Source organism: Schistocerca gregaria, chromosome 7, assembly GCF_023897955.1.
Source record: "Schistocerca gregaria isolate iqSchGreg1 chromosome 7, iqSchGreg1.2, whole genome shotgun sequence".
In the NCBI taxonomy this organism is placed as follows: Eukaryota; Metazoa; Arthropoda; class Insecta; order Orthoptera; family Acrididae; genus Schistocerca; species Schistocerca gregaria.
The window spans coordinates 483,621,548-483,765,726 of NC_064926.1; positions in this window are offsets into that span (position 1 = coordinate 483,621,548).

The following is a 144,179-nucleotide window of genomic DNA, read 5'->3' on the forward strand; positions in this document are numbered from 1 at the left end:
TGTATTATACTAGAACTGACACGTGATTTCATTTTCACGCAATTTGGGTGCATAGATCCTGAGAAATCAGTAGCCAGAACACCCACCTTTGGCCGTAATAACGGCCTTGGTGCACCTGGGCATTGACTTAAATAGAGCTTGGATGGCGTGTACAGGTACAGCTGCCCATGCAACTTCAACACGATACCACAGTTCATCAAGAGTAGTGACTGACCTATTGTGACGAGCCAGTTGCTCGGCCACCATTGACCAGACGTTTTCAATTGGTGAGAGATCTGGTGAATACGCTGGCCATGGCAGCAGTCGAACACTTTCTGTATCCAGAAAGGCCCGTACAGGACCTACAACATGCGGTCATGCATTATCCTTCTGAAATGTAGGGTTTCGGAGCTATCGATTGATGGGTAGAGCCACGGGTAGTAACACATCTGAAGTGTAACGTCCACTGTTGAATGTGCCGTCAATGGGAACAATAGGTGACCGAGACGTGTAACCAATGGCACCCCATACCATCACGCCGGTTGATACGCCAGTATGGTGATGGCGAATACACGCTTCCACGCGTTCACCGCGATGTCGACAATCACGGGTGCGACCATCATTATGCTGTAAACAGAACCTGGATTCATCCGAAAAAATGACGTTTTGCCATTCGTGCACCCAGGTTCGTCGGTGAGCACGCCACCGCAGACGCTCCTACCTGTGATGCAGCGTCAAGAATAACCGCAGCCACTGTCTCCGAGCTGATAGTCCATGCTGCTGCAAACGTCGTCGAACTGTTCGTGCAGATGGTTGCAAAGGTCCCTATCTGTTGACTCAGGGATCGAGGCTGCACGTGGCTGCACGATCCGTTACAGCCATGCGGATAAGATGCCTGTCATCTCGACTGATAGTGATATGAGGTCTTTGGGATCCAGCACGGCGTTCCGTATTACCCTCCTGAACCCACCGATTCCATATTCTGCTAACAGTCATTGGATCTCGACCAACGCGAGCAGCAATGTCGCGATACGATAAACCGCAATCGCGATAGGCTACAATCCGACCTTTACCAAAAACGGAAACCTGATGGTACGCATTTCCCCTCTTTACACGAGGCATCCTAGCAATGTTTCACCAGGCAACGCCGTCAACTCCTGTTTGTGTATGACAATCGGTTGGAAACTTTCTTCATGTCAGCACGTAGTAAGTGTCGCCACCGGCGCCAACCTTGTGTGACAGTACTGAAAAGCTAATCATTTTCATATCACAGTATCTTCTTCCTGGCGGTTTAATTTCGCGTCATCTTCGTTGTGTAGCAATTTTAATGGCCATGGCATATCGGTATCCCATGAATTTTGCCACCTCAGTGTATTCCACGTCCGAAATCACCGAGCCTTGCATTCTGCTGTTACAACTCCTCCGCTGACAACATAATACCCCTAAATTCATTTTATACTAGCGGGCCGACTCATTTGACATTTAGCGTTAAATTCCGTTTTACGTAAGGGATTTTCGGGTACTTTTGATCAGATAGTGTATTAGCGCTCGCTGCTTTCCTGTGCGACGTAGACGTCTGTAACAACGTGGGAGGTTGAGAAGTTGGAGGCGGTGGAAACGTGTGTGCGCTGTCCAGACACAGAAGAGACAGGATGCTCGTCGCCCCGCCAGCAGCAGAAGCCAGCTAGCCGGGAATTCCCCGTCGCTGCAGGGAGAGCCCGCATTTAGGCAGAGCAGAGGGGCGGGGCTGCCAGCCTGCAGGCGCCCGCCGCAGCCCGGCGGCGACATCAAAGGCAGCCACTGTGCGCTGACGAGTCGTGGGCGGCCGCCCGCACTGCAGCTGCGCCCTGTCCGCCGCTATGGCGGGCACTAGCCGTCCGCCAGCCGACACTCATGTGACAGAAGTGTTACACAGCTGTAGCAGTAATCTTGAGTGTTACGTATTCTTCATGAAATGTATTCGCAGTAGCGAATACGAACAACCATCAGCTGCATAAGGGAATGACATCTACATCTACATGGATACTCAGCAAATCACATTTAAGTGCCTGGCAGAGGGTTTATCGAACCAGCTGTAACCTCCCCCTCACTTATCGACCTTAAATGACAGTGAATCGCTGTTCCACATTATCCTCGTCTCTGAAACTTGGTTGAAACCAAACATTTCTTCCGACGCTATCCGAATCGCTGGTTACTCTCTCCTAAGGGCAGATCGTGAAACACGACGCGGGGGTGGTGTGGGTGCCTATGTTCGCTCTGATCTGACACCTACTGTACTATGCACATCGGATGCAAAGGGCGAAGGAGAAGCAGAGTTCTTGTTTTTCGAAATAAATACATCAAATCAGAAACTGCTAATTGGAGTAATCTATAAACCTCCAAACGTCGGTGCCATGTCCTCCTTTCAGTCTGCCCTGTCCTCACTCGTGACACAGTATGAACACATAATCATTATGGGCGACACAAACATCGACTTACAGTTAAAATCTCCCTCTGCCGAAAAACTAAGGCGACTGTTCCACTCCAATGATATGAGTTTAACACCGCTGGACCCAACTCACCACACGTCACACAGCCACACACTCATAGATATAATAGCAACAAAGCGACCAGATAAAATAATCCGCGCCAATCAGACATCCGCTCCGGGACTCTCTGCTCATGACGTGATATTCTTAAATTACTCAGTGCATACTACCAAAGAAAAATCTCACCTGGTAACCTACAGAAACTTAAAAAATGTTAACCATGACGCTCTTCAAAAGGATTGCTCAGACATCCCTTGGCATGATATAAGCAATGAACCGACTTTAGACGGAAAAATTCGGCAATTATGTAGCAAAATTATTGCACTGTATGATAAACATGCTCCTCAACGCACTGTCAAGGTAAAGAGAGCTCCTGCTCCATGGCTCACCACTGCATTACGCCAGTTAATGAATAAACGTGATGCTGCACACAGGGCCTTCAAGCGTAACCCAACTCCCGAGGCGTACGAAGCTTATAGGAAACTCCGAAACAGAACGAAGCAAAGCGTGAGAAATGCCAAAATCAGACATGCCCGCTCTGTCGTATGCGGCATATCAAAACCTGCTGCACTGTGGAAAAAGCTGCGCAGTTTCGGTATAGGGAAGCGAAGATATGACGCTGTTTATCAAGCGTCTGCAGAAGAATTAAACGATTTCTTCTCAACAGCTGTAATCTGCCACGCAGCGACAAATTACCAGCCCCAAGATATCAATCTCTTGAGAGACAAGTTTTTCCTAAAACATGTCACTACCGGCACAGTACACAAGGCAATTATGAGAATCTCTTCCGAGGCAGTAGGAAATGATGGAGTGAGCATTGGCATGATTAAAAACGTCGTAGCCACTATTATTCCAGTTATCACAGACATCTTCAACCTGTCTCTTGTCAGTAGTATATATCCTACTGAGTGGAAGCAAAGTTTAATCCAGCCTATACCCAAGACTGACAACCCTAAGTCGCCAGGTGACTACAGGCCGATCAGCATACTACCTGCAATATCTAAAGCCCTAGAATACATTGTCCATGAACAGCTGACGGATTACCTCAAAACCCATAACATCCATGACGAATATCAGTCAGGCTTTCGAAAGCACCATAGTACAGCAACTGCATTAATCAAAGTAACTGATGACATTAAACATGCTATGGACAGACGTGAAGCTACTATCCTAACACTGCTTGACTTTAGCAAGGCTTTTGACACAGTTGACTTCGATATATTACTAATTAAAATGAAACAGCTGAATTTCTCAATCAGCGCAATACACTGGTTCGACAGCTACCTCAAAAACAGAAGTCAACAAGTCGTTTGTGGGTCGGAAAAGTCATCATGGAAAAGCGTGCACTCTGGAGTTCCCCAAGGCTCCGTCCTTGGTCCACTACTCTTCTCACTGTATATTAATGATATTTCTTCAGTGATTCACTCCTGCAGCTACCATCTATATGCTGACGACATCCAACTGTACATAAGTGCAAGCCCCAAAAACATTGCTGGCGCAGTAGCGAGTATGAACGCAGATCTTTGCTCTGTTTCTCGATGGGCACAGAACCTAGGTCTGAAACTAAACCCCAAGAAATCCCAGGTCACACTTATATCTCATCCAAAGTTAATCAGCCGGTACTTTCGCGAAACGGTCCCTAAAATACTCCTCAATGGTACCCAACTACCATTCCAAAAAACAGTAAAAGACCTTGGAATAATCTTGGATAAACACCTAAACTGGGAAGAACAAACAGTCACAGCTTGCCGGAAATCGCTCTCCTCCCTACATGCAATTCAAAAATTTAGAAAAATATTTCCAACCCATGTTAAACAAAAATTAGTCCAAACACTAGTCTTGCCTAATCTTTACTACTGCGATGTAGTTCAACACGGCACGAATAGTGAAAATTCTAGATGCCTCGAGCTAGTGATGAATGCTTGCGTCAGATACGTGTGCAATATTCGGTTGTATGATCATATCAGTCCTTCATACTCCCAGCTAGGTTGGATACGCCCACATAAGGCACGCGATCTCCACACGATGTGCTTACTTCATCGATTTCTTAGCCACTGGTGCCCTCAATACTTATCTTCTCACATTAAACATCTATCATCATTCCACAATCGCAATACCAGATCGGATACGTCTATCATCTTGGCTGTACCTTTACATAACACAAAATCTTTCTCCGTGTCATTCTCCATCTCAGCCATACGACTATGGAACGCACTCCCCTGTGATCTGCGTCTTATCCAGAACTACTCAACATTCAAGAGGGAACTCAAAACTTACATATTAGGGACGGTATAGCCACCATTGTTGTGCCCCTAACATCTCTTTCTTTCTTCTCTCCATCACAGCTTCGAATTTTACCATTCTTTTTCTCTTTTTCAAACCTATCTACCTCTTATATATCTCTTTCACCCCATTCTATCGTCTTATGTCTCTGCTCGATGAGAATAACTCACAAGCTGCAAGAATATAACGAGAAAATTCCCAACTAACTGACATTCACAAAAGAAATGTATGTTTACTTTCATATACTTAGTCACTATTATTATTATTATTATTATTATTATTATTATTACTATTATCATTATTATTATCATTATTATCGTTGATTGTTATAATTATTTTTATTTTTATAACTATCATTGTACTACTGTTATAATCTCAAATTTTTTTCGTTTGACATCAATACTGCATAATACGTTAAATGTTCTTAATGTTATTTAGTAACTGTAACTCGTTCAATCTGAGTATGCCTGGTTAGGTGTAAGAGAGGGCCTGAAGGCCCTAATCTTGCCAGGTAAAATAAATGCATAAATAAATAAAATAAAATAAACCGCGTGCACCTAATGGAAATTTGGGAAAAGCAATCGTCACCGAAGTTAATTTGTCGGTAAAGACGTAGGAAAGGGTTACACCTAAATGAAAGGAAAAATGCAAATGAAATTGGTGGAAATTAATTTTGAGAAAAGGGTAAAATTAATAAGGAAAGTAAATGTGCGGTCGTTGCGTTAACATACAATTGGCGTTAATTAGATATTTGAGATTTGGGGAAATTTACGGTCGCCAGTCCTATTGACAACTACTCTAATAACTGAAAATGATATATTAATGCACATATAATTAGCACTAAAATCGTGCCAACTGAAGGTTGACTCGTGTTGTGTGAAAACTGAATGTTTGTCAGAAGTAATAAATTTCGCTACACTATGACTTAATTTAGCAAAAGAATTAATAAAACCGGAAAATTGAAAGTTAATTTAGTGCCTGAAATTAATAGTGAATTTTGTTTCTGAAGCACTACGAAATAAAATAAAATAAGGTTAGTCTTGGGCTACCTCAACAATCATTTCAAAAGCTACTTGAATCTATGCAATTTAGAAATAAGAGATTTAACTTTGAACTTGAATTAAATGATTCTGAACAATCAACAATAGTAAAATTTAGTTCGTAGGAAACTGAGCTGCAGTCACAGGTAAGCTAAAATATGGTAACAAAACTAGCAGTCTTAATTTGTGCTTGTGCAATATAAATATTGTAGCCAGTTATGAATACCTTACCTGAACTTTGAAATTAAAGCAGTGAAATGGAATGATATTACTTTAATGCTGGGAGTTTGAATTTCAACAACACTCGGGTTCATTCCGGAAAAGGAACGGTTCCTGCTTGGTAATGCAATTGGGACAATGAGCAACAAAGGTTCATGCTAAGTTGCTGTAATTATGTGAGGCAAATGGAATAATTTTAAAAGCTGAGGTCTGCCATACAGTTCTAAAACTTTGCGTGCTTCCAGTCTTCCTTGTTGGTTGATTGAAAGTTTGAAATCGTCGGTCGAGGAGGTGGCGACTCATTGTCGGCCGTCGGTGTTGCAAAAGCTGGATGTTGGCGCGCCTTCTTCTCGACACTGTCATCAGGCGAAATGGGCTCTTGATGTGCGCCAGCTAATGCTTCCCGTCCGTGACACCGTGCCAGAAACTATCATAACAAGTCGAGCGCAATTACATGCTGCCAAACCCCGAAAGCGCGGCAACTCGCGGGAGCGTCACACAACACACCTGCTCCAGCGCACTAGTCCAGCCAGACTCTCTGCTCTGCCCGCGCTCCACGCCGCAGAGTTCACACTACCAAAGAACCTACACACTTTGGTTCTCCACACGACGTATCGATGTAATCGTTCGATAGCATCGTTTGCCCTAGGGAAGACCCAGCGTAAAAATACAAATAATATTTACAAAACAATCCAATTATACATCGACATAAGTGCATAAATATTTATATATACACGCAAATAGTAGAACAATTACAATATATAAAGACACAGGAATGTCATATCTTCAGATAAAAAAATAAGAAAAAAATTTTATCGTACAATAGATGGAGATAGGTGGATATGCATTTCCGGCGTTACACACCTTCACAATTCTCTATTATTCCAATCTCGTATAGCGTGCTGGAAGAATAAATACCTACGAACTCTAATTTCCCTTATTTTATCTCGGTGATCGTTCCTCCTTATGTAAGTCGGTATTTTAGCATTCGGAGAGGGAAGTTGGTGACTGGAATTTCGTGTGAAGATTCCGTCGCAATGAAAAACGGCTTTTCTTTTAGTGATGTCCAGCCCAAACCCTGTACCATTTCCGTGACACTCTCCCCCATATTTCGCGATAATACAAAACGTTCTTTGAACTTTTTCGATGTACTCAGTCAGTCCTATCTGGTAAGGATCCCACACCGCGCAACACTATTCTAAAAGAGAACGAATAAGCGTATTGTAGGCAGTCTCCGTAGCAGGTCTGTTACATTTTCTAAGAGTCTTGCCAATAAAACACAGTCTTTAGTTAGCCTTCCCCACAACATTTTCTATGTGTTCTTTCCAATTTAAGTTGTTCGTAATTGTAATACCTAGGTATTTAATAGAATTTACTGCTTTTAGACTTGACTGATTTATCGTGTAACCGAAGTTATCGATGTCCTTTTAGCACTCATGTGGATGACCTCACATTTTTCGTTATTTAAGGTCGAGTGCCACTTTTCGCACAATTCCGATATTTCTTGTAAATCGTTTTGCAGTTTGCTTTGATCTTCTGATGATTTTATTAGTCGATAAACGACAGCGTCATCTGAAAAATACCGAAGACGGCTGCTCAGATTGTCTCCCAAATCGTTTGCATGGATAAGGAACAGCAAACGGCCTACAACACTACCTTCGGGAACGCCAGAAATCACTTCTGTTTTACTCGATGACTTTCCCTCGATTACAACGAACTGTGACCTCTCTGCCAGTCACATAGCCGAGATGATATTCCATAACCACGCAATTTCACTACGAGCCGCTTGGGCGGCAGAATGTAAAATGCCTTCCGGAAACCCACAAATACGGAATCGGTATGAAATCCCTCGACGATAGCAATCAACACTTCATGTGAATAAAGAGCTGGTTGTGTTCCACAAGAACGATGTTGTCTAAACCCATGTTGACTGTGTGTCAATAGACCGTTTTCTTCGAGGTAATTCATCATGTTCGAACACTATATATGTCCTAAAATCCTGCTGCATACTGACGTTAACATTATGGGACTGTAATTTAGTGGATTAGTCCTACTACCTTTCTTGAACATTGGTGTGACTATGTTCGAACACTATATATGTCCTAAAATCTTGCTGCATACTGACGTTAACGATATGGGACTGTAATTTAGTGGATTACTCCTACTACCTTTCTTGAATATTGGTGTGGCCTGTCCAACTTTCCAGTCTTTGGGTACGGATCTTTCGTCGAGCGAACGGTTGTATATGATTGTTAAGTATGGAGCTAATGCATCAGCATACTCAGAAAGGAACCCAATTGGTATACAGTCTGGATGAGAAGACTTGCTTTCATTAGTTGATTTAAGTTGCTTCACTACTCCGAAGATATATACTGTCACATGCATGCATGTCCGAAGAAACATTGCTCCGTTCCTTTTAACAAAACATGCACTACAACATCGGTACTTATCCTCCGATACGAGGCAGCGACTTTCAGTTAAAATGTCCTCCCCTGTACGAATTACATAATTCGTGTACGAGAACATGTTGTGAAACAAGAAGTTTGGGTCTGGCCGTGGTTTCTGCATGGCTAGCCGGTAAATCTGGGTTCGAGTCCAGGTCCGACACAAATTTTCACTGTTGTCATTCCCTTATAAAGCCGTCGATGAAAATACGTTTCATGCACCGGGTGATCAAAAAGTCAGTATAAATTTGAAAACTTAATAATCCACGGAATAATGTAGACAGAGAGGTAAAAATTGACACAGATGCTTGGAATGACATGGGGTTTTATTAGAACCGAAAAAACAAAGTTCACAGAAGTCTGACGGATGGCACTGGACAGCAAAACATGACGGGTGAGACGTACGCTGATATGTTACAGAATCGCATCATCCCCAGCCTGGCTGATGAACACCTGCTGGAACGTACGATGTTTATGCAGGTTGGCGCTCCACCCCATATTGCTAGGCGCGTGAGAGATCTCTTGCGCGTTTCGTTTGGTGGTGATCGTATGCTCAGCCGCCACTTTCGTCATGCCTGGCCTCCCAGGTCCCCAGACCTCAGTCCGTGCGATTATTGGCTTTGGGGTTACCTGAAGTCGCAAGTGTATCGTGATCGACCGACATCTCTAGGGATGCTGAAAGACAACATCCGACGCCAATGCCTCACCATAACTCCGGACATACTTTACAGTGCTGTTCACAACATTATTTCTCGACTACAGTTATTGCTGAGGAATGATGGTGGACATATTGAGCATTTCCTGTAAAGAACATCATCTTTGGTTTGTCTTACTTTGTTATGCTAATGATTGCTATTCTGATCAGATAATGCGCCATCTGTCGGAAATTTTTTTGAACTTTTGTAGTTTTTTGGTTCTAATAAAACCACATGTCATCCCAAGCACGAGTGTCAATTTGTACCTCTCTATCTACATTATTTCGTAATTTATTCAGTTTTAAAATGGATATTGACTTTTTGATCACCCGGTATTTCACAATGGCTGTAGCCGCAGAAACATTGCATCGTTGTGCTTAACTACACAGTCACTCTAATATCGTGTTTCTCCGTCGATAAGAGGCGGCGACTTCAATCAAATTGTTCTCCAGTGCACGGGAATTACATAATGTGTGTGCACGAGTATAGGTTGAGATGCAGAAACGACGACATATGGAAGTTTGGGACTGGCAGTGAATCGTGCATGGATGGCCAAGTCGGTTAAGGCGACTACTAGCGTAAAGGGGCAAATGGGGGTGAGAGTCTCATTGTCGTCATTTCCTTAACGAGCTCATGGTGTTCATATTGGCACATGCGTGTCTGAAGGAACATTTCATCGTTCCTCTTAACAACACAGGCACTGCAATATCCGATAGTCTTCAGCCTAATAGTTGGCACTCGGTTTAATGTTTACAGGAATTCTGGGCTTGTGGTGGATCTCTACGTCAGTGTGTCCCTACCGAAAGTCTGCCTGTTTCACAGAAATTAGGTTTAGATCACAGATCTATAATACGTAAGGCATCAGAATACATCACTATCAATTGTGATCATTTGAAATATATAATACAACTCTTATGGACAGTATGGACTGCGAATGTTACTTGCACGCAGAGAAAAGACAGGAAGATTCATTCAAACTTCATGGCGGACTGAAGCTGTGTGCCCGACCGCGGCTCGAACCTCGGACTTTCACCTATCGCAGGACAACTGTGAAGCTGCCAAGGTACAAATGAGGTACAGGCGTAAGAAAAGCGGAGAGGTCGGGTCGTGAGTGGCGCTTGGATAGCTCAGTCGGTAGAGTACTCGCCAAAGTTGATTTCAGATCAGCCTCACATTTTTAATCGGCCACGAAGTTTGAAATTACCCCAGGTCTCCGCAATATAGTTTCTTCCAGGAGCCCACTCGCCAACGTTCACGTCAGCCTCACAGTTTTAATCGGCCATGAAGTTTGTAATTAGCGCACAGTACCTTGGAAAAAATCCTTTCTTCCAGCATTACTAGTCTCGCAAGGTGTGCACGAGAATTTTTGGTGTTGGTTCAAATGGCTCTGAGCACTGTGGGATTCAACAGCTGAGGTCATCAGTCCCATAGAACTTAGAACTACTTAAACCTAACTATCCTAAGGACATCAAACACATCCATGCCCGAGGCAGGATTCGAACCTGCGACCGTAGCAGTCACGCGGTTCCAGACAGCAGCGCCTAGAACCGCCTGGCCACACCGGCCTGCAACTTCGTTGGTGTCTGGAAGGTAGGAGATGTGGTACTGGTGGTCATGATGCTGTGATGCCGTGTCGTGAATTGTGCTCGGATTGCTGGGACGATAAAAATAAATAGATAAACAGAAATTAAAAAAAGGTTGGTTGAGCTCTTGCCCACGGTAGGCGAATTTGCAAGATCCCCGGTTCGGCACGCAGTTTTAATCTGTCAAAAAGTTTCAAATTAGCACACGCTCCGCTGCAAACTGAAAATTTATTCAGGATGAATCATTATTACATTTTTTTAAAAAATGAATGAAAAAAACATACATCCCATCGATTATTATGCACCTCATGTGAAAATGTCCAGCACAGGACCACAGCAGTGTATGCTAGTATCTATACAAAAGTTGAATCTGAACTCCAATAGAAAAAAATTTCTGAGGTTGTTCATGGATATCTTCTGAGTATATCTTCTGAGTATCTGAGTATCTTCTGAGTATAAAGGTCGCTTGAGCTCGAGTGACTCCTTACAGAGTAATATATAGGCCTGATTACGATTTAGCCCGTTTGTTTCATTAGTTAACTTTTTTTGTGAAAATACTTTACAGTAGTGTAAATACCAGTAATATCACCAAAAGGCAGAGTAATAAACACAGAGCAACTCTTTTCCGCAGCTAGTTCGACAGCCCACACGCAACGGGATAATCTTGGACCTTTTAGATACAAATGGGCAGGAACGTACTGACGGCGTGAGTATAGAGATGCACCAGTCTCTAAAGTGAGATATGAATTCTTTCAAGCACCCACGTATCACCTCATAATGGTGGCAAGACGAACATTTCAGCTGTATCTACAAGAGAGCTAAAACACTTCACATGGTGAGACGAACACAGAGAGAAACGTCAGGATCATTGAGATCAGGTGATCCTAAGAGATCAAAAGCATCTTCTGTTCGAGATACCCATCCTGAAGCACAGTGGCACGTCAGACGTCATTGAAGAACTGGAGCATTGAATTTTAAAGTACTGTAAGGCCTTACAAGGCGATGTGTTGTCTGAAAGAATTCGTAACTCGCTGCAATGGCGAGTACCGTATTACATCCAAATGCGAGAACGAGACGTAGAACACCTCCTTTGACAGACAAGAGTGTACAGTTAACTTTAAAATGTAACATACTGTAGTATTTTTTCTTAAGTTAGTCCTTGGGTGAAATGTGAGCACAAAAAATGAAATGTACCTATAGCATAAGGGAAGGAGTCCCTAGTTCACTATAATGGACACTTTCACTTCCAGATGACATACATGTTCTAAAAGCTTTGTAACACCCTGAGAATAGCGTACTTTATACTGGACATTCTCTTTTAAGAGTCTGTATTTCAGTGCCATTTGTTAACAAATGTTTGAAATTCCAAGACATGCATCAGGCAGCAGTAGCCGACTGCGACAGACGCAGCAACAGATAAGTAAACCGCTTTCGTCACATTTACGAGTAACCAACCAGGAGCGAATTTGATTAATCTGTGTGCTTTAATAGTTTACTTTCTTGAGTTTCTGCGTGTAAATTTAAAATCTAATACCCACAGTTCTCGCGTTTTCGTTTGCGGCAGAAAGTAAAACGATTTTGTGACATATTGCGATTTCCTTATCAAGGGAAAATTATTTACTTTACCTGAGTGATTCTGTAGTTAGGTTTTTGAATATCTGCGTATTTCTAGCCACAGTTAATGCGTTTTCGTTAGGGTTTACAGTAGAGCTGCCAGTAGTACGTTTATCTGCTTCGTTTAGTTTCCCACGGTCTTTAGTATGGTCAGAAACTGCGATTGTTGTGTGCGGATGCGAGCAGAGCTGGTGACACTTCGCTCTCAGCTTCAGGCTGTGATGGCTTCTGTTACACAGCTTGAGGCTGCAGTGGATGGGCACCACTGTTGTTGGCCAGCCGTGCTACAGTATTTAATATTCACATTAATATCTCTAGTTTCTGATCCAAAAAGTGAGAATATAAGCACAGAGCATAAAAAGGTAGCGACCCTCACACTGTACCACGTAGCCTTGAAAATGGCCTCAGTTACACGCAAACAGAGTCCATACGTTTCTACAGGTATTCTGTACCCAGCTGAAGTCACTCATTTATGGAAATTAATGCTCCAAACCAGCTGCAGTAAGGTAAAATGTTTTTTACATTTCACACAACTGGCCTGTTTCGGTTTATTGCCATTATCAAGTGACCTGCGAAATAACATTAGTAAGATAATGTGTACATACATTGTAACTGTTTTATGTTTACATTTGTGCTGGTACTTACGTCTAGTTGGAAGTTTTCTATCGTCTCTTGGTAGGTACAATAGTTTTTGTAGTTATCGAAACGTAAAAATACGTAGTGTATATAGCTTACCTGAGATGGTGTTATGTATAGTTGTTCGTATTTTCCTTTAAATTTTATCTACGGTCCGTGTAAGTTTTGTTTACCTTTTGAGTATAACTTTTCGTGTTCTATTATGTTAATATAGTTCTCTGCATAGTATTTAAGTTTAAAATCTGTATGTTCGTTTAGAATTAAGTGTGGATATTTCCTTGTATGAATATAAATTTCCAGTACTTCGACAATGTTCATAGTAAGTACTTCGGATTTGTAATATTTCCAACAAAGTCTCAGTCTTCTCCGCTTTGTGGTGTTGAAGTTTCAGGTGAAAATAGAAGCTTGATAGATTACTATCGCTGTTCCTAGTGATTTAAAGAACACGCTAGAAACAGTGGTAGTAATCTGCTTTCGGGTAGTCAATACTTTCTTTCTGAGTTATGGGTTACCCCAGAAAATTATTCCGTAAGACATGAATGAGTGTAAATGAGCAAAATATGTCAATACAGTTGCATTTTTGTTTCAAAAATTAGCATTTATACGAAAAGCAAAAGTTGTTGAACCCGAATGTTTGAGAATCTCCGTAATACGTTTATTGCAGTTCACGTTCTCATTAATATGTACATCCAAAAATTTGGAACTTTTTCCCAATTTGTGACTCGTGCTCGCTACATCAACTGTTGATGTCATTATGTTTATTGTGCAGGAAAGAATATATTGTATTCTTTTTTTTTCAAAAGAGACAGTTTTTGGTTAAAGTATAGTGTAACCTAACAGCTAGTTACATAAAACAGAATCTACCAAAACTCAGTATACAGTTTATCCCAATAAAATAGCATCTCGAAAAAGATATTTCCTGTTATGCTCATAATAAAAGAAGCACAGTTAACTGAGTGTAACACTAGACGTGGTGTACACATTGGCTACAATTGTGTATAGGTAACAAATTCTACAGTTAAACAGAATAGAGGCAACATATTGGAATACAGTTGATGTCAGAACAGCGTAACACTGATTTATGTTCTTCTCATAATTTTTTATGTTATTTTTTTTGAACGGTAGTTCACTTCGTTTCTTATGCAAATAAACACAAATGTAACTCTTCACAAAATTTCGTTGCGATGAAGAGTTGTAACTTAGTTATATGATACCAGTGCTACAGTGGTCAACCTGATATCAGGATTTTTTCTTCTTTGTAATTATTTTCTAATACTGATTTTAAATTTTTGCGCTTTCTTATTGGATAATTGAAGCTACTATCACTGTCTGAGCAAGTTTCCATACTTTTCTAGGGTACATCGTCTACGGATACGTTTGCCCGGCAGTCGTCGAATGTGCAAACATGATCGTTTGACACTACAAGTATGGGAATAGGTCTCTGTTGGGTTGCGTGATGATGATGGTGATGACATTTGGTATGTGGGACTCCCAACTGCGTGGTTATCAGCGCCCATACAAATTCTCAATCTTTACACAGTCCAGTCTCACCTCATTTCCGAATGATAGCGAAATGATCAGAGCAACACAAATATCCAATCCCCGGGCGGAGAAAATCTCCGACGCGGCCGGGAATCAAATCGAGCACGCTCTCGTCCAGAGACAGCAACGCTAGGCAATAGAAAACGAACTGCAGACTGTTGGACTGCGGCAAGGTTCGATTACATTAGAAACCACATACGGCTATGCAACCTGACTCGTGTCCACGAACCGGACACCCCTATCCAGGAGGTAAAGTGTTTTGCAGAGTATAGGTGTCATCCAAAAGATGCTTGTTTCGTTGCTAGGACAGTACTTTCACTTCCTGTGACACGGAGCTCTCCTCATTTTTACGTTAGGTTACTACCTATTCGCCTCGCTACAGCTCTATGTCACTGATAGTGAATGTTATATACACAGGGACATACAGGGTGTCCCAGGTATCTTGTCCACCCAAAATATCTCTGGAACAATAATACCTATTGGAAAACGACTTTCACCGGTATCAATGTAGGGCTGGGGCCCATGAATGTTCATATTTGGAAATATTCTAAAACGAAAGAATATGAGTTTTTTAACACAAACTTATGTTTTTTTAAAATGGATCTCCTATATTTCTTCTTCAGAAATCCATAGCATGACATAGCACATACACAATGGCGTTGATTGCATCGCAATATTTCCATTTCATCCCGAGATATTGAGACGCGAAGTTGACGCTTGAAACACCCGACATGCGCTGCTAGCGCACGTCCTGAGGCTCAGGCGTGAACCACATGCTGCCCGTAATCGCGATTTGATTGACATGTGTAATCACACCTCCATACTTATCAAGAGGTTCGAAACTAATAATACGGTCTGCTTCCATCAACTCTCATAAGCACAAAATGATTTCCCTTTTGGACGTTTTACGTATCTACGTACACAAAATGAACCAGTACCGATCGGTATACACCCGTCAGGTTGTCTTATTTAGCCTGCACACCCAAAATAAGGTTTATCTAATGCGTTATATGACCCATTGTGCCTGTCGCGCTGGGCCTGGCTCTACCTAGTCAAGTGTCCAACGTAGTTCCGACTACTGCCACAGTTACCACTTCGTCTTGTTTATGATTTGCGACCCATGCAAACTCCTGTACGCCACCACCCTCCGAGAATCCCATTTGTTGTTGCTTTGGCGTGCAGTACACCGCTTGCCAGTGTAGTCGTGCATCAGAGTAATCTAGTGACGGCATGGAGGTAGTACACATTGTGAATAAACGTTGTGTTGTGGAACTTATGCCGTACAGTATAATGTACACACATGAAGATATGGCAGAAATGCTGCTGATCTATGAGGAATGTACGTTGACGGAAAAAACGTTATGAGATTGCTTGTTTGTTGATAGTATTGTTAGCGAACATTATGATTATTAAGTTAATATGTTTGTTTTCTACTCTACTCTACATAGCTGTACTGTACCCATTGTAGGTGGACGAAATGCTGTTCAGGCAGAACGACTGTACAGAAGACGATTCCCTGACAAGCCATCGCCTTCCCGCCGGATGTTTGGTCGTCTCACATCTCGTCTACGTGAAATGGGAAGCTTAAATCCAAGACCTCGATATTGTCCTAGAACACGCACAGGTGAACGTGCTGAAATTGCTGTGCTCGCTACCATAGCTGTGAATCCTCAAATCAGCACACGTCAAATTGAACGTGAAGTTGGTGTGTCGAAATAAATTGCACAGCGTATTCTTAAACGTCATAAATTTCATCCTTACCATGTTCATTTACAGCAGGATCTTCATGGAAATGACTTCCGCAATAGGGTAACATTTTGTCGGTGGGCTCAGCAAAAATTTCTGACTAATCCAAAATTTTTTGCAGATATTCTCCTTACTGACGAGGCATCATTCTCCAACAAAGGAATTGTCAATATGAGGAATATGCATTATTGGTCCGCAGACAATCCAAAATGGCTCCGTCAGGTAGAGCATCAACGTCCGTGGAAAGTTAATGTTTGGTGTGGGATTATTGGAGATACCATTATCGGACCTTTCTTTATAAATGGCATCCAAAATTGCAGACAACACTCCAGATTTATACGACACAATCTTCCTGTTCTCTTGGACACCGTACCTCTGAACCGGAGAATGGTCATGCGGTATCAGCATGACGGATGCCCTGCACATAACGCCTTACGAGCATGACGACTTCTGAACCGTAAGTTCCCTGGTAGGTGGATTGGACGAGGTATCCCAGTTAGGTGGCCTGCCCGATCTCCGGACCTTACACCGCTGGATTATTTTCTTTGGGGAGCAGTGGAGGATGCTGTTTACCAACATGAACCAACAACACCATAGAACATGAAGCAACGCATTATTGACACTTGTACAGCCATCAAAGAGGAAACAGTAACACGAAGTAGGGCATCCTTCATCCGCAGAGTGATCCTATGTATGAAAGCCAGTGTGCATCATTTTGAGCATGAGATGTGAAAGCTATGTTTAGTATGTAGTGCTGGTATCACAGTGGACGTTTCTACAAAGGGCCATTTTACCCAGTGATGTTAAGAAACATTTGTTTGCAACAATTTGTCATTTAACGCATTAGATAAACATAACATTGATAATTATGTGATAATAAAACTAACTGGTTAAACATGTTTACATTCATCTTCTATGTCCTACCTGAACTTCCCAAATCAAAACATTTTTACCTAAACAACGGTAAAACGTTTAGTCCACCTGCTCGTTTCATTAAAACCATCAACATGAATTTTACTATTACGAGTGAATGATTAACTGTCACTTGCGCTAGATCTACAGTAAAGTAAAGTTTTAACGTTGAACGGCATTACCTTTTTAGTAACGTATTAACGATAAGCGAAGTTAATTTTGTAACTAACGTTGCGCTACACAGATACGTTACAGAACCGCACCACCCCTAGCCTATGGGCTAAATACCTGCTGGAATGTACGACGTTAATGCAGGATGGCAACAGACCGTATTATTCGTTTCCGACCTCTTGATAAGTATGGAAGTGTGATTACGCATGTCAATCACATCGCGATTACGGGCAACATGGGGTTCACGCCTGAGCCTCAGGACGTGCGCTAGCAGCGGATGTCGGGTGTTTCAAGCGTCAACTTCGCGTCTCAATATCTCGGGATGTAATGGGAATATTGCGATGCAATCAACGCCAATGTATATGTGCTTTGTCATGCTATGGATTGCTGAAGAAGAAATATAGGAGGTCCATTAAAAAAAAAAGTTTGTTTTAAAAAACGCATATGCTTTCGTCTTAGAATGTTTCCAAATATGTACATTCATGGGCCCCAGCCCTACATTGATACCGGTGAAAGTCGTTTTCCAATAGCTGTTATTGTTCCAGACATATTTTGGGTGGACGTGAGTTATGTTCGTATATATATATATATATATATATATATATATATATATATATATATATATATATATATAAGGCATCGTCGTGAGTTCCTGTCTTGGACACAATTTTTGGCCAGTATCCTTAGCTTGTGTTACGTGGAATGCTCTCCGCTTCTAACAATAAGTACGTATGTTGATATAGCCGACTGATCATCGTATCGATTTTATGATCAACTATTTGGCAATGAATTCCAATTAAATGGGCCACTAATAATACTAAAACTGTAATCATTTATGGAATAGAAAATGGGTCACACCATTTAGGAAGAGCGTGTGAAAGAAAGTTGGAATTACGATTCAACTTAAAAAAGAATACACGTTGTATTTAACTATAAAATGACTTTTTCACAGATTAAACACAGAGTTCTTTCCTCGTTCCAGCGAATAAGCTGCAATAAACTGCGTAGTAGTGTAATCACGGTCAGTGACTCTGAACGGCGAGCAAAGCTTGGTATCTCAACAGCTTCAAATTCTCGAAGCGCCCGCCCGTCGTGCTAACGGCTTTTGTGTTGGCTAATTATTCCGCGTTGAGGAGAAGGAGTTCTTTCCCGACCGCACCTGTGGCAACAAAAGCTCTGTGAAGTGCATCGGGAGGTAAAGACTTGAGCGTTAAATATGAAAAGAGGAGCTGCTTGAAAAGTTTGAAGCCAATTAGCTTGCATACTGGGATTCCAAGTTTTCACTGTGGAGAGCAAAATGCAAATACTGAAATAATTCCATAAAATAAAGAAAAATTTTTGGATACCCGCTCCTCCAGCCACCCGCTACTCGAATCCTTACTCTCAGATCTACAGATCGTCTCTCTTCTTACGACTAAACAGCTACTAAAATATGGTTGGCCACAGTAGGTGAAACATAGTCCCTGACCAAGCTCAAAAGACGCGCGACCTTCAGTGACACAAAAAGGCACTCTGTTTAATTACGCTTCCTAAAAAAAAGGAACCACGCAGACGAATTGGTCAAATGTAAATGTAACATGGTGTGGCGGGATCTAAAAGGTAGGAGTTGCAGCTGTCTGTGAAAGGTAGAAGTGAAAGGTATAAGTGCCACCAGCTGGCATTACTGTTGTTCATTTTATTGTTCTTACCGGGCGGTTAGGGTGTGCAAGGAACGCGGACAGCGTCAAACGTTGAGACAACGTAAGACACGGAGATGCCATGTAATCATGTCAGACAGCATAATCAGCAGCTGACAGTGTCTGAAAGGGTTCTCATTGTGAGCGCATCCAGATCCATCACCTTACACAGGTTGTCTCTGACGGTACTGGCTACCATTGTTGGCACTAAGGATTGTATACTTGTCTTGGTCCCCAGAAGGTTTCTTTATTTTTAACTTCTCATTATCTGTTTCGTGCTACCTAATCTTCATATGTTTGACGTCGTCACACCTTATCTTCTCACTTACACTGAAGCGCCAAAGAAACTGGTGTACGTATGTGTATGCAAATACAGAGATATGTAAACAGGCAGAATAAGGTGCTGCGGTAGGCAACGATTGTATGAGACAACAAATGTCTCGCGAAATTGTTAGATCGGTTACTGCTGCTACAATGAGAGGTTATTAGGGTTTAAGTGAGTTTGAACATGGTGTTATAGTCGGCGCACGAGCGATGGCACACAGCATCACCGAGATAGCGATGAAGTTGGGATTGTCCCGTACGACATTTCACGAGTGTACTGTGAATATCAGGAATCCGGTAAAACATCAAATCTCCTACTTCGCTGCGGCCAGAAAAAGATCCTGCCAGAACGGGACCAACGACGTCTGAAGAGAACCGTTCAACGTGGCAGAAGTGCAACCCTTCTTCAAATTGCTGCAGATTTCAAAGCTGAGCCATCAACATGTGTCAGCGTACGAACCATTCAACGAAACGTCATCGATAAGGGCTTTCGGATCCGAAGGCCCACTCGTGTACCGTTGATAACTGCACGACGCAAAGCTTTACGCCTCGCCTGCGTCTGTAAACTCCTGCATTGGACCGCTGATGACTCGAAATACTAGCATGTTGCCTGGTCGTATGAGTCTCGTTTCAAATTGTATCGAGCAGATCGACGTGACCGGGTATGGAGACAACCTCACGAATCCATGGACCCTGCATATCAGCAGGTGACTATTCAAGCTGGTGGAAGCTCTGTAATGGCGTCGGGCATGCGCAGTTGGAGTGATGTGTCTAGATACGAGACTGACAAATGTCACGTATGTAAGCATCCTCTCTGATCACCTGCATCCATTCATAACCATTATGCATTTCGACGGAATTGGGCATTCCATCAGGGCGATGCGACACCCCCACACTTCCAAAATTGCTACAGAGTGGCTCCAGGAACACTCTTCTGGGTTTAAACAGTTCCGCTAGCCACACAACTTCCCAGACATGGACATTATTGAGTATGTTTGGGATGCTTTGCAACGTCCTGTTCAGAAGAGATCTCCACCCCCTCGTACTCTTACGGATTTATGGACAACCTGACAGGGCTCATTGTGTCAGTTATCTCCAACACTACTTCAGACAATAGTCGAGTCCATGCCACGTCGTGTTACAGCACTTCTGTGTGCCGGCGATAGGGGGTGGAGGGTGGGGGGGGGGGGGAGGGCCCCTACACAATATTAGGTAGGTGTACTAGATTCTTTGGCTCCTAGGTATACAATGATCGCATTACAATATTAGTGCCGCTGATGTAACGGAACGATCATAACTGACAAGATACTGTGTATCAACGTTACCCTGAGACGTGTCATGAGAAATTGAAAATAAAAAAGAAAAAAAGATCTTTGGCAGCCAAGACAAGTGTATTCGGCTGTGATAGTGGTATTGAGTGGTTATTGAGCTGCAGGTGTATATACAGAAAAATGACAGGGACCGTTGTGACTTACTGCACTCAGGGGACGTGCATTCTTTGTAACATTCAGTGTCTGACGAACACCAGCCATCCCGAGTTGTTGTCAATATTACTTCCTTTATCGTTTTCGTAATCTCAACCTATCTCTTCTTCATTCTGAGCTTTTTCCATCATCTATTTGTTCACTATCATGTGTATATAGTGTACGTAGTCTCATGTGGGAGATAAGAATTATTGATGTTTTTACCAGTATTTGATAGTAAAGTTGGTAAGAGAAGCAAAGAACTTGCATGGTAAGTAGAGATGTTTCTCAGCAGTAGCTCGCTTAAGTGAATTCCAGTCTGAAGTGTTTTCTAATTATTGCTAGTTTGATATCTGCGTTAGGTAAAGATAGTGACAGAGTACCAATTACTTTTCATTGGTAAACGTTAGTTCACTTATTACTGAAAAATGTTTTGTGAAGAAGAATTTGTACTGAATAACTACTTTAGTGTAGTAATAGTACTACTGCGTACCTAAAGGCAATGAAATCTAGAAAATGTTCTTTATAAATATACCTATTACGACAAGAAACAAATATTGTACGTATTTGGAACAAACATGTGTAACATTTTTCTTTGCAGGAAGCAAAGTAATGATTCTTTGGCTTAGATGTACTGTGTTTTGCAGGTACGGCCATTAGGAAAACCGGATAGGAGAGTTACTTGTACCTAACAGACGAGTGGACGTTAATGTTTATAAGGTAGCCAGGTGAGGAACTGGTGTAAGAGTAAATGTTTTATACTGAAAAGTTGGTGCTGAAAGTATATAATTCTTTATATAAACGCTCAACATAGCGAAAAAAAAATTGAAAGATAAGAACTGATTTTGAGTCGGAGAAGACAAGGACGCCAAAAAAAGTGCTTTTTGTGAGAAGTTAGAGAAAAAATTTATATACATAAAAGAGAGATGCCTTTCCTAGAACCTCAACATAGTGCAGATTACGTAATGTTCAAAAAGCTGTTTTTTGTTAAACGCTGACCTTAGCGGATTTCGGGAGTAGCTTGCATTTGTTATGAAGGACGCCCACCGTTGCACAAAGATGGCTCAATCAAGTATTTAGTAAATTTCTTCATTACGAAATTTCTTTTAACAATGAAAATGGGAAAACAAAGTCTTAAGGTGAAGGGAATCCAGTTGTAATAGTCTTTGTGAAATGGACAGTTATTTTGTTGAAAGGAAGTAAAAATTTGAGTTTTACAGAAAACATACTTTTTGTAACAATTTTTTTAAAATAAGTTCGATGTGTTGCTGTCAAATCCTATCCATAAAATTTCGGTGTACTACTGTAAAAGAATCAAATGTGCGGCAATTTTTCATTTTTCAGCAAGATTTTGTCATTTTGTAATATATCTGTGGGTGATTATTTTTCGTTTGTTTTGTTAAAATTACATTGTGACAATAATTTGGCTCTTATATGAAACTCAAATGCACGTGAAATTATTTTTAGGTTCATAGGAGGTGTCTAACGTAACAAATTATTACGAACTGCCGTCCTGCATTGAAAGCGTAGCTCGCTATGGAGGCTGGAGGAGGGCAGATGTTTGGTTCTCACCCTGGCTCATCTGACGCTGGTTACTGGCCGAGCGAGCGATGTACTTCCTTAACACTGCTTGCACTACGTTACACATACCCTCTCTGAATCTGAAGTAGTGCTACTAAATGTTAATTGATCTTTCTTATACTTAGTATACCAAATTCTGTGGATAACACAACCATACTCATTGAATTTCAAACCAATAAACCAATAACTTTAATACTTTCGGAGATATAAGTTTTACCTAAAACACATAATAGCTGTGCTGATATTTTGAAACTGAGTTAGGGACTATAATGTATTCATCTGTAGCATCAATTGAAACTACGACCAACAGGATAGGTTCACATGATCTAATTTTCTCGAATTTCCTTTAGTTTCACTACGAAGGATTTCTGATGTCGTTAAAAGTACGCTGGAAAATTATTATTTCATTGTGATTTGGTTGTGTGTGTGTTTTGGAGAGACAGAGAGTGAATGGAGGCACAACAAGCCCTGGGGCGGAGGCAGTGTGTCTTGGACAAATGCTCTCTGCGAGACAGCGCTCATCATCTGCATGCAGGCAGAATCTGCTTTCATCGCTGTTGAGCACGCCGTGCCATTCCATCTTGCAAGCAATCGTGTGACGGCGCCAGTCGAACCGTTCACGTCCATAGGGTGGTGTGAGTGGAAGGCGGGATAGAGGCGTGCGATAAATTGCAGTCACGATAGACAACTGTCCTGCCATTGTCGAAATCCGACTCGTGCTGGTGGACGTTCGGCCTTTTTACACGACGAATAACACGACTTTGTCACAAGTAGTCAATATTAAAATGCAATTTCTGAATGAGGAACCCACTAAGTATTATCACATAAAGAATGTACACGGCTTTACTCCTAGCTAATGTACAAGTACCAGTCATATTAGTGTTCGACATTCAACGTGCAATCCCACAGGCGGAAGATAAGAGCATTAGCAGTTTGCAAAATGTTCTCGTGTCACCGTGGTTTAACAATATCGTGCATGTTAATATAACGCTGTCCTGAACAGACACTACATCTACATCTACATCCATAATCCGCAAGCCACCTGACGCTGTGTGACGGAGTACCTCTCTCGGTTCTCCCTTCTATTCCAGTCTCGTATTGTTCGTGGAAAGAACGATTGTTGGTAAGCCTCTGTGTGGGCTCTAATCTCTTTGATTTTATCCTCATGGTCTCTTCGCGAGATATACGTAGGAAGGAGCAATATGCTGCTTGACTCCTCGGTGAAGGTATGTACTCGAAACATCAACAAAAGCCCGTACCGAGCTACTGAGCGTTTGTCTTGCAGAATCTTCCAATGGAGTTTATCCATCATCTCTGTAACACTTTCGCTATTACTAAATGATCCTCTAACGAAGCGCGCTGCTCTCCCTTGGATGTTCTCTATCTCTTCTATAAACCCTATCTGGTACGGATTCCACACCGGTGAGCAGTATTCAAACAGTGGGCGAACAATTTTACTGTAAGCTACTTCCTTTGTTTTCGGGCTGCATTTCCGTAGCGTTCTTCCAATGAATCTCAGTCTGGCATCTGCTTTTCCGACGATTAATTTTATATGGTCATTCCATTTTAAATTACTCCTAATGCCTACTCTCATATAATTTATGGAATTAACTGCTTCCAGTTGCTGACCTGCTATATTGTAGCTAAATGATAAGGGATCTTTCTTCCTATGTATTCGCAGCACATTACACTTGTCTACATTGAGATTCAATTGCCATTCCCTGCACCATGCGTCAATTCGCTACAGATCCTGCATTTCAGTACAATTTTCCATTGTTACAACCTCTCGATGTACTACAGCATTACCCGCAAAAAGCCTCAGTGAGCTTCCTATGTTATCCACAAGGTCATTTATATATATTGTGAATAGCAACGATCCTACGACACTCCCCTGCGTCACACCTGAAATCACTCTTATTTCGGAAGGCTTCTCTCCATTGAGAATGACATGATGCGTTCTGTTATCTACGAAGTCTTCAATCCAATCACACAATTGGTCTGATAGTCCATATGCTCTTACTGTGTTCATTAAACGACTGTGGGGAACTGTATCAAACGCCTTGCGGAAGTCAAGAAACACGGTATCTACCTGGGAACCGTGTCTATGGCCCTCTGAGTCTCGTGGACGAATAGCGCGATCCGGGTTTCACACGATCGTCTTTTTAGAAACCCAAGCTGATTCCTACAGAGTAGATTTCTAGTCTCTAGAAAAGTCATTATACTCGAACATAATACGTGTTCCAAAATTCTACAACTGATAGACGCTAGAGATATAGGTCTATATTTCTGCAGATTCTTTCGACGTCCCTTCTTGAAAACGGGGATGACCTGTGCCCTTTTCCAATCGGTTGGAACGCTACGTCGTAAGGTCTGTACTGCTTGACGTGTTCCACATTTCTACGGAATCCAAACTGATATTCCAGAAGTCGGCTTCTACGAGTTTCTCCATTCGTCTGTAAAGAACTCCTGTTAGTATTTTGCAGCTGTGACTTATTAAACTGATAGCTCGGTAATTTTCACACCTTTCAACTGCTGATTTCTTTGAGTTTGGAATTATTATATTCTTCTTGAAGTCTGAGGGTATTTTGCCTGTCTCATACATCCTGCTCACCAGATGGCAGAGTTTTGTCAGGACTGGCTCTCCCAAGGCCGTCAGTAGTTCTAATGGAATGTTGTCTACTCCCGGGGCCTTGGTTTGACTGAGGCCTTTCAGTGCTCTGTCAAGATCTTCACGTAGTATCATATCTCCCACTTCATCCTCATCTACATCCTCTTCCATTTCCATAATATTGCCTTCAAGTTCATCACCGTTGTATGGACCCTCCATATACTCCTTCCAGCATTCTGTTTTCCTTTCTTTGCTTAGAACTGGTTTTCCATCTGAGCACTTGACATTCATAGAAATGGTTCTCTTTTCTACAAAGGTCTCTTTAATATTTCTGTAGGCAGTATCTATCTTAATCCTAGTGATATATGCCTCTACATCCTACATTTGTCCTCTAGGCATCCCTGTTTAGCCATTTTGTACTTTCTGTCGATCTCATTTTTGAGGCGTTTGTATTAATTTTCACCTGCTTCATTTACTGCATTTTTATATTTTCTCCTTTCAGCAATTAAATTCAAAATCTCTTCTGTTACTCAAGGATGTATACTATCCCTCGCCTTCTGACCTACTTGATAGTATTCTGGGGTCGGAGGAGCTGGCTTAAGGAGATAATAGAAATAAAGTCTCGTTAATGCATACTTGTTTTGTTTACATTTCGTACAGTTCTTTGCAAATACCATCAGTGACACAATGGACGTATCATTTGCACTGTATCTTACCAAATGTGCTGAACCTGATGGCCATGAACACCAATGCCAGCATGACATCGGCCTGACAAATATCCCTGATGATTTTCGAATCATATCACAGGTAGCTACAATTCTGGCAACTAATTCCATCTCCGTATCGACTGGTGTCTCATTCACAATTGTCTTTACATATCAAGGAGATTCGGGTCAGGTGATCTCGAAGGCCTTCCCTTCCAATCCAGTGACCAGGAAATACAGCACTGAGATGGTTTCGGACATCCACACTGAAGTGAGGAGGTGCACCGTCATGTTGTATCCACATCCTCTCACGAACAGCCAGGGGCTCGTTCTCCAACAACTCAGGTAGAACCTGAAGTACAACTGGCTATTCAGACGGCCAGGCAAAATATATGGCCAATGCGAACGACGTCTACAATGCTGGTCCAGATATTCATAACAAAACGTACATGATGACTCTGCTACAGCGTGAGTGTTTTCCTCATCCGATACATGACTATTCCTGCTGTCAGAAATACCATTACGATCAAATGAAGCCTCGTCAATAAATAGCACGATCTGGAAGAAATCTGGTCGATTAGTCCATTTTTGGGACAACCACTGACACAATGCGATTCTGCGTGCGAAGCCAGTCACAAGCATTGCATTGCCTCGTGGGTGATATGGGTGTAATTGTTGTTCGTAGAGACTCAGCACGTCTCCCTCATTCGTCGATTGAGAGAAATAAACACTAGTCGTGACGGATGATGCCTTTTAGGAAATCGTCCCTGTACAGCCTTTCAGCAGCGAGAGCATTGCAACGTACTTCCTCGTCACAAGGTGCTTGTCAGTGAGTTCTGCGAAACTCTACCGGTATTGCTCCATCGTTTTGTATTGTACTGTAAGTCTATGAATAGCACTAAGTAATGAATGGGCCGGTCGTTGATTCATAGCACGTTCTGTCATGGGACAACATAAATACAACAGAGTCATCTTACGGACAAGTAAAGTAAACAAAACCTGCATAATGATTTCCTGGTAATTAGGCTCGGCCTCTTTCTTTCCTTGCAGGAAATTAATGATTTACAAGTAAATAAACAGCACAGTACGTGTAAACGTGTACGGATGCTAGCTGTAAATAAACTGCAAATCCGCAGTGCTAGACAAAGCGGTAGACAAGTTTACTTCCGCATCTCCTTAAGCTGGATTCTCCGACCCTAGGTCCCCTGCTTCAAATTGTTGAGTGGAGTGTTCTCTATGTCCTGTTACATTTTCGCACGTTTTTACGGAAACATCCTGCATACTTTCGTTACCGTATCACCTGCTGCCAACCCTATCAGGCGGTAGTCAATCTCGCTTTTGGCTAAGGTCGTACTATTTTCGATCATTAGCGTATATGCCTCTGTGGTCTCGGTGTAGCATCGCTTTCTGGAATCCTACATAGTGGGTGAGGCATCTACTTCACTTCATAGACATTTTTCTACCTGAAACATGCTGATCATCTACTTTCACCTTGATGACTAGTCAGCATGCCCTCATCATATATATCGCAAAGATTGTCAGCGTGACCTTACTGACTCTGAGTTGTAATTGTCAATTCCTTTTTTTTCCCAATGTAGCTAGCGGTTTTTGGCTGCACAATAAAAGTTTTAACTGGATTCTGATTCTGTTTATTTATTACTAAACAGTTAATACTTTGTCAACTAATTCAGTTTTAATGAATAACACTGCAGACATAAGAATCATTTAGAAATTAATTTTGCTTGAACGCAAAAAATTTTGTTAAATGCATAAATTAAACGAACTCTGACATAAGTCACAATACGGCTGTCTACACAAAAGTTGTGATCCTTCAGTAACTCCTAGCACATTTTGTAGATGAAACAGTTAACGCTTGTACTACCGGTTGGAGACTATGTACGGGTAGTGCACCTGTAGACCGTTCGATCATAGGTGAAAATTGATTCTACTGTACTTATTTCACACCGGTACCTTTCAGAAGAGCAACGCACAATGAAGTTCGTGTCTCCTGTCTCGATTAAACATGTTATGGCTGAATGACTTATAACATTCAGAGTGTAATTCGACTAACCACAAGCTCACCAGGAAAACTTTATGTTAAATTCATTTTACTACATAATTTGTTCCTGCATATACGAGATTGTTAAATCGCTGAAATATTCACATATTAATGCATATATGTGTAATAAACTAGCCTGTCGGTGTGGCCGAGCGGTTCTAGGCGCCTCAGTCTGAAACCGCACGACTGCTACGGTCGCAGGTTCGAATCTTGCCTCGGGCATGGATGTATGTGATGTCCCCAGGTTAGTTAGGTTTAAGTAGTTTAAAGTTATAGGGAACTGATAACCCCAGATGTTAAGTCCCATAGTGCTCAGAGCCATTTGAATTTTTTGTAATAAACTATTCGCACCGTTTATATGGTTGTGGAGTTTAAGTGTTGTTCCAGCTATGCCATAGGACCGACAACAAAAGCTTCAGATAATTCGTCTTTAGTTCTTTCAATAACTGCCACATGTCTGGAAAAAAATCTTTATTTTTACGCTTACAAATATGATAATAAAGTAAGATAAAGCACAAAATTTCGAAAATCCATATGCAATTTAGCGACCTACTTCTCATGGCATGTGGAATAGGGTACACTGTTCCAACGTGGGTAGGCCCTCTTCTATCGAAGAACGTATTTCCTCACCTTCTACGACAGACCACCGAGAGAGTCTACTTGCCTTAATGTCCGACTTATTTGCCAGTTAAGAACATCCGCTGACCAGCTCTACTGTATACTCAACAATTCTCTGTTCTCGTGTGTGTATTAGATTTATTACACTTCTCGAGGAGCGAGTTCGTGATTCTTTGAACTTCCCGTTCCGAACAATCGCTGTTGCGGTGTGAAAGTAAGAATGTGGGTTTTAGGGCGATGCGCAATGGGAAGGAGTAGTGAAGCACTTGACGCTGTAGCTAAAAGCGTCTTCCTGTGTCTGCTCTCTGTGGCAAGCATTTCACCATGAGTAGAGTGGATCTCCCATTTATTTTCTCGTTAGTTTAGGTACAGTAAAGAAAAGTAGCGACTTAAGTGTTCGTTGTGGGGGAGAAGGGGGGAGGGGCCTTAAAGTAAACACAGAATGTATTAGGATACAGCGGGGCTATTCCGCTCATTTCAGCTGTAAACCATATGTAATATGACATGAAAATTTTTAAGAAATCTGTCATTATGATACAATTATGGTATGTTAATTGTGAATACATTCCAGTATATAAAAGGTTAAATTTCCTGTACAGGAACAAAATATTAAACAAACATCTGAAAGAGGCAGAAATCACATTGTATAAAAATGGTGGGGCTACTCCATCCAACCAAGAGGCTATTATGCCGCAGTGTACGGTTCAAACTGCTCTAAGCACTGTGGGACTTAACATCTAAGGTCATCAGTCCCCTAGACTTAGAACTACTTAAACCTAACTAACCTAAGGACATCACACACATCCATGCCCGAGTTAGGATTCGAACCTGCGACCGTAGCAGCAGCGCGTTGCCGGATTGAAGCGCCTAGAACCACTCGGCCACAGCGGCCGCCCCCACAGTGTATTTCTGTGTCAAAATCACAAGCATTTACCACAAATAAACCTTTATCGTCCTTTTCCACTCACATGCACCTCGAGAAACCATATAGCACACTGCTGGCACTTTGTACAGAGGAGCTGCCTATAACAGTTTTTACTGCTTATTCATCTCTTCCTCAGACCATGAAGCACTTGCTTTTCCAATTTCTATGTACGGATCATCTGAAAAGGAACCGAGAAAACGTGTTCTCTAGAATTTCGCAATAAAACACCAATTAAAATAGTAATTTGAATGAGTGGAAACAGCTACTCGTGTACGTTTCGAAATAGCCCCATGTGCAGACATTTCGAAAGAAGCGATATATCAGACCTTTTGTGGAAAAGCCAGCAATATTTGTCGATACACACACTGCTTGACCTGTGTTCTTATACAAGCAACAATAAAAGTTTAAAATATCACCTTATTGTGCATGGTATTCCTCAAATTGTTAGGTTGTATTCTTTAACGACGGCAATGTTGTACTTGTTGTTGTTGTGGTCTTCAGTCCTGAGACTGGTTTGATGCAGCTATCCATGCTGCTCTATCCTGTGCAAGCTTCTTCATCTCTCAGTACCTACTGCAACCTACATCCTTCTGTATCTGTTTAGTGTATTCATTTCTTGGTCTTCTTCTACAGTTTTTACCCTCCACGCAGCCCTCCAAGACTAAATTGGTGACCTCTTGAGGCCTCAGAACATGTCCTACCTACCGATTCCTTCTTCTAGTCAGGTTTTGCCACATATTCCTCTTCCTTTCATTTCTATTCAGTACCTCGTGATTAATTACGTGATCTACCCATCTAATGTTCAGCATTCTTCTGTAGCACCACATTTCGAAAGCTCCTATTCTCTTCTTGTCTTCACTGTTTATCGTCCATGTTATACTTCTATACATGGCTACACTCCATACCAATACTTCAAGAAAAGAATTCATGACACTTAAATCTATACTCGATGTTAACAATTTTCTCTTCTTCAGAAACGCATTCCTTGCCATTGCCAGTCTACATTTGATATCCTCTCTACTTCGACCATCATCAGTTATTTTGCTTCCCAAATAGCAAATCTCCTTTACTACTTTGAGTGTCTCATTTCCTAATGTAATTCCCTCAGCATCACCCGACTTAATTCGACTACATTCCTTTATCCTCGTTTTGCTTTTGTTGATGTTCATCTTATATCCTCCTTTCAAGACACTACCCTTTCAAGGCACTATGGCAATAATCCATCATAATTCGCTTACCTCTACTGTTTATTGTTCTGTCCTGGCAAAAAATATAACAGGAAGTACTCTTTCTACAATCACATCCGACGACACATAGTTAATGGCACACAATGGCCCTAAAACGATGTTGGCTCTGTGAGGAACTAGCGCACTGTTGCAACATTCCTTATTTCAGGAGGATTAGCCGTTTGTTCGTACCCTACCTTCTGGAGCGACAGCGATAGTTTTGCCAGGATAGAAATTGTTCTAGGAAGAGACTGAAAATGCAACTGAGGTGTAATAATGGAGCGTTTCGGGTGAGACAGACATGCAGACCACTAGCGTCACAAAAAAATATTCTCCGTCTTTCTCTACGTCGAACGCAACACACACCCGCATTATTACAGGCGATATTTTTTTTCATGATCCGATCGGTCGCGGCATTAAAATCACTGTGGAAATCCGCGCAGATGCTGTGCACAGTATTTCTAGTATGCCCAGTGATCGCATCTTATCGGATTTTTCAGTTCTGAGTGCACAGTGAGCTCGTAAAGTGGCCTAGAACAAGAGAGCGTCCCGACAAGTGCCAGGTGCGAGCATGCTCAGGGGTTCCGTCTGATTTCACGCAGCCCACATAACGTAACTTCCATACATGAGAGGAAAATTCGGCATTGTTACAGGGACTTGGAAGTAGGATGTACACACGTTCATGGAGCAGGCTGTCAGGGAAGTAAGCGAGTGTCAACATATGACGTTGCTCAACGAGTGTATCAGGCGATTCGAGAAACTCGTCTACGTAGGTCAATTCAGAACACGCGAAGTGAAATGTTTTCATTAAGCATTGTCCTTTATGATAATGCTCGATCGCACACGGCAGCTGCCAAAAATACGCTCGTGCAGATTTTTCTATGGGAACTGTTTGATCATCTACCCTACAACCCGGACTTGGCTGAAGATAGCACACAGACAACAAGTTGCACACCAGCATATGTAAATGGCTGAAAACACAGGGGGCTGTGTTCTATGACGAGGGTATTGCAAAGTTGGTACAACGTTAGGGCAAATGTAAGTTGGAGCGGCGATGGTGCATAGTGACTGGAAGATATAGCTAAATGTTGTAAATGTTGTAAATAAAACGTCGAGTTTCACTGTGGTTTACATTTTGAGGCCGATCGGATCGTGAAACAAATGTCCCTCGTACTTTCACACTACTGTTGTAAAAGGACTGCCAACGCTGCTCATGGATGGCGCCGGCGGTGGTTGAAGTGCGGAGCTCAGCTGTGTGGTGGGTTGCCGCGCGCGCGTGGCATCAGGCGAACTCTGTCGTCTTCACTGAGAGTAGGTAGTGGAATTGACGGGATTCCCTTGCCTGCCGCTAGCGTGGGTAATCAGAATCTGTACCGTGAGCATCTTCAAGGATTCCTTAATAAATGAGTCCCCATGGGGATATAGATACAGCTAAAATTTCATCATACTCCACTGAACTTTTGGTGGAGTTAGGATGCTCAGCGAAAGCAACTCTGGCGGGTCTCTTAAAAGTGAAGCTGCGATGACGTTCAAGAATATGTTTCATGTAGTATAAACCATACCTTTGACATCAAAATCATGCATGTAGGAGTGAACTATAAACAAGTTTCTTTAAGATTTTTTTAAAAAGAAAAAACAACGTAACGTGAAAGTCGTCTGTTTTGGCGTGAGCGCTCTTTCATCAGCTTATTGTTGCGCGCTACGACAGTCACTAGTCAGGGTGTAAGACATGGTGTCACTTGCTATTCTGCTAGCGTGATGCAACTCTAGGAAGGAGCTGCAAGCCATATCCTGATGGGACGAGCGAGCTTTCTCATGCTTCGGCCAACGAGACTCCTGGGCGGTATATTTCGGTTGAGAAGTCTTGTGATCACAACACGGAGCGACACCCTGCTGCCGGTCCTGGTGCTGTGAAGACAGAAGGTGTCAATTTGCCTACTAGTACAGACATTTCGTGTTTTGATAAACGAATGGACACATTCAACCGAGTTCATTCTGGACTATAGAGAGATAATTGTTGGCGCTGCATATTTGAACTTCATTTATTGATTGTAAATTATGTTGCCTTGCAGATCATAGAGAATTACGTTTGTTTTCGAGATACCTTTTAGAGTTCTTAAAATATTTAGTAGTTGATTCAAAGGTAGCCATTTTAAGAATCAAGTATCACACCAATACAACTTTCTACGTAAAACTGCTACACCTCGGAAGAGATCAACTGTTTGACACATCATTTGCCTTCTTAGCATCTTCTGTTCTCGAAATGTCCTAAATTTAGGACTTGGTTCGAGGGAAGCCTCTTTGGCTGTTAAATATCACACCAACGTGCGAGAGGCGTTCAGTAAGTGATGCAACACTTTTTTACAGAAAGAAGGTTGAGTTCACTCAGGATTCCAATACACCACATTATTTCCCACTCTTTTGGCTACATATCTTGTTTTCCAACACAATATCCTTCCAATGCGACGGGCTTACGCCACATTAGAGGGAAGGTCTGCATACGTGTGCATTACCCCTCTACTGGACGGTATCGGACACAACGTCTTACTGTACGAATAACATCCGCATCATCCACGTACTGCTTCCCACGGATGGCACCATACGTTGGGGCAAAAGGTGGAAGTCGGGATGTGCGAGAGCCGGACTGAAGGCTGGATGAGGAAGAACAGTCCAGCTACGTTTTGTGAGCTCCTCTCGGGTTCGCAAACTTATGTGAGGCTTTGTATTGTCATAGAGAAGCAGATCACCTCTAATGAGAGTGTCCGCACGTTCGAACACTGCAGCAGTCTCAGCTGTGTGCGGCTAGTCGGCACGCGGGAGATCAGCCGGCTTGAGCGACCTTTTTGCGTTGATGACTGGCTCCTCATAAAACTTCTCACCGTGCTTTTGCTCACTGCCAGGTCTCCGTAGACATCCTGCAAGCGACTATGAATGTCTTTCTGCCAGAAAGAGACTCTTGCTTGAAATGCACGTCCAGTACAGAAGCCATTTTAAAGACTACGTGTAGCGCCACCATCTATCGAAACACTACGAAACTACAGTGGTAGAAGCGAAAACATTCCTCGATGTCTCACAACACATTCTGCATTTTTCTAACCGTAATTTGCCGAAGAAGAACGTGTTGCATTACTTATTGAACGGCCATCATAACTTTACATGCGCAGAATGGCTAGGTCTTGAACAGATGGAATTTTGACACCTGACTTACGTAGCTAGCAGCAGCTTTTATTGAAACATTACAGTTTTCCGTCATGTCAGTAATACAGCCCTTCTCATTTACCCTGATTACTTTCAACGAGTTAAATACTGTTTTGCATAACTAAACCCCACACTGGTCAATTTTATTCGCTATGTCTGCATTTCCATTTGGCTATGAAAATTACGCACTTTATGGCGAATCTTTTGTTTTCGCTCCGCTCAAACATTTGAATAAAAAATGTGTCGTTTTAAAGGATGATTATGTAGAGAAGCACTTAACCACTACCAGATTTCATTGTCCCAATGTGATGTACTCGAGATAATGTTTAAAACATTATGTCTACCCCGGCACACATTTGATGCAGCGCCTGTGGATGTCTCTAGGTGATTTTATTTCGGAATTAAACGCAGCGTTGCGGGCGGCCCGCTGTGAGCACGTCTCGATTCTCGGCACAAATACTGAATGACGGGCTCCACTCGTCGCGCCCATTCATGCAGACGCCCCACTTCCCCCCCCCCCCCCCACCCCACCCCCCACTCACTGCCGTCGCGCCCCCGCTCCGCCACTCGTTCTAATAATAACCCGGCGACCCCCGCGCCATCTATTCCTGTGCGGCAGGGGAGGCTCGTCCAGGTATCGCAGCCTTCAGTCATAATCCTCGGTGGCGGCCCCCGCGCGCGGCACCTTTGCGCCTGCGCAGTGGCCGAGATTTAAAGCTGACGCCACGCTCTGCTCGACCCGCAGGGCAGCCAACAATGCGCTGTCGTCACCAACGAGTTTTGAATTCACCTGTCACTAGCACCGTACCTACAGTAGAGGCAAGTAAGGCACAAGCCCAGGTCCTTCAAAATTTCCAAACTCAGTTCCTTTGTCCCGAGACATTGCTTTTATTTTTAAGTGAATTTTTGGAACTGAAGAACAAATAACTACAATTTTATGAAAGATATTTCCTCCACTTGTCTGTTTATTGTTTATCTATTTTACACATTCACGATTTCTGCTTTGCAGCCATTATCAAGTGTATGCTGAAGTGCTGGCCATTGTGACGGAGCGGTTTTAGGCGCTTAAGTCCGGAACCGCGCTGCTGCTACGGTCGCAGGTTCGAATCCTGCCTCGGGCTTGGATATGTGTAATGTCCTTAGGTTAGTTAGGTTTAAGTAGTTCTAAGTCTAGGGGACTGATGACCTCAGATGTTAAGTCCTATAGTGTTCAGAGCCATTTGAACCCAGGGAAGTGTCATATGTCTTAGATTGTTTACAGATGATGCTGTCATTTAATGTGTTGTAAAGTCCTTAGAGATCGAAACAAATTGTAAAATGATCTGTACAAGATATCTGTACTGTGCGACAAGTGGCAATTGACTCTAAGTAATGAAAAGTGTGAAGTCATTCACATGAGTGCTAAAAGGAATCAGTTAAATTTCGGTTACACAATAAATCACAGAAATATAAAGGCCGTAAATTCAGAGCCATTTGAACGATTTTGTAGGCTGAAGTGTTAAAATATGTCTCACCTGTCTGTGACATGTCATCGTTGGAAGGCAAAAAAAAACAACCATATTTCTGGTCTTGAAGACCGGTTTCGTATTTCAGGATATGAGTACATATCCAAGATACATAATATGATTGACACTGTGCACAGTGACAAACCTTTAACATACAGTATGGCGTAATTAACAGCCAGTATCTTCCTGCGACCTGCATTCATCACGCCTGTTCATCATGAACAGGAGTCCCCATCATGACAATCAACAGTCAAATGGTGGAAATTTCTTTCCAAAAATTCTATGTGACTGTGGTTCCTCGTGAAGGAAAGATCATTAATTAAAATTTATTGCAAAGTTGTTTGCTAGCATTTCTCACGTTTTCAAAAAGTTAATTTCAAAATTTACAAGGCCTCACTCACTAAAAAAGGAAAAGAAAGAAAGAGCCCATGACCCTCACCAAAGAACTCGCCAGCTTTTAGAAATTCATCCCTTCTTTAAACCGTAAATTATTTGGGGTGTTTCTTTAAGTAAATCAGCTTGTCCATTAAAAACTATATCCATACCTGCTTCTCAGTGATTAGATGGCAATTCCCCTGATTATTTTTGAATACTATGGAAACGCCCTTGTTTTCTGTTCGGTTAACCGAAGCATTTGGTTTAACGAACATAATTCAATCCTGAAACTTACTCGTAACCGGTCGTTAAGCGAAAAAAAATTTTCAAAAGGACTCCATAAGAAATAAGGTTATGCATTACATCCCGAAATATTTTCAATCAGATTTGTAATAAACTACACAACCTTTATTGCATTTTTTTATACCGTATATCCTTGGAACTTTCTGGCAGATTAAAACTGTGTGCTGGACCGACACTCGAACCCGCGCCCTTTGCCTTTTGCGGGCAAGTGCTCTACCAACTGAACTACCCGAGAACGACTCACGCCCTATCCTCACAGCTCTACTTCCGCCAGTACCTCATCTCCTACCTTCCAAACTTTACAGAAGCTCTCCTGCGAACCTTGCAGAACTAGAACTCCTGAAAGAAAGGATATTGCGGTGACATGGCTTAGCCACAGCCTGGGGATGTTTCCAGAATGAGATTTTCACTCTGCAGCTGAGTGTGAGCTAATATGAAACTTCCTGGCAGACAGTCTCGGTCCGGCACACAGTTTTAATCTGCCAGGAAGTTTCATATCAGCGCACACTCCGCTGCAGAGTGAAAATCTCATTCTGGCAGTATATCCCTTTTCGTAGGAGGACGTTGTCTACAGATTTTTGTTTATGTCTATACTTCAAGAAACGTGACGTAGCGTTATTGTAAACTAAATCTGTAGCACGTATAGCAACTAACTTTTTGGCAACGTCATTGAATTCGTGTTAGCTAACGATGACATATTAGATTCGGGATACATGTTCAGATACTACAAGGCAATAAGTCGAAGAAAGAAAAGTGAGCAACATCGTAACAAAGGGTTTACAGCATCGCCGTGAATACCAGTACACTGGTACCGGAGACAATAATCGCTGCGTGAGGCGCATTGCTGTAAGTGCAGCTAAATTCGTCTTTGTTGCAAAATAAACTTCCTTTTTGGTGCAGGGTTCGATACTGTGTGGGCCATTCATGTGCATAGAATGTGGTATCCTTCAAAAATCGGATGTTGAGGACGTAATTCGAGATTTTGCATTTAGGAAGTCTCTAAACAAACCATTAATTTGAACGCAAGTCCAATTTACGGAACTAATCACTTTTGGTTGATTGGTGTAATGCTAATCAATAAAATAACTAAACAAATGCTCGTAATTCTGAAGTTTTCATTTACTCTTTAAGGGTCCAATACCCCATGCAACCATAGGCCAGGTGTCCCACACACTTTACGCCCAGGGATCCCCCACATCGTTTAAGACGTCCCTGCCTGTCACTGAGCGGAGGTTGTCTATAATGGAAGACCATTTAGGGATTCCCCGACGTGACTATGGTAGGAAATGAAGGTGACGAGAGGAATTAAATCGAATTAAGCCCAATCGACGATAGTTTGGTCAGCCCTTGAAGAGAGCAGACTGGTTGCTATGAAGCACTGCAGACGGTGTCGGCCTTGGACCAGAGGCAATGAGACGCTGATGTCAGTCATGGAAGTTTAGTGGCGCGTGTGTGTAGTAAGACTGATCGACGTGGAGCTATTGTCTTTGGATGTGTCCGAAACCACACCGTGAATGATGTTGCTCGGTTTTTTGACGTAACAATGCGGGCTGCTCAACGTGTCTACCTCTCGCAGCCACATAACACGGAATAAGAACAGACGTCGTATAAACATCCTAACCGAACGGGACAAGAGAAGGGTGTTACGAGTTGTCAATGACAGTCCGTTTCAAAACCGACAGAAGCTGACGCTGCCAGTGGATGCAATTCCAACTCAGTCTGTTCCCTGGCTAAGTCGCAGAGAGAACTGGATGTAGTGGAAGTTTGAAGCCAGTTCAGAGGCAAATAAGGTTGCACGTCTTAATGGGCTAAATTGCACAGAAACTGGACAGTAACTCACCAAAAGCGTATAGTGTGTTCCGACGGTTCACGATTTTGCCTCTTTTACATATAAGCAAGGCGTCCATTGCACCCAACATTCTCTGTGACACGTATTGCCTTTTGTTCTACATGAGTATCCTGTGGCCACTTCCAAGTTCTGAGACGACGGCAACCATGTTCGCAGGATTTCACATATACGTTACTGGTTTGAAGAGCACTGAGGCATCCTACTGCACTTTGACTGTTCCACTAAATCACCAGATCTTAATCTCATAGAAAACGTACGAAATTTTTTCTAACAGTGGGTTAAACGTAGCTATCAGTTTCCCTGCAGTTTGGTATCTCTGTTGGATATTATCGTCAACTTCATACAGCATTCCTGAAGAAACGTATGGACTCTCTTCCTCACTAAATTGTAATTATTATCAAGGATAAGGTATTAGAACGATTTTATACCTTATCTATCTATATCCGGATCCGGATCCAGCTACTTCCGGGTCTGGGTGATGACGAGCCCTTTCCATTTGGAAAGGTCCTCCCACCACTTTTCTTCCTCCACTTGCTTCCATGTCACACCTCTCCTTCCCACAGATATTCTCACTCCCATTTTACACAGTGTTCTTGGACGCACTCTAGGTTTTTTCCCATCCATCTTTAGTTCTTCCATAATTTTCGGGCGTCTCTGCCCATGCACCCTCTTTGATTGTGGCACCATATACAATCATTAACGCGGCTCCAGGGAGGTAGGGTCCCCCTTCCCTAGTCCTCCACTGGGGTAATACCTGTCTGGCGTTTCCACGTCGCGGGGGTGGGCATCCTACACTTCAGTAGTCCGGAATGCTAAGATGGCTGAGTTCAGGCAGGAACCCAATCCCGTGGGGTTTAACACGAAACCCATGCCCAGGGTTAGGGGTGAGACCTTAAATGGCAGCAACGGCGCAGAAGGATGACTTCGGAACGTCGTAGCTGGCAGATGAGGCAATCGTCCTTTCTGAGGATTAAATGAGAAGGGAACCACTGCCTTGTGTGGGAGGAGAAACTCCAAAGGCTAAGGGAGACAACCCCAACAGAAAATCCTTTTTTGCATTAGATCTAGCAAGCCAGTAGGAGAGTCTTCATATATTGCTTTCAAAACACACACGAATTTATAGCCATTGTGCTAAAATCCACTTAAATGAGCCGGTCCAGTAGGATTAAATAAATGAAAGTGAAGTAATGTGAAACGGTATGATAACAAGCCTTCAGGAATCTTGGGCCTAAAGTCGAATTAATGTGACTGCCCTTGACTGGTAGACCCTCAGAGCACGGTTCTAGGCCTGATTCAAACATACCTTGTGAGTAACGCTTCACACTGTTACCTCAAAACACTGAAACCAGAAGATTTTCTCCAGTGTGTTGGTGAGTATACGGCCACAGGGTAAGGGAGTTAGAGGAGGACCGTGATTTATCCTACGAAGTAAAAAGTATCAGGACACCTCTTAGTGGACATTAGTATGAGTGTATCCATCTTGCGCCTATGAGGGCTTGAACACAGCTTGAGACACTCTAAATGAGATGTATGAATGTCTGTGGAGGAATGGAAGCTCTTTCTTCATCAGGAGCCGAAACCAGAGGAGATGGTGATGTTCGAGGCTGGTATCTGGAGGGAAATTGATATTCTAACTCGTCCCAAAGGTGCTCCAGGCATTAACCAAACCGGAACCCTTCCATTCGGTTGCCACGATATGTATGCAATTCACTATTTCACATTACTAGTTTCCAGTCACCAACTGTCCAGTAGGCTCCCTCTTTTAACTCTTTGCGCACAGTCATTGTGGTAGCTGGAGCACTGATAGCACTTTGGAACTTACGAGTTATTCCTTCTGCTGACATGAGGCAGTTTTTTTACAACCACCTTCCGCAAAGTTTGACAGTCCCTGTACGTCAGTACAAGAGAACTGCCGGGTCTTGGTTTACCTGTAGCTGTTCCTTCGAGTTCCCACCTCAGTTATATCACCAATAGCCGACTTGGACAGCTTTACAAGGAATGAACTGTCCCTGATGCATACATTATTGAGGTGACATCCAGTGACTGGTTCCTGTTTGAAGTTAAAGTGCTGTCCTGATGTAGCCGTTCTGCCGATCCTGCTTCTTTACTGACAACAAAATACTCTCCGCCGCTTTTGATACTAGCGGGTCTGCCTCTTATGAAGTCTACTGGTCAATTACGCATTCTATAGGGACGTCCAGATACTGCATCATGAGTAAGTGTTTTTGTTTAATTTACGGATAAAGATCCCGCCCAGACAGAAGAAAGAGCAGAAGCTATTCTTTGTTGGATTTGTAAGAAAATTCATTGGATGTCTGATTCGTCCAATACTTAGTCATTATCCTGTGGTATTTTCTATGTGCCCAGGATTAATTAAAGTTTGTAAATATAAACTGAAAGGAAAAGAACGCGAGGTGTAACACAGTAAAAGTTATCCCGTACTATCTCTAAAGCGTGAAGCTGTAGATCTTGAAATTAAATGATAACTATAACAGAATATTATTGAAAGGCCAGATCACTACTCTGATCCATTACAAGTGTTTAGTAAAGAAGAGGGATCTGTAACACTAGTAGTAGGTGGTAGACGTAAGAGCAATCAACAACATTATTTTACTGCAAAAGCCGCTTTAAGTGGCCGCGCGGTTTGAGGCGTCATATCACGGATTGCGCAGTCTCTCCCGTCGAAGGTTCGAGTGCTCCCTCCGGCATGGATTTATGTGTTGTTCTTAGCATAAGTTAGCTTAAATTAGTTTAAGTAGTGTGTAAGTCTAAGGAACAATGACCTCAGCAGTTTGACCCGTTAGAAATTCACACACATTTGAACTTTTTTTTATTGCAAAAGGTACCAAACAGAGAGTTTATAGGAATTATTGCAAAGTTTTAAAGGCGTCAAAAATCTCAACAGCTCCGATCTCACAAGCAGCTTTTGCCACGAAATATCCCTCTTTTTTCTATAAGGGAAGAAGTTATCAGTTTATAGTAATTTCTGAAGCTGCTTTCAAGTACACCTTGGATTAAGTTTAATAAGAGAAATTAGCAAAGATCATCGAACACATCGATGGTATATTAATTGATTCTGACTCATGTGAAGAATATTTGAAGGCCAAAGTTCTGCAAGCTTTGAGAAAATCCAGATTAACAGTTAATTTTGAGAAGACAAATATTGCAAAAACTCACATGAATTTTTCTGATCACATTACCACACTACAAGGAATTGTACCTGATTCCGACAAAATGGATGCTGTATCACAGTGTCCCAGACAGGCAAAGTCATACTGGATACTGAAATTTTTACAGATAGTTCATTGATAGACATTATCGGCATCAGCACTTCTGAAATTGTTGAAAAGGGATACACTGTGCATTTGGTCACAAGAACTGCTTAAAACTTTCGATCTTATAAAATGTCAATTGTATGGAACAAAAAAAAATGGTTCGAATGGCTCTGAGCACTATAGGACTCAACTGCTGTGGTCATAAGTCCCCTAGAACTTAGAACTACTTAAACCTAACTAACCTAAGGACATCACACACATCCATGCCCGAAGCAGGATTCGAACCTGCGACCGTAGCAGTCGCGCGGTTCCGGACTGAGCGCCTAGAACCGCTAGACCACCGCGGCCGGCAATTTTATGGAACAACATTACTACATCATCTCGAAGTCACTGGAATTTTATTGAGGACCAGACTCCAGTGACTACGAAATAAGGATAGAACTTTATCAGATGTGTGATGTCAGCGGAAGTACGGAACACAAAAAAAGGTATGCCAGTTGATCACGGAAGGTATGGGATGAAAAGTTTACAGTAATGAAGAGGAAAGCATTAGCTATCATCCGCGGATCTCATGAATTCCGATGTTATCTCCTGGAAAGTACACAGTTGAAACGATAGACTGCAAAGCAGTATCTCTTCTATCAGGCTGCCAATTTATGCACAGTAAGCGTATACACTTTTTGGGCACTAACAATATAAGAATTAGAGTTTGAAATAAGGTAAATGTCTGAACATATTAATGTCAAAGCTGATACAATGTCACACCTTTCTGGAGATGCACTATTGTTGAATGCAGCCTATCCTATGAAGAAATATATAAGTTTTATCAGTGTTGTTTAAAGAGAAAAGCTGTTCCCAAAATTATTACAAAATATCAAATCTGGGTAAGATGCAGATGATAGTCTAAAAAATATGGACGATAAATACGATGATTTGAATGAGACTTAAATTAGAAGTCAATATAAAAAAGAGCAGGGAATTTTATTTCAAAAGTGTAATATTAATTCCGATCAGTGGAGAGTCCGCATACATTCTACTGAAGAACTTGTTAGGTATGTTCAAAACAGTACTCACATTTTGAACCATGTAAATGTACGCTGAAACGACAGTAGTATTGTCTTTAACAACACGATGAAGAAAGTCATACAATTTTGAAGATGTTGCGATGTACATTAAAAAACCAAATTATCAGCAGAGCTGCACAAAGGACTAATCCACAGTATAGCCCCAAATAAACCAGATGAGATGATTTCCATTGCTCCTGTGGGTCAGTTCCATGGTTTACAGCAAAATTTATGCAGATTATTGACGTTTTGCATTTATTCTCAAAATTTGTAAAATGTTATTCATTACGAAAACCCGTTAATAAAAGTATAATCAATAAATTAGAAGATGACTATTATGTATATTTATCCTCAGTCCACTGTTCTTTTTCGTGGTCCACAATTTAGATCCAAAGTATGTGAGAAATTTATAATGGAAAACAAGCCTATATCTGGCTGTTGAGCTACTTCCAACCAAGTGTAGCACATAATACGTGAACTCGGTTGTTTATTTTGTGTTCATTCTAGAAAATATCATAGGAGGTGGGACGAAAAAATTATCAGATTTTGAGACAGTTGTCAGTAGCTTGCCTCATGGCAGTAGAAGAAAGACGCCTTGAACTGTTTTGTTTGATGAAACGCAGCTTAGTATTTTCGAGCAGTATATAATGTTTCTGCGGAGAGACGACATTTGAGGGCAAGAATTACGTCGCCAAGTCCCGGAGCACATGAACAAAAAAGTTGACGCAAGAAACAAGAGGTATGTCTAGATAGTGATGCCTGTCGTTTATAGAGTCGATGAAGTTTTCTAAGATAATTGTTCAAATGAAGAAGTTCCGCTATTACTTTCCTAGACCATTCTGCATTTACAAAATTTTGCAGCCAGACTGTTTATGTTGGGAATGCTTTAACTCTTGGAAATCATTTGGACTGCACCAGGTTGAAAATATAAAGCTGTATGACAGAACTGAATCATTTTATTCCGTCGGTGTTTTGTATATTTCACTGTGTTGTCGTAAGTCTATGCAATTTTGTGTCGTAGCGATAAGAAGTGTACGTTAACTAGACTCTTCTCAAACGGCAGCAATACCAGTGTTGCGTTTGCTACAACTGTGTGTGGAAACAAAATGAAGTTTGTGCGATACTTTCGACTGACCGTAAGAAGACGCAGTGAACGAGACTCGAAGAAGAACTTTTTGTGAATGTGTGTGAGATTTTGCGGCCCAGACACGTAGAGACAGTGACGTGCGGTGCGCGTGTTTCAACTCATAATGTTTTGACGGAGTAATTAACGCTGCCTGGTTTCATGTTATCAGCCGTCGTCGAGTGACGTAGCTGGGACCAGAAGCCGCTGTTATGACAGGTGCTACGTTTTACTACGACGTGGTGCGTCGTAGCAACGATTCTGCTTACACACCCCTTCCCTCCCAATTAAAGCTAAGGAGATGAAGGCGTGTTCGCATTCCTGTTCCGCCCACAATGTGTTTGTGCACAATCCCCCACCCTTTGCACTACACTGTACCACATGCGTAGGCACTACTATGTAATTTCCATATTCTGCGCTATGAATACAACGATTGCAGTGCATGTGCGTGAAACCACAGCAGAGTGCAGGATGCGCTGTGCATAACTCACGTAACTGTATTGTTTAATGTGCTTCACAGGAATGGGTCTACAAGTGATATGTATTTTTATGGATTCCATATTGTCGGCAAAAATATCGCAAAATAACTGTAAAATACATATTTCAATTTTTTTTGTCCTCCTATCTTAAGAAGTAGTAGATAACCTTGTGCAAGTTAGAATTTTAATTTTGTTTCAGTTGTTTATTTGTTGACATCACGTGTTTTGCTCTTTCTATTAGTATATGTATTTGCCTCATCATGAAATTTACTGGACAACATGTTGCAATTTAATTTTCGTGAAATTTTTTTTCTCAAATGTAAAAAGATTTATTTTGTTGCTTGCGAAGGGTTTTGTGACACACTATTCACACTGAAACTGCTTTTTGGAATGATAATTTTCAAAACTATTCTTTATTCTGCGAATTCTAGATCGCAAGCATACTGCAAAGATGTTCTGTACCAAGCATTTGCTGACGGTGTTGAAGTCTATGAGTAGATGAGAAGCGACGTCTGAACGAATGTACATTGACTAGTTGAAGCTGCAGCCACAAATTCCATGTAGTCTTGCCATGTGTGACCGTTTGAATTACACACAGCGCTCTAGTCGTTGCCAGTCGGAGTTTCCAGGAGGTCTGCTTTCGAGCAGACTTGGCTCCAATGGTCATTTTTATGCAACAAGTCAAAGAAAGTATGGTGAAATTGCAGCTCACTTTGTGGGGCATTTTCAGACCTTTATAGGATCTTTACCTGTGGTAACATACATTGTTTAGCGAAGTTATAGCAGACAGAGGTGACATAATAATGCCGTGCAAGTCGTGTGGTTTTCGCGCTTAATTTTGTAAAGCTCTCAAAGTGCTATGAAGCTTGTGCGCTTGTTCTTGGAATAGTTCTTTATCCCGTTGTTTATTAGTTACGGAGTTGCTTTTGACTACTGCATGTTTCAGATATCGGGTCTATTCTTTTCTGGGTAGAACGCTTCGATCTAATATTCGTCATTAACCAACTCCTGTGCACGAAGAAAGCTTTAGCGATTCTGACGTGAAGCACCTCTTTCGGTATATCGGCCGCTAAAAACACGCGCGCAGTAGTTTGTTCGAATGCCCGCAGACACAAGGCCACACCGACACCGAAAAAGTGTTTGGATGTCTTTGCCTACGGTGCAGAATCGAGTTTACTTTATCCATTCAAATAATAGGCTTAATGACTACATAACACTCTCGGGTACTTCAAAGTTCCCAGCATTTTTCAATACATCTAGAAGTTTTCGCTGTACAGTTGTTTCTTAGGTGGTTGTCTAGTATACTAGTTATTTAACTTATGGGTAATTGTATGTCTTCTTATGTCGACCATTATGTTCTAAGACGAAACAATTATCAATTAAACTTAAAGATCTCTGATTTATTCACATTTACAGCGCACTAATGAATTCATATTTAAAGGTTTGATTAGTTACGTGTACTGTGGCATTTTATAATCCGCATTTAATGTAAAGCATTTACATTCACGCGTCGTCTGACTTCAACAGATATTTTGGTCAAAGGGAGCTACAATTACAAATAGGAAAAACTTTTCTAAGAACTTCAGTTAACAACCAGCCTTTGGTATTTTCTGCATGATTTTCAGGTTAGCGGGTAACTGACTGTGCGAAGATTTCGTGACCGCTACGCATCTTTCTGTTTCAGTTTTGCAAGTGATGAAGTGTTAGCACATCAGACAGAGCCTCGTATATTCAAAGCACGTATGCCACCTAGAAGGACAGTTATCTACGTGTTCTCAAAATTAGATTATGGACTTGCTAGAGGTAAATATGATCATCATATGAAATTAAATACCTATTTATGCCCTCAGTTCTTTCCGTTGTGAGAGTAAGCATTAAGTTCACTCAAATACGTTTCCTGAAATATAGTCAGATTCTGTCACAAATCGATTTATGTAAAAGGGGGTGTTTATTCACTGCAGTCTTTCTGGGGAAATTTTCTTGTACTCAGATAAGACGGGTGAGGGGGTTGCTTACGATATGTAACAATGTCATTATGTTTAGGTTTTTCATTACATATATGCTCATTTTCGAAAACTTTGCTACGAGATAACAGACTTTTCTTTTTTTGCTCACACTAGGCATAATACATTCTATTTCCGAGATTTTAACACAAGTTCAGTAGGTAACCTTTCTGTGAATGACATGTATTTTTACATGTGAGTGTTAGGATAAGCATTTAGACTTTCGTCAGTTTATCCAACGTCGGATGTAAATCATCTACAGAGTTTTTACATTGTGTGCATTTTTCTCTTTCGATGCTTCCACATTTGCCATGACGCATTATGGTTAAATAATATGTTACTATTATATGCTATGCAGCGCCGGTTATAATTCGAATAAATTCCATTACCGTGTTTAGATTTTCTTGGCTGTCAACTTACCACGTCTTTTCAAAACACTACCCATTCTGTAGCACTGATGTGCAAGCCACTCCAAAAACTTTAACCTTTGAATCTCATTGCAGTCGTGTGGTGCCACGGGATGTGTAAGCGCCAACGATCTGACACTAAACATGATGGATGATTAAAAAGTTTCCCCTTTGCAGTTGAGACAATGAAAAATGAGGAATTCATTGTAAATGTTCGAGCTGATAGGATAAACGCTAGGATCAGCACGTGCTTTTCAGAGAGTAGATGAACATATAGATGCAAGGAAATTCAGTGCATAAAGTTTCTGACATGGAAGTCTTGTAAAAACGAGATGTTGTTGTCACGGGGTGGTCAAACAGTCAATCAAGTCGACCACTCTATACTGTTAGCATTGAGTCTAGATGACAGGATTTCTTGGAGGTATGACATTCAACATATTGTGTAGAAAGTGAATGCTTCTATGTTGAATACAAAAATAATCTGTACTGTCTGACGCTGAAACGAAAGTCTTGATTACTTTTCTTACTTTCATTCTAATATCATATATTAGGGTAACTCTACGCGCTGCCTAATCGTACTCTTAGATTAGAATAGGACTGTCAGGCAGATCTACGGTGTCATTTCGTGAATTTAGTGTAGGCCTTCGTTCTCCTGCGGCGGTGGCCAAGCGGTTCTAGGCGCTTCAGTCGGGAACCGTGCGACAGCTACGGTCGCAGGTTCGAATCCTACCTCGGGCATGGATGTGTGTGATGTCCTTAGGTTAGTTAGGCTTAAGTAGTTCTAAGTTCTAGGGGACTGATGACCTCCGATGTTTAGCCCCATAGTGCTCAGAGCCATTTGAATTCTGACTCTGCCAGTCCTGTGCATACACTCCATCACGTAGCTGACAACACGGACTAGTTTAGAAGAAACTGGAACATTCATTCAGCGAACATTAGACGGAGAAACGATCTACAGTTGTATAACATTTCCTTGCACTTCAAGCCTTGAACACAGCAGGTTTCATTTTCAGTAGTCTTTCAGCAGAACTGAAGAAAGGAGTATAAACATCAAGTCTCTCAATCTTTGAAAGATTACCTTGCTGTACACTCGTCTTGTTACATTCCTTGCAGTAAATGACAAATTTTCTCTGTAATTTTCTGTTTATTTATATTGCCTCTCACAGTTGTTTGTGTTTTATCACTTTTTATTTCTTCTTTTTATAAATTATATTATCAGTATTCTAGAAAATAAGCAACGACTCCTTCCATGGCCGTGTAGCTTTGGCTAGCACGGTCCCATGGACATTAAAGATAAATAGATACATCACAGTACTAAGTTACTAAATTCGAATGGAACTGTTTGTTAGGAGATCTCGAAGGGCAGGTGCAGCAGCCTAATTACAAAAGCTTTTGCTACCCTTCGCTCTGAACGGAACCTTTCCTTCGCGAAGTGTAATGTGTTTAAATGTCTCTATGAAGCGTAGGTCGAGAACAGCTGCCAACACGAGTAACGTAGAAGTAGATATCCTCGGAGTAGTGAAGCAACTTAAATCACTTAACAAAATCAAGTCTTCCTGTCCAGAATGTATGCCAGTTAGGTTCCTTTTAGAGTATGCTGATACAATAGCTTCATACTTAACAATCATACACAACCGTTCGCTAAAGGGAACATCCGTACCCAAAAAGTGGAAAGTTGCACAAGTCACACCAATATTCAACAGAGATAGTAGGAGCAACCCACTAAATTACCGGCCCATATCATTACGTAGATATGCAACAGGATTTTGGAACATATATTGTGTTTGAACATTGTGAATTATCTAGAAGAAAACTACCTATTGACACACAGTCAACATGTATTTCATAATAACCATGTTTTGTAAATCCAGTGTAAAGCACAGTGTCAAAAGCATTCCTGAAATCCCGAAATATGGAATCAATTTGAAATCCCTTTTAATATCACTCAACACTTCATGTAAGTAAAGAGCTAGTTGTATTTCATAATAAACATGTTTTGTAAATCCAACTAGATCTTTACTTACACGATGTGTTGAGTGATATTAAAAGGGATTTCAAATTGATTCCATGTTTCGGGATTGCAGGAAGGATTTGACGCTGTGCCACACAAGCGGCTTTTAGTGAAATCACGTGCTTATGGAATATCGCCTCAGTTATGTGAATGGATTCGTGATTTCTTGCCAGGTCAGAGTTCGTACTAATTGACGGAAAGTCATCGAGTAAAATAGAAGTGATGTCTGAATGTTCACAAAGTTAGTGTTGTAGGCGGTTTGCAGTTCTTTATTTGTATAAACGATTTGGGACACAATCTCAGCAGCAATTTCGGTTGTTTGCAGATGATGCTGTCATTTATTGGCTGTTAAAATCATCAGCAGAGAAAAGAAAAATGTAAAGGGAGTTAGAAAAGATATCTGTATGGTGAGAAAATTGGCAGTTGACCCAAAATAAGGAAAAGTGTGACGTCATCCACATGAGTGCTAAAAGGAATCCGTTAATCTTCAGTTACGTGATAAATCAGTCAAATCTAAAGGCCGTAAATTCACCTAAATATCTAGGAATTACAGTTACGAACTACTCAAATTGGAAAGACCACATAGAAAATGTTGCGAGGTGGGCTAACCAAAGCCTGCGTTTAGAAAATGTAACAGATCTACTAAAGAAAGTGGCTACATTACGCTTGTCCTCTTTTAGAATACTGCTGCGCGTTGTGGGATCCTTACCAGATAGGAGTGACCGAGTACATCGAAAATGTTCAACGAAGGGCAGTACGTTTTGTGTTATAGCAACGTAGGGGAGAGTGTCACTAGAGTGATACAGGATTTGGGATGGACATTATTAAAACAAAAGTGTTTTTCGTTGCGGTCGAATTTTTTCACGAAATCACCAACTTTCTCCTCCAAATTGGAAAATATTTTGCTGACACCGACCTACATAGGGAGGAACGGCCACCATAATAAAATAAGGGAAATCAAAGCTATAGGTATTCGTATTTTCCGCGCGCTATACGAGATTGGAATAACAGAGAATTGTGGAGGTGGTTCGATGAACCCTCTTCCAGGCACTTAATGTGATTTGCAGAGTATCCATGTAGATGCAGATGTACACGTAACGGATATGTGTAGTGTGGTGTCGTGGTACTGTTACATGACGAGAAATGAGAGGATGAAAGCTGGTACCGGTATTTAACCTACTCTCTCAAAGTGCACCGAGTGGTGGTCAAACTTAATGCTCCCACCATCAAGAGCGTTACATGTCCTCGCTTCACGAGACACTGCGGCGACGACAGACTGATGATCAGAAACCTTACCCGACGACTCGTCCTCTCCTTTGTCGTAATGGCAAAGGGACATTTGGTACGAGGCGTACCCAGGCGGTTACCCATGTAAGTACTGGATATGCCCGACGTTGCTGAATTTTGATGATCTACCGAAAACCGGTGTACTGATCGAGGCGAGGCTGTTAGTACCATTCAAAAAGACACAGATACGGGACGCTATTTTTCAACATAATCACCAAGTCTCTGTAATCAATGGTCGGAACTTTCCACCACTTTCAATTCCTCCACGATAGACATTCGCTCCTTGGCCACGAAGCCATTCTTTCAACGTCATCGTCATTGGAAAACCGCTGTCCCATCCCAGATATATCCTTTTAACTTCGGTCTTCGAGATAGTGGTTAGAAAAATGGAATCAACAGCTCGCCTGAACAACACTAGCACACCTTCAATAAGTCACGGAAAAAAGCTGAGAGATCACAGCGTGCCAGATGGCACTTCAATACGACCGCGACCGTCTTGTCAAAAGTAAGACATGAAATTACAATTAAATCAATACAATGAAAGGAATACCTTAGCTGCATCCAGGTGTTGATATACGTCAACGGGGACAGTTAAAAATGTGTGCCCCGACCAGGAGTCGAACTCGGGATCTCCTGCTTTCATGGAAGACACTCTATCCATCTGAGCCACCGAGGACAGAGAAGATATTGCGACTGCAGCGACTTATCTCTGGCACGCCTCCCGTCAGACCCACATTTCCAACTTATTGTCCCACACTATATTCGCAGTGCCCCTACCCATTGCACTCTTGCACTCATTACTCGCGTCTTTACCGATTCCCATATGAGCATATATATACTCCTGGAAATGGAAAAAAGAACACATTGACACCGGTGTGTCAGACCCACCATACTTGCTCCGGACACTGCGAGAGGGCTGTACAAGCAATGATCACACGCACGGCACAGCGGACACACCGGAACCGCGGTGTTGGCCGTCGAATGGCGCTAGCTGCGCAGCATTTGTGCACCGCCGCCGTCAGTGTCAGCCAGTTTGCTGTGGCATACGGAGCTCCATCGCAGTCTTTAACACTGGTAGCATGCCGCGACAGCGTGGACGTGAGCCGTATGTGCAGTTGACGGACTTTGAGCGAGGGCGTATAGTGGGCATGCGGGAGGCCGGGTGGACGTACCGCCGAATTGCTCAACACGTGGGGCGTGAGGTCTCCACAGTACATCGATGTTGTCGCCAGTGGTCGGCGGAAGGTGCACGTGCCCGTCGACCTGGGACCGGACCGCAGCGACGCACGGATGCGCGCCAAGACCGTAGGATCCTACGCAGTGCCGTAGGGGACCGCACCGTCATTTCCCAGCAAATTAGGGACACTGTTGCTCCTGGGGTATCGGCGAGGACCATTTGCAACAGTTTCCATGAAACTGGGCTACGGTCCCGCACACCGTTAGGCCGTCTTCCGCTCACGCCCCAACATTGTGCAGCCCGCCTCCAGTGGTGTCGCGACAGGCGTGAATGGAGGGACGAATGGAGACGTGTCGTCTTCAGCGATGAGAGTCGCTTCTGCCTTGGTGCCAATGATGGTCGTATGCGTGTTTGGCGCCGTGCAGGTGAGCGCCACAATCAGGACTGCATACGACCGAGGCACACAGGGCCAACACCCGGCATCATGGTGTGGGGAGCGATCTCCTACACTGGCCGTACACCTCTGGTGATCGTCGAGGGGACACTGAATAGTGCACGGTACATCCAAACCGTCATCGAACCCATCGTTCTACCATTCCTAGACCGGCAAGGGAACTTGCTGTTCCAACAGGACAATGCACGTCCGCATGTATCCCGTGCCACCCAACGTGCTCTAGAAGGTGTAAGTCAACTACCCTGGCCAGCAAGATCTCCGGATCTGTCCCCCATTGAGCATGTTTGGGACTGGATGAAGCGTCGTCTCACGCGGTCTGCACGTCCAGCACGAACGCTGGTCCAACTGAGGCGCCAGGTGGAAATGGCATGGCAAGCCGTTCCACAGGACTACATCCAGCATCTCTACGATCGTCTCCATGGGAGAATAGCAGGCTGCATTGCTGCGAAAGGTGGATATACACTGTACTAGTGCCGACATTGTGCATGCTCTGTTGCCTGTGTCTATGTGCCTGTGGTTCTGTCAGTGTGATCATGTGATGTATCTGACCCCAGGAATGTGTCAATAAAGTTTTCCCTTCCTGGGACAATGAATTCACGGTGTTCTTATTTGAATTTCCAGGAGTGTATTTTTATTGGGGCGATGGACAGATTCTTCAAGGAGGATTTAGAGATAACATGTGTGAAACTTGACGAAATATCAGCAGTATGACAGCCCCGCAAAACCACTGTCAGGCTGTTATAAGAAAAGATCCAACGAACATATGCCCTCCTGCATCATAGGTAAGGAAACACGTCGATCAGGTATGGTTCATGCGCTCATTACTATGACTATGACATCAAGTGCTCAAAATGCCACCTTGACCATTGGCGGCCGCTCTAAACAGATTCCATGTACACAATAAATCTAGTCATTGCAGGATAGACTAACATCATGCGTTATTTTATGACTCTGGGAGTTGTCAGCATTTCCTCCTTTTAGACCTCTTGTTGTAAATCTCCCCCACCCCTCCCCGCCTAAATAAAACAGCACTGGTTGCCGTGGTGTTAAGTCTGAAGATCGTGCAGGGTGTTTTCTGTTTCCCGAAAGACCATTTCAGCTGTGCCCTAACGTTCTGTACACACAGTAATGAATGGACAGCAAGTCCGTAATTTTGCTACTGCGAGGATCACTTTGTCTAGTGAGAACAGGTTCCAAAACCTGAGGCAAAGTATCCGTTAGGAACTCTAGATATTTGTTGCTATATATGATTCCATCTCTAACACAGGGATTAATGATGCATGCCTTAAAAAGTCCACACCACATATTGACAAACTTCTCTCTGCCAGCGTTATTTTCATTTGAACAGCAGCGCTTATTTAGAAGTGTGAACTGTCCGTGGTTGGTAACCGATGCTTGATCTGTAAACAAAAGCCTGGATAAGAACGTGTCACAATTTTGCAGTTTTCGTAGACACGTTTCGGAGAACTGAAACCGTTTGTGAAAGTCATTGCCATGAGGCTGTTGATGGAGCGAAGTGTGGAAAGGAACAATTGCACTGAAATTCACAGAACATCTCTTTTTGCCGACAGCATTCGCACAATAAAGCGGCCTCGTCGTGACATGTGAATTTTGTGTTACAGCAACAAAACTACACTCCTGCTCATAAATTAAGCATAATCCTGATACATGGTGAAACAACGCTCTGGTGGGCGGTTTGCGGGTTTAAATCACCTCGGGGTAAGACCATGCGGTGCATTTGATCTGCGGTCGTCTCACTGTGGCGCTGGCAGCAGTCCACATACGCAGAGTTGTGTGTTGGTGCATATCAGAGTACGGTGCAGCGAGTAAGTGTGCAGACGTTTTCAGACATGCTAATGGTGACTGTGAGTTGAAAATGGCTCAAAGATCACCTATTGATGTTATTAGAGGTAGAATACTAGGGCGATTGGAGGCTGGTGAAACACAGCAGGTCGCATCACGGGCCCTCCGTGTGCTACGAAGTATGATCGCAAGATTATGTCAACGATTCCAGGAGACAGGATACGTGTTCAGGTACTACAGTACGAGCCGTCCACAGTGCAAAACACCACAAGAAATCGATACCTCACCATCAGAGCCCGTTGGCGACCTTACCGTAGCCATTGGAACAGTTCTCTCCAGACATACAATTTACAGACGACTGAACAGGCATGGTTTATTCGTACGGAGACCGGCAAGGTGCATTCCACTGGACCCTGGTCACAGGAGGGCCCGTAAAGCCTGGTGTCAAGAACACAGTTCATGGTCATTGTAACAGTGGTCTCAGATTATGCTCACGGACGTCTCCAGGTATGGTCTGAACAGTGATTGTCGTCGGATTTTCATCCGGCGTGAACCAGGCACCAGATACTGACCCCTTAATGTCCTCGAAAGGAACCTGTATGGAGGTCACGGTTTGATGGTGTGGGGTGGGATTATGATTGGTGCAGGTACACCCCGGCATGCTTTGACAGAGCAACTGTAACAGGTCAGGTGTATCGGAACGTCATTTTGCACCAGTATGTCCGCCTGTTCAAGGGTGTAGTGGGACCCACCTTCCTCGTGATGGATGATAACGCACGGCCCCATCAAGCTGCCATTGTGGAGGAGTACCTTGAAACAGAAGATATCAGGTGAATGGAATGGCCCGCCTGTTCTACTGGCCTAAACCCCATCGACCACTTCTGGGATGCTCTCTGTCGGCGTATTGCTGCACGTCTTCAAACTCCTACGACACTTCAGGAGCTCCGACGGGCACTGGTGCAAGAATGGGAGGCTATACCCTATCAGCTGCTCGACCACCAGATCCAGAGTATGACAACCCGTTGTGCGGCCTGCGTACATGTGCATGGTTCAAAATGGCTCTGAGAACTATGGGACTTAACATCTATGGTCATCAGTCCCCCAGAACTTAGAACTACTTAACCCTAACTAGCCTAACGACATCACACCCATCCCTGACCCCGCCGGGAATCGAACCCGGGCGCGGGAAGCGAGAACGCTACCGCACGACCACGAGCTGCGGACCGTGTTCATGGTGATCAATCCCATATTGATATCGGGGTACATGCGAAGGAAAAAGTGGCGCTTTGTAGCATTTGTGTTTCGGGACGGTTTTCTCAATTTATCACCAATACCGTGGACTTACTGATCTGTGTTGCGTGTGTTCCGTATTTGCCTATGCTATTGGCTCCAGTTTTGTGTAGCGCCACGTTGTGTGGCACGACATTCTGTAATTATCCTTAATTTATGAGCATGAGTGTATTTGTGCCTATAACTCTTCTTTTCCAACTAATTTTAGTGGGTGTTAATGTGTCGTGAAATAAAAATTTTTGTATTCCCTCCCACTCAACTTGTCGTGCTAGCGCGGCTCTGGCGCTGAAATTGCACTAGACGGAGCGTGATTCGGCAAGGGTTGACCCTGTGTGACGCTGAGGCTGAGCTGTTCAAGCGCGACTTTGTGGACGACAGTCCGCAGTATCAAGAGGAAGCGGCGACACTGACTTAATACCCGAATGTACGTGAAATTGGGGAAACGTGTTGACTTTTTTTGTGCCAACATATAGTTAGGTAGAGGGTTAAAGACATTGTCTTCGGTTTAAAAGTTTAGTTCCAGCTAAAAATGAGGTAAAAATATCTTGTTTCAACCAATGTGCAGTCCCAGGACCATTTTCTACACAAGTCTTCCGTTGTTTGCGGTATTTTATTTCTTGCCATTATAAAAGATATCCGTCGAGTGTTCAAGACTTTGAGACCATTAGACAATTTACGATGTAACTAATCAAGATTTGTTAAAGAAACGCAAATATGGTGGAACGCTGAACCCGATGGAAAGCTTTAATGACGTCATCTAGTAGAAACACCTAATGAGAATATTTTGCTCATCTACTATTGCTAAAATTTCCTCATATGATGCTTGACTGACGTTCAATGACGGCAACACTGGAAGAAACAGGACCCTTACGAGTCTGATGGAGACTGCTTCAATGAAATCCTATTAAAGAAGATTAGTGATCTATACTACTGGCCATTAAAATTGCTACACCGAGAAGAAATGCAGATGATAAACGGGTATTCATTGGACAAATATATTATACTAGAACTGACATGTGATTACATTTTCACACAATTTGGGTGCATAGATCTTGAGAAATCAGTACCCAGAACCACCACCTCTCGCCGTAATAACAGCCATGATACGCCTGGGCACTGAGTCAAACAGAGCTTGGATGGCGTGTACAGGTTCAGCTGCCCATGCAGCTTCAACACGATACCACAGTTCATCAAGAGTAGTGACTGACGTATTGTGACGAGCCAGTTGCTCGCCCACCATTGAGCAGACGTTTTCAAGTGATAAGAGATCTGGAGAATGTGCTCAACATTTTCTGTATCCAGAAAGGCCCGTACAGGACCTGCATCATGCAGTCGTGCATTATCCTGCTAAAATGTAGGGTTTCGCACGGATCGAATGAAGAGCCACGGGTCGTAACACATTTGAAATGTAACGTCCACTGTTCAAAGTGCCGTCAATGCGAACAAGAGGTGACCGAGACGTGTAACCAATGGCACCCCATACCATCAAGCCGGGTGATACGCTAGTATGGCGATGACAAATACACGCTTCCAATGAGCGTTAACCGCGATGTCGCCAAACACGGATGCCACCATCATGATGGGGTAAACAGAACCTGTATTCATCCGAAAAATGACGTTTTGCAATTCGTGCACCCAGATTCGTCGTTGAGTACACCATCTCAGGCGCTCCTGCCTGTGATGCAGTGTCAAGGGTAATCACAGCCATGGTCTCCAAGCTGATAGTCCATGCTGCTGCAAACGTCGTCGAATTGTACGTGCAGATTGTTGTTGTCTTGAAAATGTCCCCATCTGTTGACTCAGGGATCGAGGCGTGGCTGCACGATCCATTACAGCCATACGGATAAAATGGCTGCCATTGGTATCCAGCACGGCGTTCCGTATTACCCTCTGAACCCACCGATTTCATATTCCGCTAACAGTCATTGGATCTCGACCAACGCGAGCAGCAATGTAGCGATACGGTAAACCGCAATCGCGATAGGCTACAACCCGACCTTTATCAAAGTCGGAAACGTGATGGTACGCATTTCTCCACCTTACACGAGGCATCACAACAACGTTTCACCAGGCAACGCCGGTCAACTGTTGTTTGTGTATGAGAAATCGGTTGGAAACTTTCCTCATGTCAGACCGTTGTAAGTGTAGCCACCGGCGCTAACCTTGTGTGAATGTTCTGAAAAGCTAATCATTTGCATATGACAGCATCAACTTCCTGTCTATTAAATTTCGCGTCTGTAACACCTCATCTTGGTGGTGTAGTAATTTTAATGCCAATAGTGTATGTATTGCTAGTGCTGAAATGACAGTGAAGAACACTGTCGAGCGTGGACGCCAGAAGCGTCAGACTAGAAGAAACGAGCTATATGAAGAGAAAAGAGATCAATTGTGTGGTTATGACCAACAATAAAGTACTTGTCTCTGACATAAATGCTAATAAAATCCTTTATCTGCGTTTCACGCAACTCTCCTTTCTCACTGTATAAGGAACATTGTCCGCTGGACGACTGCAAATAAAAAAGTGAAATTTTTTACAGATATTGTACATATAGTCTAAGACAAAAAGAAGCGATGCACCGCAAAGGAATTATCCGAATGGGACGAAAATCGGTAGATATGATGCACATGTACCGACAAACAAATGATTTCTAATCCAGAGATATTGGATGATTTATTCAAAAGAAAGAGCTTGACCACAAACCAGTAACGTGTTGATGCACCTGTGGCCCATATGCAAGCACTTACTCATCTTGGCATTGATTGGTGTAGTTCTTGGAAGTCTTCCTGGGATATGTCGTGCCGAATTCTGTCCAATTGGCGCCTCAGATGGTCAAACTCCCGAGCTTGTTGGAGGGCCCTATCTACGATGCTCCAAAGGTTCTCAATTGAGAAGTGGACTGACGACTCTGCCGACAAAGTTGGTATTCAGCTAGCACTGAGAGAAGCGGTAGAAACACTCGCTTTGTGCGGTCGAAACTATCTTGCTAATAAGTGAGCCCAGAATGGCTTGGCTTGAAGGGTAACAAAACGGGACGTGAAATACCATCGACGTACCGCTGTGCTGTAAGGGTGAAGCAGATTACAACCAGAGGTGTCCTACTATGAAAGTAAATGGCACCCCACACCATCACTCTTCACTGTTGGGTCATGTGGTGGGCGACACTCAGGTTGGTATCCCACTGGTGCCCAGGGCGTCTACTGCGGCCTGGGATTTCGTTACCTGGAGTAGAATGGTCTTCAGTGACCAATCTCTCTTCGACGTGAGCCCCGAGGACCGGCGAAGACGTGTCTAGAGCCGCCTTGGACAATCGTGGGCTACGTGTCTGTGAGCCAAAATTCGGCCCTAGGGCAAGGAGTGATGATCTGGGGCACCAGATCATTTGGTTGTCATCCACAGCAGTCTCACAGCACAGCAATTAAATTCCCACTTGCACACAGTAAGATTTGCTACTGTTTGGCGCCTGCGAAACATTACCTTGGCTAGCAAGATCACCAGATATCTCCTTAACTGAGAATGTGTGGAGCCTTATGCCCCGGGATTTTGACGACCTGACCCACCAGTTGGACAGAATTTAGCACGGCATCCCTCACGAGGTCATAGAACAACTTGTAAGTAGGCTGTTTAGGTTTTCTTATTGGTAACGCCACGTAGCGCTCTGTATGAAAATCACTGGCTGTGCTGTGTGCAGTCTGTGGCTGGTTTGCATTGTTGTCTGCCATTATAGCGTTGGGCAGCGGCAGGTGGATGTGAGCAGCGCGTAGCGTTGCGCAGTTGGAGATGAGCCACCAGCAGTGGTGGATGTGGGGAGAGAGATGGCGGAGTTTTGAAATTTGTAAGACTGGATGTCATGAACTTATATATATATATATATATATATATATATATATATATATATATATATATATATATATATATATTATGACTCTTAAGGTAAATACATTGTTTGTTCTGTATTAAAATCTTTCATTCGCTAACTATGCCTATCAGTAGTTAGTGCCTTCAGTAGTTCGAATCTTTTATTTAGCTGGTAGTAGTGGCGCTCGCTGTATTGCAGTAGCTTGAGTAACGAAGATTTTTGTGAGGTAAGTGATTTGTGAAAGGTATAAGTTAATGTTAGTCAGGGCCATTCTTTTGTAGGGATTATTGAAAGTCAGATTGCGTTGCGCTAAAAATATTGTGTGTCAGTTTAAGCACAGTCTTGTATAATTTTTCTAAGGGGACGTTTCAAACTGTGTCAGTCAATGCTAAGCCGTATTACTGCTTGTATAAGGGCCAGAGACGGACGAACATGTTGCGGACTTGCTCAATTTGTGAAGCTCTTTCTCTTAAATAAATCAGCCAATTTTTCTGAAAATGTAATAATTGTTTGTTTGTACATGTAGATAAAATGTGACGAATTCCGTCCCACTACTTTCCAATTTAATTAAATATTTTGAAATAAAAACTGCTACGTATCACACACATGAATTTTTTAAAAATTGTTGCAAGTATCTAAGACTGATATTAAAAAACTGGTACACAGATTTATTTGAATGATTACTGAGAATAACCTACCACATTTTGTTAGTGATAAGTAAAGTAATACTTGAGAAAGTATTCCTCGGGTGTTAGTATTTCCTATGAAAGTATCCAGCAACGTCCTGATCAAATTATTCTATAAAAATGATAACAAATCGAGATTATTGCAAATACGAGGGTCACTCCAAAAGAAATGCACACTATTTTTGTAAAAATACAGTCATCATTCTGCATGTGTGAAGGTTTTATAGTGTGTAGATACATCCTTCCCGCTTGTTTTCAAACTTAGTTCAACCTGTTCCCGTGAGTGGCGCCGTCACAGCATGTCTTCAAGAAGGGTGCTACACTTGACGTTCGTCAGAAGCAACGTGCTGTCATAGAATTCCTGTGCTGTAAACACGAGACAAAGGGAAACATCCACAAGAGGTTGAAAAAGATGTATGGAGATGGTGCTGTCGATCGCAGTACAGTTAGTCGGTGGGCAAGCAGGTTATGCGATGAAAGTGGGCACGGCAATATTGACGATTGTCCTCGCAGCGGCAGACTTCGTACAGCACACACTCCAGACAATGTGCAGAGAGTTAGCGAATTGGTGACTGCTGACAGACGCATCACAGTGAACGAATTGTCACGCTACGGTGGGATAGGGGAAGGAAGTGTTTGCAGAATACTGAAAGTATTGGCGTTAAGAAAGGTCTGTGCCAGGTAGGTTCCCAAGATGTTGACAGTGCCTCAGAAAGAAACGAGAAAAACTGTATGCAGCGAACTTTTGGAACAGTACGAGAATGGTGGAGATGAATTGTTTGGCAGAATTGTGACAGGTGATGAAACATGGCTCCATCATTTTTCGCCTCAGACGAAGATGCAATCAATGGAGTGGCAGCATGCAAATTCACCCAAGAAAAAAAAATTCAAAACAACACCTTCTGCTGGATAAGTTATGGCTACGGTGTTTTTCGATTCCGAAGGACTCTTGCTTGTGGACATCATGCCAAGTGGAACCACCATAAATTCTAATGCATATGTGACGACACCGAAGAAACTTCAAGCTCGACTGAGTCGTGTTCGACCACATCGTCAAAAGGAGGATGTTTTGCTGTTGCAAAACAATGCGTGGCCACATGTCAGTCAAAAAACCATGCAAGCGATCACAAAACTCGGATGGACAACACTGAAACACCCGCCTTACAGTCCTGACCTGGCTCCATGTGACGATCATCTCTTTGGGAAACTGAAAGACTCTTCGTGGAACAAGGTTTGAAGATGATGACTCCCTTGTGCACGCTGCCATACAGTGGCTTCAACAGGTTGGTCCAGAATTTTACCGTGCGGGTATACAGGCGCTGGTTCCAAGATGGCCTAATGCACTTGAGAGTGATGGAAATTATGTGGAGAAGTGAAAATATTGTTCCTAAAGGATGTATCTCCACACTGTAAAACATTCAAACATGTTGAATAAAAGATGGATTAAAAAAAAGTTGTGCATTTCTTTTGGAACGACTCTCGTAATATAATGACAACATGCGCCAAGTTTGTTTCATTATTTCTGAAACAGTAGAAGTTATATTTGCTTGTACAGGGTGTTTCAAAAATGACCGGTATATTTGAAACGACAATACAAACTAAACGAGCAGCGATAGAAATACACCAATTGTTGCAATATGCTTGGGACAACAGTACATTTTCAGGCAGACAAACTTTCGAAATTACTGTAGTTACAATTGTCAACAACATATGGCGCTGCGGTCTGGGAAGCTCTATAGTACGATATTTTCCACATATCGACCATGCGTAGCAATAATATGGCGTAGTCTCTAAATGAAATTACCCGAAACCTTTGACAACGTGTCTGGCGGAATGGCTTCACATGCAGATGAGATGTACTGCTTCAGCTGTTCTATTGTTTCTGGATTCTGGCGGTACACCTGGTCTTTCAAGTGTCCCCACAGAAAGAAGTCACAGGGGTTCATGTCTGGCGAATAGGGAGGACAATCCACGCCGCCTCCTGTATGTTTCGGATAGCCCAAAGCAATCACACGATCGTCGAAATATTCATTCAGGAAATTAAAGACGTCGGCCGTGCGATGTGGCCGGGCACCATCTTGCATAAACCACGAGGTGTTCGCAGTGTCGTCTAAGGCAGTTTGTACCGCCACAAGAATGTCCAGATAGCGTGATGCAGTAATCGTTTCGGATCTGAAAAATGAGCCAGTGATTCCTTTGGAAGAAATGGCGGCCCATACCAGTACTTTTTGAGGATGCAGGGACGATGGGACTGCAACATGGGGCTTTTCGGTTCGCCATATGCGCCAGTTCTGTTTATTGACGAAGCCGTTCAGGTACAAATAAGCTTCGTCAGTAAACCAAATGCTGCCCACATGCATATCACCGTCATCAATCCTGTGCACTATATCGTTAGCGAATGTCTCTTGTGCAGCAATGGTAGCGGCGCTGAGGGGTTGCCGCGTTTGAATTTTGTATGGATAGAGGTGTAAACTCTGGCGCATGAGACGATACGTGGACGTTGGCGTCATTTGGACCGCAGCTGCAACACGGCGAACGGAAACCCGAGGCCGCTGTTGGATCACCTGCTGCACTAGCTACGCGTTGCCCTCTGTCGTTGCCGTACGCGGTAGCCCTACCTTTGCAGCACGTTCATCCGTCACGTTCCCAGTCCGATGAAATTTTTCAAACAGATCCTTTATTGTATCGCTTTTCGGTCCTTTGGTTACATTAAACCTCCGTTGAAAACTTCGTCTTGTTGCAACAACACTGTGTTCTAGGCGGTGGAATTCCAACACCAGAAAAATCCTCTGTTCTAAGGAATAAGCCATGTTGTCCACAGCACACTTGCACGTTGTGAACAGCACACGCTTACAGCAGAAAGACGACAAGCAGAATGGCGCACCCACAGACTGCGTTGTCTTCTATATCTTTCACATCACTTGCAGCGCCATCTGTTGTTGAAAATTGTAACTACTGTAATTTCGAAAGTTTGTCCGCCTGAAAATGTACTGTTGTTCCAAGCATATTGCAACAAACGGTGTATTTCTATCGCTGCTCGTTTAGTTTTTATTGCCGTTTCAAATATACCGGTCATTTTTGAAACACCCTGTATGTAGCCCTGTGTTTTCTCATATGCTCCCCCTTGAGGCAGTGCCGAAGGCAGCTGGTGGCAGCGGCTCACAAGTTGCGAGGCAACATCTGGCCTCGTGTGGTGTGCTGGCCAGATTGTTTTGTGTCGGCTAGGTTGCCCCAAGGAAAGTGGCCACCAACAAAAAGTTGCAGTCACTGGAAGTGGCCACATCGTGCTGTGCGTGGGCCAGATGTTCCTGTGGGCAATGGCGGACTCGTCGGAGGCTGGCGTCTTAGCCTTGTGGGAGTAGCGGCCACACTCGGCTTTGCAGTAGAGTGGCTGGCCAGGTAGTTGGCTGCCGTCATCCACCGGAGGTGTCAAAGTGTTGGCTGCCAGACAATTCGTGGAGAGCCGCTGAGCAAGACAAACGCCTGGAGAGGAGAGCACCGTGGAACGCGAGTAGTGTGAAACTAGCAAGAGTGTGCTGCAATGGTACACTCTGGGAACGCCCAGCTGTAATGCGGACATCGTCGAGCTGCGGGAGCAGGAGAAGGTGGAACGAAGAGGAGTCGTAGTGCAGCTGCTTAGGGCAAGACAGTGCAGAACACTAAACGATGTGCTTTTGTAAGCCATACTGGCTACTGGCGGCGGTAATTGGCAGAGTTTGGCTGATCAGATTACAGAACAGTGACGTGTGGTGGGATGGGTGAAGTCGCCTTGCTTCAATTTGTTGTGGTATGAAAACATGACAAGGCCGTGAGGAATTTTATTGTGCTGAAACTGTTGTTAACTGTTCTGCACGGCGTGAACGTTGGGGGAACGAATGGTTCAAATGGCTCTGAGCTCTATGGGACTCAACATCTGAGGTCATCAGTCCCCTAGAACTTAGAACTGCTTAAGCCTAACCAACCTAAGGACATCACACACATCCATGCCCGAGGCAGGATTCGAACCTGCGACCGTAGCGGTGGCGCGGTTCCAGACTGAAGCGCCTAGAACCCCTAGGCCACTGCGGCCGGCGTTTGGGGAACATCGTGTAATATTTCGATTGTGATGTTATAAATAAGGTGGAGCTTTAGTTTTATGACAATGTACTAGCAATAATATGAACGCATGGTGTCTGTTTTTTCGAACATGTCCGAAAGGACAAATGGTTAAAATGGCTCTGAGCACTATGGGACTTAACATCTATGTCTGGGGTACATGGACGGCGACTGAAGATACGTGGCGCTACGCGGGTATGTGGGTCAGCCGACAGGCCACCTTCAATTTATATAATACTAGCAATACGTTATTGCTACTTCTGTAGTCGATAAACCGAGTTGTTATAATTAAAGTGCATTTAGTCACGGAGGTCTAGTGTGGCCTGTATCGTATGGCAACGAAACTTGGTAGACTCGTCTATGCTTTAATGTGGAACAATGTTCACTGGAAAGAAATTATTTCCAATTTCAGCCACCAGGTACTAATCTGGCGCTGTACGGTATCTCGTCGACATTTCTGGTACTCATATACAACATATTTTGAAAGCAGTAGTTGATAATAATCGTCTTCAAGCCCTTATCGCTAGTTTAAACTATTCTGCTCACGCCCTTTTTCTAGTCCATTACACGTGGAAATACTTTTACACACCTTTCTTGTATTCACAGAGCCAGATTTTGACCTGGTGGCCAAAACTGGTACTAAGGTTTTTCAGCATAAATCGACTCCTGATTATCGCATTAGAGTATCTACCAAGTTTCGCTGAATTACAGGTAGTTACAGCCCACACTGGATCTCGCTGAGTAGCTGCACTTTAATTATAACCACCAGGTAGTAGTTATAGTCTTGTGAGTTGTGTTGTCTGTGGGTCAAGATGTTGGTAGTAGTACAGTGTGGATAATTATAGCGTGCCAGTTGCCTGTCACGGTTGATTTTAGTGCACTCTCATAAAATTATTAATGAGAAGAAGCTAATTTGTTCATTTTTGGTGCCCACTTGTAAAGTTAATCATAGACAGAAACAACTTGCCATTTTATTTTGGAGCTCTTCTGTTTAGTCACTGCGGGCCAAAGCTAGATTGTTTTATTTATATAATCGTATGCATGTAAGCATAATTTCTGATGTATTTTATTGTTGCCCATTGCGAGATACGCTTGTTATATTTCTGTTCGAGCGGCATATTGTTTTAATACCTTGTATCATTAGACATCTGAAGTTATTATTCTAGAAACTGAGTGTAAAGCCTTGCGCTCAGATGTTGTAATATATTGTGTAGCAGAGGGAGTATTTATAGATCGCTCACGCTTGCACAACACCCAGCCAAACTCCACTCCACCCACATTCTCCGTTACAACCTTCTTCTTCATATTTAGAGTTATTTGAATCTCCTTTCGTAATGTTTTCGAAGCCATATAGCGAGAGTTTCGCACGATCGCTGTGTCTTTCAGCTCGCAGTCGTAAAGCTGCTGTAATAGTTTCACGGGAATGAAAACCATATCCACTTTGTCGACTGTCGTAAGCATTGTAAAATTGTGAGCAGCTTCAGGAGGAAGGTCTCTGATCGCGACAGCTGGAGAGCACCGACTGATGGGCTTCAGGTGCTTACGTATACACAAGCACCGTACCTGAGTACAGAAGTTTGCTTAAATTCTGCTACGGTCTCAGGTTCGAACGCTGCCTCGTCATGGATGTGTCTGATGTCCTTAGGTTAGTTAGGTTTAAGCAGTTTGAAGTTCTAGGGGACTGATGACCTCAGATGTTACGTCCCATAGTGCTGAGAGCCATTTGAACCATTTTTGAGCTTACATTCGGTATAGTAGGGCCGACGTATATGGAAACTCATCTCCTGACGGTTGGACAGAGGTTCGTGGATGTGTTCTCTTCTTACTGTTTCACAAACGTCCACGGAGGCTGCGTCGATGAAATCAGCAGGCTCTTTACAATGCCACAGCAAAAGTATACATTACTATTTAAAAAAAAAAAAACATCGTTGTCATAATTCGGTAACTATAAGTTTCAAAAATCACTGTCGTATGTTGTCCGCTATACAAGGGTGGAAATTAAATAGTGGCAAATATTTATTCACAACCGATACAAAAGAATTACATGATTGCACCTATTACTGTCCTTCAAAGTAGTCACCATCGCTGTGTAGAACCCGTTGAGAGCAATGTGGAAGGCGTAGTATACCGTTTGCAGAGCCTGTTCTGTTGATGCTGCGAATGGAGCGGTCTACTGCCTGTCGAATCTATGGAACAGTTCTGAAGCGAATGCCACGAAGAGGTTCCTTCGTCTTCGGAATCAAATCAAAGTCTCAAGGACTTAAGTCCAGCGAGTATGGTGGATGGTACAATACTTCCCAGTGCCATCGACCGTGCAGAGCAGCTACAGCTTGTGCTGTATGCGACCGCGCATTGTCGTGCAAAATGATGGGTTGATTGCGCAGAAAGTTTCGCCGCTTCTTACGCAAAGCTGGTCGCAGGTGATGCTCCTAAAACGAACAGTAATACTGTGCATTGACGGTCTGCCGTGTAGGAACGTAATGCGTTAGGATAACACCATCAGAGTCGTACACGAGACTCACCATAACTTCAGACCGCTCCATAAGCACCATATAACATTTCAGCTCCTCAACACCAAATTAAAACGTTCCACTTCAATTTGTTTGCACTTATAGCGATCCCAGCTTCCTCAACCAAATTAAAACGTTGCATTAGGAGGTGTCTGCTTCGTGCAAAAGGTCTTGAGTTCATATTGACGACAACAAGTAATTCTTCATTACAGACGTTTATTTACAAACAGAACTGACAGACTTCATAGACTCAACAACTGACTCTCCGAGCTAACCGCACTGCATATCCGAACTGAACTGGCAACTGACAACTCCTAGGTGTATTAATATCTTTCCAAACAATGAGAGTGTTTGACAATGTTTTGTTTACAACACGATAGCAATTCACGACTTAAAACTAAATTAGACATTACAGAATTTTAGTACAGATTAAAGTAAGTAAAAGGATCAGTACATATAAATTCTTACAAGCATAATTTCCAAATAGATTTTATAACATTTTTCTACCAGCTTCTGGATAACCTTCACCAGATTTGTACCGATGTTTCCAGAAATATCTTGACATTTGATTCTGGATATTTCTTGAGTGATTTAGAACAACTATTTATATGTAAAATGATTTAAATCGTGTTTCAGGACGTAAATAAATCTTTTTAGCAATATTTCTTGATACAAATCGTCTTTCGAAATTAGGTTATGAAACAGTTTTCACAATTTTTCGTATTTTTGCGATCATAATATAGAATTTCTCCATAGAAAGTTCCAGAAGTGTGCATTAAACGTTCATTTACAGACTTTCTCTTTAGCTGGTGAGTTTTTAAAAGTATCTTGTCCATATTATACGAAATAATTTAGTTCAAAACTGATAATTTATACAATTAATCAGAGCTACAGCCAACAGTGAGTCTTTCTTTTACAAAATGAAATATAATTACAAAATTGAATGAAAATAGGTTACTAACACTAATATATATTTAAATTAATTCTATTTTTGTTCTTTCTGTGCAAAATGTCCTAATATTGACACAGTACAATATTTAAACATCACCAAAGTTTCCCTTTACATTTTGCATATCTGTATCGACATCCCCTAAAAGTCTACTGTATCGAATACTTCAATATGTCCCAATATGTCCTGTAATGTTACAACCATCAACAGAAAATGCCCTGCTAACGATATACTACGCCTTCCAAATAGCTGGCAAAGGGTTCTACACAACGCTGGTGACTACTTTGAAGGACAGTAACAGGTGCAAACATATAACTCTTTTCTATCGGTTATGAACAAATATTTGTCACTATTTAAGCTCCAGCCCTAGTAACTTTGCGAAATCACACCTCGGTACATTTACTTATTTTATATATTTCAGGAGTCTTACCTTAACCGCCTGACTCTGTTTTCCTCCCTCCTACATCTATGAACATAATATTAGAGAAACTCGAAATTTACAACTTGTTATTTTCGAGTAACATTCGCGACTGGGACAGGAAAAAGGGGGGAGGTGAATAACACTGCTACATGTAGTACCCTCTGCCACGCTTCTTAAGATAACTTACGGATTAAAAAAATAGATGTAATAACACAGGGGATAGGCTACCCCTAGCTCCTTCGCCGACTACTGTTGCCTTTTCCAGTGCTTCGACTCCTGTTGGTTGGTTGGTTGGTTGGTTGGCTGATGTCGGGGGAGAGCGTGATTATCGGCCCCATTGAATTAGGGAAGAATGGGAAAGGAAGATGGCCGTCCACTTTCAAAGGAACTATTCCAGCATATGCATGAAGCGATTTAGGCAAATCATGGGAAACTAGATCAGTATGGCCGGACGCGAGTTTTAACCGTCGTCCTCCCGAATGCGAGTCCAGTGTGCTAATTAATGCGCCACCTCACTCGGGTTAGATTCATGTAAATGCAGCCTAGTTTTCGTACAACTCTTAGATAACATATAGGGCCATGCACTTCCCCCCTGCGAAAGAAAACGAAATAAATATTCCAGATTTTGAATTAAGCACAGTTGTCGCCAACATGATTAACATAAAGGTAGTTATCCTCGGTTTAGCAAAGCAACTCAAATCACTTAATAAATGGAAGGCATCCGTTCCTGAATGTGTACCAATTAGATTCCCTTCAGAGTATGCCGATATAATAGCTCCATACTTAGCAATAATATACAACCGCTCGCTCAATGACGGTCTGCATCTGAAGGCTGGAAAGTTGCACAGTTCACAATAATACTCAAAATGAAATAGAGTCGTTAGCTGAATTACAGTCACATATCACTAAAATCGATTTTCAGTAAGATTTTGAATCATACAGTATGCTCGAACGTTGTGAATTACCTCGAAGAGAATGATCTCTTGACATACAGTCAGCTCGGATTCACAAAATACGATTGGCTCTATATCGTTATGAAGCAATGAGTGCTATCGACAGGGGATCTCAAATTCATTCCACATGTCTAGATTTTCAGAACGCTTTTGATACAGTTCTCACGAACGGCTTCTAATCAAATTCCATGCCTATAGGGTATCGTCTCAACCGTGCGACTGGATTCGTGACTTCCTGTAAGAAAGGTCACAATTCGCAACAATTGACGGGAAGTCATCGAGTGAAACAAAACTTTTATTTGGCGTTCGCCAAGAAAGAGTTGTGGATCATCTGCTGTTCCTAATCTATATAAATGATTTAAAAGTCTTTCTGAACAATCCTCTGAATTTATCCAGATGATGTAGTCATTCACCACCTACTAAAGTTATAAGAAGACCAGAACCAACTGCCTAACGATTGATAAAAGATATCTGTCGTTTGTGAAAAATGGCGACTGACCATAAATAATGAAAAGAGTAATGTAATCCATTTGGTTAATAAAAATAACACGTTAATTACGTTTACACGATAAATCGCACAAATCTAAAGGCTGTCAATTCAACTAAATATCCAGGAATATTATTTACGAGTTAAACTGGAAAGATTACATAGATAATGATTTTGGAGAGGCGAACTAATGAGTGCGCTTCATTGACAGAACACTTAGAAGATTCAACAAATCCACTAAAGAGACTGCCTGCACTACCGTTGTCCGTCCTCGGCTAGAGTACTGATGTACGGTATGGGAACATTACCAGTAGGAGTGACAGATAACATCGAGAAATTTCAGATAAGTTCACCTCGTTTTACATTGTCGAGAAATAGTGGAGGTATTATGGTCGTGTTATGCGAAATGAAGTTCCCGTCATTAAACAAAGGCGTTTTTCGTTACAATGAGATCTTTTCTCGAAATTTAAATCTCCAGTTTTCTCCTCCGAAAGCGAAAATATTTTGTTGACGCCACCATGCATGGGGTAAAATAACGATCGTTATAAAACAAGAGTAATCAGAGCTCGCAAGTGTTCGTTTTTTTCCGCGCACTGCTCTAAAGCGCACTCTGCAAAGATGTTACTACACCGAGCAGTCGATCACTGAAAACATATCTGTCTTTGGCACTCAGTGGGAGTATATGAGAAAACACTTTGGTGAGCGGTTACGGCAGCCTATCATGGGCGAAAGAGCCGTGTGGTTGACTGGGAACGTTTAGTTTAAACGTACAAAGGTGTTGCAGTTCAATGCTGTTGGTGTGGTTGGTTTGTAGAGACGCTGTTAAGGTTGAATAACATATTAGGTAGATGTCAGTTTCTGTTGTTGATTCTCAGAACTTGTGCTATACATGTTTGCCTATGTCGGGGTTGTGTTTAAAGCCAGTTTTAGTCGTGTTAACAAATTTTCCACATCTTTAACAAACAATTACCTATTTGCAAACGATACGTTTGTTGTTTGCTGAGATGGGGAGGTACAGAAACGGATTTACGTCAGTCCATCCAAATACTAGACCAGTTGAATTTACCACACAATTGGTTAGTACTTCCTGTTGCGAATGGAATTATTTATGTTTAAATCTTCCATTGGTGATAATTTATTGTACCGCTTGTTGCATGTACAGGTGTTGCTTAAGTCTTTATAATGCTTTAAATGCAATTATATTTTTTAATCGGAGGTTCCTTGCTAACACTTTAAAATTCTAAAATCTCTACAGTTGAGTAAGCGTTTTTGCTATCGGCATAGAGTTGTCCCATGCAGCGTTGTAGGTTTCCCGCTTTCAGCAGAGAAACCAATTTTCCTGAATCATTCTTACAATAATCATATATGTTTCTCAAAACTTCGGTCAGCAATTAGCTTCGTCTATTCCTTTGCACGATTCGCAGGCCAGAAGGTAAATCGGCAGCTGGAGTCGTAAAAAGGGACCTGGCTGCACATCACAGTATATCTGACGTGATTGTTTCGTTTCTTTGAATTTCAGTTTTCTAAACAGAAAAGCTAGGCTGCCAGACTATCTGAACCAAAGTCACTGTACGTGACTTGATACAATGTGGATTGCTTACGCGCTATTGATGCTAGTCCATGAGTTCATTCTAAAAAATTAGTGTATTGGTAGAATTTAGTCAAGTGTTATTTTGTTTTCAGTGTTTTACATCCTTCCTTATTTTATTTCTGTAAGCAATTGTAATTTTATAGTGTGTTATTTCATGCGTCTAAATCTTATGCAGGAGACGTCATTTTATTCAAAAATGACTCTGAGCACTATGGGTCTTAACATCTGAGATCATCAGTCCCCTAGAACTTAGAACTATTTAAACCTAACTAACCTAAGGACGTCACACACATCCATGCCCGAGGCAGGGTTCGAACCTGCGGTCGCGCAGTTCCAGACAGTAGCGCCTAGAACCGCTCGGCCACAGCGGCCGGCGTCATTTTATTCAGGACATGTTTCAGAATACTTGTTCTTGTAAACGAGAAATTTAAGTTACGAACTTCTGAAATACCAAGAGTATATTGCAGTCATTCTTATCAAAAGTTCTTCCAAAATCTACAAACTTTAGCTATAAACGTGTATTTAGCTTCATATTAGAAAAATGGTTGGCATACTAAACATACCGTTTGTGATAAGGTTTTAAATACGGGGTTTAGGCTCTGATGAGTCGAGCACAGGGAGGGAAATACATCTTATCATTTTCGAAGGAACAGTCCCGGCATTTCGTGTAAGTAACTTAGGTACACTATTGGCAGCCTAAATCTCAATGATTCTACAGGGGTCTGAAACCGAACCTATTGTTTTAAGCAACGCTCCACATCGCTCGTTGGAAGCTGGTACTATTGTACATATCAAATATTCCGAACACACGAGTTATGGCGTGTCGCCTGGAGAATGCCAGAAACAGGCAGGGACTCGGCCACGTGGGCGTCTTTCATCAAAGGCAGAGCCGTAAGAAGCTTACTGACGACCTCTCAGTTCCCCTGCTGGTGCCACGTGTCGCACATTCAAACGTCTCTGCCCACACACTCGTCGCAGGCACAGAGGGATAAGGAGAGATCGCGAAAGGGGCGTCCCAAAGCACAAAGCAGCGAATACTGGAGGAATAATCAGTGTGTCCAGGTAGAACGCAAATCCTGGACCTATACGGAGTATTTGGATGGTCCACCGCTCTAGTTGAGAACACAGTCAGCCGCCAGAATGAAACCTCACACAATTGGCCAACAACCACTACATCGGCCTGATTTTCTGTCTTCACACAGAAAACGGTTATAATGTACTGTTCTAGAATATATTATATACCGGCTCAGCTATAAGAAACCTCAGTGAAAACCTGAAAATCAGTTATTGAGATCAGTGTAACTGACAGTCCAAATCCAGGCATAAATTTGATTCTCTTATTGGTAGGTCTGCATCGATTTTCAAAACCAATAGTCCTAGAACAAATAATACGAAGTTAGAAACTGACTGTTGTTGGTTCAAATGGCTTTGAGCACTATGGGACTTAACATCTGAGGTCGTCAGTCCCCTAGAACTTAGAACAACTTAAACCTAACTAACCAAAGGACATCACACACATCCAAGCCCGAGGCAGGATTCGAACCTGCGACCATAGTAGTCGAGCGGTTCCGGACTGAAGCGCCTAGTCTGTCTTGTATAAGTATTTTCTTCTGTGGATAAATACCAGAAAAACTTTCTACTAATTAAAGTTAGATCACTTGTTAACATATTTCTCTTTTTATGAAAAGATTTTCTTGCTAATGCAAGTCTACATACCACGTTCTCTCAGTCTCATATTGTCATTTGTCCTGCTATCTGAACAATACCACACATCCACCACTTTCAGTGTTTCTTTTCGTAATGTAATTCCATTAGGATCATCTTATTTGATTCCACCTAATTTCACTACCTTATTTACTGTTGTCGAAGTTCGTATTCTAATCTAATTCTAAGACACACCTATTCCATTCAGTTCGCATCACAAATTCTTTAAAATCTCTGACAGAATTGCAATAACATTGTTAGACCCCAAAATTTATAATTATTCTCCCTCAAGTTTTTCCTTTCCGAATTTTGTCTTGGTTTCTTTCAGTGCTTGTTCAGTATACAGATCGAATAAATTCGGGGGTCAACTGCGACTTTCTGCCACTCCCTTTTGAGAAAAAACGACATTTTGTCATGGAGTACGTGAATGTAAAAAAATTTCTTTATTTATAGACGCAATCACACTCTTATGACACAGTGATAAGCAGTTTCGGCCATGCAATAACTATCCTCAGATTCTATACCAATACAAAAGAAAATTCATATTAAAACCTAAAAATAAGTGAAATATTTAACCGGGCTTATTAGTAATCCAACTGAATTTATGCAAAATACCTCTAGTTCATACCTAAAGGCGGCATACACTGAACACAGGTTCATGCGTTGTCAAACTACGTATAAAATGTAAAACACCGATCTTATACAGATACAAAAAATTTGTTAGATTTTTTTCCGCCTCTTTGCGTTAGATGCTCGCGTCCTCTATAAGGCAGCCTTTATTTTTCAGAAGCCTAAAATATGACAAATTATTATTAATATTTCGGTGAAATGTATATAAAATTTAAAATTACCGAACAGATCGTTAAATCAGTGAAATAACATTTCAGAACAAGGAGAAAACATTGCTACAGATGAAAATAGTAGTAGCACTTGTGCCGCGCGGAATTAGCCGAGCGGTCTAAGGTGCTGCAGTCATGCACTGTGCGGCTGGTCCTGGCAGGGGTTCGAGTCCTCCCTCAGGCGTGGGTGTGTGTGTTTGTACTCAGGATAATTTACGTTAAGTAGTGTGTAAGCTTAGGGGCTGATGACCTTAGCAGGTAAGTCCCACAAGATTTCACGCACATTTGAACATTCTTGAGTAGCTGTATTTCCGGCTCTTGCCTGTTTATGCCGTTGACCATTAGTACGGCAGGGACGACACGGACAGGACGACGAGTGCAGTGCTCTGCTGCAGGTGGGTGGCGCGCTCCTCCGCCTTAGATGCTGTTGACGTCTGCTGCGGTCCACACTAGACAGTTCAATACTCGACCACCGGAAGGCTCCGTCCTCAGCTGAAGCACGTATGTGGTAAAAACGATTCACTCAGGTGAACAGAGCCTCGTAAATGTTGAGGTATGAGTCTGTTGCAAATTCATTCTGTTCATTGAGGAGGTTTTTCACGTTCTCTGCATCTTGTAACATAAATCTTCAGTTGTTCTAAACTGTCTAATCGTTTACTTTTTGTAACATCATGTAGAATTAGAAGTTGTTCGTTGATGTTACCAATATTTTGACCCTCCTCTTGCATATGTAAGCCTAGCGCTGTCTTATTACTAGGACACGTGTATTCTTTAAACCTTACGTCAAAGGACTTGCCTGTCTGTCCGAACACCATCGGGCATCAGAAATACACTCTACAAGTGCTACTACTATTTTCATCTATTGTTGTTGTTGTCTTCAGTCCTGAGACTGGTTTGATGCAGCTCTCCATGCTACTCTATCCTGTGCAAGCTTCTTCATCTCCCAGTACCTACTGCAACCTACATCCTTCTGAATCTGCTTAGTGTATTCATCTCTTGGTCTCCCTCTACGATTTTTACCCTCCACGCTCCCTCCAATACTAAATTTGTGATCCCTTGATGCCTCAGAACATGTCCTACCAACCGATCCCTTCTTCTGGTCAAGTTGTGCCACAAACTTCTCTTCTCCCCAATCCTATTCAATACTTCCTCATTAGTTATGTGATCTACCCATCTAATCTTCAGCATTCTGCTGTAGCACCACATTTCGAAAGCTTCTATTCTCTTCTTGTCCAAACTATTTATCGTCCATGTTTCACTTCCATACATGGCCACACTCCAAACAAATCTTTCAGAAATGACTTCCTGACACTTAAATCTATACTCGATGTTCACAAATTTCTCTTCCTCAGAAACGCTTTCCTTGCCATTGCCAGTCTACATTTTATATCCTCTCTACTTCGACCATCATCAGTTATTTTGCTCCCCAAATAGCAAAACTCCTTTGCTACTTTAATTGTCCCATTTCCTAATCTAACTCCCTCAGAATCACCCGACTTTACTCGACTACATTCCATTACCCTCGTTATGCTTCTGTTGATGTTCATCTTATATCCTTCTTTCAAGACACTATCAATTCCGTTCAACTGCTCTTCCAAGTCGTTTGCTGTCTCTGACAGAATTACGATGTCATCGGCGAACCTCAACATAGCAATGTTTTTCATCTATAGCAATGTTTTTTCCTTGTTCTGAAATGTTATTTCACTGATTTAACGATCTATTCAGTAATTTTAAATTTTGTATACATTTGACCTAAATATTAATAGAAATTTGAAAAATGAAGCCTATCTTATAGCGGACGCGGGCATCCAACGCAAAGAGGGGGAACAAAATCCAACAAATTTTTATATCTGTAAGAGAGCAGTGTTTTACATTTTATAGCTAGTTTGAACCTGTGTTCAGTGTATGCCACCTTTAGGTATGAACTACAGGTATTTTGAATAAATTCAGTTAGGTCACAATAAGTCTGGATAAATATTTCCCTTATTTTTAGGTTTTAATATAAATTTTTTTTTTTACTGTTATAGAATCTGAAGATGGTCATTGCATGGCCCAAACTGGTTATGACAGTGTCATAAGAATGTGATTGCCTATATAAAGAAACAAAAGATTTTTATTCCCTTTTCAATTAATGTCGCCTTTCACGTCCTTCGGCGTATACAGTGAGATGACCAAAGTCATTGGATAGCGATATGCACGTATACAGATGAAGTAGCATCGCGTACACAAGGTATAAAAGGGCAGTGCATCGGCGGAGCTGTCGAATGGTTCGAATGGCTTTGAGCACTATGGGACTTAACATCTATGGTCATCAGTCCCCTAGAACTTAGAACTACTTAAACCTAACTAACCTAAGGACAACACACATATCCATGCCCGAGGCAGGATTCGAACCTGCGACTGCAGCAGTCGCGCGGTTCCTGACTGCGCGCCTAGAACCGCTAGACCACCGCGGCCGGCGCGGAGCTGTCATTTGTATTTAGGTGATCCGAGTAGAAAGGTTTCCGACATTATTATGTCCGCACGACGGAAATTAACATGCTTTCAACGCAGAATGGTAGTTGGAGCTAGATGCATGGGACATTCCACTTCGGAAATCGTTAGAGAATTCAGTGTTCCGAGATCCACAGTGTCAAGAGTGTGCCGAGAATACCAATTTTCGGGCATTACCTCTCACCATGGACAACGAAGAGGCCGACTGCCTTCAATTAACGACCGAGAGCAGTGCCGTAGGCGTAGAGTTGTCAGTCCTAACAGACAAGCAACAATAAGCACAGAAATCAATGAGTGGCTTACGACGAACGTATCTGTTAGGACAGAGCGGCGAACAACGCGAGTGGCTTTGCTAAAGTGCGCGTTATTTACGACGGCGGCCGAGTTTGGGTTCGTTCTGCGCATCTGACGTCACAAAACACAGTCAGCCAATGAACAGAGAACGACGTTGCCAGAGCTCGACTGCAGTGCAGAGCACGGAAGAGTGTCTTCAGTTTTAGAAACATTCAGTCATAAATAAAGTAATTGAACAAAAGCAATGTCTTGAGAGCAGACTTTCTTTTATAGAAAATTTGGAAAAAAGCATTCTTTATACCAGATGCTTCATATTCTACTAATTAATTAAACCAAAGAAGTAATAAGCCTCCTAATTCAGGCTATAGCAAGGAAAGGTGTTTGTATCATTCTCACTAACCGCTTCTTTGCAATAAAGAACAGCGGTAATTGTTTATTTCCTATTGTACTTCGATGAAACGTGAGTAATTCATAATCGTACCAACAGTGTTTGTCGGTATTTTTCGTGGTATTTTAAAGTCCTCGGGGAGAAATATTGAATGATGAGCTGCATTAGTGTAATGGTTAAAGTTTATGGCTGCTAAGCGAAAGGTTCTGAGTTCAAACCTTGATCAGTGCTTAATATCATCTTTATTTAAAAACATTATCGAAGTGTCTTACTTCATGAATTTTATTCGTTTGAATGTGATTTTTTGAAATTTTTAGTGGCACCTAAAATCGACCATATAGAATGTATACGATATGGACTTTCACCTCTGCAAACTCTTCAAAATTTCGTTCAGTGGTTTGCTACATCTAATGCTGCACAATAACTGCGTTAAACATCGAAACAAAATTAAGTCATTTATGGATGGGAAGGTATCAATCAAGAAGATATGTAAAAATCAAATTTTTGCGCCAAATAGTTTTTGTGAAATCGAATGATAAAGTGTGTAAAAGCAGTCGAAACACCATGTGTCTGCGCAGGCGAGCAGTGCAGTGATGACAAAGTAGCGCACATCGCGAAATGCGGGGAGCGCGTCTCTGTAGCAGCGAAAGGGTTAATGCGGCAGTGGTGGCTTTACTTCATAAACTGCGCGCTCCCCCGTAAACGTAAGTTTGCGAACTATACTATGGCGCTGCTTCTCTTGGCGCGTACAACTGGCAACACAGCAATCTCCCGCGTCTAGGCCGGCATGCGCGAACCGCCAAGATAAAAGAATTGAACTATAACAGCACCACATCGCCTGCAGCGTCTCTCCTAAGCTCGTGACATTATCGGTTGGCGACTACACTACTGGAAAACCGTGGTCTGATTTCAACTGGTAGCACTTGATCGTAAGGTTCGAGTGTGGCGCAGACCAAACGAATCCAAGGACCGAAGCTGTCAACAAGGCGTTGTGCAGGCTGGTGGTGGCTCTGTAATGGTGTGGGCTCTGTTTACACAGTATGGACTGGGCCGTCTGGTCAAGCTGAGACGGCCATTGACTGGAAGTAGTTATGCTGGGCTACGTGGAGACCATTTGCAGCGATTCATGGATTTCATGTTTCCGAACAACGATATACCACGTCACTACGTCAAAACTGTTCGCGCTTGGGTTGAAGAAAAGTCTGGACAACTCGAGCGGATGATTTGGCCACCCAGATCACGAGACATGATTTCATCGGACATTTACGGGACACAATCGAGGGGTCGGTTCGAGTACAAAATCCTGCACCAGCAACGCTGCATGGCTAAGTAATTCCGCACGAGACTTCCAGTGATTTCAGCGGGCAAAATGAGGTCCGACTCGAATTTCCTACAGAAAACTATGGCAATTCGTTCACCTCCCGGAACTCGCAGAGAGGAGCTTTGGCGAGACTCCCTAGCTGAAGAGAATCACACAATGGTCAAGGAGGAAATAGCCGCAGGTTAACACCTGTCATACGTGACCTGAAAGACTTTGAACAGACTGCGAGTTGGGTGTCAAGGTGCAAAGCCAACCTCAGGAAGTGGGGCTTCAGTAATGAGAAGGAAACTTGTCAGTGTGGTGACGTACAGGACGAACAACATCTGCTAGTTTGCAGGAACCTATCGGCTGCATGCACTATCTGTGGTCTTGCTGCAGCCGGCGAAACTGCTGTGATAACCGCCGAATACTGGGCCCGTCAAAAAATATAATCATCTTGCTGCTTGTTTGTCTATATTATTGAATTTGTGCCAAAAATACTACTGTACATATTTAATTTCGCAAATTTATGTGAATCAATACTTATTAGTTTTTGTAATTATTTTATGTCCTGGACTCGAAAAAAAAAATCGCATGACCCTTTTCAACTCAATCTGTACGAGAACAAACCAGTATATATTCCTGTCGATATATGCAAATTCTTCCTCTAAACCTACCAAGTTTTTTTTTAATCTGTCTTCCAAGATAAGAAGTTGGATCATTATTGCCTCACGTGTTCCTACATTTCTCCGAACTCGAACTGACGTTGCTCATGTCGATTCCAACGAGTGTTCTATAGGTGATTCACGTTAATATTAAACAAATGGGTCGGCAATATTCGTATCTACCTTCTTTGGACTTGAGGTTATAACATTATTCTGAAGTCCGAGAGTATTTTCCCTCTCATATACCATATTTATCAGATGCACTAGCGTTTTATGCTGTATCAAAGTATGTTAAGAACACAAATATGGTCAAATAAAAAAAAATTCAACTGACTGATAATCTGGAAAAATTTATGTGCTTTTATAATATAAATTTGGCAGTAGCACATAAAGAAAACCTGCCGGACATGCAGGGTTCTGCACACTCTGTTCTTAATTGAGAGTTTTATAAACCTCTTTCACTATAGAATATTGCATGTTATTCTATTGTATGGTTAAAAGTTGGAGAAATTTTCTTGGGTAAAATATTTTGGAAGAAAAACAGTCCCTCATTCGGATCTCTGGGCGAGAATGTCCTATTACGATTACATTATCAGACAAGAGTAACTGGTGGTGTACGTTTCAGAGCTTGGAATGTTAGATCTCTTATGGGTACGTGAGTTAGAAAACGTAAAAACGGAGATAGATCGGTTTAAGTTAGAAGTAGCGGGCATTAGTGAATTGCTGTAGCAAAAGAACAGGAAGAATAATAGGAAAATGACTAGAAGTAAAAATGGTATGAGAGTACGAACTAGTGGACAGGAATGGAAGACGAAGCCGCCTCGTTGAATTTTATACGGAGAGCAAAATTATATCGTCACTAATAATTCGTCTGAAAACCATGAAAAAAGGTAGAATGAGTTGAAGAGACATAGACTCACTTGGTACGACAAAAACTTTCAAACCAGATTTTAAACTCTAACACATTTCAAGGGACTCTGATCATAATTTGTTGGAAGCGAAGTTCAGATTGCAACGGAAAAAAAAATTGCACAGAGTTAGGAAGTTAAGAAGAGGGGGAGGGGGGGGGGGGTAGATAATTAGAAAGAAGCCCAGATCGTCGAGAGTTTCAAAGGGAGCGATAGGCAGCGACCGACTGAAACAGGGTTAAGAAATGCAATGGAAGACGAATGGGTACCCTGGAGAGATAAAATGGTGACGGGTCAAGTACGTAAAAAGACAGCGTACAAAAGCACGATACTGAATGTGACTCACTGAAGGAGAAAATATAAAATTCCAGTAAATGAAGCAAGTAAAAGAGAATACAGACATCTAAATCAGTGGGGTTGACAGGAAGTGCGAAACTGCAAAGCAGAAATGGCTAGAAGAGAAATGCAAGGATGTAGAGCTGTGTAGCTATGGAGCATGTGTAGCTATGAATAAGATAGGTGCCGCCTCCAGAGAAATTAAGGAGACGTTGGAGAAAAGAGAAGCAGATGCACAAATATGAAGGGCTCAGATGACAAACCAACATGTAGCAAATAAGGGGTAGCTGAAAGTTCGAAAGAATTTGTAGAAGGGCCGCATGTGGGAAATTAACTTGATGGAAATTTTACAGAAAGGGAAAAGGCAGTAGATGAAGATGAGATGTGAGATATGACACTGCCAGAAGAAACTGACTAACTCGAAACAAGGGCCGAGGGGAGTAGAGGACATTCCCTCAGAACTGCTGATAACCTTGAGAGAGCCAGCGACGACAAAACTATTCCACCTGATGTTCAAGATGTGTGATATACGTGAAATGCCCACGGTATTCAAAAATGGTTCAAATGTCTCTGAGCACTATGGGACTTAACATCTAAGGTCATCAGTCCCCTATAACTTAGAACTACTTAAACCTAACTAACCTAAGGACATCACAAACATCCTTGCCCAAGGCAGGATTCGAACCTGCGACCGTAGCAGTCGCGCAGTTCCAGACTGAAGCGCCTGAGTCGCTCGGCCACACCGGCCGGCCCCCACGGAATTCAAGAAAAATGTACGTAAGAAAGCAGGTTACGAAATGTGTGCATATTACGGAACTAGCAATTATAAGTGATGGTTGCAGAATACTGACATGAATTATTTACAGATGAATGGAAAACTAGAGGCTGACCTGAAAGAAGATAAGTTTGGATTCCGGACACATGTACGAACACAAGAGGCAATATAGACTCTACGACTCATCTAAGAGCCTACGTTAAAGAACAGCTAACGTACTTTTGTAACATTTGTAGATTTAGGGAATCCGATTGGCAATATTGACTGGAATACACACTCTGAAATCCTGAAAGTAGAAGGGATCAAATACAGGGAGCAAAAGTTTATTCAACAACTTTTACGGAAACTATATTGTAGAATAATGGCCGAAAGACATAAAAGGCTAACACTTGATTAAAAGAGTGCAAGACAGGTTTTTAATGATTCTGCTAATTGAGCCAGCAGGAAAGAAAACGAAGGAGAAATTTGGAGAGGGAATTAAAGTTCAGGGAGAAGAGATAAAGACTATGGAGCTTGTCGATGGCATTGTATTTCTTTCAAAGACAGCGAAAGGCTTGGAAGAGGAGTTTTAGGGAATGGATAGCATCTTGAAAAAAGGTTATAAGATGGACACCAACAAAAGTAGAACATAAGTAATCGAATGTAGCAAAATTAAATCACGTCATACTGAAGGAAATAGCTTACGAAATCAGACACTAAAAGTAGTAGATGAGTTCGGCTCTGTGGGCCGCAAAACAACTGGTGACACCCGAAGAATAGAGAATATTAAAAGTACACACGCTATAGCACGAGAAGCATTTCTCGAAAAGAGATATGTAAGAACATGTAATAAAAATTTAAATTGTAAGAAATATTTGCTAAAGCTACTTGACTAGAGTTTATCCTCATACAGTAGTGAAAAGTTTACGATAAGCACTTCAGTTCAGACAAGAAGAGAATAGATGCTTTTGAAATGTGGAGATAGCGTAGAATGCTAAAGATTGTATGAGTAGATCGAGTTGTGGAGAGCTACCGAATCTACCTAGAGGAAAAGGAAATTTATGGTAAAAATTGAGTAAATGATAGGAGACCTTCTGAGAAAGAAAGGTTTCTGTTTGGAAATGAAAGGAAGTGGGGTTGGCGGATGAGGTGTGGGGAGCGGTTACAGTTGTAGACGAAGAAAATGGGCGAATACATTAAGCAGTCTCAAATGGATGTAGGCTGCAGCATTTATTCAATGATGAAGAGACTTGCACAGGATAGACTAGCACGGTGAGCCACATCAAACCAGCCTTTGGGCTGAAGACCACAAGAACATGAAATAATGTTAAAACAGAAGCCATCAATGATGTCACTACTCTTGTTAAGGGGTGAGGCAGCATTATCAAAAATAGTTCATTTTTATATTTTTAATTGTTAACTTTTAAAGTAATCTACGAGGGGCGTTCAATTAATCTTCGGCCAATTTGACTGAAAAAATGCGAAATCAGTTGCCGGGAATCGAGGAATATTTCCACTTCAGTACTTATAGTTTCATGGAGTTCCGATAGGTGGTGGCGCAATGCGCAGCCTTCAAATGGCGTCTGTAAAGGAGATGCGTTCCATGTAGACAGCTGTCACTGGATTTCTTTTGGCGGACAATCAGAGCATCGCAGATGTTCATAGGTGCTTGCAGAAGGTCTACGAAGACCTGGCAGTAAACAAAGTCACAGTGAGTCGTTGGGCGAGCGAGGCGTCTGTCATCATCTCAACAACAAGGTCGGGCAAATCTGTCGGTTCCCCCACGTGTCGGTCGGTTGCACAGATCTGTGACTCCTGCGATGTTGGAACACGAAGGACACTCTCATTCCAGCTAATCGCCGGATGGCATTCAAGCATCCCGCTAGTCAACTGGATATCTCTGCTGACACACTTGTCCGCGCGGGATTAGCCGAGCGGTCTCAGGCGTTGCAGTCATGGACTGTGCGGCTGGTCCCGGTGGAGGTTCGAGTCCTCTGTCGGGCATGGGTGTGTGTGTTTGTCCTTGGGCTAATATAGATTAAGTAGTATTGTAAGCTTAGGGACTGATGACCTTAGCATTTAAGTCCCATAAGATTTCATATACATTTGAACATTTTCTGACACACTTGTCCACTAGTTGCAGAAGGTAATTTTGTCGAAAACAGTGTGGAGTCACATCACCTCCGAAGATAAAGTTCAAAGCCGCTCTCTCGGTCGGTACAGCCACGGCGATGGTCTTCTTTGACTCTAAGGAGGTTATTGTTTTTGATGTCTTCTATCACTTGCAATGATCTATTCTGAAATGGGATGGTGTGCTGTCATGTTGAAACCATATCCTCTTCTTGACGATACGAGTAGTAGGCCGCAATAACTGTAGCAGCTCATCGTGTATGAACAGCAGGAAATGAACACCATTCAAATGGTTCGCCAAACAGTAATGAAGCAGAAATAGTTTACAATCACATAGTACAATCGCACTGCTGATTCAAGTCCTCATACCGCCTAAAAGACTGGTTTTTCGACAAATGGTTTATGGTTCCGAAATACTAGGTTTTGGAGCCTCAGCCATTTGTACATTTCATTGCAAAACTAAGGGACAAACGTAACCTGCGCATGATTACACTGCCTTGCAACATACCTCGATGCAGTTTGAACCATACATAGAAAGAACTGTTACAGTTTAATACAAAGGTAACTGGAAGATATATGCAGTGAGACCAACATAATAACACTTATATTCAAAGGCAGTAATTATAGTGAAGTCACCACAATTTGTGATGGTCCCCTTGGTTCTTAAAAGGCGGAGTGATCACCGCAGACGTCACTGCACAAAATCCTAGGAGATTTTGGTCGTATGTGAAGTATGTTAGAGGCAAGGAACAAACAATGCTTTGTCTGCGTGATAGCAGCGGAGATACTATCGAAGACAGAGCTGCCAAATCAGAGTTACTAAACACAGCCTTCCGAAATGCCTTTCCAAAAGAAGACAAGGTAAATATTTCAGAATTCAAATCGAGAACAGCTGCCAACATGAGTAACGTAGAAGAAAATATCCTCGGAGTAGTGAAGCAACTTAAATCACTTAATAAAAGCAAGTCTACTGGTCCAGACTGTACACCAATTAGGTTCCTTTCTGAGTATGCTGATGCATTATCTCCATACTTAACAATCATATAAAACCGTTCGCTCGACGAAAGATCCGAACCCAAAGACTGGAAAGCTGCATAGGTCACACCAATGTTCAAAAAGGTAGTAGGAGTAATCCACTAAATTACAGGCCCATATCGTTACCGTCGATATGCAGCAGGATTTTGGAGCCTCCATTGTGTTCAAACATTATGAATTACATCGAAGAAAACTGTCTATTGATACACAGTGAACATGCGTTTAGAAAACATCGTTCCTGTGAAGTACAACTAGCTCTTTATTCAAATGAAGTGTCGAGTGCCATTGACAAGGGATTTCAGATCGATTCCGTATTTCTCGATTTCCAGAAGGATTTTGACACTGTAACATACAAGCGGCTCGTAGCGAAACTGTGTGTTTAAGGAATATCGTCTCAATTATGTGACTGTATTTGTGATTTCCTGTCAGAGAGGTAACAGTTCGTAGTAACTAACGAAAAGTCATCGAGTAAAACAGAAGTGATTTATGGCGTTCCCCAAGGTAGTGTTATAGATCCTTTGTTGTTCCTTGTCTATATAAATGATTTGGGAGACACTCTGAGCAGCCGTCTTTGGTTCTTTGCAGATGGCGCTGTCGTTTATCGACTAATAAAGTCATCAGAAAATCAAAACAAATTGCAAAACAACTTAGAAAATATATCTGAATGGTGCGAAAAGTGGCAGTTGACCCTAAGTAACGAAAAGTGTGAGGTCATCCACATGAGTGCTAAAAGGAACTCGTTAAACTTCGGTTACACGATAAATCAGTCTAATCAAAAAGCCGCAAATTCAACTGAATACGTAAGTACCACAATTATAGACAACTTAAATTGGAAGGAACCCATAGAAAGTGTTGTGGGGAAGGCTTACCAAAGACTGCGTTTTATTGGCCACACACTTAGAAAATGTAACAGACCTACTATGGAGAATGCCTGCACTAGGCTTGTCTGACCTCTTTTAGAATACTGCTCCGCGGTGTGGGTTCCTTACCAGATAGGACTGACGGAGTACATCGAAAAAGTTCAAAGAAAGGCAACACGTTTTGTATTATCGCGAAATATGGGAGAGAGTGTCACAGAAATGATACAGGATTTGGGCTGAACATCATTAAAACAAAGACGTTTTTCGTTGCGACGGAATCTCCTCACGAAATTCCAATCACCAACTTCCTCCTCTGAATGCGAAAATATTTTGTTGACACCGACCTACATAGGGAGGAACGACCACCAAGATAAAATAAGGGAAATCAGAGCTCGTACGGAAAGATATAGGTATTCATTCTTTCCGCGCACTATAACGAGATTGCCAGGCACTTAAATGTGATTTGCAGAGTATCCATGTAGGTGTGAATGCATCCTCTGTGCTACGTGCTCCTATGTGGCTACAAGACTGTCGAGGAGATATCGTGGTAAGGCGTTCTATTCCTCGACCAGCTCAGATGACAACTGCTGGACGCTCACTGGTGCATGTGCAAGTTCTGCAATATGTCACCAAACGCGTTCTAGAAATGCTCGATGGGATTTAAGTTAGGTGAATGGGCAGCCAGTCCATCGGCCGCATAGCCTCTCTTCACGGACTCCTCTACCTGCCCTGTTCGACGCAGTCGCGCCGTAAAAATGAAGTCTGAGTCGAATACACCCCCAAAGAGACGCAGACGGGGAAGGAGCACATTGCCACAGCAGCCTTGACTGGTGAGTGTAACGTGTTGAAAGATTTGGGGGACTGTACGCGCATGCTGCTTTATGCCTCTCCACGCCATAATACCTGCACCCCCAAACGATGTTAATAGCGATTTTGGACGTACCCTCACATCAGGAATGGTGGTGTGGGGCGGCGGGCGGAAAATAAAAATATTATTATTATTTGTTGCCGTTCTCAACACAGACTCTCTAACTACAATGTTGGCAGCCAGAAAGTGATTAACAAAAACGTGGTGCCTGTAATTAGAGTTCACTGTGCACACTCTAATGGAGAATAAAAGTTATTGATTATTGAAGTTCATTACTCTGAGGTTAGGATCAATGGAATTCGTTGAAAATGCAGTTTGCTATAACAATTTTCACTATATTCTGAAAACGATTAAGTGTAAAATTCCAGACAAATGATTACCCATATCAGCTATTGTACTAGCAGAGCTGTTCAGAATCTATTGCACAGATACTATTATCCCTAGATAACGAAACTGTGCTCGCAATAATTTGATGTTAATACTCATCAAACGCCACACTAGTAATGATAGAAGATCTGTCCTGCTGTGACAGGTGAAAATACGACGTACGCAAACTGAGACTAAATCACTGGATTCGTTCCGTTATTAACTCTTTACCCCAATGCGAACTCATTGTTACGTGCATACCGAGTTACGTAATACGGCATCCAAGGCTGTTCCTGGCGACTGCACAAGCGCGACGCGGCTTCCGATACGGAGTGCATGCTGATACGAATCTAGAAGAGAACTGGGGCCTTACTCTAGCTCGCATGCTCTTATTTATAAAGCCGCACTGCGGATCGCCGAAGGCACAGCCAACAACATTTGCCTCACTGACTAGCTGCTGGGCTATCAAACCACTACAATTTACTAAATAATTAATTGCTTCATTCGCTGAAGGCAAATGAGGCTCTAGATTTAATTATGCACTCAGCACACAGGTAAGTACCTGTAATAAAATTCTAATGTGGCTAGGTTAAATACTTTTGGCGAGAGAATTATTTTAGTTGTACTGCACGTAATAGATAAGCTCTGAACTTGCCCTTTGGAGAGACGCTACAGCTATAGTTTTATAGCTACCTTTTTGAAACTTTTCACATCTTTGTTATTATAGCGTATCACCCCTCTACCTAAATCTAAACATCCTAGCTTTACTTAACCTATCTTGCTTCCGAACTTTTAGGACACAAAAACAGTAAATAATTAATTTCAACCAAAATATTACTTTGTGCGATACAGCATGCTGTTTCCATTAAATTGCAGTGAAAAAGTAATCCGAATATAAATTTTGAAGTTTCTGTCTCCTTCCAGTTGCGCCATTGGTTTTTATGTAAAATGTCCAAATATCGAAAACTGTTAAAGTTACTAAACTGAAACTTAAGATATTATTATTTTAGCATCATTCCTGACATGCTATCAACTTTTCAGATTATTTACTTTATTTTTAAGGTATTGCACAACATTCGTGTTGTCATAGCTAAGTACAGTGGACTACGCTGGCACACAATGGAAAGCATATGAATTTTGTATGGTATGAGTAGGCTGCTTCCCTACAGTGGGAACACGTAATGTATCCAGGAACATTATTGAATATGATCGTTTTGATGGACCAGGTGTTACGGTGTGTACAGGCATAATTCTGCTCGGACGCACAGCCCTTCAAGTCCTTGAACACGTACACTCACAGGTCGAAGTTACTGTGACAATGTGCTCCTTTGTCTTTACGGACGGCAACGTGAGAGCGCATCGAACAGCCCAGATGGAGGTGATCTTGGAATAAAGGATATGCGACGTATGCACTGACCTGGCAGTTTCGCGGACTTGAATCTCATCGAGTACTTGTGGGATGCGTTGGCAACACGTATTTCTGACCGTCTAAATGCATCTACGATCATTCGGAAGTGTCCAATCATGCTGGAGAAAGGATGAAAAAAATTAAATTTTACGATTCACAAAACGCAGAAGTGTAGTGTCGCATGAGCCACAACTGAAATAAGGCAAATCATGCATACACTTGATTGTAATAGTTAGTAGGGTTCAAATGGTTCTGAGCACTATGGAACTTAAGATCTGATGTCATCAGACCCCTGAAACTTAGAACTACTTAAACCTAACCACACTAAGGACATCACACACATCCATGCCGAAGGGAGGATTCGAACCTGCGACCGTATCGGTCGGGTGGTTCCAGACTGAAGCGCCTAGAACCGCTCGGCCGGCGTGGAAGGAATTGGACACCCTATGATTAGAGCTGCTTACCAAATTGCAGCCAGCCTGTGAGCACGTTGCAGGGCATGCACTGCCGTCCATGATGATCACACACTCTATTAAAAACCATGTCGTCGAAATCTACGCACTTATACCTATTTTGACTAATGACATGTGGAGCTTGACGGAAATAATTCTGTTGTTGGGTGAAATCATGGATCAGGCCTAATTAATGCACGGGAAGTGTTTTGAACTGGAGCGAAAGACTATTGATAAACCTCACACCGAAAGCAGATGAAAATAATTTAATGATTATGAAGAATCCGCCTCGATTGCAAATGGAAACCGCTTGTTGACTTAGGTTTCGTCGCGGATAACCACGTCTTCTTCGGAACACACTAAAAGTACAAACTGCCTGAAGAGGCGTGGTCCAACATTAATACAGAACGCCCAAAAGGGCAAAAGAATCGCATAAAATGTAAAATAAACGGTACGTGTGTACCATGCCAATAGCTGCACTTCGCTCAAACGTCAGAAGCTTGCTTCCTCACCCCAGCAGACGTTTGGTGGGCCGCGGGCTCTCAGGTACACACGCACCGCTTATTTCACATTTTATGCGAGTATTTTGCCCTTTTGGGTGTTCAGTATTAATGTTGGCCCATGCCTCTTTAGGCCGTTTGTAGTTTTAGTGTGTTCCGAAGAAGGCGTGGTTATCCGGGCCGAAACGGATGTCAAAATCCGGTTTCTATTTGCAATCGAGGCGGATTCTGTATAATCATTAAATTATTCACGATTGCTGACGCGCTCCAATGTTAAAAGTTCCCAAGATGAAAATAACTCTACTAGTGTTGCCCACAGTTACATTCAGAGCTAATTATTTAAATTTCTGTAGTGCGGTCGCCAATAATATTGTTTCTCATTTTTGCTCATCTTGGATGCACCTTTCTGACAGCCTGCAGGTTAACGGATTACGCGCGTATCTGGGAAGATATTGGATTTTATACATCAGTCTGCATATCAATTGTTTAAAACCAACAAGTGGTGTATCTCCCACGATTCATGGAAACCACCAAAGATTAAGACTCACGCATCTGAAGAAAAGGTACATCCATAAGCAAGGGGAACTGAATAACGAACTGAACCATACCTTCCCAGCACTCGTAATATCTTTCAATTTAAATGATCTCGTATCCTGTTTCTTGAAAAGGTACCGAGCTTAGTATTTAAAGTTAATCATATGTTCGTAAGAAATGACAGTTCTATACTAAAATAATAACACTGACACAATCAAATGCCCTGTTTAAATCGCATAAGGTCACAATTACTAATATATTCAAAATTTAAATTTTTTTATTACTTTTTCAGTGAATGTATAAAATACCTTCCATTGGGCAGTTACCTTCAGTCCTCATCTGTCATTGGCTAAGTGCCCCATTTGTACACAGGTGAATGACAAATATTGAGTAGAATATCTTGTTAAAAATATTGTAAAATAATGAAAGATGCAAAGCCTCTCGTTAACTACTGGCACCTTTGAAGTAATCTTTCATATAGACGCACCTAACAACTCCATATTTTCGTTTTTTTTCTCGAAAATACTCTGAATTAATTATGTTTTTACAAATGTGACAAAGACGATTACATCTCGCACTGCCAAAGCTCTAAAGTGTCTTAGTAGAATTCTACATCTACATGACTACTCTGCAATTCACATTTAAGTGCTTGGCAGAGGGTTCATCGAACCACAATCATACTATCTCTCTACTATTCCACTCCCGAACAGCGAGCGGGAAAAACGAACACCTAAACCTTTCTGTTCGAGCTCTGATTTCTCTTATTTTATTTTGATGATCATTCCTACCTATGTAGGTTGGGCTCAACAAAATATTTTCGCATTCGGAAGAGAAAGTTGGTGACTGAAATTTCGTAAAAAGGTCTCGCCGCGACGAAAAACGTCTATGCTGTAATGACTTCCATCCCAACTCGTGTATCATATCTGCCACACTCTCTCCCCTATAACGCGATAATACAAAACGAGCTGCCCTTCTTTGCACCCTCTCGATGTCCTCCGTCAATCCCACCTGGTAAGGATCCCACACCGCGCAGCAATATTCTAACAGAGGACGAACGAGTGTAGTGTAAGCTGTCTCTTTAGTGGACTTGTTGCATCTTCTAAGTGTCCTGCCAATGAAACGCAACCTTTGGCTCGCCTTCCCGACAATATTATCTATGTGGTCCTTCCAACTGAAGTTGTTTGTAATTTTAACACCCAGGTACTTAGTTGAATTGACAGCCTTGAGAATTGTACTATTTATCGAGTAATCGAATTCCAACGGATTTCTTTTGGAACTCATGTGGATCATCTCACACTTTTCGTTATTTAGCGTCAACTGCCACCTGACACACCATACAGCAATCTTTTCTAAATCGCTTTGCAGCTGATACTGGTCTTCGGATGACCTTACTAGACGGTAAATTACAGCATCATCTGCGAACAACCTAAGAGAACTGCTCAGATTGTCACCCAGGTCATTTATATAGATCAGGAACAGTAGAGGTCCCAGGACGCTTCCCTGGGGAACACCTGATATCACTTCAGTTTTACTCGATGATTTGCCGTCTATTACTACGAACTGCGACCTTCCTGACAGGAAATCACGAATCCAGTCGCACAACTGAGACGATACCCCATAGCTCCGCAGCTTGATTAGAAGTCGCTTGTGAGGAACGGTGTCAAAAGCTTTCCGGAAATCTAGAAATACGGAATCAACTTGAGATCCCCTGTCGATTGCGGCCATTACTTCGTGCGAATAAAGAGCTAGCTGCGTTGCACAAGAGCGATGTTTTCTGAAGCCATGCTGATTACGTGTCAATAGATCGTTCCCTTCGAGGTGATTCATAATGTTTGAATACAGTATATGCTCCAAAACCCTACTGCAAACCGACGTCAATGATATAGGTCTGTAGTTAAATGGATTACTCCTACTACCCTTCTTGAACACTGGTGCGACCTGCGCAATTTTCCAATCTGTAGGTACAGATCTATCGGTGAGCGAGCGGTTGTATATGAGTGCTAAGTAGGGAGCTATAGTATCAGCGTAATCTGAAAGGAACCTAATCGGTATACAATCTGGACCTGAAGACTTGCCCGTATCAAGCGATTTGAGTTGCTTCGCAACCCCTAAGGTATCTACTTCTAAGAAACTCATGCTAGCAGATGTTCGTGTTTCAAATTCTGGAATATTCCATTCGTCTTCCCTGGTGAAGGAATTTCGGAAAACTGCGTTCAATAACTCCGCTTTAGCGGCGCAGTCGTCGATAACAGTACCATCGGCACTGCGCAGCGAAGGTATTGACTGCGTCTTGCCGCTTGTGTACTTTACATACGACCAGAATTTCTTCGGATTTTCTACCAAATTTCGAGACAATGTTTCGTTGTGGAACCTATTAAAGGCATCTCGCATCGAAGTACGTGCCAAATTTCGCGCGTCTGTAAATTTTAGCCCATCTTCAGGATTTCGCGTTCTTCTGAACTTCGCATGCTTTTTCCGTTGCCTCTGCAACAGCGTTCGGACCTTTTTTGTGTACCACGGGGGATCCGTTCCATCTCTTACCAATTTATGAGGTATGAATATCTCAATTGCTGTTGCTACTATATCTTTGAATTTGAGCCACATCTCGTCTACATTCGCATAGTCAGTTCGGAAGGAATGGAAATTGTCTTTTAGGAAGGCTTCTAGTGGTACTTTATCCGCTTTTTTAAATAAAATTATTTTGCGTTTGTTTCTGATGGATTTGGAAGAAATGGTATTGAGCCTAGCTACAATGACCTTGTGACACGATGCAAACATTTACTCTCGAGCTTCTTGTTCATTAATTTCAGATCAGGTTGTAAAATGACGTCTAATGTAGCTAAATTTTCTTTTCGTTGATCCTTTGACATAATGTTTTCTTTCTCTCTTTCTTTACTTGCACCAACATCGATGGATATTTCTCACTGTATTTGACTCTTCTGCGGTTATCTGACTTGTTAGATTTTAAGGAAGTCTATATCTAAATTGTAACTTGAATTTCTTCTCTAGAGATAAAAAGTTTTTAGTCTTCTTATGGATCGAAGCGTGCGTCTGATAAAAAAAAAAAATTAGTAGTATACTTACGGAACTGGCCCTGAGGCACAACTGTTTGTAGACTGCAAGGAATTTACTCACCTGCAACAGAAAACATACTATAATAAGAAAAAATTCATTTTCTGCGCATAAAGGCATGACAATATGTAAGATTTAATTACACTAACAACAATACCGACGATGTTCTCTTTCGCTCACTTGTAACTTCACCCTATTTACCCGAAAGAGTGAAGAACTGCTCAGGAGCAGTCGACATCAGTGCGTGATATCGACAGCTTCAGGTCCATGTCTTTGCCTCTGTGCGTTATCACTAGAGTATGGTCTGAGCATGATCAACATCGGGTCGAAATCGGTCGCCACTTATTATCGTTATTATTATTATTTTTATTTCTTTTCGGACGTTATGCCTGGTTAAAAATGGAAAGTGACGCCGACCTTGATCAAGCGTGACTTCCTTTTAACTGTACGGTATATGTTACATTGCATTTAGGAACTTTCGGGTAATTGAACAAGTATCAATAATTACAGATTCCTGTAGTTATATATATAAGTTTGGATGTAGCTGTATTACTTTGATGTACTAGTGGATATTGTGTGGTATGACCACTGTAGTTGATAGTTTAATCGGTATAATGTCCCACTTTATCCTGATGCCACATGTCCTTGACTTCCTTAGCCAGTTGGATGTATTTTTCAATTTTTTCTCCTGTTTTCTTCTGTATATTTGTTGTATTGGGTATGGATATTTCGATTAGTTGTGATAATTTCTTCTCTTAATTGGTGAGTATTATGTCAGGTTTGTCATATGGTGTTGTTTTATCTGTCATAATGATTCCGTTCCAGTATAATTAGTATTCATCATTCTCCAGTACGTTTTGTGGTGCATACTTGTATGTGGAAACGTGTTGTTTTATTAGTTTATGTTGTATGGCAAGTTGTTGATGTATTATTTTTGCTACATTGTCTAATCTTCTGGGGTATTCTGTATTTGCTAGTATTGAACATTCGCTTGTGATGTGATCTATTGTTTCTATTTAATGTTTGCAATGTCTGCATTTATCTGTTGTGGTATTGGGATCTTTAATAATATGCTTGCTGTAATATCTGGTGTTTATTGTTTCATCTTGTATTGCAACCATAAATCCTTCCATCTCACTGTATGTATTGCCTTTTCTTAGCCATGTGTTGGATGCGTCTTGATCAATGTGTGGCTGTGTTAGATGATACGGGTGCTTGCCATGTAGTGTTTTCTTTTTCCAATTTACTTTTTTCGTATCTGTTGTTGTTATGTGATCTAAAGGATTGTAGAAGTGCTTATGAAATTGTAGTGGTGTAGACGATGTATTTATATGAGTGATTGCTTTGTGTATTTTGCTAGTTTCTGCTCGTTCTATAAAGAATTTTCTAAAATTGTCTACCTGTCCATAATGTAGGTTTTTTATGTCGATAAATCCCTTTCCTCCTTCCTTTCTGCTTAATGCGAATCTTTCTGTTGCTGAATGTATGTGATGTATTCTATATTGTGATCGTGTAAGTGTATTGAGTGCTTCTAGGTCTGTGTTACTCCACTTCACTACTCCAAATGAGAAGGTCAATATTGGTATAGCATAAGTATTTATAGCTTTTGTCTCGTTTCTTGCTGTCAATTCTGTTTTCAGTATTTTTGTTAGTCTTTGTTTATATTTTCCTTTTAGTTCTTCTTTAATATTTGTATTATCTATTCCTATTTTTGTCTGTAGCCTAGATGTGTATAGCTATCTGTTTTTTCCATCGCTTCTATGCAGTCGCTGTGGTTATCTAATATGTAATCTTCTTGTTTAGTGTGTTTTCCCTTGACTATGCTATTTTTCTTACATTTGTCTGTTCCAAAAACCATATTTATATCATTGCTGAATACTTCTGTTATCTTTAGTAATTGGTTGAGTTGTTTATTTGTTGCTGCCAGTAGTTTTAGATCATCCATGTATAGCAAATGTGTGATTTTGTGTTAGTATGTTCCAGTAAAATTGTATCCATAATTTGTATTATTTACCATGTTGGATAGTGGGTTCAGAGCAAGACAGAACCAGAAAGGACTTAATGAGGCTCCTTGATATATTCCATGCTTAATCTGTATTGGCTGTGATGTGATATTATTTGAATTTGTTTGGATATTAAGTGTGGTTTTCCAATTTTTCATTGCTATGTTAAGGAACTGTATCAATTTAGGATCTACTTTGTATATTTCCAATATTTTTAGTACCCATGAGTGGGGTACTTTATCAAATGCTTTTTGGTAATCAATGTATGCGTAGTGTAGAGACCTTTGTTTAATTGATGCGTGTTGTTCTTTGTTTGCTCTGGGATGTTTGAGTCCATTACTATGTTTTCTTCTTCTTCTAATTGCACATTATTTTATTCTAGTATTTGGTGTACCTGTTGTTTGATGTTTTATAATTCTGGCTGGGGTATCCTGTTATTTTTTATGATTACACGGATCTCATCAGCTAGTCGTTGTTCTTTTAAGAATTTTAATTCTGGGTATCTGGTAATAAATGTTGTGTATACTTGTGATCTGTATCCAGTTGTGTTTGTTCCTAAGTTTGTTGCTTGACAATAACAGAAGACAAGGTGTCGGTTAACTTAATCTGACCATCTCATTAAATCATTTTCCGTATGGCTAGCAGTGCCGTTACCATTGTGGATGGGCACATGGTTCAAGCGTCGTTCCCAACCATTATTATTATTATTATTATTATTACCGTTAATTCCGCCTTAAGTAGAGCGCTAGAACACAATAAATTTTAATAGCATTTCTTCTCTCTCTCTCTCTTTTCTTCCAAAAAGCCCTCATACATTCATTGCGTTTTTTCTCCCTTTCTTCTGTCAAGTTCCTTCCCGTTTTCGGCTCTTCGAGCATTTGCAAAAATTTTTGTTTTATGATTTTTTTCCCTGTATTTTTCCCTGTACGTCATATCTTCTGTGGAGATGTTCACTTTCTTGAGGTCTTTCGTGACGACGCTAAATTTACCAACCACAGCCAGGTAAACCGTCGAAACATGAACTATTGATCTGTTGAAAATCTCCTTGTGTCTTATTCAGGTGGAACTTAAATGTGTGGTGTGCGATAGTGAACCATCAGGTCATAGGCGCGCTTTTCGTACACAGAACACTGAACGCGCACAAGTATCTCAGCCTGCTAGCAGGCCAACTTCGACGGATGCTAGAAGAGGTTCCTGTGTGGATTAAGAGGAATCTGTGATAGCGCATGATGCCTGTCCAGCCCATAGTGCTCGAAGTACTACAGCATGTCTTCACAAATTGTTTCCAAATAGTTGGATTAGACGCAGAATACCTATAGGTTGGCCGGTCCTTTGCCAGCATTTGACGCCTGTAGACTTTTTTCTGTGGGGCAAACTGATATACGATCTCTACAAGGACATACTAATTACGCCCGATGATATGCAACGACGTGCTACGGTAGCCTGCTTTCACATCTCCACTGAAATGCTAACACTTGTGCAGCAGTCGTTGCAGACTGGAAGCGTGTTTTGCCGCTGCCGGTGGTCATTTCGAACACAACCTTTTATGGTCAGTTGTCTCTTCACTGGCCAGAATCCCCATAACTACTGCATGCACGTATGTTGTTCTTTATTGTGTCCTACCGCAAGTATTGACCAAGTGCCGGTGTGAGAACGTTTCAACATACGATACCTCCTAAGAGACTCGCACCAGAATCCTGCAACAAATACCACAGACATTCTAATTTACCCTACTTCTAGTCTGTTAATGTCAACAGTGATTGTTCCTTTTAAGAAGTGTATGTTTGCACAAGAAAATCTTTTTAAGTATTATTAAAATCTGTTTATTGGCCAAAAATGTGAGCTCCTGACTACCAACCCATTCCGTGAAAACCTCTCATCAATAGCACTTCTGGTTCCGCTATGTTTGCGGTGCAAGTTTTAGGTAATTTATTCTGTGTATGACTAGACATTTTTTTCCAAATATTATTACTTTGAAATAACATCACTTACAGTTAATTATGATTAGCGGGTTTCTTCCTGATTACAATATTGTAAGAAACGAAGTTATATGACTTAATTAAGTTTAAAAACGTTAAAAATCAGGTAAAGGTAAATTCGATCTGTGCTGCTCCTGATTCAATGTCGACAATCCATAACCACAGATACACAAAGAGAGCTGAACAGAATTACAGAAAATTCCTACTTGAAATGTGTTTCATGTTTAGAAACCAATCACTATCCTTAAATATATAATAAAAATAAGATCAACTTGACCTGTACTACTTCTGAGTTAATGGCGACAAGCCACAACCACAAAGACATGTATAGCAACAGACTTGAAGGTATTTAGTGTTGAAATTACGGACAGTTTTTACTTGCTGGCAAGTGCGTCTCCCGTTTGACTGTTATCTGGTTTATCTGTATTATACTGTTAAAATTAAATTGATACACTAGCTTGATAGCGTTGTTTTAACACTTTCACAAATGATGGAACTAATGAGTGGCACATTTAAGGTCTACAAAGTCTCATTTGAATATGCTGTGGCTTTGTCTTCCAACATGTTACGACGCAATAATCCACGGACAGAATTATTTACCTTTGGAATTAATAATCAGATGTTAATAGGATTAATTTGTATTAATATTGAGAAGTTCTTTTCTGGTTGTAATTTCGCTCAAAACCTGAATAAGAGGATTACTTGTATGACATTCTTTTTCCAGAAAATTGTCCTCGAGAAGTTTCCCTTTTATTTTTCAATTCAAAGAGCATGCGGCCGGCAGAGGAAGTGAACGATTGATTTGCTACTAGCAAAACAGATGCATTAGGACAATGTCCAACTGTTTTGAAACTAGTATTAATGTTGAACCCCATCCTCATCCTAAAACTTTTGTAAGGTTTTATTAACTTCAGGGTTTTGAAAGCACGTCTTTGAGGTTCCATATGGTCAATCAATATTTGCTTCAGCCTCTCACATACGATTACATGTTGTACTCATCCATGCAATTTGTAACAGGCAGATATTAAACTGCTGGAAAGTCCGCTGTCCACCTCCGCAGCTGAGATTTCAGCGTAGATGGCTGCCATGTGAGGGATATGGTTTCGATTCCCGATATTGCTAAGGATTTTTCCGTGATGGGAGAACTGGTAAAGGGAGCACTCAGCCTCGTGATGCCAATTGAGGAGCTACTTGACAGAGCGGTATCGGCTCCACAAACTGGAAAGTTTGCAATATGGTCTGTTTCAAATGAGCACTATGGGACTTAACTTCTGAGGTCATCAGTCCCCAAGAACTTAGAACTACTTAAACCTAACTAACCTAAGGACATCACACACATCCATGCCCGAGGCAGGATTCGAACCTGCGACCGTAGCGGTCGCGCGGTTCCAGATGGCTGCGCCTAGAACCGCTCGTCCACTACGGCCGGCTGGTCGGGAGAGCGGTGTGCTGACAACGTACCCCTCCATACGGCTTACGCATTTCACCGCAAGGCAGAGGATGACATGGAGGCCGGTTGGCATCCCTAGGGTATTCACGGCCTGAACTAGGAAATCTTAAATTACATTCCTTTGAGATGTGAAGGCACCTAATGATAAGCTGCTCATTCAAATTGCGCGACCAACGCTGACCTGCATGTGTCATAATAATGTGCAGAAACTGGCATGTATAATGCGATACAAGCACTATTTATATATTTCTTTCATGGCCCTGAAGATGGGCAGAATGTCTTATTTCCTTCTCTGCAAAGTGAAGAACTCTTCGAAAAGCTGGATTTCAATCGTTATTGGACTGAGATGCACAGTATTGACCTTTAAAATTGCAACACCGGGAAAGACAAGTAACGAAAATTTAGAGGATACAAGTATACAGTGTAATAAGAAGCGTGCAAGTTTAATTTTTTATGTGATTTGGGGATATAAATGGTGTATCAAATAATATGGGTCACATTGAAACAGGTGATAGTGGATCCACAATCAGATTTAGATAGGGAACCCATGGTGTGAAACGCATTTTTATTGTGTATGGACGTATACAGCATGCTGCACTGTCTCAACGATCCATGGAGTCTGTTTTACAAGGAGACAGGCATCATCGACCCTAGCAAAAAGGTCTTCATCCGTTTCTACTAGGGTTTCATACACCAACGTCTTGACGTACCCCAGAGAAAAAATTGCAGAGGTGTGACATCCGGCGATTGCGCTGGCCCTAGGAAAGGACCTCCCCTTCCAATATAACGACGAACGTGCGTGTTGTTCAGGTGCTTGCGGACGTTAAAATCGAAGTGGCTTGGTGCATCCCCGTGTTGAAACCACGACCTTTCACGGGCAACACGAGGTACAGTCTCTAACAACTGTGGCAGCACATCTCGCCGGTAACGTGGACCAGTCAAATGGGGAGGTAGCAGGTAAGGTCCTATTAGGCGACTCTGGACAATGCTCGCCCATACGTTGGCGGAGAATCGTTGCTGGTGGCCTCCGATATGAGTGGCTTTGGTATTTTTCTTACACCAGGCATGGTGGTTGCCGCTGTTCGAAACACAATCTCGCGTAAATGAGGCCCATCCGTCAGTAATACAAACTGTACGCATTTCTGCACTGCGGAACTGTGGTGAATAATCCATTGACGGAAGTGAATTCGGGACTCAAAATCCGTTGGTGCCTGTGCTTGCACACGTTCTCTCTGCTATGGGTGTAATGCCTGTTCCATCAGTACTATCCACACACTGTCCTTAGCATGGCGCTTTTCACGAACAACTCCTCAAACTCTAGTGTTCGGACATGTGTTTCGCGGGAATTTTGGCCGTCTCTATGGCCTGAACGACCCTGTCTCTCCTTAGTTGGTATCCACAGAGATAAACATCTTCAAATTAGGATGACGCCTGTTGGGAAAGCGTTCTCTGTACATTCACGCTGCTTTACTGGCACTATACCCTGCCGTATATACATTAAATGCGTCGAACCTGCGACTGTAACGTGTCCACAGACAGATACGTCCAGAGTGATTCTTTACGCAGAGCCAGTAAACAACTGAAAAATCAAAGAATCTGTGTGATGTCTCTCCTGTGTTCAGTGTTGCCGGTCAGCGTACCGCCATCAGCGTGCCTCTCTCTGCTGTAGGGCCATGGGTCATCCATGGGGCCCCAGAAGCCATTGGATGCTCCGTGTGGAGACTTGTACGGCTGTGAACAAGCCCATTTCCAAACACAAGATACGTGACGTTGATGTATGATTCTGCACGTCCTCGGGCACGGACAGCGGAAGCTACAGTTTGTTGGGGAGATTTAAGTAGGCAGCGCGCCATTAGGAGTTGGGTTGGTCAGCGCACCTGAACATGGCAACATGTCGGATTGACGAAATATTGTGTCACTTGTACACTGTGGACCGTCAGTACACCCGCTAATTGTTCGATCAATAACCATCCATTCCGTCGGGTGCCAATCACGGGTGGCTGTTGAGATTATGCGTGGAGTTGAGTATGGCTCTCATGAATTCACCGAGTCCGTATTTCCATGGCATTAGCGGGATAACGACAAACACAAGCTGAAATATCGCGCAACGATAAACCCCAGTCCAGATACTGCTTCTCTCGGCTTTTGCTTTGTGCTGGTACACATTTCTACTTCTTACTCGAGGCATAACATCATCCTTTTACAAAATATCTGCACCAAAATGCGTTGCATTATCTTTCCTTGTATAGTAAACTAGCTTAACGTCAGCTGCTTCGCTCGCGGAAACTGTCTGGTCTGCACAGATACTTCTTATGTTTCTTCAATGGAATTTGTATCTCGCTAAGCTCACAGCTCATGTTTAAATCTACACACTATGAAAGATGCTTTTTATGTTTCATTAATGGAATTTGTATCTTGCTAAGCTCACAGCTCATGTGTAAATCTACACAGTATAAAAGAGTTTATGATCGTTTACATGCCAGCCAATCCTTGCATTATTAAAGTGTTCCAAAGGGTTTAATTTAATTTCATACCTTGTTCTTCTTCTTCTTCTCCGTCCGGAAAGACCTCGAAAGGCCCAACGTTACCGACCGTCCGCCATGTCATAATCAATTTTTGAAATTTTGTGGTACATCTACATCTACATCTACATTTATACTTCGCAAGCCACCCAGCGGTGTGTGGCGGAGGGCACTTTACGTGCCACTGTCATTACCTCCCTTTTCTGTTCCAGTCGCGTATGGTTCACGGGAATAACGACTGTCTGAAAGCCTCCGTGCGCGCTCGAATCTCTCTAATTTTACATTCGTGATCTCCTCGTGAGGTATGAGTAGGGGGAAGCAATATATTCGATACCTCATCCAGAAACGCATCCTCTTGAAACCTGGCGAGCTAGCTACACCGCGATGCATAGCGCCTCTCTTGCAGAATCTGCTACTTGAGTTTGCTAAACATCTCCGTAACGCTATCACGGTTACCAAATAACCCTGTGACGAAACGCGCCGCTCTTCTTTGGATCTTCTCTATCTCTTCTGTCAACCCGATCTGGTACGGATCCAACACTGATGAGCAATACTCGAGTATAGGTCGAACGAGTGTTTTGTAAGCCACCTCCTTTCTTGGTGGACTACATTTTCTAAGGACTCTCCCAATGAATCTCAACCTGGTACCGGCCTTACCAACAATTAATTTTATATGGTCATTCCACTTCAAATCGTTCCGCACGCATTCTCCCAGATATTTTACAGAAGTAACTGCTACCAGTGTTTGTTCCGCTATCGTATAATAATATCATAAAGGATCCTTCTTTTTATGTATTCGCAATACATTACATTTGTCTACGTTAAGGGTCAGTTGCCACTCCCTGCACCAAGTGCCTAACCGCTGCATATCTTCCTGCATTTCGCTACAATTTTCTAATGCTGCAAACTCTCTGTATACTACAGCCTCATCCGCGAAAAGCCGCATGGAACTTCCGACACTATCTACTAGCTCATTTATATATATTGTGAAAAGCAATGGTCCCATAACACTCCCCTGTGGCACGCCAGAGGTTACTTTAACGTCTGTAGACGTCTCTCCATTGATAACAACATGCTTTGTTCTGTTTGCTAAAAGCTCTTCAATCCAGCCACACAGATGGTCTGATATTCCGAAAGCTCTTACTTTGTTTATCAGGCGACAGTGCGGAACTATATCGAACGCCTTCCGGAAGCCAATGAAAATAGCATCTACCTGGGAGCCTGTATCTAATATTTTCTGGGTCTCATGAACAAATAAAGCGAGTTGGGTCTCACACGATCGCTGTTTCCGGAATCCATGTTGATTCCTACAGAGCAGATTCTGGGTTTCCAAAAACGACATGATAAGTACCTATGGGACCAAACTGCTGAGGTCATCGGTCCTTAGACTTACTCACTACTTAATTTAACTTAAATTAAGGACAACACACACACTAATGCCCGAGCTAGGACTCGAACATCCGACGGGGGGGGGGGGGGGGGGGGGGGGGGGATGTGGTCAGAACACAGGTCATTGCCAGTTTTCGTGACTGGAGCCGCTACTTCTCAACAAACTAGTTCCTCGATTGGCTTCACAAAGCTTCAGTCTTACACCTGGTACGGAGCTATATTGTCTTAGGAGAACACTTCTGTACATGGAATCGCATTTAAACGTCTTATCTATCTGGTCATATCTTGATTATGTTGCGTAGTAATTACAGCATAAATAATTTTATAAACATGTACAAGACCTTCATGTTTTCGTGGCATAAAAACTGTTCCATAAAATTTCGGGCGGGCAGTCACATAAATTCAGCTTCTTCTTCAGAAGAAGAATTTCATAGAAAAAGAAAAGGAACTTTGATACGTTAATTTTTCAGTACATGTAGTACTGAAAAATTAATATATGAAAGGTTCGTTGGTTCAATACATGTGGTACTGAAGAATTAATGCATGAAAGGTCCGTTTCTTTTTCTATGCAATTCTGACTGAGGCAATTCCTCGTGGTGACTGTATAGCTTTATTTGGATTAGTTCAGAAACTGCAACATCATCTAAACTTTTCAGGCTAATTAAGACCACAGAACCACGGTCTTTTCCGAGTGTACTTCTGACCAAAAACCGATTCTGCTTTCATAATGAAACATTTTCATAAAACTATTCATCCCCTATTTCACCCCTTCCAAAAAATGCTGAAACACGTTATTTGTTATTTCTGACCAAGGAACCAAACACCAATATCCGTAGCTCAGGCTTCAAAATTTTCTCAATAGCAACATATTTTCAAAAAATTTTTCGTCCCTTATGGATAAATTTTGAAGAATCTCATCATAAACGAGGGCTGCGGTACGAGATCAAGACACTCCTATGTTTTAATGAAATGAAATACTTTCACAAAAATTTTCAGCCCCTCTGTCACCTCTTTAGGTGTTGATTTTTCAAAAACATTGAAACTCTTGTCAGTTAAACAATCATTTACCTCGAAACTCTTCCACTGCTCCGTGTTTGCATAAAACCAACAATACGGAGTCTTGGGTCTGCCTGGATACAAAACACCTTTTTTTTAATTTGTTTATTTCCAAGCTAGTTTCAGCGACAATTTCTCCGTTGTCAGTGTGTTCTTCAATTGTAAAACACGCAAAAAAAGCGTAGTTATAAATTTTATTAAACATTATGACATGTGTACAATTACGAAATATTTCACGGTCAGCCACGGCCTCGTCACATTCCTCGCCTGGTCGGTTGTCCGCTGTGTTCTGGCAAAATGCTCAACGTCTCCTCTCGCTCAGCTAGCCGGCTTCTTGCAATGTCACTACAGATTAGCACCGAGAGACTGTCTACAGTACACGCTTCTCAAGCGCCGTCAATAGCGTCGACAATGGTCAAAAAACGAAAGTCGAATGTGGCAATATAGTACGGGCGGCTACCGTACGTATGTGAAGACCATGCGCCTTGTGCAGTTCGAATACAAAGCCTGCATTGACATCGTGGATCCGCAGTACTTGCTTGGCCATAAAAATTACTTTTCCAGAAATTTCGTATTTACAATGAAAACATAATTTTTGTGTGTCGATCATGGTTAAACTTCTTTATTGAGTTCAAAACGGTACTTATCATTATGAATCGTCTACTTAATCTCTTTCATAAATCACCCAATGAACTGACCGAATGATAGCTTTACCCAGATTCCGAAAAGCTCATGACAATAGAGATGATACATATGGATTCTTACCAGCTACAGCGTCAAACATTTAAAAAATATGCTGGAATGACTGTAACAGTCATGACGTTCGTGCAACAAGGGGTGTTTCACCCCGTGCCGCAAAGAGAGAGCAGCTCGTGAAGACGGTAAATAGATATTTGTGTCACGCAACTTGATAACTGTCCTTCATTCAACATTTTCAGGCCTTCGAGCGCCACTTGTATTAGACTGACAACAATATTTAGTTTGAGGCGTGACAAGTAAACTGTAGAAAAAAAATTTTCACATGCGTGTGAAGTCTTATGGGACTAAACTGCTGAGGTCATCAGTCCCTATGCTTACATATTACTTAACCTAAATTATCCTAAGGACAAACACACACACCCATGCCCGAGGGAGGACTCACCGGGACCAGCCGCACAGTCCATGACTGCAGCGTCCAGACCGCTCGGCTAATCCCGAGCGGCCCACTATTGGAAAATGTGTGTTGCCTTCAGTAATGTGTGTGGTACCAGACTTTGATCATAGGCCTTCTTCTTCGTCATGTCGTTACGGCCATCTACGGATCGCGCTAATTTCAACTGTAATTTTCATTTTTCCTGCACCTGCGCTTTAACTTTAGCCCATCATTTGCGCTTACTGTTCCTTTCACATTTAGCTCCACCTTTTCCTGTTGTTAACTTTGGCTCTTCTAGGAAAGTAAGGTGCTGTTACAATATCTCCAGGCGCGGAATGGATTCTTGGATAGTGTGCCCCGTTATACCCACTGGTTGCAGGTCTTTTCGCCTCTCACCTAATTTACTTCCTTCTTGTGAAAGTAGAGGAAGATCTGATTATTCAGAGTCGTAGAACTCATGAGACGAATAAGGCCATATAAACCTATCCCCCGCTACGAATGGTGTGTGTGGTCTTCTATTCGTGTTTGTGAAGTTAATGAATTTGTCGTCTTCTGAATTCACTATTTTCTCTAACTGGACCTGGGACATGCTTCAAAATCCTTCTTTCTCTTATTTCTGTTTTCTTGATCACATATTTCCTATTCACAGCAACGCATCCTGCGCCACACAGCCCTTCAGGTCATAATACTGTGCAGTAGTGTATTAATTTCTTCATGTAGACACGTTTGCTTAGTTGTCATGCCGTCTCCATTTTACATATCCAGGACCGAAAGGCTTATTTCTAGGAAGTGTTGGAATCTGTCCAATCTCCTGGGTATTCCTCTGTTCTTTTGCTTTCCACTTCTTCTACCTCTGTACCCTGAGTTGATGTTTGTTGGTAATTCCGTTTCCTCGGAGTAGATCTGGAGCTCTATCTTTGACGTTTGATCGTAATTTCATTGATTGGTCGTATAGCTGTGTCTAGCGAATAAAAAAAAAGAACAGCAAGTTCATCTGGAAAGGCTAGAAGGTCAACTAAAACGTAAATATCGTGTGACTAGGGCCTCCCGTCGGGTAGACCGTTTGCCAGGTGTAAGTCTTTCGATTTAACACCATTTCGGCGACTTGCGCGTCGAAGAAGGTGGACTGAAAAATTCATATTCCTATTGCCAATTTCAGCACCATTTTCAATGCCGTTATTACTATTTTCTCATTGCCATTTGTAGATCGCTTTCTGGAGTACACAGTTCAAAAAAAGAGGCTAGGGTGGTGATTTAGCTATTTGTTCTGTTTTTTTAATTTAAATTTTACTTTTTAAAAATACAATTAGAGAAGATAACTAAGGGCAGCTGCCGAGGAACGACGCTGTCGCCTAGCTGGAGTGGGATGTTTTTGTTAAGGGGCTGGAGCAGACACACGTTGTTGCAAAGCGTTAGCGGACGAGCGCGGTGCTTGCGGTCGTGGAGAATTAATGCCGAGCAAATCCGTTTATGCGGCACATAACCAGCCAGTGTGCGTGGCGCTGGTGAATAATTGGTGAACCGTATGCCAAATTCAGGATTTATTACGCTTTGTACATGAATACTAATGAACGATTGCGTTTAATGATACAAAAGGACGCTCTCAACTACGTACTACTGGCGGGAAGCTGGCTCACCAAATTAGACAGTTCTTTCTGGAGAACTGACTGACGTTCCGTCTACACTCTCCCTGCACGGATAATGTAGAGGGTGATTAAGTTGCCCTACCTACGGGTTTTATGCAACCCGCAACGCTTTCAAAAACCACATGAGAGATTTTCATATTCTGTTGCCCACCACACGTAGACTGTTAGTCCTAAAGGGAAAATTGTTGATGACCTTTATTATGGAAAGTTATTGTAGTTAATTATTACTCTGGAATTCATTTTCGCTGGAGGGCGCGATTTTCGAGTTCTGCAAGAAAAAAGCATTCGTAACTAACTTTCGTCTAATTTTCTTGAATAATTCGAAAAATACCTCATCTAGCGAAAACATATCGAGTACAAAATTTAACTACATCAAATTATCTACAAAAAAAGTTCTGCACATTTTTTCTGCAATCGAACATATTTTATGTAGTGAGCGATAGAATATGAAAATCTCGCGCATGTTTTTTTGGTGTGACGTGTTGCATTAAACACATAAGCAAGGGTAGCTGAATCAACATATACAGGGTGGTAGGAAATTCCCGTTACAAACTTCCAGGACGTGTAGAGGATAGTGAGTACAAAACATTTTGAATAGGAACCCATGTCCGGAATCGTATCGTTTCCGTTCTACGACAGTTTCACTTCAAATGTGTACCTCGTCAACGTCTGTTTAGGGCAAGAGAAACGTCTCGGAGTTCCATGTCCTGGTATGCAACAGGGAAGACACGATGACGGGTACTACGTCAAACGATCCCCAGATGTCACTTATTGTCCGATTTGCTGTGAGACCGAGTCAATACCTGTGCGTCACCGACACAGGGAACATTGTGCAGGACACGTTTGCGGAATACACAGACATGCTCCTTGTGTAAGGCGAAGCTGGAGGTAACGGAAGAGCTGCTAGTCGGCTGTATCACGAACTTTTTCCACACCGTCACACTCCATCGCACAAACTGCTTGCCCAAGTTACACAACGGCTACGAGAAACGGGTACCTTCACCGTGAGGAGGCAGGACTGTGGTGCTCCACGGTGACGCCACACTCCCGAATCTGAAGAAGGTGTACTGTGTCGCATTGAAGATAGCCCGTCAACGAGTTATTGAACAACTGCGCGTGCAATGGCTGTTAGTTACAGTACCGTCTTGGACGTCCTGCATGAGCAACAATTACATCCGTATCACTTACAAATGGTACACGCTATGGATCCAGCAGACTTTCCACAACGCGTCGCTTCTGCACATGGTTCCTGCACCGTTGCATCGACGAGCCCCTGTTTCCACGTAGAGTTCTCTTCAAAGATGAATGTAGGTTCACAAGGGATTGTGTTCTGAATGCCCGAAATGGCCATGTCTGGTCAGACGAAAACCCTCATGCCATGCATGTTCAGGGATTTCAAGACAAGTTTGGAATTAACGTGTGGGCAGGTATTCTGGACGGTTATGTGATTGGACCATACCTCCTTCCATCCAAGCTCACGGGTCCCGCATACTTAGTGTTCCTACGACACGCAATGGACCCGATCTTGGAAGATGTGCCATTGAATGTCCGTCAGGAAATGTGGTTTCAGCTTGATGGAGCACCACCTTACTTTTCGCTGGCTGTCTGGAGACATCACAACAGACGGTATGCTAAAATATGGATAGGCCGTGGTGGTCCAACCGCGTGGCCGCCACGACCGCCGGATTTAACCTCTATGGACTACTTCGTGTGGGGTTGTATGAAGAGCCTAATTTATGAGACACCTGTATAGACAGAGGAGGTTCTGCTGGCACGAGTTGTGGCCGCTACACACGACACTGAAGAGACACTAGGTGGGATGCAGAGAGTGTATTAGGACATGCTTCGGAGGTACAGTGTGTGTAACAACGTTGGAGGTCGCCACATCGAGCCGCTGTTGTAATGCATCAGTACGTTGCGGCTGGTGCCATAGATGCTGGGTTCTTGTTGTTGTCGACTAATGTAAATCATAAGGTGTAAGTTGTAATGCAAATGCGTAAGTAATAACGGAACGAGTCAGTATTCTGTTCAAATGGATTGCAACAACTGGACTGTGCCACGCCTAAGTACATTCCTCACGTGGGTGTGGATGAGATAATCATCTGCATTGAAACTATCGTAGAACGGAAACGATATGTTTCCGAACATCGATTCCTAGTCAAAATAATATGTAATCACTACCCTCTACATGTTCTAGAAGTTTGTAAGGAAATTTCCGACCATCCTGTTTATATATATATACAGGGTGGACCATTGATAGTGACAGGGATAAATATCTCACGAAATAAGCATCAAACGAAAAAACTACAAAGAACGAAACTCGTCTAGCTTGAAGGGGGAAACCAGATGGCGCTATAGTTGTCCCGCTAGATGGCGCTGTCATAGGTCAGACGGATATCAACTGCTTTTTTTAAAAATAGGAACCCCCATTTTTTATTACATACTCGTGTAGTACCTAGAGAAATGTGAATGTTTTAGTTGGACCACTTTCTTCGCTTTGTGATAGTCACAAACGTATAAGTACGTGGTATCACGTATCATTCCGCCAGTGCGGACGGTATTTGCTTCGTGATACATTACCCGTGTTAAAATGGACCGTTTACCAATTGCGGAAATGGTCGATATCGTGTTGATGTATAGCAATTGTGATCAAAATGCCCAACGGGCGTGTGCTGTGCATGCTGATCGGTATCCTGGACGACATCATCACTCAAGTGTCCGGAACGGAAGTGTTCAGCCACATGTGAAACGTCAACCACGACCTGCAAAAAATGATGATGCCCAAGTAGCTGTTTTAGCTGCTGTCGCGGATAATCCGCACGTCAGTAGCAGACAAATTGATCGAGTTACGGGAATCTCAAAAACGTCGGTGTTGAGAATGCTACATCAACATCGACTGCACCGTACCATATTTCCATGCACCAGGAATTGCGTGGCGACGACTTTGAACGTCATGTACAGTTCTGCTACTGGACACAAGAGAAATTACCGGACGATGACAGATTTTTTGCACGCGTTCTATTTAGCAACGAAGCGTCATTCACCAACAGCGGTAACGAAAACCGGCATAATATGCACTAGTGTGCAACGGAAAATCCACGATGGCTGCGACAAGTGGAACATCAGCGACATTGTCGGGTTAATGTATGAGGCGGCATTATGGGAGGAAGGATAATTGGCCCCCATTTTATCGATGGCAATCTAAATAGTGCAATGTATGCTGATTTCCCACGTAATGTTCTACCGATGTTACTACAAGATGTTTCACTGCATGACAGAATGGCGATGTACTTCCAACATGATGGACGTCCAGCACATATCTCGCGTGCGGTTTAAGCGGTATCGAATAGTATACACTCCTGGAAATGGAAAAAAGAACACATTGACAACGGTGTGTCAGACCCACCATACTTGCTCCGGACACTGCAAGAGGGCTGTACAAGCAATGATCACACGCACGGCACAGCGGACACACCAGGAACCGCGGTGTTGGCCGTCGAATGGCGCTAGCTGCGCAGCATTTGTGCATCGCCGCCGTCAGTGTCAGCCAGTTTGCCGTGGCATACGGAGCTCCATCGCAGTCTTTAACACTGGTAGCATGCCGCGACAGCGTGGACGGAACCGTATGTGCAGTTGACGGACTTTGAGCGAGGGCGTATAGTGGGCATGCGGGAAGCCGGGTGGACGTACCGCCGAATTGCTCAACACGTGGGGCGTGAGGTCTCCACAGTACATCGATGTTGTCGCCAGTGGTCGGTGGAAGGTGCACGTGCCCGTCGACCTGGGATCGGACCGCAGCGACGCACGGATGCACGCCAAGACCGTAGGATCCTACGCAGTGCCGTAGGGGACCGCACCGCCACTTCCCAGCAAATTAGGGACACTGTTGCTCCTGGGGTATCGGCGAGGACCAATCGCAACCGTCTCCATGAAGCTGGGCCACGGTCCCGCACACCGTTAGGCCCTCTTCCACTCACGCCCCAACATCGTGCAGCCCGCCTCCAGTGGTGTCGCGACAGGCGTGAATGGAGGGACGAATGGAGACGTGTCGTCTTCAGTGATGAGAGTCGCTTCTACCTTGGTGCCAATGATGGTCGTATGCGTGTTTGGCGCCGTGCAGGTGAGCGCCACAATCAGGACTGCATACGACCGAGGCACACAGGGCCAACGCCCGGCATCATGGTGTGGGGAGCGATCTCCTACACTGGCCGTACACCTCTGGTGATCGTCGAGGGGACACTGAATAGTGTACGGTACATCCAAACCGTCATCGAACCCATCGTTCTACCATTCCTAGACCGGCAAGGGAACTTGCTGTTCCAACAGGACAATGCACTTCCGCATGTATCCCGTGCCACCCAACGTGCTCTAGAAGGTGTAAGTCAACTACCCTGGCCAGCAAGATCTCCGGATCTGTCCCCCATTGAGCATGTTTGGGACTGGATGAAGCGTCGTCTCACGCGGTCTGCACGTCCAGCACGAACGCTGGTCCAACTGAGGCGCCAGGTGGAGATGGCATGGCAAGCCGTTCCACAGGACTACATCCAGCATCTCTACGATCATCTCCATGGGAGAATAGCAGCCTGCATTGCTGCGAAAGGTGGATATACACTGTACTAGTGCCGACATTGTGCATGCTCTGTTGCCTGTGTCTATGTGCCTGTGGTTCTGTCAGTGTGATCATGTGATGTATCTGACCCCAGGAATGTGTCAATAAAGTTTCCCCTTCCTGGGACAATGAATTCACGGTGTTCTTATTTCAATTTCCAGGAGTGTATTTCATGACTGGTGGAGTGGTCGTCAAAGCACCATACCATGGCCCGCACGTTCTCCGGATCTGACGTCCCCGGATTTCTTTCTGTGGAGAAAGTTGAAGGTTATTTGCTATCATGATCCACCCACAACGCCTGACAACATGTGTCAGCGCAAAGTCAATGCATTAATATGGTATTTACAGGCTATCACGCTGTAACAGCAAGCGTTCTCAGAAATGATAAGTTCACAAAGGTACATGTATCACATTGAAAAAACCGAAATAAAATGTTCAGATGTTCCTATGTTCCGTATTTTAATTTAAAAAACCTACCTGTTACCAACTGTTCGTCTAAAATTGTGAGCCATATGTTTGTCACTATTACAGTGCCATCTACCACAAAGTGAAAAAAGTGGTCCAACTAAAACATTGATATTTCTTTACGTACTACACGAAGATGTAATAAAAAATGGGGGTTCCTATTTATAAAAACGCAGTTGATATCCGTTTTACCTATGGCAGCGCCAATCATTGTGACATCTGGTTTCCCTCTTCAAGCTAGACGAGTTTCGTTCTTTGTAGATTTTTCGTTCGATACTTATCTCGTGAGATTTTTGGCCCGGTCACTATTAATGGACCACCCCGCATATATATATACTACAATTGACCACTAGATGTCAAAAGAGGCCGACTCACCACTATAGAAAGAGGCGAGAAGTATTGCGTTGTCAGAACAAAAGCAATAACAGTACAATGCGCTGTTTAAGAGAGCTCAGTGACTTCGCTGTGGCAATGGATGCCATCTGAGTAACCAATGCTTCTGTGACAGTTCAATCTTTTGTGGCCAAGTCGAGTGTTGGTGGTGTAAGTGTGTATATGTAACGCGCAGGAACAGCCACAGCAAAACCAAAACCACGTAGACCCCATGTACTGACGCACAGGGACTGTCGACCACCAATCTTCACTTCGAAAGTACTGCCGGCAGTCCAGCTATAGGTAGCGAATTAAGAAGAACGGGGTACAATGGTTGCACAGCCCCTCATGAACCACTCATTTCTGTAGTCAACACTACGTGACGCTTCAGGTGGTCTGAAGAACAAAGTCAATGGACAATAGATGACGGGAAACGGGGTATGCGGCGTAATGAATTATCCTATATCTTGTCGCATTCCGGTGAAAGCGCGTCGAAACTGCACGAGATACGGTTAAGTGCTACCATGTTTACCGTCAAAAATAAAGTACAGAAGAGGTGGAGCAACGGTATGTGGATGCTTTCCGTGGTTAGTATATAGCCTCCCTATTGTGCTTAGAAATGATGAACGCAGAAAGATATGAAAGCATTTCTATTGCGTGCAATAGAGAAACAACGTGGAGGTGATGATTGTTTGTATCGCCATGACAGTGCACCCTGGCATAAGGCAGCATCTGTGAGGCAATGGTTTGTGGACAATAACTCTCCTGAAATGGACTGGCCTGTCCTAAGTCCTGATCTGAAGCCAATTAAGCATCCTTGGGATTAGATAGACGTCGACTTAGGTCCAGATCCCCCCAGCGTCCAATGTTACTTCCTCCTCTAGTTTCGGCTCGTAAGGAAGAATGAGCTTCCATTTCGACACAGACATTCAGGCACTTAAGCATAAATGTTCCCAGCAGAGTTTAAGCCGTCAGAAATTCAAAGGGTACAAACACCTCGTTGTACTATCACCGATGTGTGTCGCGATACGTTTGGCAAGAGACTGGTGAAGGCAAAGTATGTGGCGCTCAGCAAGTGAGCAGTCTTGTGGCCTGCACTCAGAGGCGGTCAGTGGCGATCCCATCCCACTGGCCGCTCTTTATCTCCAGGAAAGATCCCATGGCCAGAGTCTAGCACAAGATAAATCGCGTAAAGTAAAACCTAACACTCTTCAGGTGCGTTATCCACATCTACATGGTTACTCTACAATTCACACTTAAGTGCCTGGCAGAGGGTTCATCGAACTATTTTCATACTACTTCCCTCCCATTCCACTCTCGAATGACGCACTGGAAAAAAGGAACACCTAAATCATTCCGTTCGAGATCTGATTTCACTTATTTTATTATGATGATCATAGGTGGGTGTCAAAACAATATTTTCGCATTCGGAAGAGAAAGTTGGTGTTTGAAATTTCGTAAATAGATCTGACCGCAAAGAAAACCGCCTTTGTTTCAATGGCTGCCACCCGAGCTCGCGTATCATATCGGTGACACTTTCATCCCTGTTGCGCGATAACACGAAACGAGCTGCCCTTATTTGCACTTTTTCGATATCCTCCATCAATCCTATCTGGTAACGATCCCATACCGAGCAGCAATATTCCAGCAGAGGACGTAAAAGTGTTATGTAGGATGTCTCTTTAGTGGGTTTGTCGTGTCTTTTAAGTGTTCTGCCAACAAAGCGCAGTCTTTGTAGCGCCTTCCCCAGAATATTATTTATGTGTTCTTTCCAATTTAAGTTGCTCGTAATTGTAACTCCTAGGTATTTAGTCGAATTGACAGCTCTTAGATTTGTGCGATTTATCGTATACCCAAAATTTATGGGATTTCTTTTAGTACCCTTGTGGAACACCTCGCACTTTTCTTTGTTCAGTGCCAATTTCTACTTTTCGCACCATACAGAAATTCTCTCTAGATAATTTTGGAATTGGAACTGATCGTCTGATGACTATACTTGACGGTAAATTACAGCATCATCTGAAAACAGTAAGGGGGCTGCTCAAATTATCACCTAGATCATTTATGTAAATCAGGAACAGCAGAGGACCTATGACACTACCATATGGAACGCCAGATGTCACTTCTGTTCTACTCGATGATTTACCGTCTATCACTACGAAGTGTGACCTGTCTGAGAGGAAATCAAGAATCCAGTCACACAGCTGAGACGATACTCCATATGCACGCAGTTTGATTAGTAGTCGCTTGTGAGGAACAGAATCAAAAGACTTCTGGTAATCTGGGAATATGGAATCGATCCCTTGTCGACAGCACTCAATACTTCATGGGAATAAAGAGCTGCATTCAAGGTTAGGCCCTGGTGGGATGGTCGTAGTTCGTGATTCAAGGGGTTCTGAAACATGTTTCATCTTCGAAGTCTCTTTTGGGAGAGACGGTGGCAGAGGAAAATGACACTTAAACCCCCTCCACAAGTTTTCGCTGCCGTTCATTATGTAGGCTGTTTGCACTGTAAGTTATTCATCGATGTTGCTGTGACCTCGCCTCACCTCCCCATTCTAAGTGACACAGGGTAATTCCGTGATGATGTTACAAACGTTCAGGGCTAATGGGGAAGTGTAAATGTGTCAATTTGAGGCGAGGGGTCCTGGTTCGGAAACAAGCAGATCGATAGTTAGAAGTGAAAATCGCTGTGATACCGTTGACAGTAGAATGCATATACCGATACTGTTGTTGCTATCATTTTACGGTAAGCAAGTTTCAGAGGTGGTACTATGTACCAAAAAAGAAAAAAAGTCTAGTCAACCTGGGTTCTAAAATACATACCTCAAAAGCTATGAGTACTTGTTCGTTTTGGATACTGCGAAACAAATATTTTCTACTGCAAGTCCTTTGCTTTCTTTATTTTTGGATGAACTAGTGTTAAAAAATCTAGAAAAGAAAGGTTGGTCTTGAACATCTTCGTTACTGTGAAACACATCTCCTGTAGATGTGCACACAGCTCTTCAGGTATCCATTACTACACATTTTTGTCTTGTTTTGGTCCACACTACCACCTATGAAAATTGCCTGCCCTACAATCTCAGCAACAGAAATATGGATACTAGTACAGAGTGATTCAAAAAGAAAGAATATATTTCAGTTGTGTATTACAGACAAACTATGAAACATAGATATACATGGAGCATGTCCCCGTTAAGGGAAGCAGCCTGATCACCCCATATAGAGTACATATGCTTTCATTGTGTGTCAGCCTAGTCCACTGTAACTAGCTATGACATCACGAATGTTGTGCAATACCTTAAAAGCAATGTAAATAATCTGAAAAGTTAATAGCATGTCAGCAATGATGCTAAAATTATAATGTGTTAAGTTTCAGTTTAATAACTTTAAACGTTTTCGAAATTTGGAGGTTTTACATAAAAATCATCGGCGCAACAGGAAGGAGCTAGAAACTTCAAAATTTATATTCGCATTCCTTTGTCATTTTAATTTGATGGAAACAGCATGCTGCATCTCATAAAGTAAAATTTTGGTTGAAATTCATGATTTTCTGTTTTTTTGTCCTAAGAGTAAGGAAGCAAGATAGATTAAGTAAGAGATTAGATAAAGCTAGGATGTTTAGATTTAGGTACAACGGAGATACGCTATAATAACAAAGATGTGAGAAATTTCCAGGTAGCTATAAAACTATAGCTGTAGCGTGTCTCCAAAGGGCAAGTACAGAGCTCATCTATTGCGTGCAGCGCAACTAAAATAATTCTCTCATTAAAAGTGTTTAGCCTATCCACATCAGAATTGTACTACAGATACTTCCCTGTGTGCTGATTGCACAGTTAAATTGAGAGCTTCATTGGTCATAAGCGAATGAAAAAATTATGTATTTAGTAACTTGAAGTGATGCTTTAGTAGCCCGAGCGGTAGTTAGGAAGGCAAATTTTGTTGGCTGCGCCTTTGGTGATCCGCACCGAGGCTATGTAAATAAGAGCGCTGCGAACTAGAGTCAAACCGCAGTTCTCTTCTAGATTCGTATCAGCGCGCACTCCGTGTTGGAAGCCGCGTCGCGTCTGTGCAGTTGCAAGGAACAGCCTTGGATGCCATATTACGTAACTCGGTGTGCATGTAACAATGAGTTCGCATTGGGGTAAAGCGTTAATTGCGGATTGACTCCAGTGATTTATTCTCAGTTTACGTATGTCGTATTTTCACCTGTCACGGCAGGACAGATCTTCTATCATTACTAGTGTGGCGTTTGATGAGTATTAACATCAAATTATTGCGAGCATTCACTTTCAACATTTACATCGATAACGATTATTGAACAGTTTCGTTACCTACGGTTAATAGGATCTGCGCAATAGACTCTGAACAGCTCTGATAGTACATCATCTGATAGTAGCATTGCCTGGGTATTCATTTGTTTGGAATTTTACACTTTATCGTTTTCAGAATACAGTGAAAATTGTTATAGTAAACTGCATTTTCTATGAATCCCAGACATTCTAAATCCTCAGAGTAATGAACTTCAATGATTAATAACTTTATTTCTCCATCATAGTGGGCACAGTGATTTTGATTACTGGCATCACTGTTTTACTAATCACTTTCTGGTTGCCAGCATTGTAGTTAGAAAGCCTGTGTTGAGAACGGCAACAATACAATAGAAATAAATTTTCCACCTGCCGCCCCACAACTGGACAGACGAAGGTTGAAATAATTTCGCACCGTCATTATACCATATACTCAACATGAGCACCATGCGCTGCTCGAGAAGCTTAGGAATAGTAGTCCATTTCATTCCACACACGAATCTACAGGTCCCTATTTATAGAATCGACAGCTTCAACAATTCGATTTCTCAGGTCTTGAAGAGCAACTGCTATAGGTGGGACAAAGACCTTGTCTTTTTTGTACATCCATAGAAGAATAACTGCACGGTGTGAGCCGAAAAGTAGTGAACAAGATCTTATTGTCCACATATTACAATCCTGCTTTGTTGAATGGCATTTTAAGATAAGGCCGCACCTCAAGGGTAAAGTGAGTCGGGGCATCGTCATACGTAAAAGTAAAACAGAGGAATCTTTGTGAACTTGAGGAAACAACCTATTTTTCAGAGTGTTCAGGTATGACATTCCTATCTCAGTTACCTCTGCAAAAACGCAGTATCCGTAAACTTTTTGAACAGACGCGGCACAAAACATATTCCGTTTAGATTAATGTTTTTCGTGTCCGACGTCCAAATTCTTACATTATGGCTGTTTACTTTACCCGACAGATCAAACGTCGATTCTTTCGAAAAGAAACGTTCGTAAGAAGTGTACTGTGCCATATCCTGGAGAAATGAAATGGAAAATTCGTACCTTATGTTATGGTCGCTGTGACGCAGCTTCTGCAGAAACTGCAACTTAGAAAGTTTTATATGGAGGCGTCTTTCTAGGACACGACACTGAGTTGTTCAGAAAGTTGAAGTTCCTGGCCTGCTCGCCTTGTGGACTCCGAAGGATTCCGTTTGAACGCAAATCGGATACGCAAGACATTTTCATCAGAATGGGTGACCGCCCAGTGCGGTTCCCTTTGTGTATGCAACCAGCCACCTAGAATTTTGAATACCAGTCATCAACGTGCTCTTGCAGAGGCGTCTTCTTCTGAATCGAGGGTGGAATGCACGTTGACTTGAACAATGGATTGACGAGCAAATTCCATCACACAAAATGGTTTCTCCTGTAGTGTAGTCGCCATGTAGCTACAAACAAACCACAGTGGAGCTGTGTCAAATTTTTGAACCCTCCTCTATCCAGTGACATGCGCAATGTGTTTTTAACTTTTAAAGTTTATGGGTAATAAACAACTGAAATCTCTTCTTTCTTTTGTAATCATCCGGTGTGACGCTATCAACAGATGTCAGAACGATTTTCGTTTGTAAATTTTGAGCCGGTCATTTCCGAAAGGGTGTCTCTAATCTGAAGTTGATTCATTTACCCTTTGCAACATAGCTGAAAGTTTATGACATGATCAGGGAATCATCCTGTAAAATTTGCTGCCATTACCCCGACTTTTAACTTGGCCCAGATGCCTAGGATTTTAATTATAATAACAATAACAATTAAATATATAAAATATTTTAATGTAGTGATCTATTTTCATACGGGTTTACATCATTTGAAAAGTACTTGGTACAAAATTTGACTCATACCTATTCAAACAATGACTCTAACATCCGACGGGGTGAGCCGTGCGAACCGTGGTAAGTCGCCTCAGACCACGCGGCAGTCCGTATTTAACATCTCGACATTTTTATGTAATGTTACTGACGTCGCTCTTACAAGTTCACGCCCGAAAGCGGCCAGAAGATATTTAGACCGACCCGATATTTAGACCGACCCACGACTACTTGCGAATTAACGCATTCAGTCGTTCGGTAGGCTTCTTGTAAAGAAGTCCTCGCCGTAATGTCCAGCAATCTGCACGAAACGCGCCACGCGGTGTTTATGGACGAGACGAAATGTTCACATGCGAATATCTCCTAAAACAAACCACTCACAATGCTCAAACCTTCACAAAATACTCAATAATGTAGTAGCGTTTCGTCAGCGACACGAGAACCGATCGAACGAGCTTAAGCACCTTCAGCTATTTCGGATCACGTCCAAATTTCGTCATATTGTTTTGAACGGTCACTAGTGGTTCCCACCAGTACACAAAAGCAAAAATTGCTGTCGCACTGCGCTCCAAACGTGTGCGGTCCCGATGGGAATGCGGTTCCACAATGTCCTGAGCGTATTGTTGAAGCTCTAGAGGGCGTCAGCAGCGTCAGAGATTGCGAAGGACGCGTTCCTGTGGCTCATCGCATAGGGAACTGTCGTTTTAGACCGCGAAATGTGTGGAATCAACACCCCAGAGAAATGGGTGGTTACATTGACGCCTGTTTATACCACCCCTGCAGCGTTTTCGTGCCAGTTCTGAGAGGCTATATATCTGGAACGTTTTCTTCGACCACTCACACGAAAGCAGCGTTATTTGAACGCTGGGTGTTCGGTTATGACCTCCATTGCACAGACGTCAAAATAAGGGATCAAATGTGGGTAAGAGAAGTTGTGATGGCCTATGAATCTTGAGGCACGTTCGCGGTGACGCCGGGTAGAATTATGCTGAACTTTGGTCCCAATGCGATATCTTTAGCCCATCTTACACGTCACGTGAACTTATGAGGTGTAGCGTTTTTCGCACAAGAGCCGATACTTTGCTCTTGTAAGCGTCGTCGAGCCCGACGGTGATGGCACTGAGGGCCACACTTTTATGACATTACAGAGGAAAGTTGTACGCACCTTTGAGCCAAATTTCAAGAGTGCACAGAGAAAATAACTTTTATCTTAGTACAGTAGGCACAGTATATCCACTACGTGCAGTTAAAAAAAATATCCCCCACCTTTTTTTGGCTTTTACCTAATAGTGAAGATGCGTGTGTTTATGAAATCCTCAGGTTATCCCTGAATTTGGAAAGTAAACGAACGATTGTATTTGTCGCACCTCTCCTTCCAACCAGGATGTACTTTCGCAGGTATGGTAGGTCCTCTCAGCCAAAAGCCCAGCTTGTAAGCCGTTCCGCAGAGCCCCCTCTGCACGTCCTTTAAATCTCAGGATGTGGCGTCTTCAGCCGGGATTCATCACCGGATGAGAATCCCCAGGGAGCCCCAGATAGCGGGAGGAATCACGGGGAACATTACGGCTTGGCGCCGGCATATTCTTCACCTGACGGTCCCCGCCTGTACCAAGTGCGGTGATTTATTTCCAAAAGTCAGGCCCGCTGGCTAAAACTTCCCGAGATGGTCTTCCAGGCGCTTCCTCCGCCGTTCTTTTTCTTCCAGTTTTACAGGCGCACTTACTTTCACAATCAAACAAAGCGTGAAAAATAGAGCACCTCGCCTACAGTGTCAGGATCCCGCCGTTCAACCATACGTGCGCCCCGTCCCATATCCTACTTTAAGTTCCCTCCTACTATTTATAAAATTTATTACTCAGTCTGTAGAAGATAAAAGCGGCCGCACGTCAACGATACGCTCCTTCTGACGTAGAAAAATTTTTTCTTAGATCAAAAATTACTTCTAAAAATTACAACATTTTAATAATCACAACGAGTGTTAACAGTGGTGGCTCTGCCCGTCTATTCATTTAATGCTTGTGAAATCACACTGAAACTGAGTCTACGCACATTTGTAGTATCGATTGTTTTAATTCTGTGCTGCATGTTTCCTTCAGTTGATCTAATGTTTTAGCGTTTTTTCGTGTACTTATCCTTTTAAATATCCACGGTGAACTATGCGGCCACAAAGCTCTGCTTACTTTAAGTTTTCACTGTGAAGGTTTCACGAATACTAAGACAGTGACTGAGGAGACTGTGGCATGTAGTTCCATGTTGCTGCAAAAAGCAGTACTGCATTTCATTTGCCTTTAACTGAGAGCGAAATGGGAAGACAAACATACGTATCGAGAACGTTCGCAAAGAACCGATAATTCGAATACGAGAGAATGTGCATCAAACTAAATGCTTTTATCGCGATGGAAAATATGACGCAGAATGTGAGGCTTTTCGGCGAACCAGTAGCGTTTCATCTGGCTGTTCACACGGCCAATAGGTGAAACCAACCTCTATCACGCACAAAATACAATGTCAGCTCAATTTCTCTATCCATAATCGTTTTAAACAACCACTTGCAATACCTAAGTCTTTTTCATTTATCAAGTGGAAGTAAGAACTTGTGAAATCCTCCCACCCCTTTCTCCTCTCTCCAAGCACAAGCTGAGTACATACGCATAGTAAGCAAATTGTCAGACGAGTCACGGCTTGTCCTAAAGTTACGCAGCGTAATCGGAAGTTACGTAAGGGTTAGACTTGCTGACGTCATGCTAGGTGTGATCAGAAAAATACAATGAATGAAATTTTTTTAACGGCAAATGCTGACGCTACAACCATTTCATGTAATTTGTCCGACAGCCTAATCAGTTGAGGCAGGCAGCCTGAAGACGTTACGTCTTGTCAATGAGCGTCCAGCCCGCCCCGGTAGCTGAGTGGTAGCCGGCTCGGTAGCTCAGCGTGTTTGGTCAGAGGGTTAGCTGCCCTCTGTAATAAAAAAAACCTGAGTGAATGGATCAGTAACGAACTTCAATGGGCGTCAGGTGACGTCCGCCACGAACAATTGAAACGAACAATAACGAACAAAATGGAAAGTGGTCAGCGCGACAGACTGTCAATCCAAAGGGCCTGGGTTCGATTCCCGGCTGGGTCGGAGATTTTCTCCACTCATGGACTGGGTGTTGTGTTGTCCTAATCATCATCATTTCATCCCCATCGACGCGCAAGTCGCCGAAGTGGCGTCAAATCGAAAGACTTGCAGCAGGCGAACGGTCTACCCGACGGGAGTTCCTCGTCACACGACATTTCATTTTCAATGAGCGTCCAGAGACACTAGAGTGAGATTGTATTTACCGTGTCTGTCACGCATCCTGGATTTCGAACAACTGGTCAAAATTAATGCCTGTTTCAAGTCGCACAAAAAATGAGAAAGAAACCCATGAAATGTTGAAACTGGTGTATAGCGATAACACAATAACTCTGATGACTGTTTACAAGCGGTATGAGCGTTTTAAAAGCGGATTTGAGTCGGCAGGTGCCGAACAAAGTTTGGGACGTCCATTATCCTCAAAAACAGAAGAAAAAGTGCAAAAATTGTCCGTTCAAACAGGGGACAAATATTCGAGACCTTACTGAAGAACTTAACATCTCGTACGGGGCTGTGCAAAGCATTTCAACCGATAATCTACAAATGAGACGACTGTGATCAAAATTTGTTCCCAAATTTTTGAATGATGAACAGAAGGAAAATAGTGTGCAGCTTTGCACGAAGTCATCCGCACTTTATGTCCAAAATTGTAACTGGAGACGATATTCGGCTCTATGGGTATGAGTCTAACACGATACTTTAATGTAAAAACCAATGAATCTCTTTGCCCTAAAAAAGAACGTCAGTCAAAACCGAGTATCAAAGCCTTGCTCATTGTTTTTTTTTATATCGAGGGCATACTGCAATCAGAGTTCGTTTCAAGGAGAAAACTGTAGCGCCGAAATTTACAAGGGCATACGGCAAAGTTTGCGAAACCATGTCCGAAGTAAGAGGCCAGAGAAATGGGCCAATGGCTTCCTCCTTCATCACGACAAAGCGCCATGTCACACCCCGCGTTTGGCTCTCGAGTTTTGGTAGAAAAAAGTGAACCTGTCTCTCTACATCCACCTCACTCGCTGGGTTCAGTTCCAAAAATTGAAACCGTGCTTAAAGGAAGGCGTCCTGACACCATGTCTGACATTGAGAGGGCCACGACAGAGTTGTTGAATGCCCTTCCAAAGAATACCTCCAGCAATGCTTCCAGTCTTCGGTTCAACATTGGGATATTTGCACTGCTAGCCAGGGACAGTAATTTGAAGGAAAGTAAATCAAATTCCATGTAAGATTATTACCTTGTTTCTAATAAAACTACTGACTGTATTTTTGATCACACCTCGTTTTTCGCCTACTCGAAACAAATGCATGTATTTGATAATGTCAGTCATCTTGTCAACTCACCATAATTGCCCCACCCAATAGTATCTGGGATAATAAGTCATCTTGTCTGCTGACAGCCGTTACCACACAACAGTATCTAGGACAGGGCTGTCCAATACGGCGATCCCGGACGTTACGGTTTCCATGATATGCTCACCTGGAGCCCTTCATAAGCAATTTTCTGTTGTGACGATTTCTAATATTGAATTCAGTTAAAAAATGTTTTTTGTACACTGGAAACGGTATTCATTACTTCCCTGAACAGATATTAGACTTCAGTTGTTGAGTATTGAGGACAGTCACTATGATCCCAAGAAAGCTTTGTTGCAGACAACAAGTTCGCTCTTTTTGAGCATTTTTTTGTGCCGACAGTATATAACATGAGACCTTGTGAGTGTAGGTTCAGTCACGGCTCTTATGCGTGGTAGATTATGCTCAGTACAATATGGATAAAAGACAAAGAAAGAACTTATGGTTTTAACAGCTGCTGGAGGAATCGTATTGTTTTGTTGAATTCAGAGCAAAACACGTGTGTTTATTTTGCAACAGTAGTGTCGGTATTCCGAAGAAAAGTAATGTAGAAATTTATATTAGACAAATGGTTCAAATGGCTGTGAGCACTATGGGACTTAACTTCTGAGGTCATCAATCCCCTAGAACTTAGAACTACTTTTAACCTAAATAACCTAAGGACATCGCACACATCCATGCCCGAGGCAGGGTTCGAAACTGCGGTCGTGGCGGTCGCGCGGTTCCAGACTTCAGCGCCTAGAACCTCTCGGCCACCCCGGCCGGCTTTAGACAAATGATACAAACTTTAGTAGCGACTTTCTTGTTGATTCTGAATTACGAAAACATAGAGCCTTAAGAACTAAAATGACATTACAGTGAAGAGTGTTTACAAAGCCAGGTCAACAAAACAGTAATTCGACTATGGCCTCTGACGAAGTCTGTTATGTTTTAACGAAATAGAAAAAAAACCTTTCAGTGGCGGGATAGTAGTTACAGACGCGACGATCAGTGTTGCGGAGTCCCTGTTCGATGGTCACAGAGGTGAAGCTGCACTTACGTCTTTTGTAAAAGGACTGTCTCACCACAGTGTTGAAAACGTGCTGTACACATTTCTAAAAATTTAGAACGTTAATTATATCAGAACGTACATCGTGTGAATATTTTTAACTGAAGTTTGACGAAAGGCCTGATGTATGCGATACTTGAGAGTTGTGTTTATCAATTAGAACGATCTTTCATGATTTTATGGTTAAGCAGCAGCTCGTAAAAGCGCCGCCACTTCAAACGTAGTAAGAGATGTTGTTGTTGATGATGATGATGTTGGTTTGTGGGGCGTTCATCATCCAGGTCATCAGCGCTCGTACAAGTTGCCAATCTTTCCAGTTCCAACCTCGCCACTTCAAGAGTGATGATGAGATGATGAGGATAACAGAAACTCGCAGTCTGCCGGCGGAGAAAATCCCCAGCCCGGTCGAGAATCGAACCCGGGACCCCAAGATCGAAGACATATTTAATGAACTCTGCAATTTGCGAAAGGGAGTAACTGTCCATTCTGTAAACTTGTTGATGTGACAGTAGATGATGTGCCTTCCATGACTGGAAAAATTGGGTTTCTTGCTCTTCGTGCTAAACGCGATCCATTTCCAAACTTACTTTCTTTTCACTGTATTATTCACCAGAAAGCTCTATGTACAACAGTTCTGAGATTTAATCATGTCACAAAAGCTGTAACTCGTATAGTATATTACATTCGATCATGTTCTATGCGTTGACAATTGTTCAGAAATCTTTCGAATGCACCATATTCTGAATATGGTGACATAACTTTTTATGCATACGTAAGATGGCTTAGTACGTGGAAAGCTCTGGAACTATTCTGCATTCTTTTGGAAGGGCTAAGAGATTTTTTTGAAATCTTCTTCCGGCCTATTTTGTCATGACGAGGTACTCTGACTCCTAGATTTAGATTCCTTGGTAGATATCACCTGAGTATTACATGAGATAAACATCCATATGCAAGGGGAAAATCACAGATTTTCAGCCATGGTACGTACAGTGAATACTTTCAGGGAAAATTTTCCAGCTTTATTCTCAATTTCGGAAACCATAAATGTCGGCGAATGTGATTATTTGTATACTGCAGGCATCTTGAAATAATACTCACAGAATTTACTAACGGGTTTGGCCAGTTTTCAACACCTGAACTAGTGCCTATGTTTATCAATAATTCATTCGTTTGGGTTGGCATTACCGAACTTGTAGGTAGGACCTATAGCTTCGTGGAAAGAAAGATTGTCGGTATGCCTCTGTGTGGGCTCTGATCTCTCTGATTTTGTCCTCATGGTCTCTTAACGAGATATATGTAGGAGGGAGCAATGTACTGCTTGACTCCTCGGTGAAGGTATGTTCTCGAAAATTCAACAAAAGCCCGTACCGACCTACTGAGATTCTCTCTTGCAGAGTCTTCCACTGGAGTTTATCATTTCCGTACGCTTTCGTGATTACTAAATGACCCTGTAACGAAGCGCGCTGCTCTACATTGGATCTTCTCTATCTCTTCTATCAACCCTACCTGGTACGGATTCCACACCAGTGAGCAGTATTCAAGCAGTGGGCGAAAAAGTGTACTGTAACCTGCTTCCTTTGTTTTCGGACTGCATTTCCTTAGGATTCTTCTAATGAATCTCAGTCTGGCATCTGCTTTACCGACGATTAATTTTATATGGTCATTCCATTTTAAATCACTCCTAATGCCTACTTCCAAATAATTTATGGAATTATTGCTCCCAGTTGCTGACCTGCTATATTGTAGCTAAATGATAAGGATCTTCCTTTCTATGTATTCGCAGCACATTACACTTGTCTGCATTCAGACTGAATTTCCATTCCCTGCACCATGCGTCAAATCGTTACAGATCCTCCTGCATTCCACTACAATTTTGCATTGTTACAACCTCTCGATATACTACAGCATCATCTGCAAAAAGGCTCAGTGAACTCCCGATATTATCCACAAGGTCATTTATATATTTTTTGAATAGCAACGGTCTTGCGACACTCCTCTACGACACACTTTTACTTCGGAAGACCTCTCTCCATTGAGAATGACATGCTGCGTTCTGTTATCTAGGAACACTTCAATCCAATCACATAATTGGTCTGATAGTCGATATGCTCTTACTTTGTTCATTAAAGGACTGTGGGGAACTGTATCAAACGCCCTGCGGAAATCAAGAAACACGGCATCTTCCTGGGAACCCGTTTCTATGACCCTCTAAGTCTCGTGGACGAATAGCGCGAGCTGGGTTTCACACGATCGTCTTTTTCGAAACCCATACCGATTCCTACAGAGTAGATTTATAGTCTCCAGAAAAGTCATTATACTCGAACATAATACATGTTCGAAAATTCAAAACTGATCGACGTTAGAGATATAGTTCTGCACATCTGTTCTTGAAAACGGGGATGACCTGTGCCCTTTTACAATCTTTTGGAACGTTACGCTCTTCTTGAGACCTACGGTACACCGCTGCAAGAAGGGGGCGAGTTCCTTTGCGTACTCTGTTCAAAGTCGAACTTGTATCCCATCAGGTCCAGTGGCCTATTCTCTTTTGAGCGATTTTAATTTTTTTTCTATCCCTCTGTCATCTATTTTGATATCTACTATTTTGCCATTTGTGCGACAGTCTAGAGAAGGAACTACGGTGCAGCCTTCCTCTGTGAAACAGAGGTCCACTCCGAGGCAACTGTGGTACACCACAGGCTGTAGCTGTCAGGGATGAACGACGGCTGTGGAGAAGTGAGGTGCAACTATAGAGCATCTGACACCCAGACAGCCGACCGGTGGGGCTGATCGGTTCTGGACGCTTCAGTCTGGAGCCGCGCGACCGATACGGTAGCAGGTTCGAATCCTGCCTTGGACATGGATGTGTGTGATGTCATTAGGTTAGTTAGGTTTAAATAGTTCTAAGTCCTAGGGGATTGATGACCTCAGATGTTAAGTCCCATAGTGCTCAGAGCCATTTGAGACATTTGACCCCCAGATGAGTCATGGGGCTACTAACACTGTTTCCTCAGCGACCGTGCAGCGAATGTTGCGGTTTATGGAGCTCCGCAGAAGGTGACTGGTTCATGCACTATGCAGCTTATCGATGGAAAAATCTGGAATTTGCACACCAGTACTGAAACTGGATGCCCACTAAGTGGTGACAGGTGGCCCATTCAGATGAATCACGTTTTATGCTCCATTTGATAGATGGCTGCCGGCGTGTATGGTGTGTAACGTCTGAAATCAATCGTCGGAAGAGTCCATGAGGGGAGAGAGAGACTTGTGGTCTAGAGACAGTTTTCGAGGCATTCCCTGAGTGATTTCGTCATCCTGGAAGCCGTAGTGGGTCAACACAAGTATGCATCTATCATTGCGGAGCATATTCTTGGACAGGTGGGCACTGACCCGTGGTAAAATTTGATGTTTTGAAGAGCGCGCCGCAGCGCGTAGTGTGAAGCAGCCGCCCTCCGTTTCTGGCGGTGGCGCCGCTGTGGCAATCGTAGCTTTGGTGTCTCCCTCTGGTGGGAAAGGGGAAAGGTAGCCTGCTCACGTGCATTTAAGGGGCGCTATGAGGTCGCTAGGCGGCGAGTCTGGTCAGTTGGTCAGCCGGGTCAGTGTGGAGCAGTCAGTGCCTGTCTGTCGTCCGGAGGTCTAGTATGTGTTAGGCCGCCAGTCTGCTCGAGTTTGTTCAGGTAATGGTCATTGGTGGTTGGATCGGTCGGTTGGTCGGTCGCTCACTGAGACACAAGATGTCTTGTTCGCCTTGGGCGTCGGCGCATGTGAGGTCGCCACGTCAGTCCAGTGGGCCGCGCCGTTTAGCGAGGGGTAGTGCTTTCGTGGCCGACACGAGAGCAACAGGAGTCAACCCACAACATCGGTCTGGCCGGTGAGAGCTGCGACTCCGTGAGACGAGAGATCGGCGCGCCTTCCTGCGCCTGTTGAAGCGGCTGGCAACGGACGGTTCGGGAGAGCGTTTTGGGGGTGCTGGGCCAGGTCTTCGCCAGAAATTGCAGTTTATTAGAAGTTAAGTGATTCGTGATATGTTGTTTCATTTACTTGTTAAATTCTACTTGTTTTCTTGGTCTGTCTCCCGTCCGCATTTTTTAGGCAGTTAGTGTCTGTCTGTCTATCTGTCGGTCTGCTGTATGTTAATAGCTGCCACTGTCATGTTTGTCGGATTCGTTGTTAACGAATTTATTGCTTGAAGTGTAACGGCCGAACTCCTGAAATATGTTTTTATCTTGCCTAACATCTTGATAGGCGGTATATGTGTAACGTAGATCACGTTTGACCAACCTTGTATATTTTATGTACGACTGCACTTTAGGGTTTATGTTTAAATGATCATTTTAGTATATAAAGTTGGCACCCTTCCACCGTAAGACTTCTGTTTTTTTTTTTAAAAAAAATCAAGTTGTACCTTCGACGACAAGTTAATCTTTTAATGTTAGTGGTTTGTACCATTTCCATCCCTCCTACGGGGTGTATAGTTTATGTGCTTGTGTGAGTTGTTAAAATATTTAGCTTAAAGTAATATGGTGTGTTCCAGATTTACACCAGTGTAGTCTTTCAGAGGTTGTCGTAAGCGGTCGTGACTACGGCCGTGTCAAAAGGAAGCGACAAGATTCCAAGCCCGAAAGCTCATACTGTCAAAAAATGTGTTCTTTCTGCCTCTGAATAAATTGTAACTTGATATTTGTTGAAAGAAATTTGATTTGTTTTCATCATTTACCCACTGGCAACTACTTCCACGTTCACATGGTGTGATTAAATCCGTTATAGTTCTTGATAAATCGATGGTAAATAAAGTAAATGCTTAAGAAAAAGTACCGAGCGAGGTGGCGCAGTGGTTAGCACACTGGACTCGCATTCGGGAGGTTGACGGTTCAATCCCGTCTCCGGCCATCCTGATTTAGGTTTTCCGAGATTTCCCTAAATCGCTTCAGGCAAATGCCGGGATGGTTCCTTTGAAAGGGCACGGCCGATTCCCTTCCCCATCCTTCCCTCACCCGAGCTTGCGCTCCGTCTCTAATGACCTCGTTGTCGACGGGACGTTAAACACTAATCTCCTCCTCCTCCTAAGAAAAAGTTTTGAAAGTAAATTCACGGTTGAGGCACATTGCCTGGATAGGGTACAATGCTAATCATTTTCACGTTCTAGAATGTTGCATGTTGTGTCCACAGTGTTGTAAATTTGATGGCGAGCAGTGAATGTGTATAAGCAGGAACCCTTAGCTATCGTTTAATGACCGCCGATGGCGCACGGCCTATGTAGCTGGAGCAAGTGGCTCTGACTGGAACAGCTCGCTGTGCAGCTATCTCTGCCTGGGTTATTGCTCCTTCCTGCCTGCTTTCGTCGTGGGCAGCGGAAGCGAGGTCGGCTTTGCCTCAGCGACGACACAGCGCGAGGCTCCCGCTGCCTGCGACAACCGCCGATAAGCGCGCCGCGTCCTACAAATGCCATTAGCACACAATCGTGTCCGCCCGTCATTAACATAGACTACCTGCCTGCCCGCGGCGCAACCGACAATAGCGGAGCTAGTCTGCTTCGCTTGTCACCAAAGTCCAAGCGTATCGCAAGGAATGCGACACCGTTCGGGTGGCGCCATGCTGTTATCACAGTGTACTCGATTTTTGGGGATCCCCTCCCTGTCGCCTTGACTCAGTTTTATCTATCGTCTTTCCCCAAATATTTTCAGGAAAATGTAGGAATTGTTGCCTCATACTTGGTGAACTGGAACCATGTTTCTGAGGTTATTCTGAGTATTATGGCATACACACTGATGTGACAAAAGTCATGGGATACCTACCAATCCCCTGTCGGACCTCCTTTCACACGGTTTAGTCTTGCAACTCGATGTGGTATAGACTCAACGAGTCGTTTGGAGTTCCCTGCATAAATACTGAGCCATACTACCTCCATAGCCGACCGGCATTGCGAAAATTTTGACGATACAGTATTTTGTGCACGAACTGATCTCTCGATTATGTCCCATAAATGTTCGATTGGATTCATATTGGGCGATATGAGTGGTTGATTCCTTCTCTCGAATTGTCCAGAATGTTCTTCAAACCAATCACGAAGAACTGTCGCCGATAAAAATTCCATAGATGTTTGAGAACAAATAGTCTCCAAGTAGTTAAACATAACTATCTTGTCAATGATCGGTTCAGTTGGACCAGAAGACTCAGTCTACTTCATGTAAAAACAGCCCATACCATTAGAGAGCCACCACCCGCTTTAAAAGTGTCTTGTTAAAAACTTTGATCCATGGCTTCGTGGGGTCTGCGCCACATTTGAAGACTACTATCTGCTGAAATAAGGATTCATCTGGTCAGACTACGGTTTTTCAGTCGTCCAGGGTCTAACTGATATGGTCACAAGCCCTGTAGAGGGGCTGCAGATTATGTCGTACTGTCAACACGAGTTCAAATGGTTCAAATGGCTCTGGGCACTATGGGACATAACATGTGAGATCATCAGTCCCCTAGAACTTGGAACTACTTAAACCTAACTAACCTAAGGACATCACACACATCCATGCCAAAGGCAGGATTCCAACCTGCGACTGTAGCAGTCGTGCCGCTCTAGACTGAAGCGCCTAGAACCGCTCGGCCACAGCGGTCGGCGGCAACAAGAGTACTCACGTCGATGGTTTGCTCCCATAGCCCACTAACACCAGATTTCGCAGCACTGTCCAAACGGATGCGTTCGTCGTACGTACCTCATCGGTTTCTGCGGGTATTACGTGCAGTGTTGCTTGTCCGTTAGGACTAACAACTCGATGCAAACCCCGCTGCTCTCTGTCGTTAAGAAAATGCCGTCTGCCATTACGTTGTCCGTGATAAGAGGTAATGCCTGAAATGTGGTATTTTCGGGATACTCTTTACGCTGTAGATCTCGGATTATTGAGTTAGCTCATGATTTCCGAGATGAAATTTCTCATGGGCCTTGCTCCAGCTACTATTCCGCGTTCAAAGTCTGTTCATTCCCGTCGTGGTTCCATAATCATGTCGGATACCTTTTCGCATAAATCACCCGAGTACAAATGACAGTTCCGCCAATGCACTGCCCTTTTAAAGTTATGTGCGAGATACTACCGACATCTGTATATGTGCATATCCTTATCTCAGGACTTTTGTCATCTCAGTATAGAACCCTTGTTCTCCAGCTGCTCGTTACAGACTAGTGATACATTTCCCAGTTATCTTTGCTATTGATAAAATACTTCCACAAAAGTGAAAAAGGCTGTAATACATGATCACCAAAAAGTACAACACAATACAAACAGTAATTCAACAACCGTCGTACGAATATATATTTGTCCCAGTAGGGCCAGTCTAATAACATACTTCATAGAGTGAACACCTCTGCTAGAGCTGCTTACGTGGCATTCACATTTTCTATAAATACGACGAAACTTGCTGAATGCATTCTGGAAACATCCCTCGGCTGTGGATAAGTCATGTCTCCGTAGTATCCTTTCTTTCAGGAGCGCTAGTTCTGCAAGGGTCGCAGGAGAGCTTCTGTAAAGTTTGGAAGGTAGGAGACGAGATATTGGCAGAAGTGAAGCTGTGAGGACCGGACGTGAGTCGTGCTTCGGTAGCTCAAATGGTAGAGCACTTGCCTGCGAAAGGCAAATGTCCCGAGTTCGAGCCTCGGTCCGGCACACAGTTTTAATCTGCTAGGAAGTTTCACGACGTAACTTGTTTGGCTTATTACACAATTTTTACATACTGTGGCTCAGTGAGATTAGAGAGTTACGTATAAATAATTCTGAAGGTGGCTATTACTGACCGTATTTAATAACGTAGTATAAATTTTTTTTGGCCGATGACTGAAATGAAAATGTATCTACCTGAGTCGCTTTGGATTTGTGCTGCGGCTGTCTTACATCTCGTGGAAGGTGCGGGTTGTCATAGTGTGTTCCATCTGATCTGTCAGTATGCAGTGCAGTACGCAACAGATCCAGAACTGGTACCTTATTGGTATTGTTCAAATTGTTTGCCTCTCGGCAGATCGCATAGCGACACACCGTCGACTGTTTTTATGTTTGAGAGTTTCAGACGTTTGTCGCATTGCTTTCGTGGATGCAACATCTAGTAACCAGATCCAAGTGAGTATCGGTGTCTGGTAAACTAGGCTCTACGGAGGCTCTCAAAGGAGGTATTACATTGGCGTTACGTCTGGTGGTCGAGCTGGCCCAAAGAACAGGACGCCCGTAACGAATGCATTGTCACCAAACGAAACGCAAATACTTTGTAACGAGCTACCAGAGACCACGACTACCTTGTAGCAGCATACTCAGAAAATATCAATATACAATCCAAGAAATTTTGTCAGCAGTTCCGGTTTTCGGCTTCACTCTGGAGAGGTCTAAAGCAATACTGTGCACCACAGTAGGATACCTTTGGTCTGTGTCGTCAGTTACGTAGAAGATGACGCGACGTTAAACTCTACCTTTCCTTCGCAGCAAACGTTGGCGGACATACCACAGCATTCAGATTTCTCTAAAACCTGTTAAATTACAAAAAAAGTGTTGCAACAAAATTGCCATCTCAATAGAGAGAAAAATAAAAACAAGTTACCGACAGAAGCAAGGGAAACTGGATTTTGCCTGGGGTATAATCTCCTGTCGAGACGGAGCACAATCTATCATTTGGATTGTGCTTAGTAATAAAATGGTCTGTGTACTGTCCAACGATCGAGGAAAATTACAGAAAACGTGAATCTCAAATACCAGACGAAACTCCTCGTTGGCGCGAGACCTTTGCCTCAATCAGTGAGTCTTTCCGATAGATAACAATACGATGATGCTACTATTTACAGGAAACACAGAAGTAAAAAAAACAGAACACATATTATGTTCGAGTATAATGACTTTTCTGGAGACTAGAAATCTACTCTGTAGGAATGAACATGGGTTTTGAAAAAGACGACCGTGTGAAACCCAGCTCGCGCTATTCGTCCACGAGACTCAGAGGGCCATAGACACGGGTTCCCAGGTAGATGCCGTGTTTCTTGACTTCCGCAAGGCGTTTGATACAGTTCCCCACAGTCCTTTAATGAACAAAGTAAGAGCATATCGACTATCAGACCAATTGTGTAACTGGATTGAAGAGTTTCTAGATAACAGATCGCAGCATTTCATTCTCAATGGAGAGAAGTCTCCTGAAGTAAGAGTGATTTCAGGTGTGCCGCAGGGGATTGTCGTAAGACCGTTGCTTTTCACAATATACATAAATGACCTTGTGGATAACATCGGACATTCACTGAGGCTTTTGCGGATGATGCTGTGGTATATCGAGAGGTTGTAACAATGGAGAATTGTAGTGAAATGATGGAGGATCTGACGCATGGTGCAGGGAATGGCAATTGAATCTCAATGTAGACAAGTGTAATGTGCTGCGAATACAAAGAAAGAAGGATCCCTTATCATTTAGCTACAATATAGCAGGTCAGCAACTGGAATCAGTTAATTCCATAAATTATCTGGGAGTACGCATTAGGAGTGTTTTAAAATGGAATGACCATATAAAATTAACCGTCGGTAAAGCAGATGCCAGACAAATTCGTTGGGAGAATCCTAAGGAAATGCAGTCCGAAAACAAGGGAAGTAGGTTACAGTAGACTTGTTCACCCACTGCTTGAATACTACTCACCAGTGTGTGATCCGTACCAGATAGGGTTGATAGAAGAGATAGAGAAGACTCAACGGAGGGCAGCGCGCTTCGTTACAGGATCATTTAGCAATCGCGAAAGCGTTACGGAGATGATAGATGAACTCTAGTGGAAGACTCTGCAAGAGAGAATCTCAGTAGCTCGGTACGGGCTTTTGTTGAAGTTTCGAGAACATACCTTCACCGAGGAGTCAAGCAGTATATTGCTCCCTCCTACATATATCGCGCGAAGAGACCTTGAGGATAAAATCAGAGAAATTAGAGTCAACACAGAGGCATATCGACAATCTTTCTTTCCACGAACAATACGAGACTGGAATAAAATTGAGAACCAGTAGAGGTACTCAAGGTACCCTCCGCCGCACACCATCGGGTGGCTTGCCGAGTATGGATGTAGATGTAGGTGTAGAATGAGAGGTGCGAAATACGAAGTGCTTCGCGATTCCTATTACAAGCTTGTAGGAGTTTTAGAGGGAACTAGGTAGAAAAAGTTTCGATCAGGAACCTTGTCCAGAAATATACCGTTTGGATATAAAATAAGCCTGAAGATCGGATCACTTTTCCCGCTTCCCGGGAGGCACACTAACTCTGAAGAGGGTGCCGTAATCAATCTCTGTTGCAATTGTTATGACTTCACAATCCATTTTCGTCCGACTACAGCGACGGCGGCGGTGAGAATCTGTCCAGTTCGCAACTAGGTGGGTCGACTGTTTGCCCCACTGATGCGTCGCACTGGACTTCGAAGAGGACGTCCTCCGTCACGAGAACTGACTGAGAGTTTTCGAAACTGCCTACGCCAGGGGCTCCAACGCTGTGTGCGTAGCGTGAAGTGGCAGACTGTGAAGGCGCTCCGATCTTCAACCTTTTTTGACATCCAGACGGCACACTTACGGACAAGGGTTGTTTATAGAAACCTTAGCTACAGTGACAAAGTGATCAGCTCTTCTTTGTATCTTCTACTGCACAACCATTACTCCAACTTGTTGAAGATCCCAGATTCACAAATGATACTCAAGGACTGACCTAACTAGGATTTTCGTAAACTACCTCATTCGTGGGCGAATGAAACGTTAGGAAGTGTATGAAAAACTGTAAACCCGGTATCCACGTGTACAACGACTAAATTTATGTGGCCGTAACACAGTAAATCGTTCCGTTAACGTACATAGTTGTTAGTCCTCACTGATTCCAGTATGAGATCATGAATGATTTACGAAAATGAAATGGGTGTTTTCTTTTTTTAGGTGCATTAGCTTAATGTATGATTTTAGTGCCAACTGCTGTTCTTAAGGCCATTGTGTCTTTCGTAATACAATTTTAACGGTGTGATAATATCATTGTATAGCACTGCGGCTTCTACCAGTTTGCGTTGTCAGTCAGGTCGTTTATTTCACATACACTCCCATAGTTATACCCTCCCCCTTCCCTCCCCGTCCCACACACACACACACACACACACACACACACACACACACACACACACACACACACACACATCCACCTATCGAGCTATACACACACATGCACACCCACGCACAACGCCCCTACGCCTTGCTGATATGTTTCTGCTTCATTTAATAGCGTTATAGGCACAGAGAGCAGCTAATTCACTTAGATCTGACCTCACGTGTCGGAAAGGCTGGTGAATAAAAGGGAAAAAGTTTCGACTGAGAGCCGACGTTGCACTTGCGTGGAGTAAGTTGAAAGTAGGCGCTCTGTAGTGAGAGGTTAGGGAGGATGTGGAGAGGCAGATCGGCCAGGCGTCATACTCACATCTCTGACTCGTCGAGCAGGCGGGGCGAGTCGCCGCCCCCGCATATCAACGCCCAGCAGCGGCCGCACATGCCGTCGCCTCGTTACGCCGGTCGGCCGTCCACTGCGTGCGCCTTCACACAGTGCGTCCCGCGTGACGTCACAGGCCGCCTACTGCTCGCTGCAATTGTCTAGCGGGCGTGCTACGAGGCCTGCTACACCACGGCAGGAGCGGGCATCAGGCGCGTGCGATAAGGTCAGTAAAGAAACTGCTGCTCTACTTCTACAGCGTCCGCGTAAAAGCATGACAGCAACACTACGGACAAACACGAAGTGGCAAACAGGGTTGATGGAAGGCTTCTAGATGACTAAGGAGCACCTGCTAAGGAGCCCCCATACAAGGCGTAAATGCGAAATGTACTACAGTATTAGCATCTGGGTCGTTATCACGATAGGCTGAACCGAGAAATTTAGAGAATCGACGACTAGAAAATGGGTATGATCGACGATTTTCGCCTAGCCGACAGTGATACCGTTTCCTTCAGCTTCGCTTCGGACTGTCTGCTTGTCTGCGGTCATAATGTAGGGATCAATCTGCTATGGATCTGTTAGTGTTATGGTCTTCAGTCCGAAGTCTGGTTTGATGCAGCTCTCCTGGGCAAACCTGCGAACCTCTTCATCTCCGAATACCTAATGCAAGTTACAACCTTCTGAATCTTCTTACTGTATGCATCGCTTGGTCTCCCTCTATGTTTCTTACGCCCCACACTTAGTCCCTATTCTAAATTGGTGATCCCTTGATGTCTCAGAATGTGTCCAACGAACTTCTTCCAACAAGTTATGCACAACATTCTTGCCTCCCCAATTCTGTTCAGAACCTCCTCATAAGTTACATGATCTACCCATCTAATCTCCAGCATTCTTCAGTTGCGCAACATTTCAAAAGCTTCTATTCTCTTCTTATCTAAACTGTTTATCATCCACGTTTCACCTGTCAGCAAGTGATTTTTCTGGAATTGGAATTATTACATTGTTCTGGAAGTCTGAACGTTTTTTGTCTGTCTCATACATCTTGCACACCACATGGAACAATTTTATCATGGCTAGCTCTCCCAAGGCTATCACTAGTTCAGACGAAATATTATTTATTCCCGGAGCCTTGCTTCGACTTAGATCTTTCAGAGTTCTGTCAAATTCCTTTCGCAGTATCATACTTCCCATTTCATCTTCATCTACGACCACTTCCTTTTCTGTAATATTAAATTGGTTCATTCCTTTGTACAGGTCCTCTGTATAACCCTTCCACCTTTCAGCTTTCCCTTCTTTGTCTACGATTGGTTTTGCATCTGTGAATCTATATAAAATATTTTAATTTAAATGAAGTTTTGCTATATTCGTTTCTAATGTTAATTTTTGTGACAACAGGCTGCGCGGGATTAGCCGAGCGGCCTGGGACGCTGCAGCCATGGACTGTGCGGCTGGTCCCAGCGGAGGTTCGTGTCCTCCCTCGGGCATGGGTATGTGTGTTTGTCCTTAGGATAATTAAGGTTGCGTAGTGTCTAAGCTTAGGGACTGATGACCTTAGCAGTCTAGTCCCATAAGATTTCACACACATTTGACATTTGACATTTTCGGACAACATTTTCCATTTTGCAAAATATACTATTCCCTATTAGGGTGTTTTATTTGCTAAGCAGCCTTACCCATACGATTTTAAGGAAGAAATGGATTCTAACCATATTACAGAATCATATCGTTGACTGAGCTAGCTTTGTTATCGGCCATAGTTATCACTGTACTCCGAAATCATGCAACTCACCGTGCGTAATTCAAAGAATTTGTTTCCAGAATATTTTGTGGTCTTATTTATACATAAAATTTTTGAAAATTCATGGGAAAATTATTAGTGAATTTTTATGAGATTATTTTAATGCAAATATAAACAATGTGTTATTGATTTCAGATATATCTTTCAACTGGAAATTGCAAATGACATATTGCAGATGTTCTGAAGCGCATCGGATCTAGTTGTACCTGTAATTCCTGATTCTGGTAATGCAAGTATTAGAAAATGTGCTTACTTCGCAGTTATTTCATTCTTTGATGGCGTATGGCTTAATTTACTGGGTAATTCCACGCATAGACCCAAAGTATTCATTACACAGAAGGATAGTTCTAGTATGTCACATGCTCTAACATCACGATTGAATGCAAAGGTTTGGAATATAACCCAGGATATCGAAGTACAGATTTATGTTGAAGTGTAAGCAACAGCTTTGCAGCCCCCGTCTGCCACATAAGAGTTTTCTTCCGCCACCAGGTCTCGAACGGGGTATTTCTATCTTAAGCGGCACAGCACAAGATACTTCACCTACAGATGCGAATATCTGTTAGCTGGTAAACGTTAACGGGAGCAAGTGCCGACATAAAGGACGCTTGTTCCGTGAGCGCAGTTGAGTCATTCGTGCAACTGAGCACAAAGCGGGCACTGTCAGTCAGATGTCTGACCTTCTTTGCTACACCTTTACCGTTCCGTGTCAGGCCATAAAGAACCCGATTAGAGAAGTGACGGGCGTAAAGGACAAAAAAAAGTTCTGTAATGCGTGCAGACTGTCATGCAACTGGCGCATGTTCACTTATTACACGGCTGGTCATTAAACTGCAGTACCAAGAAGAATTGCAAATAAAGAAATTTTGCTTACTACGTGTATACAGCATGACAGGAAGAACAACTGACTAAATTTGCGGGTAATTTGGGAGTAAACAGGGTACACGGAACTGTCACGTCTAGAATCACCTATGGCTCTAACGTTACTGAGGTTCGTGTCGAAATGAGTTTTGAAGAAAGCTACTGGTACACCACTCCATATTTCGTGAACTCTATGTCAATGTTTATCAATGTTAGTGGATAGTGAGTATTGGGGTAGCAGTTTCTCAGCGCCCCATAACGAGATAAATTGTCCAGTTACGTTAATGTGACCACTCTTATAAAGTCTGGATGACGTCCTTTTGCAGTGCGGACTCCTGCGGAACGTGTAGGAAGGGAGGCAGCTAGATTCTGGAAGGTACCAACAGCGATGTGGAGCCACGACGATCGCAATGCCGTGGCCAGCTGCGCTGGGATTCTCTGTTGGCGGTGCATCGCGCGAACAGACTGATCGAGATGGTTCTACAGATTCTAGAATCCAGCGAGTTTGGTGGGCAGGAGACTAAGGAAAACTCATCCTGGTGCTCTTCGGACCACGTAAGTACACGTTGCATTTTCGTAGTGGTAGATGTCATAGCGCTGACGACATATTACATTGCTGTGGTGGTAGATGTCATAGCACCGAGGACATGTTGCATTGTCGTGGTGGTAGATGTCATAGCGCCGAGGACATGTTGCATTGTCGTGGTGGTAGACGTCATAGCGCTGAACACATGTTGCATTGTCGTGGTGGTAGACGCCTTCGCATGAGCCCTAATTTCTCGTATCTTACCCTTGCAGTCCCTTCGTGCATTGTATGTTGGCAGCAGTAGAACCGTTCGGCAGTCAGCGTCAAATGCCGATTTTCTAAATTTTCTCAATAGCGTTTCTAGGAAAGAACGTCACCTTCCCTCTAGGGATTCCCATTTGAGTTCCCGAGGCATGTCGGTAAATCGTGTTGTTCGAACCTATCGGCAACAAATCTAGCATTCCGCCTCTAAATTTTTTCGATATCTTCCTTCAATCCGACGTGGTACGGATCCCAAACACTCGAGCAGTACTCAAGAATAGTTCGCACCAGCGTCCTATACGCGGTCCCCTTTACAGATAAATCACTATTTTCTGAAATTCGGTCGCCGTTATAAATACGGTCGCCTAGCGAACGGTTAGTCAGCTGGACAGTGAAATGGGGGATCGGCTTCAGCGTGACTAAGAGCCAAGCTGTACTGTTCACCGTCAAGCAGCGATGCCGCAATTGAAGCTCTTCAGTGAGCCTGTACAATGGACCTATGAGGCAAACTACTCTGGCGTCGCTCACATGGAAAAAGCACGTGCGAGATGTTAAATGGAAGGCGCAGCAGCTACTAGGCGCACTGTACCCAATCGTGCCTGAAGGATGTACCCTGGCAGTCGTCTGGGGTCTCGCATTCTTCTGGGCTTGCGTCCAGCCCATCATGCTCTACGCGTGCGAGACATCGGGGGCGTCAGCTGACTACTACCTACGCTCTCTCCAGCAGACGCAGAACTTCACACTATGGAGGATATTTCAAGTACCCCGATAGTTTCAACCCGCTCACGACGCCGCACTAGATTGGAGGCCCTTGCTCCCTTCCAGTATCAAGCCCGGAGGACATACGAATAGACACGGAGACCCCCTACCCGCTCAGCCGCCATCTCAGCCGATGAAATGACGACAGAGGCCGCTTTCAATGGCCCGAGGCCTTACTTGACAGGTAGTAAGGTCACCTTAGTATAACTCTGCAGTCCATGTCACTATCGGTTACGAGACGACACACCAATACGATGAAGAAATGAACAGGAATACACACTACCGCTACAGTAAACGCCCAAAGCTAAACGCTGCCTTTTATCCTTTCCCACCAGAAACAGAAGACAGTGGACTGCAGTCAGTCAGTCCTGTACTCGCCTCTGATGCTGTCGGCTCCTTGTCACTGTACCCCGGACTATTCAGTAAGAAACCCGCATGCAACTAGGCATTTCTGGTCGCGATTTGGATTGAGTCTCTCTTTGCTCTCGGCCTGTTGACATCGTTGTGGCGAAGGTTTCCGCTTTGCACTTCGTTGCTTACGTAGGTTCCTTTAGTCTTGTCCTTGAATGCGTACTGTCGGCCCTCAGTTAGCCGTTTGTAGCTCGACTACCGTCTGGTGTCGTATTTTATTCGGCAGGCGGCCCCTCCGTCTTACAGCTTGGTGTTCCTCTACTGGATTCTAGCACGTGTGCTGATATTTGACTAAACTTCACACCAATTTCAGGTTTGTTGCATGCCGCCTTAGTGCTGACTCAGTTTTAATGGCAAGCCGTGTACTTGTCGATGTCAGTAGATGACGGGCGCAAAAGCGGAAGAATTCATAGTATGAACATGTAGAAAATGTTGGTACTGTAGAGACACAATTTTCTTTTGTGAAATATTTTCACGTAGACAGTTAATATTTTCTTTTATGATAGAAATAGACTTGGTTACTGTATAAGCTTGGAATATTGAAAACTCTGGAAGTATAATCTTTTTAGGGTTCCATACCTAATCGGAAAAAGGAGACCCTTATTCGATTACTTCTTCCGTACGTCCGTCCGTGTGTCTATCTGTCTGTTCGACTGTTAAAAACCCACTTTCAAATTTACATCACATATTAATGTCTATTGTCCCTTGGCGGTGTAGAAATAGTAAGCTTCTAAGTCAGTGCAATCAGAAGATACGGCCATTTATGTCACAAATTTTGTTACTCGCAAATTCACTCATCAAAACCTGTACAGTACTTCCTAATGACCTACAATCATGAAATTCGGCAGGAAGCCAGGTTTTAAGGTGCAACCAAACGAAATAATCCGAAATTTCTTAACCTGAAATTACATTACATGAAAAGAATTTTTTGTGATTCGTTATCTGACTGTCTGGTCGTCGGTCCGTCTGTTAAGACCTCTTTTTGTCAGGAACGGGTAGATACGTCAAGTTGAGATTTATGTCAGGTATTAAGGCCTATGGCTCCTAAACGATGTAAAAGTTGAAGCTTCTGTCAGTGCAGTCAAATAAGATACGGGCTTTTATGTCACAACGGTTCTAGGCGCTTCAGTCCGGTGCCGTGCTGCTGCTACGGTCGCAGGTTCGAATCCTGCCTCGGGCATGGATGTGTGTGATGTCCTTAGGTTAGTTGGGTTTAGGTAGTTCTAAGTCTATGGAACTGATGTTACGTCCCATAGTGCTTAGAGCCATTTTTTATGTCACAAATTTTGATATCCTGCCTCTATCGGTATCGATAACAGGTAAAAATCGTCGAAATTCTCAATTCCCGAGATGGAAACCGTGGTGCGCAGATCCTACTGGCACTTACCGAGATTATTTTCTCTTGCTACAATCTCTTGACACTTCGTCATCTGTCGTCCTCCCAGGATTTAAGTTACCACTTTAGAAAGTAGTATATACGATAAATTGGGTACACTGTAATGTGCTTATTGACTTCCGTGATACTAATGATACATTCGCACCTTAACAGCTCATACTTTACCAATACCGGTGAGTTTTTTTTCATGACTAGAATTAGGCGGCCTGAACTTAATCTGCTGAGCTATCATTACGGCTATCTCAATGAGATAATCGTTACATGCAGTAATTACATACAACCTGTCTTGTTTTATCCGATGCACTATTGCGAAGAAGACTGATGCAAGTGAGATACTTGAAATACATGGTCACGGAATAAATACAAAGCCAGTTGCTTCTAAAAGACAATATTTAGTGTTTTTCATTAAAAACGAGGTCTGAGCTGCCAATATAACACATTCGTTACAGTACAATGGCGAATGTACTTCGGTGCATCAACTTTTACGTCATTGCTTGTGGTTTTCTTAGTGCAATTTGTTGGTTTGTTTTGTACAGGTTGTCGTACAGGTCACGGCCCCCTGCGCACTTGGGGAAATTGTGTTTGTGGGACATGGATGTCTTTGGGGTTCAACGTTTAGTCTTCTGCTGCGAGTAATGTCCTCAGTGGCTATAAAGACATAGTAAACAATTGTTAAAGGAAATGTTTTAAGCTGACTGAAGCTATCCAACGTCCGCAAACCCCATTTCACCACGGGTGAAACGCCTGACAGCCGTCCTTACGATTTTACTTATTTAGTAGCTAGCAGTTTCGGCGCTTCAGTGCGTCATCTTCAGGCTGTAGTAGATACTGAAGGGGTTGACACGATCCCTGTAAATACCGCAACTGTGGTCAACGTAACTGGTTACGCAGTCTATCTGAAAACTCTGGTGTCAGCACTCCAACCAGTCAGTTGGCAGTTGATGGTTGGAGTGCTGACACCGAAGTCTGCGTAACCAGTTATGAAGGCCACTGACGCGGTGTATATAGGGATTGTCTCACCCCTTCAGCATCAACTGCAGTCTGACGATGGCGCACTGAAGCGCCGAAACTGGTAGGTACAAAATGAATAAAATCATAAGGATGTCTGCAGGCGCATCAGTTTCTCACGATTTGTTCGAAGGTTCTCGGAAAGTGAAGTGTACCTGCAAATGAAACGGTTTACAAAACATTAGTGGCATTAGTTCTACACTACTGGCCATTAAAAATGCTACACCACCAAGATGACGTACTACAGACGCGAAATTTACCCGACAGGAAGAAGATGCTGTGATATGCAAATGATTAGCTTATCAGAGCATTCACACAAGGTTGGCGCCGGTGGTGACACCTACAACGTGCTGACATGAGGAAAGTTTCCAACCGATTTCTCATACGCAAGCAGCAGTTGACCGGCTTTGCCTGGTGAAACATTGTTGTGATGCCTCGTGTAAGCTAGGAGAAATGCGTACCATCACGTTTCCGACTTTCATAAAGGTCGGATTGTAGACTATTGAGGTTTATGGTATTGCCAAATTGCTGCTCGCGTTGGTCGAGATCCAATGACTGTTAGAAGAATATGGAATCAGTGGGTTCAGGAGGGTAATACGGAACGCCGTACTGGATCCCAACGGCCTCGTATCACTAGCAGTCGAGATGACAGGCATCTTATCCGCATGGCTGTAACGGATCGTGCAGCCACGTCTCAATCCCTGAGACAACAGATGGGGACGTTTCCAAGACAACAACCATCTGCACGAACATTTCGACGACGTTTGCAGCAGCATGGGCTGTCAGTTCGGAGACCATGGTAGCCGATACCCTTGACGCTGTATCACAGACAGTAGCGCCTGCGATGGTGCACTCAATGACGAACCTGGGTGCACGAATGGCAAAACGTCATTTTTTCCGATGAATCCAGGTTCAGTTTAGAGCATCATAATGGTCGCATCCGTGTTTGGAGACATCGCGGTGAACGCACATTGGAAGCGTGTATTCGTCATCGCCATACTGACGTATCACCCGGTGTAATGGTATGGGGTGCCATTGGTTACACGCCTCGGTCACCTCTTGTTCACATTGACGGCACTTTGAACAGTGGACGTTACATTTCAGATGTGTTACGACCCGTATCTCTACCCTTCATTCGATCCCTGCGAAACCTTACATTTCAGCAGGATAATGCACGACCACAAGTCGCAGGTCCTGTACGAGCCTTTCTGGATACAGAAAATGTTCGACTGCTGCCGTGGCCAGCACATCCTCCAGATCTCTCACCAACTGGAAACGTCTGGTCAATGGTGGCCGAGGAACTGGCTCGTCACAATACGCCAGTCACTACTCTTGATGAACTGTGGTATCGTGTTGAAGCTGCATGGGGAGCTGTACCTGTACACGCCATGCAAGCTCTGTTTGACTCAATGCCCAGGCGTATCAAGGCCGTTATTACGGCCAGAGGTGGTTGTTCTGGGTACTGATTTCTCAGGATCTATGATCCAAATTTCGTGAAAATCTAAACACATGTCAGTTCTAATGTAATATATTTGTCCAATGAATACCCGTTTATAATCTGCATTTCTTCTTAGTGTAGCAATTTTTGGCCAGTATTGTAAAATGTTGTCCAGAGTTTGGAGTCCTCATTATGTAGGCGTGGCTACTAGTGTCGAAGGAATTGAGGAACGCGCTGCTAGGAGTAGTAACATAATAGTTCGGTGCACGCTACAGGAAAGTGTGCCATGGATGCTCAGGGATCTCTAACAGCGCCGGCTGGAGTGACCGAGCGGTTCTAGGAGCTACAGTCTGCAACCGTGCGACCGCTACCTTCGCAGGTTCGAATCCTGCCTCGGGCATGGATGTGTGTGATGTCCTTAGGTTAGTTAGGTTTAAGTAGTTCTTAGTTCTAGGGGACTGATGATTTCAGAAGTTAAGTCCCATAGTTCTCAGAGCCATTTGAACCATTTTTGCACCTCTAACAGCAAGTTTTAGAAGAAACTATGTAGGGCGGTAGTGCTGCGGCCTCTGTCTATCTCATATAGGGATTCTGAAAACAGGGTAAGATATTGTGTTCTTGGGTAATTGCGCCATAGGGTAAGAGAGATTAGATCGTGACGACAAGTATATAGAATAATTTTTCCTTCATTGAATACGCGAATGGCAAAAGACGCATACTCGATAAGCACCCTCCTCCATGCGCTATATAGTGGCTTGCGGAATGTGAATGAGAATCATTGACTAGTGAATACGGTATTTGAGCAACGTTCGGAATCTTGGCTGTCAATGATTCAACGGATTTAGATGTATGCGCTGTCAAGAGACACCTATTTCAAATGGGACGAGGGGTGTTTTCTATTAGAGTAGTCGTCACTATTTACGCTAAACGCGATTCTTAAGGCAGATTCAGTCGTTCATTTACAAGCAATCCAGTAAACACAACTGCCTACTTTTGAGGGCAGTCAGGTGTGTCGAAACAGAATTCGCTGCGATAACATGTACGTGTGTAACACTCCACAACGGGCTGTAACCGACATGAGTTCCCGTATCATCACCATAGCAATGCTCGCGTGCACCAGTGATCTCGTTCAACTGCAAGGAGCGCAGCTGAAGTAATTACGAAACGTATCTCTTGTTTATTTTCGTGACAAGTTACGGTTCATTAGGTGTAAACATTTGCTGATATAGCGCTGAACGTGTCTGACACGGGTAGGGACGAAACGTTGGTGAATAGTTTTAAATTTAGACCACAGCCTCTCATCCTAGAAGTTTTAACTGAAAATTTAGATATGGCTACCTCCGTAATGTAACGTTCACTGGGTCTCTGAGCAATCCATAATTTTTGAACGGTCTTGCATTAAAAGTTCATGTCTTACCGACATAAGTTACGACTGGTGATGCAAACTGATTCTACACTCTCATGTTCAAACACATTCCAAGTTTTGCTTCATAAATCATTCAGTTTGGAAAAAAAAACATTACGGGACAATTTTATACTATTTTTGTATTTTTATTAGTTTGTTTGTTTTCTGTCGATCAATTCGTTGTCTTCATCTGTGCTAAGCACAAGATCTGTGAATATTCTTTTTCTTCATTTTTAGTGGTATTATTTTCTTTAACATTGATATCCTAGCTATCTTTCGAACTCATCTGGTCTCCTTTCATCACTTGTTGTAATTTATCTTCATTATAGGCTAAAAGTACAGTTTCACCAGTAAAAGGAATAAGCTTCAGACATAATCTCGTAAAGCGCACTGCTCATAGAGGTTCACAATTTAGGGATCGTAGAACATTCTGTAGGACAGTTCGCAATGGTTTCAGTTTATGGAATCGTCTTGCCTGAGTGATCTTTCTTTTTCACCATCCTAACAATGTTTGCTGAAAGCTGTAGAATTTACATATGTATTAATCACATACTGTCACTGGTTAAACGAAGGGCTGTCGGTACAGCTTTTATTGAAACAGAGACAAAAACTGTGTGAAAAGTCCGTGAATGCCACACAAAGAGCTATGTCATATTTAATGCTCCCGTCTATGATTTTGTCCGTTTTACTCTATTCACTTTTAAAGTGAGCTTATGTTTGCTTGCTTAAAATTCCTGTATTACTGCTAACTAGTTGGCGATAATATTAGCGAATATCTTCTACACTACGACGTCTCTGTATTTTCTTGCGAAGCAGATTGATTGGAGAACTGTAACTACTTTTCTTAATTTTATCCATGGCGGCTGAAGAACACCAATGCTGTTTTCGGACATATCAACGAGAAAGAAACTGTGCTAGCCATACTTCTTGAATGAATGATTTATTTCATTGTTTTTAGTTTCGAACCTAGACTCTATGTCAAATAACAGTGAGAATTTGTAGTACAAAATTCCATGTTTTTGTTGTATGACATGAGAGAAATTTTTTTGTGCTTTACAAAAGCTTTTACGTTGCACGAAAGTTTATTTGGTAGAGGTAATGTTTTATTTCACATATTACAACATTGAGGTCTACTTCATTGGCATATGGCATGCTGAACGATGAGCTAGACTAAGGAAAGATAGGGAGACGTGTTTATGTGTCTTATTTTTTCATCTGACTTTACGTTAGCTATGTGATTGGTTCGCTGTACGAAGAAATAAGATGAACAATAATGGAAAATTTCTGCAGCTATGATGGATATTACTGCAAAGATTCAAGCTTCTAACCTACACCGAGATGAGGGCTTTACATTTAATTTACTTTTAAGTGTTTGGGAATATTATTATCTTAATTACTACCTAAGCGTGCTTCTGGTTCATCTCTTGAAACGTTCAAACAATTTAAATAAGTCTTCTAGTCTTTGTAGTGTTTGTTCTTTTGTGTTAGTTACTATATCTTCTGCAACGTAACTGATGAAGTGTGTGTCGAATGTAAGTTTCTATTAGATCTTATTAGTATTCTTACTGATTTTGTATGTTTATCTTATCGTTTTATTCAGTTTGTCTTCCGAGTTTCTCTCGATAAGATTAACGTGCAGTTGAATATTACAAGTATATACATCAGATTTTAGGATGTTTACTGGTTTAAAAAAAAAAACAAATATTTCGAATACATTACGCTCAACATCTCAACCGTTTATTCGAATTCATGGAACGTTACAGAAAACAGGTCGACAAGGAATGGTTTACTGTAGAAGCGTTGGACTACACTTTATTTTCTTAAGCTCACATTACTTAAGCATATTACGAGGGCTATTCGGAAAGTAAGGAAAGATAGGTCGCAAAATGGAAACCACAGTGAAAATCAAAACTGTTTTATTTGCAATGGTTAGCTACATCT